General features: G+C 42.7%; 4 protein-coding genes across 5 annotated transcripts in view; 2 read left to right on the forward strand and 2 right to left on the reverse strand.

Moving 5' to 3' along the window:
- Window positions 1-7,306: 7,306 nt before the first annotated feature.
- On the forward strand, window positions 7,307-8,353 carry LOC110503430 (olfactory receptor 52D1-like). Its single transcript, XM_036961563.1, has one exon. It carries the CDS (start codon window positions 7,307-7,309, stop codon window positions 8,351-8,353), a length of 1,047 nt encoding a protein of 348 aa, XP_036817458.1.
- Window positions 8,354-17,061: 8,708 nt separating this feature from the next.
- On the forward strand, window positions 17,062-18,882 carry or112-1 (odorant receptor, family A, subfamily 112, member 1). The gene has a single exon (XM_021581623.2). The coding sequence runs from the start codon at window positions 17,516-17,518 to the stop codon at window positions 18,569-18,571; it is 1,056 nt and encodes a 351-aa protein (XP_021437298.2). The 5' UTR covers window positions 17,062-17,515; the 3' UTR covers window positions 18,572-18,882.
- A 19,941-nt stretch (window positions 18,883-38,823) lies between these two features.
- Window positions 38,824-103,528, reverse strand: arrb1 (arrestin, beta 1). Its single transcript, XM_036962082.1, has 16 exons — window positions 102,951-103,528; window positions 80,437-80,467; window positions 78,908-78,968; window positions 74,057-74,101; window positions 72,965-73,161; window positions 72,164-72,223; window positions 71,048-71,115; window positions 69,708-69,843; window positions 60,703-60,787; window positions 60,284-60,356; window positions 58,982-59,119; window positions 49,202-49,285; window positions 46,287-46,310; window positions 45,981-46,051; window positions 45,803-45,851; window positions 38,824-40,788 (listed from the first exon to the last, which is right to left on the reverse strand). The coding sequence occupies exons 1-16, from the start codon at window positions 102,968-102,970 to the stop codon at window positions 40,683-40,685; spliced, it is 1,248 nt and encodes a 415-aa protein (XP_036817977.1). The 5' UTR covers window positions 102,971-103,528; the 3' UTR covers window positions 38,824-40,682.
- A 9,794-nt stretch (window positions 103,529-113,322) lies between these two features.
- The window catches only part of LOC110503257 (protein Atg16l2), a 62,166-nt gene continuing 60,488 nt past the window's right edge, over window positions 113,323-115,000 (reverse strand). For both annotated transcript variants that reach the window (XM_036962084.1, XM_036962083.1), the window contains one exon: window positions 113,323-113,746. In XM_036962084.1, coding sequence (XP_036817979.1) covers window positions 113,653-113,746 — 94 coding nt within the window. In that variant the 3' untranslated portion in view covers window positions 113,323-113,652. The remainder of the gene's footprint in view (window positions 113,747-115,000) is intronic.

Raw genomic sequence — 115,000 nt, forward strand, 5'->3', positions numbered from 1 at the left:
CAACGCAATTGAGTCTGTTTGGCACTAGCTCAAAAACCATTAGCACGAATTTCATTAACAAGGAAGTACGACGTTACAAATCTTTTCCCGAGATGTGAGATAATTAACTTGCTATCTGTAGTATCGTATAGCTTTGGAATCGAGACATTACGTACTTTCGAGGGCACCTTTCTCGACGTATACACTGACTTTGAGAAGCGACTGCATGACGATTAGCTTAACAACTGCGTGACGCAGCATGACAACGTGAACGCGATTGGTCGACAGTCTGCTGGGGGTGGGGCGTTCAATCATTGAATTCCTATCTCCTTTCTATAATATATCTGACAACGGGCACCATGCAATGCACCCTGGACTAAAGAGGCAGACAAATAGGACGTGTTGCTAGACCCTCTGTTAAATTACACATTTCTCCAGGTAGAAATATTGCAAAAACATTTGATCAATGGCTCCTTCGAGAGAAGACATCCTCGAGAGTTATGACATCCGCCAGTATTGAAATCTGACGTGTGTGATAGACGTTTTAACGATCTAGAAGTCGTGCTCCAATTATCTTCCAGTGTAGTGAGAGAGACTTTACCACAGTGCTACGTCATACCGGACGGATCTCTGCCTGTTTGAAAACGCCAATAACTCAGATACACATGAAATGACCCAGGGAATCAATAGAACATCCCTCAGAAAAACAAAAACAATATCGAATTCAAAATGGGTGAACGTTTCCTTTAAAGAATTATCCTTGTTGAGATCGGATATTATGCGCAGCGCAAGACAAGACATAGGACAATGTCTCAAACAATCACATTTCTGAAATCCTTCCGGGATAAATTCCAGCTAAACTTGGAGTTAGGCCTCCCTACTTATAGAAATCTTGCTGCTCATGAAGAGTTACAAAAGTATGGATATAGCTGTACAGTCATGGCCAAAAGTTTTGAGAATGACACAAATATTAATTTTCACAAAGTTTGCTGCTTCAGTGTCTTTAGATATTTTTGTCAGATGTTACTATGGAATACTGAAGTATAATTACAAGCATTTCATAAGTGTCAAAGGCTTTTATTGACAATTACATGAAGTTGATGCAAAGAGTCAATATTTGCAGTGTTGACCCTTCTTTTTCAAGACCTCTGCAATCCGCCCAGGCATGCTGATGGCAGCCCATTCTTGCATAATCAATGCTTGGAGTTTGTCAGAATTTGTTGGTTTTTGTTTGTCCACCCGCCTCTTGAGGATTGACCACAAGTTCTCAATGGGATTAAGGTCTGGGGAGTTTCCTGGCCATGGACCCAAAATATCGATGTTTTGTTCCTTGAGCCACTTAGTTATCACTTTTGCCTTATGGCAAGATGCTCCATCAGGCTGGAAAGGGCATTGTTCATCACCAAGACGGTCCTGGCGCTTGCTGGACTTTCTTGGGCGCCCTGAAGCCTTCTTCACAACAATTGAACTGCTCTCCTTGAAATTCTTGATGATCCGATAAATGGTGGATTTAGGTCCAATCTTACTGGCAGCAATATCCTTGCCTGTGAAGCCCTTTTTGTGCAAAGCAATGATGACGGCACGTGTTTCCTTGCAGGCAACCATGGTTGACAGAGTAAGGACAATGATTCCAAGCACCACCCTCCTTTTGAAGCTTCCAGTCTGTTTTTCGAACTCAATCAGTATGACAGAGTGATCTCCAGCCTTGTCCTCGTCAACACTCACACCTGTGTTAACGGGAGAATCACTGACATGATGTCAGCTGGTCCTTTTGTGGCAGGGCTGAAATGAAGTGGAAATGTTTTTTGGGGAATCAGTTCATTTGCATGGCAAAGGGGGACTTTGCAATTAATTGCAATTCATCTGATCACTCTTCATAACATTCTGAAGTATATGCAAATTGCCATCACACAAACTGAGGCAGCAGACGTTGAAAATTTATATTTGTGTCATTCTCAAAACTTTTGGCCACGACTGTATAAGCCTGAAAGATGTAAGGTCATTTTGTCAAACTTGTGAGGCTCTCGAGTCTAAATGCTTATTAGTTGCTCATTCAACATATTTGCAGCTACCTCACCCAATCCCCTTTTAAAAGTCTCCCATCCTAACCGTTTTTCCATTCCCTGAGACCATCCAGAAATGTTTCCTTGGCTACATATTCCAGATTTTCATAAAACAGCCACACTTGTGGTCCCTCGTTTCTGCATCACCAAATTTTACGCAAGAAAAAAAGAATTAGCTCATTCAGTGCAGTGGAATGAAGAGATGTAGTGCTACCTGAGCATCAATCTGCCACTTCTCACAGAGGTGCTTCTTTAGTAAAGTTAGATCAAAGCTGAATCAATGTCTTGGAAGATCACATAATGATTAATTAGTAGTCTACATAACATCACCAAATATAATAGCATTGTAGATCAAGCTGATCCTAACTGTTATAGGCCAATTTCTATGTTGCCCTGTTTATCAAAAGTATTGGAAAACCTTGTCAATAATCAACTGATTGGTTTTCTTGATGTCTATAGTATTCTCTCTGGTATGCATCTGGTTTCCGCTCAGGTTATGGATGTGCTACTGCAACCTTAAAGGTCCTCAATGATGTCACCATTGCCCTTGATTCTGAGCAATGTTATGCTGCTATTTTTATTGACTTGGCCAAAGGTTTTGATACGGTAGACCATTCCGTTCTATCTTAATAATAACACAAGGCGAGACCCAGGTGCAGACACAGGAGGCAGATGGTTGGAGTCTTACAATGTTAAATAATCCAAAAGGATGTTAAAAAATCAAATAGGCAAGAGAATAGTAGTGGACAGGCAAAAGATCAAAACCAGATCAGAGTCCAGGAGGTACAGAGTGGCAGAAAGGCTCGTGGTCAAGGCAGGCACAATGGTCAGGCAGGGTCAAAACCGGGAGGACTAGAACAAGAAATTAGCAATGGAAGGAGTACGGGAAAAAATGCTGGTTGACTTGGAACATACAAGATGAACTGGCACAGAGAGACAGGAAACACAGGGATAAATACAAAATAAGCGGCACCTGGAGCGGGTGGAGACAATAACGAGGACAGGTGAAACTGATATGGGTGTTTGATTTGATTTGATCAGGGTGTGACAATTATTGTGGGCCGGCTAAGGAGTATTTGTGTCTCTGAGGGGTCTTTGGCCTAGTTTGCTAACTACCTCTCTCAAAGAGTGGAGTGTATAAAGTCAGACTATCTGCTGTCTCAGACACTGCCTGTCACCAAGGGAGTACCCCAAGGCTCGATCCTAGGCCCCACACTCATCTCAATTTACATCAACAACATAGCACAGGCAGTAAATTTATATGCAGATGATAGTCTCCCCGGATTTTGTGTTAAACGCTCTACAACAAAGCTTTCTTAGTGCCCAACAAGCTTTCTCTGCCCTTAACCTTGTTCTGAACACCTCCAAAACGAAGGCCATGTGGTTTGGTAAGAAGAATGCCCCTCACCCCAACGGTGTGATTACTACCTCTGAGGGTTTAGACTTTGAGGTAGTCACCTCATACAAGTACTTGGGAGTATGGCTAGACGGTACACTGTCCTTCTCTCAGCACATATCAAAGCTGCAGGCTTTAAATCTAGACTTGGTTTCCGCTATCATAATCGCTCCTCTTTCACCCCAGGCGGTTAGAACCAAAAATGTCCAATTTGGACTCATCAGACCAAAGGACACATTTCCACCAGTCTAATGTCCATTGCTTGTGTTTCTTGTCCCAAGCAAGTCTCTTCTTCTTATTGGTTTCCTTTAGTAGTGGTTTCTTTGCTGCAATTTGAACATGAAGACCTGATGATTCACGCAGTCTCCTCAGAACAGTGGATGTTGAGATGTGTCTGTTACTTGAACTGTGAGGACAGACACTTGGAGACGAGAAGCAAGTACAGGGAACATTTAATAAACAAGGACATGAAACAGAACCAGGACAGTGTCTGGACAGGGAAAACAAAACGACAATAATGCTGACATGGGGATGAAACAGAACCAGGACCGTGTCTGGACAGGGAAAACAAAACGACAATAATGCTGACATGGGGATGAAACAGAACCAGGACCGTGTCTGGACAGGGAAAACAAAACGACAATAATGCTGACATGGGGATGAAACAGAACCAGGACCGTGTCTGGACAGGGAAAACAAAACAACAATAATGCTGACATGGGGATGAAACAAAGGAACAGGCAGATATAGGGAAGGCAATCAAAACGTGATGGAGTCTAGGTGAATCCAATGAGCGCTGATGCACGTAATGATGGTGACAGGTGTGCGTAATGATGAGCCGCTTGGCGCCCTCGAGCGCCAGAGAGAGGGAGCGGGAGCAGGTGTGACATGAACAACTTATTTGGGCTGCAATTTCTGAGGCTGTTAACTAATGAACTTATCCTCTGCAGCAGAGGCAACTCTGGGTTTTCCTTTCCTGTGGCGGTCTGCATGAGAGCCAGTTTCATCATAGCGCTTGATGGTTTTTGTGGCTGAACTTGAAGAAACTTTCAAAGTTCTTGAACTTTTCCAGATTGACTGACCTTCATGTCTTAAAGTAATGACTGTCGTTTCTCTTTGCTTATTTGAGCTGTTCTTGCCATAATATACCAAAAAGGGCTATCTTCTGTATACCAACCCTACCTTGTCACAACACAACTGATTGGCTCAAATGCATTAAGAAGGAAATCAATTCCAGAAATGAACTTTAACAAGGCACACCTGTTAATTGAAATGCATTCCAGGTGACACCTCATGAAGCTGGTTGAGAGAATGCTAAAAGTGTGAAAAACTGTCATCAAGGCAAAGGCTGGCTACTTTGAAGATCTCAAATATAAAATATATTTTGATTGGTTTAATTGTAGAACTAATTGGTCGTAACTACCTCACAATCAACACAACTCAACTCATTCTAGAACTAATTGGTCGTAACTACCTCACAATCAACACAACTCAACTCATTCTAGAACTAATTGGTCGTAACTACCTCACAACCAACACAACTCAACTCATTCTAGAACTAATTGGTCGTAACTACCTCACAACCAACACAACTCAACTCATTCTAGAACTAATTGGTCGTAACTACCTCACAACCAACACAACTCATTCTAGAACTAATTGGTCGTAACTACCTCACAACCAACACAACTCAACTCATTCTAGAACTAATTGGTCGTAACTACCTCACAATCAACACAACTCAACTCATTCTAGAACTAATTGGTCGTAACTACCTCACAACCAACACAACTCATTCTAGAACTAATTGGTCGTAACTACCTCACAACCAACACAACTCATTCTAGAACTAATTGGTCGTAACTACCTCACAACCAACACAACTCATTCTAGAACTAATTGGTCGTAACTACCTCACAACCAACACAACTCATTCTAGAACTAATTGGTCGTAACTACCTCACAACCAACACAACTCATTCTAGAACTAATTGGTCGTAACTACCTCACAACCAACACAACTCATTCTAGAACTAATTGGTCGTAACTACCTCACAACCAACACAACTCATTCTAGAACTAATTGGTCGTAACTACCTCACAACCAACACAACTCATTCTAGAACTAATTGGTCGTAACTACCTCACAACCAACACAACTCATTCTAGAACTAATTGACACCAACATGTTTTTTTGTTTGTTGGTGTAATATGTTGTCTTTGTTGGTTTTCTGGGTAAATCTCATTTTGTATATCATGCACAGTAAAATGTAGAGGATAGCATTAATTCTAGTGTTAGTACACATGACATTATTCAAAACCGCTCTGTACATCCTCAGTCTTGTTAGTGAACGCAATACGTTCGCATCTGTCCGTCAGGACATGCTGTCCAGCCCCTGGCTTCACCTTGGGATTCTAATGAGAACTGTGTGTACTCACCTATTTTGGCCCAAATATCACGTCATCACAACATGCTGTTGGTACACAATGTTTTGGCCAGTATGATTGGACTCCTGTGTGGACATCTGTATTACAGCAATGGCCCAACGCTCTACCAGGGGACGGGAGGGTTAGGATTAGGGACAGGAGGGAAGGGTATTTAAGGGTTAGGGTTAGAAGGAGATTTAAGCAGGAGTCAAAGTGGGAGGTGAAGAGTTGCTGAAGGAATAATGAGGGAGAAATGTGTTTTCACATAAGATAAACTTGAACCTGTAATACTTATCATATTCTCCTGTCACGTATTCAGAGCCTCCTACCCCCTAACCCCATCTGGTATTCAGAGCCTCCTACCCCCTAACCCCATCTGGTATTCAGAGCCTCCTACCCCCTAAACCCATCTGGTATTCAGAGCCTCCTACCCCCTAACCCCATCTGGTATTCAGAGCCTCCTACCCCCTAACCCCGTCTGGTATTCAGAGCCTCCTACCTCCTAACCCCGTCTGGTATTCAGAGCCTCTCCAGTGTTCTACAGCACAGGTAGGTCTCCTTAGCCTTACCCCTTTCCCTTCCCTTATCCTCACCCCCTACCCCTGGTCATGTTGATGACGGTGCTTTGCTTCATATGTTAACATGTATCTGTTCTTGTGGGTAAGTCTTTTATGACCTGATATTTCCCTTTTTTTCACTGTGTGTTCTGTTGTTTTGGATCTGCATTGCGTCACTGTGTTCTGTTATTTTGGATTTGCATTGCGTCACTGTGTGTTCTGTTGTTTTGGATCTGCATTGCGTCACTGTGTGTTCTGTTGTTTTGGATCTGCATTGCGTCACTGTGTTCTGTTATTTTGGATCTGCATTGCGTCACTGTGTGTTCTGTTGTTTTGGATCTGCATTGCGTCACTGTGTTCTGTTGTTTTGGATCTGCATTGCGTCACTGTGTGTTCTGTTATTTTGGATCTGCATTGAGTCACTGTGTGTTCTGTTATTTTGGATCTGCATTGCGTCACTGTGTTCTGTTATTTTGGATCTGCATTGCGTCACTGTGTGTTCTGTTGTTTTGGATCTGCATTGCGTCACTGTGTGTTCTGTTATTTTGGATCTGCATTGCGTCACTGTGTGTTCTGTTATTTTGGATCTGCATTGAGTCACTGTGTGTTCTGTTATTTTGGATCTGCATTGAGTCACTGTGTGTTCTGTTGTTTTGGATCTGCATTGCGTCACTGTGTGTTCTGTTATTTTGGATCTGCATTGCGTCACTGTGTGTTCTGTTGTTTTGGATCGGCATCGCGTCACTATGTGTTCTGTTGTTTTGGATCGGCATCGCGTCACTGTGTGTTCTGCTGTTTTGGATCGGCACCGCGTCACTGTGTGTTCTGTTGTTTTGGATCGGCACCGCGTCACTGTGTGTTGTCGATTTATAAAAGCCGATGTAATGAAGGTACAATATAACTTCTTCTTGCAACAAACTGTCATTCTAGTGAAAGTGTGTTTTCTTTGTGATTCATCCATCGTAGTGACTTGTGGTTCTGAGGTTGGCATGGAAAGCTCCCCAAGCAACGTCTCTCACCAAACCCTCTACCTGAATGGATTCGGCAGTCTTCTACACTATCGTCCTCTTCTCTTCGCCCCTCTCTGTTTGGTTTTTGTTTACTCTCTAGTTGCTAACTCTGCTCTTATTCTAGTGATTACCAAACAACACACGTTACACGCTCCTATGTATATCCTTATAGGAGCCATATCGGCTCTGGGCATTGCTGTGCCTGTGATGTTTGTACCCAGGACGCTGGTTAGTTTCCTATCTAACATTAACTTGATTTCCAGAGAGGAATGTCTTGTTCAGATGTTTTGCATTCATTACTGTGCCTGTTTTCAATCCACTATCTTACTGGGGATGGCTATAGATCGTTACGTCGCTATCTGTCTTCCTCTGAGATACAACGACTATATCAACGTGACTCATTCTCTTATTTTCAACGCAGTGTTTGTGATTCGAAACACTGTTGTGATTATTGTGATGGTTGGTTTGATAATACCGCTTAAATTTTGCAAGTCCAATACGATGTACCATTGCTTTTGTGAGCACACATCAGTGGTAAGTCTGGCTTGTGGTAACGTTTCCAGAAACTACATTGCCGGTATAGTGGCCTTCTGCATACCGACTACCGACTGTATATTCATAGTGTATTCCTATGTGCTCATCTTTATGGCTATATTGAAATCACCATCAGGAGATTCGCGGCAGAAGGCCATTAATACCTGCAGTACTCATATCATGGTTATTTGTGTTGCTTATTTAAGTGCAATGACAGCGTTCATTGGCTATAGGGTGAACGCTGTCCCTCCTGATTTCCGCGTGTTTATTAGTCTGATGTATCTTCTAGTTCCTGGCTGTTTTAATCCTGTCATATACGGTTATAGAACTAAAGAGATTAGAGTTCACTTGCTTAAGTATTTTACATGTAATAAAATAGACTTGTGATAATTGACTTGTGTTGTACTGAATACAATAAACCATGTTGTACTTGGAAATATGTATTTTTTTAAATTTAAATGTATGTCTGTTTCAAACCTTGTTATTCATCTTTATGTGGGATCAGTTGAGTCTGATGTTCAGAGTGATGCAAGTAGCCTTGCACGAGTCTTTTTTTCTTGTGCGAAGCGGCTCGCAGGAACAGGAGCCTATTTCCTGTTTCTGTAACGGGTGGTGCTTGATGTTCAGATACACCACCCGGACAGGATGCTAGAGCCGCAGGGCCTTACCCACCAAATCTATCTCCTTAATGCTAAGTGCCAAGCAGAAACAGATTGTACCATTTTTACAGTCTTGGGTTTGACTTGGCCCCCGGGGATCGAACTCCCAACTTTTTAATATCAGAGAGGACACTCTGACTATAAGAACACTGAGTTGGTACTTAAGAGTGATAGGTTGTTTTACAATCTTTGAGTTTAAACTGCAAATGGAAGAGAAGACAACACTGCTCCTCAGACTCTCTCGTGGTACCGCCTGTCTTTTAAAGGGGCAGGTGAACATTTGTCTTATCTTTTGATATTTTCGTTAAAAGTCTCAGTTTACAATAAATTTGAAAAAAAAATGAAATTACACAATATAGCACATTACTTCTTATGAGTGATACATTTAAATGTATTTATTTTTTATTTTTTAGAAACATTACAAAGCATACTCATCTGTTTTGGGGTTTTGTTTGTGTAAATTTAGCGTCAAAAAATATTTGGACTCGTAAACAAATCGAAGTGACTTTGGGTTAGGGAAAGATATACACGAAGATTGTGCACGCATAATTTAAACATCTAATTACAACGTGAAACGGTTTCACATATACCTGAATGACATCTGACAACAAAATCAGAGCACATTTTTCTATTCAATCCGCCAGCTAGACTAAAGTTCCTTTAAGAAAAAAAATAAAGTTAGTCTTAAACTACATCAGAATAATCTTCCTTTATATGTGAAGATCTGTGGACAAAGACACAGGACAGGACAGGAAGACTGTGGTTTATGATCAAACTCACAGAAAAGGACAGGACAGTAAAGGCTGTTGTTGATAATCTAAGACACAGGACAGGACAGGAAGACTGTGGTTTATGATCAAACTCACAGAAAAGGACAGGACAGTAAAGGCTGTTGTTGAAAATCAAAGACACAGGACAGGACAGGAAGGCTGTTGTTGATCATCTAAGACACAGGACAGGACATTAATAATTGTTGATAATTAATGGTCATAGTTAGAGAGTAATTCTTCACTGACTCCCAGTCGGCACATTTCATTGGCTAATTGGACTCCCAGTCACACTGTCTCATTGACTAATTGGCCTCTTGGTGATGTTACCATCCTCTGTGTCCAGTACGACCGGCATGATGCCTCCTGGGTAATTTAGTGTGTAAATAACAAGTGTTGACGCAGCAGTAGCAGACCTGTGATGTTCATTACAGCGCCAATTAAACAACGACAATGACCATGTCAACATCATGTTGGGTTAGGGATGGCCTCCCTACATCATGTTGGGTTAGGGATGGTCTCCCTACATCATGTTGGGTTAGGGATGGTCTCCCTACATCATGTTGGGTTAGGGATGGTCTCCCTAAATCATGTTGGGTCAGGGATGGTCTCCCTACATCATGTTGGGTTAGGGATGGTCTCCCTACTCTCTCATCATGTTGGGTTAGGGATGGTCTCCCTACATCATGTTGGGTTAGGGATGGCCTCTCTACATCATGTTGGGTTAGGGATGGTCTCACTACATCATGTTGGGTTAGGGATGGCCTCCCTACATCATGTTGGGTTAGGGATGGTCTCCCTACATCATGTTGGGTTAGGGATGGTCTCCCTAATTCATGTTGAGTTAGGGATGGTCTCCCTAATTCATGTTGGGTTAGGGATGGTCTCCCTACTCTCTCATCATGTTGGGTTAGGGATGGTCTCCCTACATCATGTTGGGTTAGGGATGTCCTCTCTACATCATGTTGGGTTAGGGATGGTCTCCCTACATCATGTTGGGTTAGGGATGGTCTCCCTACATCATGTTGGGTTAGGGATGGTCTCCCTACATAATGTTGGGTTAGGGATGGCCTCTCTACATCATGTTGGGTTAGGGATGGTCTCCCTACATCATGTTGGGTTAGGGATGGTCTCCCTACATCATGTTGGGTTAGGGATGGTCTCCCTAATTCATGTTGGGTTAGGGATGGTCTCCCTACTCTCTCATCATGTTGGGTTAGGGATGGTCTACCTACATCATGGTGGGTTAGGGATGGCCTCTCTACATCATGTTGGGTTAGGGATGGTCTCCCTACATCATGTTGGGTTAGGGATGGTCTCCCTACATCATGTTGGGTTAGGGATGGTCTCCCTACATCATGTTGGGTTAGGGATGGCCTCTCTACATCATGTTGGGTTAGGGATGGCCTCTCTACATCATGCTGGGTTAGGGATGGTCTCCCTACTCTCTCATCACATTGGGTTAGGGATGGTCTCCCTACATCATGTTGGGTTAGGGATGGTCTCCCTACTCTCTCATCACGTTGGGTTAGGGATGGTCTCCCTACTCTCTCATCACATTGGGTTAGGGATGGTCTCCCTACTCTCTCATCACATTGGGTTAGGGATGGTCTTCCTACTCTCTCATCACATTGGGTTAGGGATGGTCTCCCTACATCACATTGGGTTAGGGATGGTCTCCCTACTCTCTCATCACATTGGGTTAGGGATGGTCTCCCTACATCATGTTGGGTTAGGGATGGTCTCCCTACTCTCTCATCATGTTGGGTTAGGGATGGTCTCCCTACTCTCTCATCACATTGGGTTAGGGATGGTCTCCCTACTCTCTCATCACATTGGGTTAGGGATGGTCTCCCTACATCACATTGGGTTAGGGATGGTCTCCCTGCTCTCTCATCACATTGGGTTAGGGATGGTCTCCCTGCTCTCTCATCACATTGGGTTAGGGATGGTCTCCCTACATCACATTGGGTTAGGGATGGTCTCCCTGCTCTCTCATCACATTGGGTTAGGGATGGTCTCCCTGCTCTCTCATCACATTGGGTTAGGGATGGTCTCCCTACTCTCTCGTCACATTGGGTTAGGGATGGTCTCCCTACTCTCTCATCACATTGGGTTAGGGATGGTCTCCCTACTCTCTCATCACATTGGGTTAGGGATGGTCTCCCTACATCATGTTGGGTTAGGGATGGTCTCCCTACATCATGTCGGGTTAGGGATGGTCTCCCTACATCATGTTGGGTTAGGGATGGTCTCCCTGCTCTCTCATCACATTGGGTTAGGGATGGTCTCCCTGCTCTCGCATCACATTGGGTTAGGTATGGTCTCCCTACTCTCTCATCACATTGGGTTAGGGATGATCTCCATACTCTCTCATCACATTGGGTTAGGGATGGTCTCCCTACATCATGTTGGGTTAGGGATGGTCTCCCTACATCATGTTGGGTTAGGGATGGTCTCCCTGCATCATGTTGGGTTAGGGATGATCTCCATACTCTCTCATCACATTGGGTCAGGGATGGTCTCCCTACATCATGTTGGGTTAGGGATGGTCTCCCTACTCTCTCATCATGTTGGGTTAGGGATGGTCTCCCTACATCATGTTGGCTTAGGGATGGTCTCCCTACATCATGTTGGGTTAGGGATGGTCTCCCTACTCTCTCATCATGTTGGGTTAGAGATGGTCTCCCTACATCATGTTGGGTTAGGGATGGTCTCCCTACATCATGTTGGGTTAGGGATGGTCTCCCTGCTCTCTCATCACATTGGGTTAGGGATGGTCTCCCTACATCATGTTGGGTTAGGGATGGTCTCCCTGCTCTCTCATCATGTTGGGTTAGGGATGGTCTCCCTACATCATGTTGGGTTAGGGATGGTCTCCGTACATCATGTTGGGTTAGGGATGGTCTCCCTACATCATGTTGGGTTAGGGATGGTCTCCCTACATCATGTTGGGTTAGGGATGGTCTCCCTACATCATGTTGGGTTAGGGATGGTCTCCCTGCATCATGTTGGGTTAGGGATGGTCTCCCTACAACATGTTGGGTTAGGGATGGTCTCCCTACATCATGTTGGGTTAGGGATGGTCTCCCTGCTCTCTCATCATGTTGGGTTAGGGATGGTCTCCCTACATCATGTTGGGTTAGGGATGGTCTCCCTACATCATGTTGGGTTAGGGATGGTCTCCCTGCTCTCTCATCATGTTGGGTTAGGGATGGTCTCCCTGCATCATGTTGGGTTAGGGATGGTCTCCCTACATCATGTTGGGTTAGGGATGGTCTCCCTACATCATGTTGGGTTAGGGATGGTCTCCCTGCTCTCTCATAATGTTGGGTTAGGGATGGTCTCCCTGCTCTCTCATCATGTTGGGTTAGGGATGGTCTCCCTACATCATGTTGGGTTAGGGATGGTCTCCCTGCATCATGTTGGGTTAGGGATGATCTCCCTACTCTCTCATCACATTGGGTTGGGGATGGTCTCCCTACATCATGTTGGGTTAGGGATGGTCTCCCTGCTCTCTCAGTGTCATGTACACATTTAAAGTGGTGTTTAAATACCAAAACAATATTGACAATATAACTTTTATAACAGTTACATACCAATTAAATATTAAAAAAAAAAATGTTTTAGAAGGTTAGCCTGCTGGCTTTGAGTTGATAGGAACAGCCTACTGGCCTTACTGAGTGGATAGGAACAGCCTACTGGCCTTACTGGGTGGATAGGAACAGCCTACTGGCCTTACTGAGTGGATAGGAACAGCCTACTGGCCTTACTGGGTGGATAGGAACATTAGCCTGCTGGCCTTACTGAGTCTATAGGAACATTAGCCTGCTGGCCTTACTGAGTCTATAGGAACATTAGCCTGCTGGCCTTACTGGGTGGATAGGAACATTAGCCTGCTGGCTTTGAGTTGATAGGAACAGCCTACTGGCCTTACTGGGTGGATAGGAACATTAGCCTGCTGGCTTTGAGTTGATAGGAACAGCCTACTGGCCTTACTGGGTGGATAGGAACATTAGCCTGCTGGCTTTGAGTTGATAGGAACATTAGCCTACTGGCCTTACTGGGTGGATAGGAACATTAGCCTGCTGGCTTTGAGTTGATAGGAACAGCCTACTGGCCTTACTGGGTGGATAGGAACATTAGCCTGCTGGCCTTACTGAGTGGATAGGAACATTAGCCTGCTGGCTTTGAGTGGATAGGAACATTAGCCTGCTGGCCTTACTGAGTCTATAGGAACATTAGCCTGCTGGCCTTACTGAGTGGATATGAACATTAGCCTGCTGGCCTTACTGAGTCTATAGGAACATTAGCCTGCTGGCCTTACTGAGTCTATAGGAACATTAGCCTGCTGGCCTTACTGGGTGGATAGGAACATTAGCCTGCTGGCCTTACTGGGTGGATAGGAATATTAGCCTGCTGGTCTTACTGAGTGGATATGAACATTAGCCTGCTGGCCTTACTGAGTCTATAGGAACATTAGCCTGCTGGCCTTACTGAGTCTATAGGAACATTAGCCTGCTGGCCTTACTGAGTGGATAGGAACGTTAGTCTGCTGGCCTTACTGAGTCTATAGGAACATTAGCCTGCTGGCCTTACTGAGTCTATAGGAACATTAGCCTGCTGGCCTTACTGAGTCTATAGGAACATTAGCCTGCTCGTCTTACTGAGTCTATAGGAACATTAGCCTGCTGGTCTTACTGAGTCTATAGGAACATTAGCCTGCTGGTCTTACTGAGTCTATAGGAACATTAGCCTGCTGGCCTTACTGAGTCTATAGGAACATTAGCCTGCTGGCCTTACTGGGTGGATAGGAACGTTAGTCTGCTGGCCTTACTGAGTCTATAGGAACATTAGCCTGCTGGCCTTACTGGGTGGATAGGAACGTTAGTCTGCTGGCCTTACTGAGTCTATAGGAACATTAGTCTGCTGGTCTTACTGAGTCTATAGGAACATTAGCCTACTGGCCTTACTGAGTCTATAGGAACGTTAGCCTACTGGCCTTACTGAGTCTATAGGAATATTAGCCTGCTGGTCTTACTGAGTGGATAGGAACATTAGCCTGCTGGCCTTACTGAGTCTATAGGAACATTAGCCTGCTGGTCTTACTGAGTGGATAGGAACATTAGCCTGCTGGTCTTACTGAGTCGATAGGAACATTAGCCTGCTGGTCTTACTGAGTGGATAGGAACATTAGCCTGCTGGCCTTACTGAGTCTATAGGAACATTAGCCTGCTGGTCTTACTGAGTCGATAGGAACATTAGCCTGCTGGTCTTACTGAGTGATAGGAACATTAGCCTGCTGGCCTTAATGAGTGATAGGAACATTAGCCTGCTGGCCTTAATGAGTGGATAGGAACAGCCTGCTGGTCTTACTGAGTGGATAGGAACATTAGCCTGCTGGCCTTAATGAGTGGATAGGAACATTAGCCTGCTGGCCTTACTGAGTCGATAGGAACATTAGCCTGCTGGTCTTACTGAGTGGATAGGAACATTAGCCTGCTGGTCTTACTGAGTCGATAGGAACATTAGCCTGCGGGCCTTACTGGGTGGATAGGAACATTAGCCTGCTGGCCTTAATGAGTCGACAGCAACATTAGCCCAAACTATTTAGGAGGGATATCACACCTGGCACAAATGATTGTCTAGTTCTGTTTTTCCTGCTGAGGGGTCTCCTATACCTGCGCCTAGAGGGGAGTAGTTCAAAGTCTGGGTACAGGGGGTGGCTTGGGTCTAAAATTATTTTGTGAGCGTTGCAGAAGGCCTTGACCTTAAAGATCTCATCCAGGCCTGTCTGTTTGACTCCAAGTACCTTGGGGAGAGTCCTGACCTTAAAGATCTCATCCAGGCCTGTCTGTTTGACTCCCAGTACCTTGCAGAGGGCCCTGACCTTAAAGATCTCATCCAGGCCTGTCTGTTTGACTCCTAGTACCTTGGGGAGGGCCCTGACCTTAAAGATCTCATCCAGGCCTGTCTGTTTGACTCCAAGTACCTTGGAGAGAGCCCTGACCTTAAAGATCTCATCCAGGCCTGTCTGTTTGACTCCTAGTACCTTGGGGAGGGCCCTGACCTTAAAGATCTCATCCAGGCCTGTCTGTTTGACTCCTAGTACCTTGGGGAGGGCCCTGACCTTAAAGATCTCATCCAGGCCTGTCTGTTTGACTCCTAGTACCTTGGGGAGGAACCCGACCTTAAAGATCTCATCCGGCTATACCCGGGATAATCTTGTCTGAGGTTACTACAGTAACCAATGGGAATGAGGCTTAGTGAAAGGTCAACATTGCATCTCTTCACGTTTTTTTTTTAATAATTGCTACCAGTTTGACAACAAAACATTGACAACAAACAGCATGTACACAGTAATAAAATGTAAAATATATATTTCATGGTGAAAGCTCTCATATTAAACACCAATAGTAGATGGTTTATATTTAGGATAATGTTTATTTCATGCTGAACCCTCTCATATTAAACACCAATAGTAGATGGTTTATATTTAGGATAATGTTGATTTCATGCTGAACCCTCTCATATTAAACACCAATAGTAGATGGTTTATATTTAGGATAATGTTTATTTCATGCTGAACCCTCTCATATTAAACACCAATAGTAGATGGTTTATATTTAGGATAATGTTGATTTCATGCTGAACCCTCTCATATTAAACACCAATAGTAGATGGTTTATATTTAGGATAATGTTTATTTCATGCTGAACCCTCTCATATTAAACACCAATAGTAGATGGTTTATATTTAGGATAATGTTGATTTCATGCTGAACCCTCTCATATTAAACACCAATAGTAGATGGTTTATATTTAGGATAATGTTTATTTCATGCTGAACCTCTCATATTGAACACCAATAGTAGATGGTTTATATTTAGGATAATGTTTATTTCATGCTGAACCTCTCATATTAAACACCAATAGTAGATGGTTTATATTTAGGATAATGTTGATTTCATGCTGAACCCTCTCATATTAAACACCAATAGTAGATGGTTTATATTTAGGATAATGTTTATTTCATGCTGAACCCTCTCATATTAAACACCAATAGTAGATGGTTTATATTTAGGATAATGTTTATTTCATGCTGAACCTCTCATATTAAACACCAATAGTAGATGGTTTATATTTAGGATAATGTTTTACACAGCTTTTGGCATTCTATTTTTCCATATATTTTTCCATATATTTTCCCATATATTTTCCATATATTTTTCCATATATTTTTCCATATATTTTCCCATATATTTTCCATATATTTTTCCATATATTTTTCCATATATTTTTCCATATATTTTTCCATATATTTTCCATATATTTTTCCATATATTTTCCCATATATTTTTCCATATATTTTCCCATGTTCTAAGGCCACGCAGAGGACAAGAGATCATTAGACACCTGTGGTAATTTGACGTACCCAAAAAAGACCACTACATGTCATTTTATTTTAAAACATATTAAAAAATGAACGTTGAAAGTTGCCTAAATTCTGGTAGTTTACTGGTAAACTTAGAAAAATGTTCCAGTAATCCCTTTTGTAACCCAGGTTACGTCATCCTGCTCAAAGAACCATGATAAAGATTTTTTATTTTATTTTTTTAATTTCACCTTTATTTAACCAGGTAAGCAAGTTGAGAACAAGTTCTCATTTACAACTGCGACCTGGCCAAGATAAAGCAAAGCAGTGTGACACAAACAACAACACAGAGTTACACATGGAGTAAACAAAACATAGTCAATAATACAGTAGAAAAAAAGAAAGATCACTACTAAGTGGTGGAGTCAGAGAGAGGTTAAAGGGACAACAATAACAACATTAATAATCAAAAACAGTGCCGTCATAAAGTACATAAAGCTCAATGTAAGAAGGGGAGGTTGAGTATCTTGTCTCAAGGGACGTCTGGTTTGGAGTATAAAGTCTCATGTGGGTCAATGTATTGGACCACACAGAGTTCCACTCCACAAACCAACGACGAATTACACTCTACGGACCAATGATCAAACAGAGGAGAGAGGGGGGGAAAAAAACCAGAACAACAACAAGTGGGTTTATTATGACATTTGTGTACCGTTCATACATATCAGAGTATTGAAAATACTGTGTCAATGACAACATTGACATTTTACCTCGTGTTTTTTTGTTTTTCCTCTCAATTCGTTGGCAACACTCAAAGTGTAATGATCGAAGAATTCCAGGGATTCAATTTTTCACACAACGGGTTCATCTTTGTGGGATTCCCAGTGATCTACGAGTACAGACGACTACTCTCCTTACCGTTTCTCACCACCTACATTTTAGTCCTGGTGGGAAATTCTTTGTTGATCTACGTGATTAGAATTATGGAGAGCCTCCACAGCCCCATGTACATATTAATATGTGGTTTGGCGACGGTGGACATAGTGGTGGCTACAGTCATTATCCCCAACATGCTGCTCAGCTTTCTGTTTGACTGGAATGACATCTCATTGGCCAGCTGTTTGACTCAGATGTTTTTCACTCACTTCCTGTCGTCGGTAGAGTCGACTATCCTCCTGGCCATGGCTCTGGACCGCTATGTGGCGATCTGCTACCCTTTGCACTACGCTCGTATCCTCAACCCTGCCACGTTTCTCAGACTGTTACTGTTCACTGTTATAAGGAGTGGTTCTATCATGTTTGTACTAGTTGCGCTCGCCGGTTCTCTGTCTTTCTGTGGTTCCAATGTCATCAACCACTGCTACTGTGACCACATGGCCCTGGTTAGTCTAGCATGTGGTAACACGGACAAGAATAATGCGATAGGATTGGCTGTGATTATCTGTTTTGTGGGGATTGATATTTGCGTCATTGTTTTCTCCTACGTGAAGATTCTGAACGTGGTGTTGCGCAGAGCAGCAGGGGAGGATAGACGGAAAGCGTTCCACACGTGTGGCACCCACCTGATAGTGATCATGTGTTTTTATTTGATTGGCACCGTCACTTTTCTGTCACGGAATCTGAATATTCAAATTCCAACTGATATCAATACTTTTCTAGGAGTGATGTATATTGTTTTGCCAGCGAGTGTCAATCCAATAATCTATGGAGTCCGGACAAAGGAAATACGAAATCGTATTTTGAAAATGTTCAACACAAGAGTAAACAGAGAATTGACTGTTCAGGTTGCTACTGTAGAAATGTGATTCGTTTCAAAACTCTACTTTAGTTAGGGCTAGGGTTAGAATTGTTTACGTCAGAAATTATACACCCCCTTTGACTTATTTCAACACTTTTGATGAGTTACAGCCTGAATTTAAAACGTTTATTACAATGAGATTTTGTGTCACTGATCTACACACAATACACCATCATGTAAAAGTGGATTTATGTTCTTAGACATTTGTACAAATTATTATTTTTTTTTAAATGAAAAGCTAAAATATCTTGAGTCAATAAAGTGAAAATGTAATATTCACCAATTTTTCACATTTGTGTATTTTTTTTTTCATCAGAAATAATTGCTTATGAATTCATGTGTAAAATATTACTGTTCTCAGATTTTTTATTGAGTTTTTCTTCTTTAGTGTATGAAAGTGTTTTATTTGTAGATGCTAAAAACACTATACACAGAGTGTACAAAACATTAAGAACACCTTCCTGATATGTCATTGCCCTCAGAACAGCCTCAATTTGTCGGGGTATGGACTCTACACGGTGGGATGTTGGCCCATGTTGACTCCACTGCTTCCCACAGTTGTGTCAAGTTGGCTTTGGGTGGTGGACCGTTCTTGATACAACACGGGAAACTGTTGAGTGTGGAAAAACCCAGCTGCGTTGTAGTTCTTGACACAATCCTGTGCGCGTCAATAAGGGAATCATAGCTTTCACCTGATCAATCTATGTCAAGGAAAGAGCAGGTGTTTTTAATGTTTTGTTAGGAATGTTAGGAATGTTTAGCTGGAATGGTATTCTGTATATTTGACTGTGATATGTGGTTTTTATTGATCCGTTATTTTACCAGGTAAGTTGACTGAGAACACGTTCTCATTTGCAGCAACGACCTGGGGAATAGCTACAGGGGAGAGGAGGGGGATTAATGAGCCAATTGTAAACTGGGGATGATTAGGTGACCGTGATGGTTTGAGGGCCAGATTGGGAATTTAGCCAGGACACCGGGGTTAACACCCCACCCCTACTCTTACTCTTACTCTTACGATAAGTGCCATGGGATCTTTAATGACCTCAGAGAGTCAGGACACCCATTTAACGTCTCATCCGAAAGACGGCACCCTACACAGGGCAGTACTACTGATTTCTCTGAGAGTGAGGAGGATATTTAGCAAATGAAACCATCAAGTGTCTGTTATTGAACAACATCATCTTATGATCATTTCTTTAAACAATAAAATCAAATTCACCAACGTTTCTGAAAATTGATTTAGATGGTGTTTTGGAATGAAACTCTTGCAGAATTCAACACCTTTAGTTATGGCAAGCCTAAATACGGTTCAGGGGTATAGATTTGCTTAACAAGTCACATACGTTTCATGGACTCACTCTTGACTGTAATAATAGTGTTTAATAACAATATATATATATTTTTTAAATGATTACCTCGCCTCTGTACCCCCACACATACAGATAATTGTAAGGTCCCTCAGTCGAGCAGTGAATTTCAATCACAGATTCAACCACAAATACGTCCAATGCCTCTCAAAGAAGGGCAATATATATATTTAAAAAATTAAAAAGCAGACATTGAATATCCCTTTGAGCATGGTGATGTTATTAATTACACTTTGGATGGTGTATCAATACACCCCAGTCACTACAAAGATACAGACGTCCTTCCTAACTCAGTTGCTGGAGAGGATAATGGGTAAATATTGTTTTATTTTTATTTTTTATTTTACCTTTATTTAACCAGGCAAGTCAGTTAAGAACAAATTCTTATTTTCAATGATGGCCTGGGAACAGTGGGTTAACTGCCTGTTCAGGGGCAGAACGACAGATTTGTACCTTGTCAGCTCGGGGGTTTGAACTCGCAACCTTCCGGTTACTAGTCCAACGCTCTAACCACTAGGCTACCCTGCCGCCCCAAATTTGTACATTGTACAATCCAGGTGTGCAAAGCTCTTAGAGACTTACCCAGAATCCCAGCTGTAATCGCTCTTAGAGACTTACCCAGAAAGACTCACAGCTGTAATCACTCTTAGAGACTTACCCAGAAAGACTCACAGCTGTAATCACTCTTAGAGACTTACCCAGAAAGACTCACAGCTGTAATCACTCTTAGAGACTTACCTAGAAAGAATCACAGCTGTAATCACTCTTAGAGACTTACCCAGAAAGACTCACAGCTGTAATCACTCTTAGAGACTTACCCAGAAAGACTCACAGCTGTAATCACTCTTAGAGACTTACCCAGAAAGACTCACAGCTGTAATCACTCTTAGAGACTTACCCAGAAAGACTCACAGCTGTAATCACTCTTAGAGACTTACCCAGAAAGACTCACAGCTGTAATCACTCTTAGAGACTTACCCAGAAAGACTCACAGCTGTAATCACTCTTAGAGACTTACCCAGAAAGACTCACAGCTGTAATCACTCTTAGAGACTTACCCAGAAAGACTCACAGCTGTAATCACTCTTAGAGACTTACCCAGAAAGACTCACAGCTGTAATCACTCTTAGAGACTTACCCAGAATCACAGCTGTAATCACTCTTAGAGACTTACCCAGAATCTCAGCTGTAATCACTCTTAGAGACTTACCCAGAAAGACTCACAGCTGTAATCACTCTTAGAGACTTACCCAGAAAGACTCACAGCTGTAATCACTCTTAGAGACTTACCCAGAAAGACTCACAGCTGTAATCACTCTTAGAGACTTACCCAGAAAGACTCACAGCTGTAATCACTCTTAGAGACTTACCCAGAATCACAGCTGTAATCACTCTTAGAGACTTACCCAGAATCTCAGCTGTAATCACTCTTAGAGACTTACCCAGAAAGACTCACAGCTGTAATCACTCTTAGAGACTTACCCAGAATAATGTAATCGCTGCCAAAGGTGATTCTAACATGTATTGACTCCAGTGGTTGAATACCCTGGTACCCCTGTAGTGGTACGTTACCCCTGTAGTGGTACGTTACCCCTGTAGTGGTACGTTACCCCGGTAGTGGTACGTTACCCCTGTAGTGGTACGTTACCCCTGTAGTGGTACGTTACCCCTGTAGTGGTACGTTACCCCTGTAGTGGTACGGTGCCCCTGTAGTGGTACGTTACCCCTGTAGTGGTACGTTACCCCTGTAGTGGTACGTTACCCCTGTAGTGGTACGTTACCCCTGTAGTGGTACGTTACCCCTGTACTTATCAAGATGTATCAGTGTTTGTTTTCCATACATTTTTTTAATTTTTTAATTTTTTGTTTTATTCCACTTTGACATTTACAGAGTAAATCGTTGACAAAAAAATGACAAAATTCATTTCAAGCACACTTTGTAACACAAAAAAAAAAAATGTGGGAAAAAAAAACTTCTGAAGGTACTGTAAGTACCTTGGACATGATATTACTGTATGAAAATGACACAATTATACCTAATATAACAAAAATCAACGAATCATCTCCTTTGCGTTTGGCTTGTGTTTTGTCAGTTATTCCAATGTCACCTTCCCCATACTTATTAAATATGTTCCTAATTAAACAGTCCCACTGAGAGATAAGACGACAACAACAAGATATAATACAACGTGTGTTTACTGCATTAAAACTATATGTACACTTAGAATAACAAGAGTGTTTTTAAAGTCCCTCAGTTACCAGGATCTCCTAATAAGGCCGAAGCTAATTACAACAGACTGAAGCTGGCCATAACTGGCCACCAATGGTAGGTTATTAGCAGTTTGGGGATTACTGGTTACAGAGGGGATTGAACCTATTTTACAGACTGTGCAAGCTAATCTTACCACAGACCGTAATTAGCGCCAGGAGAATTTTCTGGACCTCATGACCTGATCAGGAAAAACTCGGAACCCTCATTATATAGCCTGTTAATTAGGACCCCAGTTTTCCCTTGTCAGGTTACAATGGTCAGGAAAAAAAATACGTAATGTCTGGAAATGTTTTCAATGTCTGGAAATCGTAGATCGTAGAACCCCCCCCGAAAGTTTACTTATAAAAATAAAAAACTGAACTATGAGGTATACCAGGTAGTGACAAATATTAATTTATTACAGATACAGTTGAATATACAGGATTCGTCCTTCCCAACCTCACAAAAATGTAGTACGTCAATTTATGATATCGTACTAAAACTACACATTTCAAAGTGGTTTTGATACCAAACCCCTAGGCCCTAAACCCTAGCCCCTAGCCTCTAACCCCTACAGTATTATAATACATTAACCCCTAACCCCTACAGTATAATATTACATTAACCCCTACAGTATTATAATACATTAACCCCTAACCCCTACAGTATTATAATACATTAACCCCTACAGTATTATAATACATTAACCCCTAACCCCTACAGTATTATATTACATTAACCCCTACAGTATTATAATACATTAACCCCTACAGTATTATATTACATTAACCCCTAACCCTTACAATATTATAATACATTAACCCCTAACCCCTACAGTATTATAATACATTAACCCCTACAGTATTATATTACATTAACCCCTAACCCTTACAATATTATAATACATTAACCCCTAACCCCTACAGTATTATAATACATTAACCCCTACAGTATTATATTATATTAACCCCTAACCCCTACAGTATTATAATACATTAACCCCTAACCCCTACAGTATTATAATACATTAACCCCTACAGTATTATATTACATTAACCCCTACAGTATTATAATACATTAACCCCTACAGTATTATAATACATTAACCCCTACAGTATTATAATACATTAACCCCTACAGTATTATAATACATTAACCCCTACAGTATTATAATATATTAACCCCTAACCCCTACAGTATTATAATACATTAACCCCTAACCCCTACAGTATTATAATACATTAACCCCTACAGTATTATATTACATTAACCCCTACAGTATTATAATACATTAACCCCTACAGTATTATAATACATTAACCCCTACAGTATTATATTACATTAACCCCTACAGTATTATATTACATTAACCCCTAACCCCTACAGTATTATAATACATTAACCCCTAACCCCTACAGTATTATAATACATTAACCCCTAACCCCTACAGTATTATAATACATTAACCCCTACAGTATTATATTACATTAACCCCTACAGTATTATATTATATTAACCCCTAACCCCTACAGTATTATAATACATTAACCCCTAACCCCTACAGTATTATAATACATTAACCCCTACAGTATTATAATACATTAACCCCTACAGTATTATATTACATTAACCCCTAACCCCTACAGTATTATAATACATTAACCCCTAACCCCTACAGTATTATAATACATTAACCCCTAACCCCTACAGTATTATAATACATTAACCCCTACAGTATTATATTACATTAACCCCTACAGTATTATATTATATTAACCCCTAACCCCTACAGTATTATAATACATTAACCCCTAACCCCTACAGTATTATAATACATTAACCCCTACAGTATTATAATACATTAACCCCTACAGTATTATATTATATTAACCCCTAACCCCTACAGTATTATAATACATTAACCCCTAACCCCTACAGTATTATAATACATTAACCCCTACAGTATTATAATACATTAACCCCTACAGTATTATAATACATTAGCCCCTACAGTATTATATTACATTAACCCCTACAGTATTATAATACATTAACCCCTACAGTATTATAATACATTAACCCCTACAGTATTATATTACATTAACCCCTACAGTATTATAATACATTAACCCCTAGAGTATTATATTACATTAACCCCTAACCCCTACAGTATTATATTACATTAACCCCTACAGTATTATAATACATTAACCCCTACAGTATTATAATACATTAACCCCTACAGTATTATAATACATTAACCCCTACAGTATTATAATACATTAACCCCTACAGTATTATATTACATTAACCCCTACAGTATTATAATACATTAACCCCTACAGTATTATATTGCATTAACCCCTAACCCATACAGTATTATAATACATTAACCCCTACAGTATTATAATACAATAACCCCTACAGTATTATATTGCATTAACCCCTACAGTATTATAATACATTAACCCCTAACCCCTACAGTATTATATTACATTAACCCCTAACCCCTACAGTATTATATTACATTAACCCCTAAAATATTATAATACATTAACCCCTACAGTATTATAATACATTAACCCCTACAGTATTATAATACATTAACCCCTAACCCCTACAGTATTATATTACATTAACCCCTACAGTATTATATTACATTAACCCCTAACCCCTACAGTATTATAATACATTAACCCCTAACCCCTACAGTATTACAATACATTAACCCCTAACCCCTACAGTATTATAATACATTAACCCCTACAGTATTATAATATATTAACCCCTACAGTATTATAATACATTAACCCCTACAGTATTATATTACATTAACCCCTACAGTATTATATTACATTAACCCCTACAGTATTATAATACATTAACCCCTAACCCCTACAGTATTATAATACATTAACCCCTACAGTATTATATTACATTAACCCCTACAGTATTATATTACATTAACCCCTACAGTATTATAATACATTAACCCCTACAGTATTATATTACAATAACCCCTACAGTATAATATTACATTAACCCCTACAGTATTATAATACATTAACCCCTAACCCCTACAGTATTATAATACATTAACCCCTACAGTATTATAATACATTAACCCCTACAGTATTATAATATATTAACCCCTACAGTATTATAATACATTAACCCCTAACCCCTACAGCATTATAATACTTTAACCCCTACAGTATTATAATATATTAACCCCTAACCCCTACAGTATTATAATACATTAACCCCTACAGTATTATATTACATTAACCCCTAACCCCTACAGTATTATAATACATTAACCCCTAACCCCTACAGTATTATATTATATTAACCCCTAACCCCTACAGTATTATAATACATTAACCCCTAACCCCTACAGTATTATATTACATTAACCCCTACAGTATTATAATACATTAACCCCTACAGTATTATATTATATTAACCCCTAACCCCTACAGTATTATAATACTTTAACCCCTACAGTATTATAATACATTAACCCCTAACCCCTACAGTATTATAATACATTAGCCCCTACAGTATTATAATACATTAACCCCTACAGTATTATATTATATTAACCCCTAACCCCTACAGTATTATAATACTTTAACCCCTACAGTATTATAATACATTAACCCCTAACCCCTACAGTATTATAATACATTAGCCCCTACAGTATTATAATACATTAACCCCTAACCCCTACAGTATTATATTACATTAACCCCTAGAGTATTATATTACATTAACCCCTACAGTATTATAATACATTAACCCCTAACCCCTACAGTATTATAATACATTAACCCCTACAGTATTATATTACATTAACCCCTACAGTATTATATTACATTAACCCCTAACCCCTACAGTATTATAATACATTAACCCCTAACCCCTACAGTATTAAAATATATTAACCCCTAACCCCTACAGTATTATAATACATTAACCCCTACAGTATTATAATACATTAACCCCTACAGTATTATAATATATTAACCCCTAACCCCTACAGTATTATAATACATTAACCCCTACAGTATTATAATACATTAACCCCTACAGTATTATATTACATTAACCCCTAACCCCTACAGTATTATAATACATTAACCACTACAGTATTATAATACATTAACCCCTAACCCCTACAGTATTATAATACATTAACCCCTACAGTATTATAATACATTAACCACTACAGTATTATAATACATTAACCACTACAGTATTATATTACATTAACCCCTACAGTATTATAATACATTAACCCCTACAGTATTATAATACATTAACCCCTACAGTATTATAATACATTAACCCCTACAGTATTATAATATATTAACCCCTAACCCCTACAGTATTATAATACATTAACTCCTACAGTATTATAATACATTAACCCCTACAGTATTATATTACATTAACCCCTACAGTATTATATTACATTAACCCCTACAGTATTATAATACATTAACCCCTACAGTATTATAACACATTAACCCCTAACCCCTACAGTATTATATTACATTAACCCCTACAGTATTATAATACATTAACCCCTACAGTATTATAATACATTAACCCCTACAGTATTATATTACATTAACCCCTCCAGTATTATATTACATTAACCCCTACAGTATTATATTACATTAACCCCTAACCCCTACAGTATTATAATACATTAACCCCTAACCCCTACAGTATTATGTTACATTAACCCCTAACCCCTACAGTATTATATTACATTAACCCCTACAGTATTATAATACATTAACCCCTACAGTATTATATTACATTAACTCCTACAGTATTATAATACATTAACCCCTAACCCCTACAGTATTATAATACATGAACCCCTAACCCCTACAGTATTATATTACATTAACCCCTAAAATATTATAATACATTAACCCCTACAGTATTATAATACATTAACCCCTACAGTATTATAATACATTAACCCCTAACCCCTACAGTATTATAATACATTAACCGCTACAGTATTATAATACATTAACCCCTACAGTATTATATTACATTAACCCCTACAGTATTATAATACATTAACCTCTACAGTATTATAATACATTAACCCCTACAGTATTATAATACATTAACCCCTACAGTATTATAATACATTAACCCCTACAGTATTATAATATATTAACCCCTAACCCCTACAGTATTATAATACATTAGCCCCTACAGTATTATAATATATTAACCCCTAACCCCTACAGTATTATAATACATTAACCCCTACAGTATTATAATACATTAACCCCAACCCCTACAGTATTATATTACATTAACCCCTACAGTATTATAATACATTAACCCCTAACCCCTACAGTATTATAATACTTTAACCCCTAACCCCTAGAGTATTATATTACATTAACCCCTACAGTATTATAATACATTAACCCCTACAGTATTATAATACATTAACCCCTACAGTATTATAATACATTAACCCCTACAGTATTATATTACATTAACCCCTACAGTATTATAATACATTAACCCCTACAGTATTATAATACATTAACCCCTAACCCCTACAGTATTATAATACATTAACCCCTAACCCCTACAGTATTATAATACATTAACCCCTAACCCCTACAGTATTTTAATATATTAACCCCTACAGTATTATAATACATTAACCACTACAGTATTATAATACATTAACCCCTACAGTATTATATTACATTAACCCCTACAGTATTATATTACATTAACCCCTACAGTATTATATTACATTAACCCCTACAGTATTATAATACATTAACCCCTACAGTATTATAATACATTAACCCCTACAGTATTATATTACATTAACCCCTACAGTATTATAATACATTAACCCCTACAGTATTATAATACATTAACCCCTACAGTATTATAATACATTAACCCCTACAGTATTATAATACATTAACCCCTACAGTATTATAATATATTAACCCCTAACCCCTACAGTATTATAATACATTAGCCCCTACAGTATTATAATATATTAACCCCTAACCCCTACAGTATTATAATACATTAACCCCTACAGTATTATAATACATTAACCCCTAACCCCTACAGTATTATATTACATTAACCCCTACAGTATTATATTACATTAACCCCTAACCCCTACAGTATTATAATACATTAACCCCTAACCCCTACAGTATTATAATACATTAACCCCTACAGTTTTATAATACATTAACCCCTACAGTATTATAATACATTAACCCTTACAGTATTATAATACATTAACCCCTAACCCCTACAGTATTATATTACATTAACCCCTACAGTATTATATTACATTAACCCCTACAGTATTATATTACATTAACCCCTAACCCCTACAGTATTATATTACATTAACCCCTAACCCCTACAGTATTATAATACATTAACCACTACAGTATTATAATACATTAACCCCTAACCCCTACAGTATTATAATACATTAACCCCTAACCCCTACAGTATTATATTACATTAACCCCTACAGTTTTATAATACATTAACCCCTACAGTATTATATTACATTAACCCCTAACCCCTACAGTATTATAATACATTAACCCCTAACCCCTACAGTATTATAATTCATTAACCCCTAACCCCTACAGTATTATAATACATTAACCCCTACAGTATTATAATACATTAACCCCTACAGTATTAAAATACATTAACCACTACAGTATTATAATACATTAACCCCTAACCCCTACAGTATTATAATACATTAACCCCTAACCCCTACAGTATTATAATACATTAACCACTACAGTATTATAATACATTAACCCCTAACCCCTACAGTATTATAATACATTAACCCCTAACCCCTACAGTATTATAATACATTAACCCCTAACCCCTACAGTATTATAATACATTAACCTCTAACCCCTACAGTATTATATTACATTAACCCCTAACCCCTACAGTATTATAATACATTAACCCCTACAGTATTATATTACATTAACCCCTAACCCCTACAGTATTAAAATACATTAACCCCTACAGTATTATAATACATTAACCCCTAACCCCTACAGTATTATAATACATTAACCCCTAACCCCTACAGTATTATATTACATTAACCCCTAACCCCTACAGTATTATAATACATTAACCCCTACAGTATTATAATACATTAACCCCTAACCCCTACAGTATTATAATATATTAACCCCTAACCCCTACAGTATTATATTACATTAACCCCTACAGTATTATATTACATTAACCCCTACAGTATTATATTACATTAACCCCTAACCCCTACAGTATTATAATACATTAACCCCTAACCCCTACAGTATTATAATACATTAGCCCCTACAGTATTATAATATATTAACCCCTAACCCCTACAGTATTATAATACATTAACCCCTACAGTATTATAATACATTAACCCCAACCCCTACAGTATTATATTACATTAACCCCTAACCCCTACAGTATTATAATACATTAGCCCCTACAGTATTATAATATATTAACCCCTAACCCCTACAGTATTATAATACATTAACCCCTAACCCCTACAGTATTATAATACATTAGCCCCTACAGTATTATAATATATTAACCCCTAACCCCTACAGTATTATAATACATTAACCCCTACAGTATTATAATACATTAACCCCTAACCCCTACAGTATTATAATACTTCAACCCCTAACCCCTAGAGTATTATATTACATTAACCCCTACAGTATTATAATACATTAACCCCTACAGTATTATAATACATTAACCCCTACAGTATTATAATACATTAACCCCTACAGTATTATATTACATTAACCCCTACAGTATTATAATACATTAACCCCTACAGTATTATAATACATTAACCCCTAACCCCTACAGTATTATAATACATTAACCCCTAACCCCTACAGTATTATAATACATTAACCCCTAACCCCTACAGTATTTTAATATATTAACCCCTACAGTATTATAATACATTAACCACTACAGTATTATAATACATTAACCCCTACAGTATTATATTACATTAACCCCTACAGTATTATATTACATTAACCCCTACAGTATTATATTACATTAACCCCTACAGTATTATAATACATTAACCCCTACAGTATTATAATACATTAACCCCTACAGTATTATATTACATTAACCCCTACAGTATTATAATACATTAACCCCTACAGTATTATAATACATTAACCCCTACAGTATTATAATACATTAACCCCTACAGTATTATAATACATTAACCCCTACAGTATTATAATATATTAACCCCTAACCCCTACAGTATTATAATACATTAGCCCCTACAGTATTATAATATATTAACCCCTAACCCCTACAGTATTATAATACATTAACCCCTACAGTATTATAATACATTAACCCCTAACCCCTACAGTATTATATTACATTAACCCCTACAGTATTATATTACATTAACCCCTAACCCCTACAGTATTATAATACATTAACCCCTAACCCCTACAGTATTATAATACATTAACCCCTACAGTTTTATAATACATTAACCCCTACAGTATTATAATACATTAACCCTTACAGTATTATAATACATTAACCCCTAACCCCTACAGTATTATATTACATTAACCCCTACAGTATTATATTACATTAACCCCTACAGTATTATATTACATTAACCCCTAACCCCTACAGTATTATATTACATTAACCCCTAACCCCTACAGTATTATAATACATTAACCACTACAGTATTATAATACATTAACCCCTAACCCCTACAGTATTATAATACATTAACCCCTAACCCCTACAGTATTATATTACATTAACCCCTACAGTTTTATAATACATTAACCCCTACAGTATTATATTACATTAACCCCTAACCCCTACAGTATTATAATACATTAACCCCTAACCCCTACAGTATTATAATTCATTAACCCCTAACCCCTACAGTATTATAATACATTAACCCCTACAGTATTATAATACATTAACCCCTACAGTATTAAAATACATTAACCACTACAGTATTATAATACATTAACCCCTAACCCCTACAGTATTATAATACATTAACCCCTAACCCCTACAGTATTATAATACATTAACCACTACAGTATTATAATACATTAACCCCTAACCCCTACAGTATTATAATACATTAACCCCTAACCCCTACAGTATTATAATACATTAACCCCTAACCCCTACAGTATTATAATACATTAACCTCTAACCCCTACAGTATTATATTACATTAACCCCTAACCCCTACAGTATTATAATACATTAACCCCTACAGTATTATATTACATTAACCCCTAACCCCTACAGTATTAAAATACATTAACCCCTACAGTATTATAATACATTAACCCCTAACCCCTACAGTATTATAATACATTAACCCCTAACCCCTACAGTATTATATTACATTAACCCCTAACCCCTACAGTATTATAATACATTAACCCCTACAGTATTATAATACATTAACCCCTAACCCCTACAGTATTATAATATATTAACCCCTAACCCCTACAGTATTATATTACATTAACCCCTACAGTATTATATTACATTAACCCCTACAGTATTATATTACATTAACCCCTAACCCCTACAGTATTATAATACATTAACCCCTAACCCCTACAGTATTATAATACATTAGCCCCTACAGTATTATAATATATTAACCCCTAACCCCTACAGTATTATAATACATTAACCCCTACAGTATTATAATACATTAACCCCTAACCCCTACAGTATTATATTACATTAACCCCTACAGTATTATATTACATTAACCCCTAACCCCTACAGTATTATAATACATTAACCCCTAACCCCTACAGTATTACAATACATTAACCCCTAACCCCTACAGTATTATAATACATTAACCCCTACAGTATTATATTACATTAACCCCTAACCCCTACAGTATTATAATACATTAACCCCTAACCCCTACAGTATTATAATACATTAACCCCTACAGTATTATAATACATTAACCCCTAACCCCTACAGTATTATAATACATTAACCCCTAACCCCTACAGTATTATAATACATTAACCCCTACAGTATTATAATACATTAACCCCTAACCCCTACAGTATTATAATACATTAACCCCTATAGTATTGTAATACATTAACCCCTAACCCCTACAGTATTATAATACATTAACCCCTACAGTATTATATTACATTAACCCCTAACCCCTACAGTATTATAATACATTAACCCCTAACCCCTACAGTATTATAATACATTAACCCCTACAGTTTTATAATACATTAACCCCTACAGTATTATAATACATTAACCCTTACAGTATTATAATACATTAACCCCTAACCCCTACAGTATTATATTACATTAACCCCTACAGTATTATATTACATTAACCCCTACAGTATTATATTACATTAACCCCTAACCCCTACAGTATTATATTACATTAACCCCTAACCCCTACAGTATTATAATACATTAACCACTACAGTATTATAATACATTAACCCCTAACCCCTACAGTATTATAATACATTAACCCCTAACCCCTACAGTATTATATTACATTAACCCCTACAGTTTTATAATACATTAACCCCTACAGTATTATATTACATTAACCCCTAACCCCTACAGTATTATAATACATTAACCCCTAACCCCTACAGTATTATAATTCATTAACCCCTAACCCCTACAGTATTATAATACATTAACCCCTACAGTATTATAATACATTAACCCCTACAGTATTAAAATACATTAACCACTACAGTATTATAATACATTAACCCCTAACCCCTACAGTATTATAATACATTAACCCCTAACCCCTACAGTATTATAATACATTAACCACTACAGTATTATAATACATTAACCCCTAACCCCTACAGTATTATAATACATTAACCCCTAACCCCTACAGTATTATAATACATTAACCCCTAACCCCTACAGTATTATAATACATTAACCTCTAACCCCTACAGTATTATATTACATTAACCCCTAACCCCTACAGTATTATAATACATTAACCCCTACAGTATTATATTACATTAACCCCTAACCCCTACAGTATTAAAATACATTAACCCCTACAGTATTATAATACATTAACCCCTAACCCCTACAGTATTATAATACATTAACCCCTAACCCCTACAGTATTATATTACATTAACCCCTAACCCCTACAGTATTATAATACATTAACCCCTACAGTATTATAATACATTAACCCCTAACCCCTACAGTATTATAATATATTAACCCCTAACCCCTACAGTATTATATTACATTAACCCCTACAGTATTATATTACATTAACCCCTACAGTATTATATTACATTAACCCCTAACCCCTACAGTATTATAATACATTAACCCCTAACCCCTACAGTATTATAATACATTAGCCCCTACAGTATTATAATATATTAACCCCTAACCCCTACAGTATTATAATACATTAACCCCTACAGTATTATAATACATTAACCCCTAACCCCTACAGTATTATATTACATTAACCCCTACAGTATTATATTACATTAACCCCTAACCCCTACAGTATTATAATACATTAACCCCTAACCCCTACAGTATTACAATACATTAACCCCTAACCCCTACAGTATTATAATACATTAACCCCTACAGTATTATATTACATTAACCCCTAACCCCTACAGTATTATAATACATTAACCCCTAACCCCTACAGTATTATAATACATTAACCCCTACAGTATTATAATACATTAACCCCTAACCCCTACAGTATTATAATACATTAACCCCTAACCCCTACAGTATTATAATACATTAACCCCTACAGTATTATAATACATTAACCCCTAACCCCTACAGTATTATAATACATTAACCCCTATAGTATTGTAATACATTAACCCCTAACCCCTACAGTATTATAATACATTAACCCCTACAGTATTATATTACATTAACCCCTAACCCCTACAGTATTATAATACATTAACCCCTAACCCCTACAGTATTATAATACATTAACCCCTACAGTATTATAATACATTAACCCCTAACCCCTACATTATTATAATACATTAACCCCTATAGTATTGTAATACATTAACCCCTAACCCCTACAGTATTATAATACATTAACCCCTACAGTATTATATTACATTAACCCCTAACCCCTACAGTATTATAATACATTAACCCCTAACCCCTACAGTATTATATTACATTAACCCCTACAGTATTATAATACATTAACCCCTAAAATATTATAATACATTAACCCCTACAGTATTATAATAAATTAACCCCTACAGTATTATAATACATTAACCCCTACAGTATTATAATACATTAACCCCTACAGTATTATAATACATTAACCCCTACAGTATTATAATACATTAACCCCTACAGTATTATAATACATTAACCCCTACAGTATTATAATACATTAACCCCTACAGTATTATATTACATTAACCCCTAACCCCTACAGTATTATAATACATTAACCCCTAACCCCTACAGTATTATAATACATTAGATTTGGGGCTGAATTCTATCAGATTAGTGATATCCTACACCCGAATAGTGGTTGTTTTGGCGGTGTCTGAGGTGGAACTGCGTTAGAGCTGTCAAATCCACAAGCGGCTCCCGGCATTACACCTAAAGTCGGCGCGGAGTCGCGTTGAGAAAACCCATGCAGCCTTGTTTCCAAGTTCAAAGGCTACCTGGGGTGGCAGCATAGCCTAGTGGGTAGAGCGTTGGACTCGTAACCGAAGGTAGTTAACGCATTGTTCCTAGGGCGTCATGACTTGCCTAGTTTATAGAAAAATACATTAAAAAAAACACTGGAATGTGTGATGTAATCTACACCTGGATTAGCCTGCTAGAAATCCTCGTCATTTTTTGTTTTGAATGATTTTTAAATTTGAGCGTTATTATTCGTATAATGCAATAAACTCTTTCTCGTTTGGAACTTCTAACTCTCGTCGAATGGGTGTGGCTTCCTGACAATGCAGCTCACCGATTCGACAGCTCCTAAACAGTTCCGCCTCCGACACCGCCAAAAAAACATAAACTACCCGGGTTTACAGCTTTGATCTGATGGAATCTAGGCCTAACAAGCCAAGAGTGACTAGAACAACTTTAAATGGACATGCATTTCTTATAGGAGTATATTGGGGCCTTAGGCAATAGCGTGCTAGATGGAGGATAGTCGGGCTGGATTCAAACCGTATCGTGGATCTGTTACACCTCCATAGACATTTAAAGGCCATATGGATTGAATCCAGCCCTTAATCTACATGTATTTTTTTTTACGGCAAAATCATTATTATTTAAACCTTTATTTAACTAGGCAGTTAAGAACTAATTCTTATTTTTAATGACGGCCTACCGGGGAACAGTGGTTTAACTGCCTGTTCAGGGGAACAGTGGTTTAACTGCCTGTTCAGGGGAACAGGGGTTTAACTGCCTGTTCAGGGAAACAGTGGTTTAACTGCCTGTTCAGGGAAACAGTGGTTTAACTGCCTGTTCAGGGGAACAGTGGTTTAACTGCCTGTTCAGGGGAACAGTGGTTTAACTGCCTGTTCAGGGAAACAGTGGTTTAACTGCCTGTTCAGGGGCAGAACTTGCAACCTTCCGGTTATTAGTCCAACGCTCTAACCACTAGGCTACCTGCCTCCTCTACACTCTAACCACTAAGCTACCTGCCTCCTCTACACTCTAACCACTAGGCTACCTGCCTCCTCTACAGTCTAACCACTAGGCTACCCTGCCTCCTCTACACTCTAACCACTAGGCTACCCTGCCTCCTCTACACTCTAACCACTAGGCTACCTGCCTCCTCTACACTCTAACCACTAGGCTACCTGCCTCCTCTACACTCTAACCACTAGGCTACCTGCCTCCTCTACACTCTAACCACTAGGCTACCCTGCCTCCTCTACACTCTAACCACTAGGCTACCCTGCCGCCCATATTCAACATTCAACTTCCAGATGCGTACCCCCTCTACTACCAGGTACCCCTGTAGTGGTGTGGTACCCCTGTAGTAGTGTGGTACCCCTGTAGTAGTGTGGTACCCCTGTAGTAGTGTGGTAGCCCTGTAGTAGTGTGGTAGCCCTGTAGTAGTGTGGTACCCCTGTAGTGGTGTGGTACCCCTGTAGTAGTGTGGTAGCCCTGTAGTAGTGTGGTACCCCTGTAGTGGTGTGGTACCCCTGTAGTAGTGTGGTACCCCTGTAGTGGTACGGTACCCCTGTAGTGGTGTGGTACCCCTGTAGTGGTACATTACCCCTGTAGTGGTGTGGTACCCCTGTAGTGGTACGGTACCCCTGTAGTGGTGTGGTACCCCTGTAGTGGTGCGGTACCCCTGTAGTGGTGCGGTACCCCTGTAGTGGTGTGGTAACCCTGTAGTGGTGTGGTACCCCTGTAGTGGTGTGGTACCCCTGTAGTGGTGTGGTACCCCTGTAGTGGTGCTGTACCCCTGTAGTGGTGCTGTACCCCTGTAGTGGTGTGGTACCCCTGTAGTGGTGTGGTACCCCTGTAGTGGTACGGTACCCCTGTAGTGGTGCGGTACCCCTGTAGTGGTGCGGTACCCCTGTAGTGGTGTGGTACCCCTGTAGTGGTGTGGTACCCCTGTAGTAGTGGTACGGTACCCCTGTAGTGGTGTGGTACCCCTGTAGTGGTGTGGTACCCCTGTAGTGGTACGGTACCCCTGTAGTGGTGTGGTACCCCTGTAGAGGTGTGGTACCCCTGTAGTGGTACGGTACCCCTGTAGTGGTGTGGTACCCCTGTAGTGGTGTGGTACCCCTGTAGTAGTGTTTTACCCCTGTAGTGGTGTGGTACCCCTGTAGTGGTGTGGTACCCCTGTAGTGGTGTGGTACCCCTGTAGTGGTGTGGTACCCCTGTAGTAGTGTGGTACCCCTGTAGTAGTGTGGTACCCCTGTAGTAGTGTGGTACCCCTGTAGTAGTGTGGTACCCCTGTAGTGATGCGGTACCCCTGTAGAGGTACGTACCCCTGTAGTGGTGTGGTACCCCTGTAGTAGTGTGGTAGCCCTGTAGTAGTGTGGTACCCCTGTAGTAGTGTGGTACCCCTGTAGTGGTGTGGTACCCCTGTAGTAGTGCGGTACCCCTGTAGTGGTATTGGACCCCTGTAGTGGTGTGGTACCCCTGTAGTGGTGTGATACCCCTGTAGTAGTGGTACGGTCCCCCTGTAGTGGTGTGGTACCCCTGTAGTGGTGTGGTACCCCTGTAGTGGTGTGGTACCCCTGTAGTAGTGGTGTGGTACCCCTGGTACCCCTGGTACCCCTGTAGTAGTGGTGTGGTACCCCTGTAGTGGTATGGTACCCCTGGTACCCCTGTAGTAGTGGTGTGGTACCCCTGTAGTAGTGGTGTGGTACCCCTGTTACCCCTGTAGTAGTGTGGTACCCCTGTAGTAGTGTGGTACCCCTGTAGTGGTGTGGTACCCCTGTAGTGGTATGGTACCCCTGTAGTGGTACGGTACCCCTGTAGTGGTACATTACCCCTGTAGTAGTGTGGTACCCCTGTAATGGTGTGGTACACCTGTAGTGGTGTGGTACCCCTGGTACCCCTGTAGTGGTGTGGTACCCCTGTAGTAGTGTGGTACCCTTGTAGTGGTGTGGTACCCCTGTAGTAGTGTGGTACCCCTGTAGTGGTGTGTTACCCCTGTAGTAGTGTGGTACCCCTGTAGTGGTGTGGTACCCCTGTAGTGGTATGGTACCCCTGTAGTGATGCGGTACCCCTGTAGAGGTACGTACCCCTGTAGTGGTGTGGTACCCCTGTAGTAGTGTGGTAGCCCTGTAGTAGTGTGGTACCCCTGTAGTAGTGTGGTACCCCTGTAGTGGTGTGGTACCCCTGTAGTAGTGCGGTACCCCTGTAGTGGTATTGGACCCCTGTAGTGGTGTGGTACCCATGTAGTGGTACGGTACCCCTGTAGTAGTACGGTACCCCTGTAGTAGGGGGAGGGGGGGGGGGTTGATAAGCTAATTGAAAATTAGTACTTTTATGTCAGTAATTTATTGTTGTGTGAATGTCCTGCTCTTGGGGTGGTACAGTGGCTGTCCTCTTGGGGTGAAACAGTGGGCTGTCCTGCTCTTGGGGTGGTACAGCGGACTGTCCTCTTGGGGTGATACAGTGGGCTGTTCTGCTCTTGGGGTGGTACAGTGGCTGTCCTGCTCTTGGGGTGGTACAGTGGCTGTCCTGCTCTTGGGGTGGTACAGTGAACTGTCCTGCTCTTGGGGTGGTACAGTGGGCTGTCCTGCTCTTGGGGTGGTACAGTGGGCTGTCCTTCTCTTGGGGTGGTACAGTGGGCTGTCCTTCTCTTGGGGTGGTACAGTGGGCTGTCCTTCTCTTGGGGTGGTACAGTGGACTGTCCTTCTCTTGGGGTGATACAGTGGACTGTCCTTCTCTTGGGGTGATACAGTGGACTGTCCTTCTCTTGGGGTGATACAGTGGACTGTCCTGTTCTTGGGGTGATACAGTGGACTGTCCTGCTCTTGGGGTGATACAGTGGACTGTCCTTCTCTTGGGGTGATACAGTGGACTGTCCTGTTCTTGGGGTGATACAGTGGACTGTCCTGCTCTTGTGGTGATACAGTGGACTGTCCTGCTCTTGGGGTGGTACAGTGGGCTGTCCTGCTCTTGGGGTGGTACAGTGGGCTGTCCTGCTCTTGGGGTGGTACAGTGGACTGTCCTCTTGGGGTGATACAGTGGGCTGTCCTCTTGGGGTGATACAGTGGGCTGTCCTGCTCTTGGGGTGGTACAGTGGACTGTCCTCTTGGGGTGATACAGTGGGCTGTTCTGCTATTGGGGTGGTACAGTGGACTGTCCTCTTGGGGTGATACAGTGGGCTGTTCTGCTCTTGGGGTGATACAGTGGACTGTCCTCTTGGGGTGAAACAGTGGGCTGTCCTGCTCTTGGGGTGGTACAGTGGACTGTCCTCTTGGGGTGATACAGTGGACTGTCCTGTTCTTGGGGTGATACAGTGGACTGTCCTTCTCTTGGGGTGATACAGTGGACTGTCCTTCTCTTGGGGTGATACAGTGGGCTGTCCTGCTCTTGGGGTGGTACAGTGGACTGTCCTCTTGGGGTGATACAGTGGACTGTCCTGTTCTTGGGGTGATACAGTGGACTGTCCTGCTCTTGTGGTGATACAGTGGACTGTCCTGCTCTTGGGGTGATACAGTGGGCTGTTCTGCTCTTGGGTTGAATAGTTATGCACGCTCAAGTTTTCTTTGTTTCACAATAAAACATATTTTGCATCTTCAAGGTGGTAGGCGTGTTGTGTCAATCAAATGATACAAACCCACCCAAAAATCTATTTTAATTCCAGGTTGTAAGGCAACAAAATAGGAAAAATGCCAAGGGGGGTGAATACTTCCGCAAGCCACTGTATAACAGAGTCATTAAAGAACTCAAGGTCCACTCCCCTCAAACCCCACCACGACTAGGCCTCAAGGTCCACTCCCCTCAAACCACACCACGACTAGGCCTCAAGGTCCACTCCCCTCAAACCACACCACGACTAGACCTCAAGGTCCACCCCCCTCAAACCACACCACGACTAGGCCTCAAGGTCCACCCCCCTCAAACCCCACCACGACTAGGCCTCAAGGTCCACTCCCCTCAAACCACACCACGACTAGACCTCAAGGTCCACCCCCCTCAAACCACACCACGACTAGGCCTCAAGGTCCACCCCCCTCAAACCCCACCACGACTAGGCCTCAAGGTCCACCCCCCTCAAACCACACCACGACTAGAACTCAAGGTCCACTCCCCTCAAACCACACCACGACTAGGCCTCAAGGTCCACCCCCCTCAAACCACACCACGACTAGAACTCAAGGTCCACTCCCCTCAAACCACACCACGACTAGACCTCAAGGTCCACCCCCCTCAAACCACACCACGACTAGAACTCAAGGTCCACTCCCCTCAAACCACACCACGACTAGAACTCAAGGTCCACTCCCCTCAAACCACACCACGACTAGACCTCAAGGTCCACCCCCCTCAAACCACATCACGACTAGAACTCAAGGTCCACCCCCCTCAAACCACACCACGACTAGACCTCAAGGTCCACCCCCCTCAAACCACATCACGACTAGAACTCAAGGTCCACCCCCCTCAAACCAAACCACACCTAGGCCTCATTTCCTCTAAACTTTCTCTCTAACATCCTTGCTGTATGGAGAAGACGAATGTGAACAAGAACAGGACAACGGCACCACTGTGAGTGTGTTTAAAAGGTCTCCCTGGACTCTAAAGGGTCTCCCTCTCTCCTCCAGTCACAGTAGCTCCTCTGTACCACAACACAGGAACAACACAGCAGCGTCCATCTCCCTCCTCTATCTGTGGTTCAGCTTGGGAGAGTCTGCACCCTCCTCGTCCTCATCGTCTTTCGCTCCGATCAACCGCTGCCGCGCAAAATCCTCAAAGATGATGTCATCGTCGCTGGAGAGAGTAAACTCAGTTAGTCAGGATCCAGAAGTACACTTTAAGTGCATTAATGATTGATAGCAGACAGAGGGAGACATTTTGATTCGTGGCAGATGGGGAGACATTTTGGTTCATGGCAGATGGGGAGACATTTTGATTCGTGGCAGATGGGGAGACATTTTGGTTCGTGGCAGACAGAGGGAGACATTTTGGTTCATGGCAGATGGGGAGACATTTTGGTTCATGGCAGATGGGGAGACATTTTGATTCGTGGCAGATGGGGAGACATTTTGGTTCATGGCAGACGGGGAAACATTTTGGTTCATGGCAGACGGGGAAACATTTTGGTTCATGGCAGATGGGGAAACATTTTGGTTCATGGCAGATGGGGAAACATTTTGGTTCATGGCAGATGGGGAAACATTTTGGTTCATGGCAGATGGGGAGACATTTTGGTTCATTGCAGATGGGGAGACATTTTGGTTCATGGCAGATGGGGAGACATTTTGGTTCATGGCAGATGGGGAGACATTTAGATTTATAGCAGACAGAGGGAGACATTTTGATTCATGGCAGATGGGGAGACATTTTGGTTCATGGCAGATGGGGAGACATTTAGATTTATAGCAGACGGAGAGACATTTTGGTTCATGGCAGATGGGGAGACATTTTGGTTCATGGCAGACGGGGAAACATTTTGGTTCATGGCAGACGGGGAAACATTTTGGTTCATGGCAGATGGGGAAACATTTTGGTTCATGGCAGATGGGGAAACATTTTGGTTCATGGCAGATGGGGAAACATTTTGGTTCATGGCAGATGGGGAGACATTTTGGTTCATTGCAGATGGGGAGACATTTTGGTTCATGGCAGATGGGGAGACATTTTGGTTCATGGCAGATGGGGAGACATTTAGATTTATAGCAGACAGAGGGAGACATTTTGATTCATGGCAGATGGGGAGACATTTTGGTTCATGGCAGATGGGGAGACATTTAGATTTATAGCAGACGGAGAGACATTTTGGTTCATGGCAGATGGGGAGACATTTTGGTTCATGGCAGATGGGGAGACATTTGTTTAGTAAATTGTACTAGATAAGATGTTTAGTAAAGTTTACTAGATCAGATGACTAGCAAAGTGCATTAGATCAGATGTTTAGTAATGTGTATTAGATCAGATATTTAGTAATGTGTATTAGATCAGTTGTTCAATCAAGTGTATTAGATCAGATGTTTAGTAATGTGTATTAGATCAGATGTTTAGTAACGTGTATTAGATCAGATGTTTAGTAACGTGTATTAGATCAGATGTTTAGTAACGTGTATTAGATCAGATGTTTAGTAACGTGTATTAGATCAGTTGTTCAATCAAGTGTATTAGATCAGATGTTTAGTAATGTGTATTAGATCAGATGTTTAGTAACGTGTATTAGATCAGTTGTTCAATCAAGTGTATTAGATCAGATGTTTAGTAACGTGTATTAGATCAGATGTTTAGTAACGTGTATTAGATCAGATGTTTAGTAACGTGTATTAGATCAGATGTTTAGTAACGTGTATTAGATCAGATGTTTAGTAACGTGTATTAGATCAGATGTTTAGTAACGTGTATTAGATCAGATGTTCAATAACGTGTATTAGATCAGATGTTCAATAACGTGTTTTAGATCAAAGATATTTAGTGAAGTGCATTGATTAGAGACTATACTGTTTAAGCCGTTATAAAGCTCACAGTCCTTTATAACAACTTAATATTGCACTACACACAGGTGGTTAAAAAAAGGGGTGAAATCAAGATTACCACACAATTATTTTGATTATTTATTCACTGTAGGCTTATGGTCAGCTCAGCAAACGTCTTAGCTTATTCTGTTGTTGTCGTTGTTTTTTTGCGTTGTTACTGTTGCCGTTATTTATTTCGGTAATCAATCCGGATCGCGGAGTTGGACAATGCACCGTTTAATAAAAGTGAATTTCCCACTGAACCCGACATACAATGCGCAGCGTTTACCGTGAGCAGTAGGCTCCGCGAACGCACGAACATTGCCCTTCTAAAAACGCGCATTGCGGACAAATGCATTATTTTTTTTTTGATTGAATCTTGGTCATAGTCATTTACAGACATTACGGGGTTTAGGAAACACGTCAGCACATCACGTCTGAAATGGCATCGTCGGCACATCACGTCTGAAATGGTATCGTCAGCGCATCACGTCTGAAATGGCATCGTCAGCACATCATGACACAGGTCCGTCAACAACACTAATGCTTCTAACAGCCTGGGAGCTACAGAAACCTGCCATGGTTACATCTCTTTCCTGCTGTCAGTCATACAAATGGCCATAAAACAAAGGGGATTGAAACGATAAAGAGGTGTGCTGGGAGAGACAGCATTACATGAAAGACACTGAATAATGAATGTATTATTCATAATCGGGCCTATTTGCTGGTTAATGTGCATGACCAGAGATGGACTGTTAGGCTGTATGGCCAGAGATGGGCTGTTAGGCTGTATGGCCAGAGATGGACTGTTAGGCTGTATGGTCAGAGATGGGCTGTTAGGCTGTATGACCAGAGATGGGCTGTTAGGCTGTATGACCAGAGATGGACTGTTAGGCTGTATGGTCAGAGATGGGCTGTTAGGCTGCATGGTCAGAGATGGGCTGTTAGGCTGCATGGTCAGAGATGGGCTGTTAGGCTGTATGGTCAGAGATGGGCTGTTAGGCTGTATGGTCAGAGATGGGCTGTTAGGCTGCATGGTCAGAGATGGGCTGTTAGGCTGTATGGTCAGAGATGGGCTGTTAGGCTGTATGACCAGAGATGGGCTGTTAGGCTGTATGACCAGAGATGGGCTGTTAGGCTGTATGACCAGAGATGGGCTGTTAGGCTGCATGGTCAGAGATGGGCTGTTAGGCTGCATGGTCAGAGATGGGCTGTTAGGCTGCATGGTCAGAGATGGGCTGTTAGGCTGCATGGTCAGAGATGGACTGTTAGGCTGTATGGTCAGAGATGGGCTGTTAGGCTGTATGACCAGAGATGGGCTGTTAGGCTGTATGACCAGAGATGGGCTGTTAGGCTGTATGACCAGAGATGGGCTGTTAGGCTGTATGACCAGAGATGGGCTGTTAGGCTGTATGGTCAGAGATGGGCTGTTAGGCTGTATGACCAGAGATAGGCTGTATGACCAGAGATGGGCTGTTAGGCTGTGTGGTCAGAGATGGGCTGTTAGGCTGTATGGTCAGAGATGGGCTGTTAGGCTGTATGGTCAGAGATGGACTGTTAGGCTGTATGACCAGAGATGGGCTGTTAGGCTGTATGACCAGAGATGGACTGTTAGGCTGTATGACCAGAGATGGACTGTTAGGCTGTATGACCAGAGATGGGCTGTTAGGCTGTATGGTCAGAGATGGGCTGTTAGGCTGTATGGTCAGAGATGGGCTGTTAGGCTGTATGGTCAGAGATGGACTGTTAGGCTGTATGGTCAGAGATGGACTGTTAGGCTGTATGACCAGAGATGGACTGTTAGGCTGTATGACCAGAGATGGACTGTTAGGCTGTATGGTCAGAGATGGACTGTTAGGCTGTATGGTCAGAGATGGACTGTTAGGCTGTATGGTCAGAGATGGACTGTTAGGCTGTATGACCAGAGATGGGTTGTTATAGAGAGGAAATGAAACAGGAGGAAGTGAAGCCATGTTTTATTGACGAGGACAAGTGGTGCAGCAGGCAGTAAGTAGCAAGTAGAGGCAGTAAGCAACAGGCAGTAAGCAGCAGGCAGAAGGCAGCAGGCATTAAGCAGAAGGCAACAGGCAGTAAGCAGCAGGCAGTAAGTAGCAAGTAGAGGCAGTAAGCAGCAGGCAGTAAGCAACAGGCAGTAAGTAGCAAGTAGAGGCAGTAAGCAGCAGGCAGTAAGTAGCAAGTAGAGGCAGTAAGCAACAGGCAGTAAACAGCAGGCAGTAAGTAGCAAGTAGAGGCAGTAAGCAACAGGCAGTAAACAGCAGGCAGTAAGCAACAGGCAGTAAACAGCAGGCAGTAAGCAGCAGGCAGTAAGCAGCAAGCAGAAGGCAGTAAGCAGCAGGCAGTAAGCAGTAAGCAGCAGGCAGTAAGCAGCAGGCAGTAAGCAGCAAGCAGAAGGCAGTAAGCAGCAGGCAGTAAGTAGCAAGTAGAGGCAGTAAGCAGCAGGCAGTAAGTAGCAAGTAGAGGCAGTAAGCAGCAGGCAGTAAGTAGCAAGTAGAGGCAGTAAGCAGCAGGCAGTAAACAGCAGGCAGTAAGTAGCAAGTAGAGGCAGTAAGCAACAGGCAGTAAACAGCAGGCAGTAAGCAACAGGCAGTAAACAGCAGGCAGTAAGCAGCAGGCAGTAAGCAGCAAGCAGAAGGCAGTAAGCAGCAGGCAGTAAGCAGTAAGCAGCAGGCAGTAAGCAGCAGGCAGTAAGCAGCAAGCAGAAGGCAGTAAGCAGCAGGCAGTAAGCAGCAGGCAGTAAGCAGCAGGCAGTAAGCAGTAAGCAGCAGGCAGTAAGCAGCAGGCAGTAAGCAGCAGGCAGTAAGCAGTAAGCAGCAGGCAGTAAGCAGTAAGCAGCAGGCAGTAAGCAGCAGGCAGTAAGCAGCAGGCAGTAAGCAGTAAGCAGCAGGCAGTAAGCAGTAAGCAGCAGGCAGTAAGCAGTAAGCAGCAGGCAGTAAGCAGCAGGCAGTAAGCAGTAAGCAGCAGGCAGTAAGCAGCAGGCAGTAAGCAGCAGGCAGTAAGCAGCAGGCAGTAAGCAGTAAGCAGCAGGCAGTAAGCAGCAGGCAGTAAGCAGCAAGCAGAAGACAGTAAGCAGCAGGCAGTAAGCAGCAGGCAGTAAGCAGTAAGCAGAAGGCAGTAAGCAGCAGGCAGTAAGCAGCAAGCAGAAGGCAGTAAGCAGCTATCAGTAAGCAGAGGCAGCAAGCAACAAGGCCCACCCAGTATGTTAGAGTGACAGACAGACAGACAAACAGGGTGACTGTGTTATACTGTGTTACACTATCAGAAAGACCAGGAGTAGAGCTTCTTACTTTGTGTCAAATTCTATCAAGTTTGTGTCTATTGGCGCCTCGTCTGCAGCTGAAATACAATGAATGGACCATTATAATTCATCATTTTAGACCAAGAAAGGTGTTTGTTGATTGATTGAAAACAGAAAGACGTTGAAAACGTGTGAACTGAAAATACTGCATAAAAGTAGAAACACACCGTCTCTGTAGATTGCATCTTCGCTTGGTTTGGGATGCATTAACGTAAAGGGGAGCTCAACATGGACATCACTGGAAAAGAAAATGAAACTACATGTAGATGATTGATGTATGATGAACAAACAAGTTTTATGAATTAGCATTTCAATGTATGTTACATCTTGTATTATTATACTAATATTACAGTCTGCTCTGTATAACACGTAGAGTATATATATGTACATCTCTCTTCAGCAAAACAAATAGCACTACAACTCTAGCCACCAGTATTGGCATGCAACGTCATTACAGAAACATCTCTGTTTACCTCGTTGCAAGATCTCCTAAGAGTCTGAAATCAATGAAACATTGTCAGTTTTTTTTAAATTTTTTTTACCTCAGCAATACAGTAACATAGAATTAGGAATTAGAATACTAATTCATTACATTAACATTAACCATCTTATGATTTCATGTGTAAACCCTAAATCTGACACCAAGATGTATGTGTAAACCCTAACTCTGACACCAAGATGTATGTTTAAACTCTAACACCAAGATGTATGTGTAAACCCTAACACCAAGATGTATGTGTAAACCCTAACTCTAACACCAAGATGTATGTTTAAACCCTAACACCAAGATGTATGTGTAAACCCTAACTCTAACACCAAGATGTATGTGTAAACCCTAACTCTAACACCAAGATGTATGTGTAAACCCTAACTCTAACACCAAGATGTATGTTTAAACCCTAACACCAAGATGTATGTGTAAACCCTAACTCTGACACCAAGATGTATGTGTAAACCCTAACTCTAACACCAAGATGTATGTGTAAACCCTAACTCTGACACCAAGATGTATGTGTAAACCCTAACTCTGACACCAAGATGTATGTTTCAACTCTAACACCAAGATGTATGTGTAAACCCTAACTCTGACACCAAGATGTATGTTTAAACCCTAACTCTAACACCAAGATGTATGTTTAAACCCTAACTCTGACACCAAGATGTATGTGTAAACCCTAACTCTGACACCAAGATGTATGTGTAAACCCTAACTCTAACACCAAGATGTATGTGTAAACCCTAACACCAAGATGTATGTGTAAACCCTAACTCTAACACCAAGATGTATGTGTAAACCCTAACTCTAACACCAAGATGTATGTGTAAACCCTAACTCTGACACCAAGATGTATGTGTAAACCCTAACTCTGACACCAAGATGTATGTTTAAACCCTAAATCTGACACCAAGATGTATGTTTAAACCCTAACTCTAACACCAAGATGTATGTTTAAACCCTAACTCTGACACCAAGATGTATGTTTAAACCCTAACTCTGACACCAAGATGTATGTTTAACCCCTAACTCTGACACCAAGATGTATGTTTAAACCCTAACTCTGACACCAAGATGTATGTTTCAACCCTAACACCAAGATGTATGTTTAAACCCTAACTCTGACACCAAGATGTATGTTTAAACCCTAACTCTAACACCAAGATGTATGTTTAAACCCTAACTCTGACACCAAGATGTATGTTTAAACCCTAACACCAAGATGTATGTTTAAACCCTAACTCTGACACCAAGATGTATGTTTAAACCCTAACACCAAGATGTATGTGTAAACCCTAACACCAAGATGTATGTGTAAACCCTAACACCAAGATGTATGTGTAAACCCTAACACCAAGATGTATGTGTAAACCCTAACACCAAGATGTATGTTTAAACCCTAACACCAAGATGTATGTGTAAACCCTAACACCAAGATGTATGTGTAAACCCTAACACCAAGATGTATGTGTAAACCCTAACACCAAGATGTATGTGTAAACCCTAACACCAAGATGTATGTTTAAACCCTAACACCAAGATGTATGTGTAAACCCTAACTCTGACACCAAGATGTATGTTTAAACCCTAACTCTGACACCAAGATGTATGTTTAAACCCTAACTCTGACACCAAGATGTATGTTTAAACCCTAACTCTGACACCAAGATGTATGTGTAAACCCTAACTCTGACACCAAGATGTATGTTTAAACCCTAACTCTGATACCAAGATGTATGTGTAAACCCTAACTCTAACACCAAGATGTATGTTTAAACCCTAACTCTGACACCAAGATGTATGTTTCAACCCTAACACCAAGATGTATGTTTAAACCCTAACTCTGACACCAAGATGTATGTTTAAACCCTAACTCTGACACCAAGATGTATGTGTAAACCCTAATTCTGACACCAAGATGTATGTTTCAACCCTAACACCAATATGTATGTTTAACCCCTAACTCTAACACCAAGATGTATGTTTAAACCCTAACTCTGACGCCAAGATGTATGTTTAAACCCTAACTCTAACACCAAGATGTATGTGTAAACCCTAACTCTGACACCAAGATGTATGTGTAAACCCTAACTCTGACACCAAGATGTATGTTTCAACCCTAACACCAAGATGTATGTTTAACCCCTAACTCTAACACCAAGATGTATGTTTAAACCCTAACTCTGACACCAAGATGTATGTTTAACCCCTAACTCTGACACCAAGATGTATGTTTCAACCCTAACTCTAACACCAAGATGTATGTTTAAACCCGAACACCAAGATGTATGTTTAAACCCTAACTCTGACACCAAGATGTATGTTTAAACCCTAACTCTGACACCAAGATGTATGTTTAAACCCTAACTCTGACACCAAGATGTATGTTTAAACCCTAACTCTGACACCAAGATGTATGTTTAAACCCTAACACCAAGATGTATGTTTAAACCCTAACTCTGACACCAAGATGTATGTTTAAACCCTAACTCTGACACCAAGATGTATGTTTAAACCCTAACTCTGACACCAAGATGTATGTTTAAACCCTAACACCAAGATGTATGTTTAAACCCTAACTCTGACACCAAGATGTATGTTTAAACCCTAACACCAAGATGTATGTTTAAACCCTAACTCTGACACCAAGATGTATGTTTAAACCCTAACTCTGACACCAAGATGTATGTTTCAACCCTAACACCAAGATGTATGTTTAAACCCTAACTCTGACACCAAGATGTATGTTTAAACCCTAACTCTAACACCAAGATGTATGTGTAAAGTGCATACCCTAACACCAAGATGTATGTGTAAAGTGCATACTCTAACACCAAGATGTATGTGTAAAGTGCATACCCTAACACCAAGATGTATGTGTAAAGTGCATACCCGCCTCGAGACACAACAAGCTTCACTTTGACTTTGTAGGATACGATGATACCCAGGATCTCCTTGTTGGCTCCCTCTCTTAACCTGTTGACCGGACAAAAAAAATCTATAAAAAAAATCACTGACTGACATCTTCTGATTATCACCAAGTCCTTCATTCACCAGCTGGGATTGTGGAAACTGGTGGGATTGTGGAAACTGGTGGGGTTGTGGAAACTGGTGGGATTGTGGAAGCTGGTGGGGTTGTGGAAACTGGTGGGATTTTGGAAGCTGGTGGGATTGCGGAAGCTGGTGGGATTGTGGAAACTGGTGGGGTTGTGGAAGCTGATGGGGTTGTGGAAAATGATGGGATTGTGGAAGCTGGTGGGGTTGTGGAAACTGGTGGGGTTGTGGAAGCTAATGGGGTTGTGGAAGATGATGGGATTGTGGAAGCTGGTGGGATTGTGGAAGCTGGTGGGATTGTGGAAGCTGGTGGGGTTGTGGAAGATGATGGGATTGTGGAAGCTGGTGGGATTGTGGAAGCTGGTGGGATTGTGGAAGATGATGGGATTGTGGAAACTGGTGGGATTGTGGAAGCTGGTGGGATTGTGGAAACTGGTGGGATTTTGGAAGCTGGTGGGATTGTGGAAGCTGGTGGGATTGTGGAAACTGGTGGGATTTTGGAAGCTGGTGGGATTGTGGAAACTGGTGGGATTGTTGGTGGGATTGTAGAAGCTGGTGGGATTGTGGAAACTGGTGGGATTGTTGGTGGGATTGTAGAAGCTGGTGGGATTGTTGGTGGGATTGTGGAAACTGGTGGGATTGTCGGTGGGATTGTGGAAACTGGTGGGATTGTGGAAACTGGTGGGATTGTCGGTGGGATTGTGGAAACTGGTGGGATTGTTGGTGGGATTGTAGAAGCTGGTGGGATTGTTGGTGGGATTGTGGAAACTGGTGGGATTGTTGGTGGGATTGTAGAAGCTGGTGGGATTGTGGAAACTGGTGGGATTGTGGAAGCTGGTGGGATTGTGGAAACTGGTGGGATTGTGGAAACTGGTGGGATTGTGGAAACTGGTGGGATTTTGGAAGCTGGTAGATTGCGGAAGCTGATGGGGTTGTGGAAAATGATGGGATTGTGGAAGCTGGTGGGGTTGTGGAAACTGGTGGGGTTGTGGAAGCTGATGGGGTTGTGGAAGATGATGGGATTGTGGAAGCTGGTGGGGTTGTGGAAACTGGTGGGGTTGTGGAAACTGGTGGGATTGTGGAAGCTGGTGGGATTGTGGAAGCTGGTGGGATTGTGGAAGCTGGTGGGGTTGTGGAAGATGATGGGATTGTGGAAGCTGGTGGGATTGTGGAAGCTGGTGGGATTGTGGAAGATGATGGGATTGTGGAAACTGGTGGGATTGTGGAAGCTGGTGGGATTGTGGAAACTGGTGGGATTGTGGAAGCTGGTGGGATTGTGGAAACTGGTGGGATTGTGGAAGCTGGTGGGATTGTGGAAACTGGTGGGATTTTGGAAGCTGGTGGGATTGTTGGTGGGATTGTAGAAGCTGGTGGGATTGTTGTTGGGATTGTAGAAGCTGGTGGGATTGTGGAAACTGGTGGGATTGTGGAAGCTGGTGGGATTGTGGAAACTGGTGGGATTGTGGAAACTGGTGGGATTGTGGAAACTGGTGGGATTTTGGAAGCTGGTGGGATTGTTGGTGGGATTGTAGAAGCTGGTGGGATTGTTGTTGGGATTGTAGAAGCTGGTGGGATTGTTGGTGGGATTGTGGAAACTGGTGGGATTGTCGGTGGGATTGTGGAAACTGGTGGGATTGTGGAAACTGGTGGGATTGTCGGTGGGATTGTGGAAACTGGTGGGATTGTTGGTGGGATTGTAGAAGCTGGTGGGATTGTTGGTGGGATTGTGGAAACTGGTGGGATTGTTGGTGGGATTGTAGAAGCTGGTGGGATTGTGGAAACTGGTGGGATTGTGGAAGCTGGTGGGATTGTCGGTGGGATTGTGGAAACTGGTGGGATTGTTGGTGGGATTGTAGAAGCTGGTGGGATTGTTGGTGGGATTGTGGAAACTGGTGGGATTGTTGGTGGGATTGTAGAAGATGGTGGGATTGTGGAAACTGGTGGGATTGTGGAAGCTGGTGGGATTGTGGAAACTGGTGGGATTGTGGAAGCTGGTGGGATAGTCGGTGGGATTGTGGAAGCTGGTGGGATAGTCGGTGGGATTGTGGAAGCTGGTGGGATAGTCGGTGGGATTGTGGAAACTGGTGGGATTGTGGAAGCTGGTGGGATAGTTGGTGGGATTGTGGAAGCTGGTGGGATTGTGGAAACTGGTGGGATTGTTGGTGGGATTGTAGAAGCTGGTGGGATTGTTGTTGGGATTGTAGAAGCTGGTGGGATTGTTGGTGGGATTGTGGAAACTGGTGGGATTGTCGGTGGGATTGTGGAAACTGGTGGGATTGTTGGTGGGATTGTAGAAGCTGGTGGGATTGTGGAAACTGGTGGGATTGTGGAAGCTGGTGGGATTGTGGAAACTGGTGGGATTGTGGAAGCTGGTGGGATTGTGGAAGCTGGTGGGATTGTGGAAACTGGTGGGATTGTGGAAGATGGTGGGATTGTTGGTGGGATTGTGGAAACTGGTGGGATTGTTGGTGGGATTGTAGAAGCTGGTGGGATTGTGGAAACTGGTGGGATTGTGGAAACTGGTGGGATTGTGGAAACTGGTGGGATTGTGGAAGCTGGTGGGATTGTGGAAACTGGTGGGATTTTGGAAGCTGGTGGGATTGTTGGTGAGATTGTGGAAATTTGTGGGATTGTGGAAACTTGTGGGATAGTCGGTGGGATTGTGGAAGCTGGTGGGATAGTCGGTGGGATTGTGGAAACTGGTGGGATTGTGGAAGCTGGTGGGATAGTTGGTGGGATTGTGGAAGCTGGTGGGATTGTGGAAACTGGTGGGATTGTGGAAACTGGTGGGAATGTTGGTGGGATTGTGGAATCTGGTGGGATTGTGGAAACTGGTGGGATTGTGGAATCTGGTGGGATAGTCTGTGGGATTGTGGAAGCTGGTGGGATTGTGGAAACTGGTGGGAATGTTGGTGGGATTGTGGAAATTTGTGGGATTGTGGAAACTGGTGGGATAGTCGGTGGGATTGTGGAAGCTGGTGGGATAGTCGGTGGGATTGTGGAAACTGGTGGGATTGCGGAAGCTGGTAGGATAGTTGGTGGGATTGTGGAAGCTGGTGGGATTGTGGAAACTGGTGGGATTGTGGAAACTGGTGGGAATGTTGGTGGGATTGTGGAATCTGGTGGGATTGTGGAAACTGGTGGGATTGTGGAATCTGGTGGGATAGTCTGTGGGATTGTGGAAGCTGGTGGGATTGTGGAAACTGGTGGGAATGTTGGTGGGATTGTGGAAGCTGGTGGGATTGTTGGTGGAATTGTGGAAGCTGGTGGGATTGTTGGTGGAATTGTGGAAACTGGTGGGATTGTTGGTGGGATTGTGGAAACTGGTGGGAATGTTGGAGGGATTGTGGAAACTGGTGGGAATGTTGGTGGGATTGTGGAAGCTGGTGGGATTGTGGAAGATGATGGGATTGTGGAAGCTGGTGGGATTGTGGAAGCTGGTGGGATTGTAGAAACTGGTGGGATTTTGGAAACTGGTGGGATTGTGGAAGCTGGTGGGATTGTGGAAACTGGTGGGATTTTGGAAGCTGGTGGGATTGTGGAAACTGGTGGGATTGTGGAAGCTGATGGGGTTGTGGAAGATGATGGGATTGTGGAAGCTGGTGGGATTGTGGAAACTGGTGGGGTTGTGGAAACTGGTGGGATTGTAGAAACTGGTGGGATTGTGGAAACTGGTGGGATTGTGGAAGCTGATGGGGTTGTGGAAGATGATGGGATTGTGGAAGCTGGTGGGATTGTGGAAACTGGTGGGGTTGTGGAAACTGGTGGGATTGTGGAAGCTGGTGGGATTGTGGAAACTGGTGGGATTGTGGAAGCTGATGGGGTTGTGGAAACTGGTGGGATTGTGGAAACTGATGGGGTTGTGGAAGATGATGGGATTGTGGAAGCTGGTGGGATTGTGGAAACTGGTGGGGTTGTGGAAACTGGTGGGATTGTGGAAGCTGGTGGGATTGTGGAAGCTGGTGGGATTGTAGAAACTGGTGGGATTGTGGAAACTGGTGGGATTGTGGAAACTGGTGGGATTGTGGAAACTGGTGGGATTGTGGAAGCTGGTGGGATTGTGGAAGCTGGTGGGATTGTTGGTGAGATTGTGGGAATTTGTGGGATTGTGGAAACTGTTGGGATTGTAGAAACTGGTGGGATTGTGGAAACTGGTGGGATTGTGGAAACTGGTGGGGTTGTGGAAACTGATGGGGTTGTGGAAGATGATGGGATTGTGGAAGCTGGTGGGATTGTGGAAACTGGTGGGGTTGTGGAAACTGGTGGGATTGTGGAAGCTGGTGGGATTGTGGAAACTGGTGGGATTGTGGAAGCTGATGGGGTTGTGGAAACTGGTGGGATTGTGGAAACTGATGGGGTTGTGGAAGATGATGGGATTGTGGAAGCTGGTGGGATTGTGGAAACTGGTGGGGTTGTGGAAACTGGTGGGATTGTGGAAGCTGGTGGGATTGTGGAAGCTGGTGGGATTGTAGAAACTGGTGGGATTGTGGAAACTGGTGGGATTGTGGAAACTGGTGGGATTGTGGAAACTGGTGGGATTGTGGAAGCTGGTGGGATTGTGGAAGCTGGTGGGATTGTTGGTGAGATTGTGGAAATTTGTGGGATTGTGGAAACTGTTGGGATTGTAGAAACTGGTGGGATTGTGGAAACTGGTGGGATTGTGGAAACTGGTGGGGTTGTGGAAACTGGTGGGATTGTGGAAACTGGTGGGATTGTGGAAGCTGGTGGGATTGTAGAAACTGGTGGGATTGTGGAAACTGGTGGGATTGTGGAAACTGGTGGGATTGTGGAAACTGGTGGGATTGTGGACTGGTGGGAATATCGGCGGGATTGTGGAAGCTGGTGGGATTGTGGAAACTGGTGGGATTGTAGAAACTGGTGGGATTGTGGAAACTGGTGGGATTGTGGAAACTGGTGGGATTGTGGAAACTGGTGGGGTTGTGGAAACTAGTGGGATTGTGGAAACTGGTGGGATTGTGGAAGCTGGTGGGATTGTGGAAGCTGGTGGGATTGTAGAAACTGGTGGGATTGTGGAAACTGGTGGGATTGTGGAAACTGGTGGGGTTGTGGAAACTGGTGGGATTGTGGAAGCTGGTGGGATTGTGGAAGCTGGTGGGATTGTGGAAGCTGGTGTGGTTGTGGAAACTGGTGGGATTGTGGAAGCTGGTGTGGTTGTGGAAACTGGTGGGATTGTGAAAGCTGGTGGGATTGTGGAAGCTTGTGGGATTGTGGAAACTGGTGTGGTTGTGGAAGCTGGTGGGATTGTGGAAACTGGTGGGATTGTGGAAACTGGTGGGATTGTGGAAACTGGTGGGATTGTTGGTGGGATTGTGGAAACTGGTGGGAATGTTGGTGGGATTGTGGAAACTGGTGGGATTGTGGAAACTGGTGGGATTGTGGAAACTGGTGGGATTGTTGGTGGGATTGTGGAAGCTGGTGTGGTTGTTGTATACAGATATGAACTGTGTAATAGGAGAAAGTATCGGACAACGACATCAAGACAATAATAGGGTCCATACACAATATGTCTGAAGACAGCAAGCCTAACTTCAGCTTTTATCCCTCCACAGTGGGGGAAACCTTAACATGACATAGCACAGCATAGCATTGAATAGTATACAGTGCCTTGCGTAAGTATTCGGCCCCCTTGAACTTTGCGACCTTTTGCCACATTTCAGGCTTCAAACATAAAGATATAAAACTGCATTTTTTTGTGAAGAATCAACAACAAGTGGGACACAATCATGAAGTGGAACGACATTTATTGGATATTTCAAACTTTTTTAACAAATCAAAAACTGAAAAATTGGGCGTGCAAAATTATTCAGCCCCCTTAAGTTAATACTTTGTGGCGCCACCTTTTGCTGCGATTACAGCTGTAGGTCGCTTGGGGTATGTCTCTATCAGTTTTGCACTTCGAGAGACTGACATTTTTTCCCATTCCTCCTTGCAAAACAGCTTGAGCTCAGTGAGGTTGGATGGAGAGCATTTGTGAACAGCAGTTTTCAGTTCTTTCCACAGATTCTCGATTGGATTCAGGTCTGGACTTTGACTTGGCCATTCTAACACCTGGATATGTTTATTTTTTAACCATTCCATTGTAGATTTTGCTTTATGTTTTGGATCATTGTCTTGTTGGAAGACAAATCTCCGTCCCAGTCTCAGGTCTTTTGCAGACTCCATCAGGTTTTCTTCTAGAATGGTCCTGTATTTGGCTCCATCCATCTTCCCATCAATTTTAACCATCTTCCCTGTCCCTGCTGAAGATAAGCAGGCCCAAACCATGATGCTGCCACCACCATGTTTGACAGTGTGGATGGTGTGTTCAGCTGTGTTGCTTTTACGCCAAACATAACGTTTTGCATTGTTGCCAAAAAGTTCAATTTTGGTTTCATCTGACCAGAGCACGTTCTTCCACATGTTTGGTGTGTCTCCCAGGTGGCTTGTGGCAAACTTTAAACGACACTTTTTATGGATATCTTTAAGAAATGGCTTTCTTCTTGCCACTCTTCCATAAAGGCCAGATTTGTGCAATATACGACTGATTGTTGTCCTATGGACAGAGTCTCCCACCTCAGCTGTAGATCTCTGCAGTTCATCCAGAGTGATCATGGGCCTCTTGGCTGCATCTCTGATCAGTCTTCTCCTTGTATGAGCTAAAAGTTTAGAGGGACGGCCAGGTCTTGGTAGATTTGCAGTGGTCTGATACTCCTTCCATTTCAATATTATCGCTTGCACAGTGCTCCTTGGGATGTTTAAAGCTTGGGAAATCTTTTTGTATCCAAATCCGTCTTTAAACTTCTTCAGAACAGTATCTCGGACCTGCCTGGTGTGTTCCTTGTTCTTCATGATGCTCTCTGCGCTTTTAACGGACCTCTGAGACTATCACAGTGCAGGTGCATTTATACGGAGACTTGATTACACACAGGTGGATTGTATTTATCATCATTAGTCATTTAGGTCAACATTGGATCATTCAGAGATCCTCACTGAACTTCTGGAGAGAGTTTGCTGCACTGAAAGTAAAGGTGGCTGAATAATTTTGCACGCCCAATTTTTCAGTTTTTGATTTGTTAAAAAAGTTTGAAATATCCAATAAATGTCGTTCTACTTCATGATTGTGTCCCACTTGTTGTTGATTCTTCACAAAAAAATACAGTTTTATATCTCTATGTTTGAAGCCTGAAATGTGGCAAAAGGTCGCAAAGTTCAAGGGGGCCGAATACTTTCGCAAGGCACTGTAGCATAGCATAGAATAGACAGTGTCAGACAGTGTCACCAACAAAGAACCCCCACACCATCACACCTCCTCCACCATGCTTCACGGTGGGAACCACACATGCAGAGATCATCCGTTCACCTGCTCTGCGTCTCACAAAGACAAATCTCAAATTTGGACTCATCAGACCAAAGGACATATTTCCACAAGTCTAATGTCCATTGCTCGTGTTTCTTGGCCAAAGCAAGTCTCTTCTTCTTATTGGTGTCCTTAGTAGTGGTTTCTTTGCAGCAATTCGACCATGAAGGCCTGATTCACACAGTCTCCTCTGAACAGTTGATGTTGAGATGTCTCTGTTACTTGAACTCTGAAGCAGTTATTTGTGCTGCAATCTGAGGTGCAGTTAACTCTAATGAACTTTTCCTCTGCAACAGCGGTAACTCTGGGTCTTCCTTTCCTGTGGCGGTCCTCATGAGAGCCAGTTTCATCATAGTGCTTGATGGTTTTTGCGACTACACTTGAAGAAACTTTCAAAGTTCTTGAACTTTTCCAGATTGACTGACCTTCATGTCTTAAAGTAATGATGGACTGTCGTTTATCTTTGCTTATTTGAGCTGTTCTTGCCATAATATGAGGTTGGTATTTTACCAAATAGGGCTATCTTCTGTATTCCACCCCTACCTTGTCACAACACAACTGATGGGTCAAACGCATTAAGAAGGAAAGTTAACAAATTCACTTTTAACAAGGCACACCTGTTAATTGAAATGCATTCCAGGTGGCTACCTCATGAAGCTGGTTGAGAGAATGCCAAGGGTGTGCAGAGCTGTCATCAAGGCAAAGGATGGCTACTTTGAAGAATCTCAAATATAAAATATACATTGATGGTTTTACTAAATTATGTTTTGGTTACTACATTATTCCATATGTCTTATTTCATAGTTTTGATATCTTCACTATTATTCTACAATGTACAAAATAGTAAAAATAAAGAAAAATCCTTGAGTGAGTAGGTCTGTCCAAACTTTTGACTGGCACTGTATTATAGTATAGCTTAGTATAACAGCGTAGTATAGTACAGCATAGTATATAATAGTATAGCATAGTATAAAAGTGTATTATAGTATAGCATAGTATAACAGTACCGCATAGTATATTATAGTATAGCATAGTATACAATCGTGTAGTATAGTACGGCATAGTATATTATAGTATAGCGTAGTATACAATAGTATAGTATAGTATAACAGTGTAGTATAGTACAGCATAGTATATAATAGTATGACATAGTATACACTAGTATAGTATAGTATAACAGCGTAGTATAGTACAGCATGGTATAGCATAGTATAACAGTGTAGTGTGGTATAGCAGCATAGTATAGTATAACAGTATAGCATAGTAACGCATAGTACATGGTAGTATAGAATATAATAGTATAGTATACCATATTACAGAACAGTGTAACATAGTATAGAATAGTATACTGTAACATAGTATAGAATTGTACAGCATAGTATAGAATAATATAACATAGAATAGTACAACGTAGTATAGAATACTATGACATAGTATAGCATAGTAGAACATAGTATAGAATAATATAACATAGTATAGAATAGTACAACACAGTATAGAATAATATAACATAGTATAGAATAATATAACATAGTATAGAATAGTACAACATAGTATAGAATAATATAACATAGTATAGAATAGTATAACAACGTATAGAATAATATAACATAGTATAGAATAGTACAACATAGTATAGAATAATATAACATAGTATAGAATAATATAACATAGTATAGAATAATACAACATAGTATAGAATAGTAGAACACGGTATAGAATTGTATAGTATAATAGAGCATAGTATGGTATAACATAGTATAGAACAGTATAGCATGGTAGAGTATAACATAGGGTGGAATAGTATAGTATAGCATAGTATACAATAGTATAACATGGTATATAGTATGTTATAGTATTGTATAAAAAAGTTAACATGGAATAGTATAGGTTAGTATATGACATAGGGTGGAATAGTGTAGTATAACATAGCATAGAATAGTATAATATAACATAGTAAAGAATAGAATACCAGAGTATAACATAGTATAGTACAACACAGTATAGAATAGTATATTATAAGATTGCATAGAATAGTATGACATAGTAAAGTATGGTATAGTATAACACAGTTTAGAATATTATAGTACAGTATTGTATAACACAGTTTAGAATATTATAGTACAGTATTGTATAACATAGTATAGTTTAACATAATATAGCATAACACAGTTTAGAATATTATAGTATAGCATAGTATAGTATAGTATATTATAGCATAGCACAGCATTGTATAAAATAGCTTAACATATTGTACTCACAATGTACTAGAAGCCAGGTTTGTGTCCTCGTGTTTCAGTTTCCCGTCCAATGCCAGACCACGTTTCTCTCGGTTGTTGTTGAGGAAAGGGGTGAGGGTGTAGACTTTACAAAACGTTGAACTCGGAGCCACCACGTCACTGCGACAACGATAATCAATAACACCAGATCAGTTGCACGAGGTTGACGTACCGTACGTGAGGATGGTTCTTATCTGTCATCATGACTAACGCTTGGCTTGCTTTTTAATGGACTTCTAGTCTCAATTTGTGTTTATGACGGTTAACCAGGCATACCATCCGGCAATGTCTCAATCCTAAAAAACACTATGACGATAGTATTTTATCTCTATATCCACATTTCAGATTAGTTATTGAAGACTGGACTGGTCTACATGTCAGATTAGTTATTGAAGACTGGACTGGTCTACATGTCAGATTAGTTATTGAAGACAGGACTGGCCTACATGTCAGATTAGTTATTGAAGACAGGACTGGCCTACATGTCAGATTAATTATTGAAGACAGGACTGGTCTACATGTCAGATTAGTTATTGAAGACTGGACTGGTCTACATGTCAGATTAGTTATTGAAGACAGGACTGGCCTACATGTCAGATTAGTTATTGATTAGTTATTGAAGACAGGACTGGTCTACATGTCAGATTAGTTATTGAAGACAGGACTGGTCTACATGTCAGATTAGTTATTGAAGACAGGACTGGTCTACATGTCAGATTAGTTATTGATTAGTTATTGAAGACTGGACTGGTCTACATGTCAGATTAGTTATTGAAGACTGGACTGGCCTACATGTCAGATTAGTTATTGAAGACTGGACTGGCCTACATGTCAGATTAGTTATTGATTAGTTATTGAAGACAGGACTGGTCTACATGTCAGATTAGTTATTGATTAGTTATTGAAGACAGGACTGGTCTACATGTCAGATTAGTTATTGAAGACAGGACTGGTCTACATGTCAGATTAGTTATTGAAGACTGGACTGGCCTACATGTCAGATTAGTTATTGAAGACTGGACTGGCCTACATGTCAGATTAGTTATTGAAGACTGGACTGGTCTACATGTCAGATTAGTTATTGAAGACAGGACTGGTCTACATGTCAGATTAGTTATTGATTAGTTATTGATTAGTTATTGATTAGTTATTGAAGACAGGACTGGTCTACATGTCAGATTAGTTATTGAAGACAGGACTGGTCTACATGTCAGATTAGTTATTGAAGACTGGACTGGCCTGCATGTCAGATTTCTGTGTTGTAAAAAACGTAAAGAAACGTACTCTGTCTCCTCTGTTGCGACCGGGCATCTGTATTGTGCTGTGTTGAATAGACAGATGTCTGCATACTGACGCACTGTGAATAGAAATTACAATTGTTACAGATGTAGTATCTTAATTTGATCACTCTTTTGTTCCTGAGAATATTCCTTAGATGAGCTTCATGAATTCACTGAAAACCTACATTACAGTATTACAGTATTGCACTTTTCAATGTAGCCTACTTTTGGCCAGCTAATAAGGTTAACCACCGTCCAAATAACATTATGGACTAAACGTTCAAATCCTGTTGCTGCAGGATATTTTTTTTGTTGCCGTGACAATATAGGTCAAAGATCCTACATCTGTAGAACGCATCAACGTTCTGAAAGAAACACACAGGACTACCAGTAATTTGATACTGAAGTGTATGTTGCTGTCACCTGAAATCTTCATTTTCTTCACCGTCTTGTTGGTGTTGTTTGTGACGTGAACGTTGACACTGATAGGCTCCCCGTGGTAGTAGATCTGGAAGGAAAGATGCAAAAGATATTACTGTACCCCCCCAAACAAACACCCTCCTCCCCCCAGAAAAACAGTAGACCTAGTAACATAATGTGGATTAACACTGTATAATGGAGAGTAATGTAGTATAATGGAGAGTCATGTAGTATAATGGAGAGTAATGTAGTATGATGTAGAGTAATGTAGTAAAAATGTAGAGTAATGTAGTATAATGTAGAGTAATGTGGTATAATGGGGAGTAATGTAGTATGATGTAGGATAATGTATAATGGGGAGTAATGTAGTATGATGTGGAGTAATGTAATGTAATGTAGAGTAATGTAGTGTAATGGAGAGTAATGTAGTATTATGCGGTATAATGCAGTATGATGTAGAGCAATGTAGTATAATGTAGAGTAATTTGGCATAATGTAGAGTAATGTAGTATAACGCAGGGTAATGTATATTGGGAGTAATGTAGTATAATGTAGTATGATGTAGAGTAATGTAGTATAATGTAGTATGATGTAGAGTAATGTAGTATACTGTGGAGTAATGAAGTATAATGTAGAGTAATGTAGTATAATATAGTATGATGTAGAGTGATGTAGTATAATGTAGAGTAATGTAGTATAATGTAGAGTAATGTATTATAATATAGTATGATGCAGAGTGATGTAGTATAATGCAGAGTAATGTAGTATAATGTAGAGTAATGTGGTATAATGGGGAGTAATGTAGTATAATGTAGGGTAATGTATAATGGGGAGTAATGGAGTATAATGTGGTATGATGTGGAGTAATGCAATGTAATGTAGAGTAATGTAGTGTAATGGAGTGTAACGGAGAGTAATTATGCGGTATAGTGTAGTATAATGTAGAGTAATGTAGTACAATGTAGAGTAATGTAGTATAATGTAGGGTAATGTATAATGGGGAGTAATGTAGTATAATGTAGTATGATGTGGAGTAATGCAATGTAATGTAGAGTAATGTAGTGTAATGGAGTGTAACGGAGAGTAATTATGCGGTATAGTGTAGTATAATGTAGAGTAATGTAGTATAATGTAGAGTAATGTAGTATAATGTAGGGTAATGTATAATGGGGAGTAATGTAGTATAATGTAGTATGATGTGGAGTAATGCAATGTAATGTAGTGTAATGGAGAGTAATGTAGTATTATGCGGTATAGTGTAGTATGATGTAGAGTAATGTAGTATAATTAGAGCAATGTGCCATGAAGTAGAGTAATGTAGTATAATGTAGTATGATGAGAGCAATGTAGTATAATGTAGTATGATGTAGAGTAATGTAGTATAACGTGGAGTAATGTAGTATAATGTAGAGTAATGTAGTATAATATAGTATGATGTAGAGTGATGTAGTAGAATGTAGAGTAATGTAGTATAATGTAGGGTAATTTGGCATAATGTAGAGTAATGTAGTATAATGTAGGGTAATATAGAGTACTGTAGTAGAATGTAGAGTAATGTAGTATAATGTAGTATGATGTAGAGCAGTGGTTCCCAAACGTTTTATAGTCCTGTACCCCTTCAAACATTCAACCTCCAGCTGTACCCCCTCTAGCACCAGGGTCAGCGCACTCTCAAATGTTGTTTTTGTCATCATTTTAAGCCTGCCACACACACACACTATATGATACATTTATTAATTAACCTTTTGTGACTAGGGGGCAGTATTTTCATTTTTGGAAAAATAATGTCCCCGTAGTAAATGGGATATTTTGTCAGGACAAGAAAACACTCTAAAGTTTCCAAAACTGTAAAAATATTGTCTGTGAGTATAACAGAACTGATATTGCAGGCGAAAGCCTGAGAAAAATCCAATCACACACTATACAATACATTTATTAAACATAAGAATGAGTGTGAGTTTTTGTCACAACCCGGCTCGTGGGAAGTGACAAAGAGCCAGGGCACAAATAATAATATTATAATAATCAATCATTTTGCTCTTTATTTAACCATCTTACATATAAAACCTTATTACCTCATCTGAAATGGTGAATAACTCACAACAGGTTCATGAGAAGGGTGTGCTTTAAAGGATGCACATAACTCTTTCAGAGCATGAAAGAGATAACGAATCCAGTTGTTTGTGTCATCTGCGTAATTGCGCACCCAACTCACTCAGGTGCTTCACTATATCACATTTGACATTGTCCGTAAGCTTGAGTTCATTTGCACACAAAAAAAATCATACAATGATGGAAAGACCTGTGTGTTGTCCTTGTTAATGAAGACAGAGAAGAGCTCCAACTTCTTAATCATAGCCTCAATTTAGTCCCCCACATTGAATATAGTTGCGGAGAGTCCCTGTAATCCTAGATTCAGATCATTCAGGTGAGAAAAAACATCACCCAGATTTGGCCAGGCATGTGAGAAACCCGTCATCCTGCAAGCGGTCAGACAAGTGAAAATGATGGTCAGTAAAGAAAACTTTAAGTTCGTCTCTCAATTTAAAACAACATGTCAATACTTATTCCCTTGATAACCAACGCGCATCTGTTTGTTGTAAAAGCGTTACAAGGTCGCTGCCCGTATCATTGCGTAGTTCAGGAAATACACGAGAGTTCAGGGGCCTTCTGCTTTAACAAAGTTAACCATTGTCACTGTAGTGTCCAAAACATCTTTCAAGCTGTCGCTGCCAAGCCATTCCCATTCCCATCCAGCTGTAACACATAGAATTCACTGGTATGCGAATTGTTTCAAAACATCTCCCGCCATATCACTAATGCATCGTGAAACAGTGTTGTTCGATGAAGGTATATGTCTGTGTAACGGATGTGAAACGGCTAGCTTAGTTAGCGGTGGTGCTGGTGTAACGGATGTGAAACGGCTAGCTTAGTTAGCGGTGGTGCTGGTGTAACGGATGTGAAACGGCTAGCTTAGTTAGCGGTGGTGCTGGTGTAACGGATGTGAAACGGCTAGCTTAGTTAGCGGTGGTGCTGGTGTAACGGATGTGAAACGGCTAGCTTAGTTAGCGGTGGTGTGCGCTAAATATCGTTTCAATCGGTGACTTCACTCGCTCTGAGACCTTGAAGTAGTGGTTACCTTTGCTCTGCGAGGGCCACGGCTTTTGTGGAGCGATGGGTAACGATGCTTCGTGGGTGACTTGTTGACCCTTGCAGAGGGTCCTAGGTTCACGCCCGGGTATGGGCGAGGGGACGGTCTAAAGTTATACTGTTACATCTGTATAGTTTTTTCCCGCCTTTTCCCCCGTGTCCTAGCCACTCCTCTACAATAGTATGGGGCTTGTCTGTCCTAGCCACTCCTCCACAATAGTATGGGGCTTGCCTGTCCTAGCCACTCCTCTACAATAGTATGGGGCTTGTCTGTCTTAGCCACTCCTCCACAATAGTATGGTGCTTGTCTGTCCTAGCCACTCCTCCACAATAGTATGGGGCTTGCCTGTCCCAGCCACTCCTCCACAATAGTATGGGGCTTGCCTGTCCTAGCCAGTCCTCCACAATAGTATGGTGCTTGCCTGTCCCAGCCAGTCCTCCATAATAGTATGGGGCTTGTCTGTCCTAGCCAGTCCTCCACAATAGTATGGGGCTTGTCTGTCCTAGCCAGTCCTCCACAATAGTATGGGGCTTGTCTGTCCTAGCCAGTCCTCCACAACAAACGCTGACACTACACACCCAAGTATATCTGACCAAATAAGGAAAGACGAGCGTTGTAATTCTGAATTCCGTAAAGTGAGTGTGGAAGAGGTGAAAAAAAGTATTGTTGTCTATCAACAATGACAAGCCACCGGGTCTGACAACTTGGATGGAGAATTACAGGATAATAGCGGACGATATTGCCACTCCTATTTGACATATATTAAACTTAAGCCTACTAGAAAGTGTGTGCTCTCAGGCCTGGAGGGAAACTAAAGTCATTCCGCGACCTAAGAATAGTAAAGCCCCCTTTACTGGCTCAAATAGCCGACCAATCAGCCTGTTACGAACCCTTTGGAAAGTTTTGGAAAAAATTGTGTTTGACCAGAAACAATGTTATTTAACAGTAAACAAATTGACAAACAGACTTTCAGCACAGTTATAGGGAAGGACATTTAACAAGCACAACACTCACACAGTGACTAATGATTGGCTGAAAGAAATTGATAAAAAGATTGTGGAGGCTGTTTTGTTAGACTTCAGTGCGGCTTTTGATATTATTGATCATAGTCTGCTGCTGGAAAAACTTATGTGTTATTGCTTTACACACCCTGCTATAATGTGGATAAAGAGTTACCTGTCTAACATAACACAGAGAGTGTTCTTTAATGGAAGCCTATCACATATAATCAGGAATTCCTCAGGGTAGCTCTCTAGGCCCCTTGCTTTTTAAAATGTGTACTAACGACATGCCACTGACTTTGAGTAAAGCCAGAGTTTCTATGTATGCGGTTGACTCAACACTATACACGTCAGCTACTACAGCTACTGAAATGACCGCAACACATAACAAAGGGCTGCGGTTAGTTTTAGAATTAGTGGCAAGAAATAAGTTAGTCCTAAATATATATTTTTTTAAACGAAAAGCATTGAATTTGGGACAAATCTTTCACTAAACCCAGAACCTCAACTAAAACTTGTAATAAATTATGTGGAAATTGAGCAAGTTGAGGAGACTAAACTGCTTGGAGTAACCCTGGATGGAGTAACCCTGGATGGAGTAACCCTGGATTGTAAACTGTCATGGTTAAAACATATTGATACAACAGTAACTAAGATGGGGAGAAGCCTGTCCATAATAAAGCGCTGCTCTACCTTCTTAAAAGCACGATCAATATGGCAGGTCCTACAGGCTCTAGTTTTGTCACAGCTGGACTACTGTTAAGTCGTGTGGTCAGGTGTCACAGACTTGGATGTACACAGAGAGCTAACATTAATAATATGCATGTAAATCTCTCCTGGCTCTAAAGGAGGACAGATTGACTTCATCACTACTTGTATTTGTGAGAGCCATGACTTCATGGAACTCTATTCCACATCAGGTAACTGATGCAGCAGTAGAATCAGATTTAAATTAACAGGTAAACATACACCTTATGTAACAGCGTGGACTGTGAAGCAACACAAACATAGGTACAGACACATGCATACACACAATAACATACGCACTATACACACATGGACTTTGTGTTGTAGATGTGTGGTTGTGAAGTAGGGGCCTGAGGGCACACAAGTAATGTGTTGTAAAATCTGTTATGAATGTATTGTAATGTTTTTAAAATGTAGAACTGCCTAAATTTTGCTGTTGGACCCCGGGAAGAGTAGCTGCTGCCTTGACAGGAACTAACGGGGATCCATAATAAACCCCAGGAAGACTAGCTGCTGCCTTGACAGGAACTAACGGGGATCCATAATAAACCCCAGGAAGACTAGCTGCTGCCTTGACAGGAACTAACGGGGATCCATAATAAACCCCAGAAAGAGTAGCTGCTGCCTTGGCAGGAACTAATGGGGATCCATAATAAACCCCAGGAAGAGTAGCTGCTGACTTGACAGGAACTAACGGGGATCCATAATAAACCCCAGGAAGAGTAGCTGCTGCCTTGACAGGAACTAATGGGGATCCATAATAAACCCCAGGAAGACTAGCTGCTGCCTTGACAGGAACTAATGGGGATCCATAATAAACCCCAGGAAGAGTAGCTGCTGACTTGACAGGAACTAACGGGGATCCATAATAAACCCCAGGAAGAGTAGCTGCTGCCTTGGCAGGAACTAATGGGGATCCATAATAAACCCCAGAAAGAGTAGCTGCTGCCTTGGCAGGAACTAATGGGGATCCATAATAAACCCCAGGAAGACTAGCTGCTGCCTTGACAGGAACTAATGGGGATCCATAATAAACCCCAGGAAGACTAGCTGCTGCCTTGACAGGAACTAATGGGGATCCATAATAAACCCCAGGAAGAGTAGCTGCTGCCATGGCAGGAACTAATGGGGATCCCTAATAAACCCCAGGAAGAGTAGCTGCTGCCTTGGCAGGAACTAATGGGGATCCATAATAAACCCCAGGAAGACTAGCTGCTGCCATGGCAGGAACTAATGGGGATCCATAATAAACCCCAGGAAGACTAGCTGCTGCCATGGCAGGAACTAATGGGGATCCATAATAAACCCCAGGAAGAGTAGCTGCTGCCATGGCAGGAACTAATGGGGATCCATAATAAACCCCAGGAAGAGTAGCTGCTGCCTTGGCAGGAACTAATGGGGATCCATAATAAACCCCAGAAAGAGTAGCTGCTGCCTCGGCAGGAACTAATGGGGATCCATAATAAACCCCAGGAAGAGTAGCTGCTGCCTCGGCAGGAACTAATGGGGATCCATAATAAACCCCAGGAAGACTAGCTGCTGCCTTGACAGGAACCAATGGAGATCCATAATAAAAACAATACAAAAAGGTAGGGTAATGTAGTATAATGTGGAGAAATGTGGACTAACTTAGTATAATGTGAAGTAATGTAGTATAATGTACTGTAATGTACAGCAGAGGTAGTGTAGAGCAATGTAGTATAATGTACTGTAGTGTAGTGTAATGTAGTATAATGTAGTGTAATGTAGGATAGTGTAGAGTAATGTAGAGTAATGAAGAGTAATGCAGTATAATGTACAGCAGAGGTAGTGTAATGTAGGGTAGTGTAGAGTAATGTAGAGCAGAGGTAGTGTAGAGTAATGTAGTATAATGTACTGTAGTGTAGTGTAATGTAGTATAATGTAGTGTAATGTAGGGTAGTGTAGAGTAATGTAGAGTAATGAAGAGTAATGCAGTATAATGTACAGCAGAGGTAGTGTAGAGTAATGTAGTATAATGTAGTGTAATGTAGTATAATGTACAGCAGAGGTAGTGTAGAGTAATGTAGTGTAGTGTAGAGTAATGTAGTGTAATGTAGTGTAATGTAGTGTAGTGTAGAGTATTGTAGTGTAGAGTAATGTAGTGTAGTGTAGAGTAATGTAGTATAATGTAGTGTAATGTAGTATAATGTGGGGTAATGTAGTGTAATGTAGGATAGTGTAGAGTAATGTAGTATAATGTAGAGTAATGTAGTATAATGTGGGGTAATGTAGAGTAATGTAGTATAATGTAGAGTAATGTAGTATAATGTGGGGTAATGTAGTGTAATGTAGGATAGTGTAGAGTAATGTAGTATAATGTAGAGTAATGTAGTATAATGTGGGGTAATGTAGTGTAATGTAGGATAGTGTAGAGTAATGTAGTATAATGTAGAGTAATGTAGTATAATGTGGGGTAATGTAGTGTAATGTAGGATAGTGTAGAGTAATGTAGTATAATGTAGAGTAATGTAGTATAATGTGGGGTAATGTAGAGTAATGTAGTATAATGTAGAGTAATGTAGTATAATGTGGGGTAATGTAGAGTAATGTAGTGTAATGTAGAGTAATGTTGAGTAATGTAGTATAATGTAGTGTAATGTAGAGTAATGTAGTGTAATGTAGGGTAGTGTAGAGTAATGTAGTATAATGTGGGGTAATGTAGAGTAATGTAGTATAATGTGGGGTAGTGTAGAGTAATGTAGTGTAATGTAGAGTAATGTAGTATAATGTAGTGTAATGTAGGGTCGTGTAGAGTAATGTAGTATAATGTGGGGTAATGTAGAGTAATGTAGTGTAGTGTAGGGTAGTGTAGAGTAATGTAGTATAATGTAGTGTAATGTAGGGTAGTGTAGAGTAATGTAGTATAATGTAGAGTAATGTAGTGTAATGTAGTGTAATGTAGGGTAATGTAGTGTCATGTAGTGTAATGTAGAGTAATGTAGGGTAGTGTAGAGTAATGTAGTATAATGTAGAGTAATGTAGTGTAATGTAGTGTAATGTAGTGTCATGTAGTGTAATGTAGAGTAATGTGGGGTAATGTAGAGTAATGTAGTATAATGTGGGGTAATGTAGAGTAATGTAGTGTAATGTAGTATAATGTAGTGTAATGTAGTATAATGTAGAGTAATGTAGTATAATGTAGTGTAATGTAGGGTAGTGTAGAGTAATGTAGTATAATGTAGAGTAATGTAGTGTAATGTAGTATAATGTAGTGTACTGTAGTATAATGTAGAGTAATGTAGTATAATGTAGAGTAATGTAGGGTAGTGTAGAGTAGTGTAGAGTAATGTAGGGTAGTGTAGAGTAATGTAGTATAATGTAGTGGAATGTAGTATAATGTAGAGTAATGTAGTGTAATGTAGTATAATGTAGGGTAATGTAGGGTAATGTAGTGTCATATAGTGTGATGTAGGGTAATGAAGAGTAATGCAACTTATTTTATTTATATTTATTGAACCTTTATTTAACTCGGCAAGTCAGGTAAAACAAATTCTTATTTACAATGACGGCCTACCAGAGGGCAAAAGGCCTCCTGCGGGGACGGGGGACTGAGGTTAAAAATGTTTTTAAAAAATAAATAAATATATATAGGACAAAACACACATCACGACACGTGAGAAAACACAACACTACATAAAGAGAGACCTAAGACAACAACATAGCAAGGCAGCAAAACATGACAACACAACATGGTAGCAACACAACATGACAACAACATGGTAGCAACACAACATGACAACACAACATGGTAGCAACACAACCTGACAACAACATAGCAAGGCAGCAAAACATGACAACACAACATGGCAGCAGCACAAAACAGGATACAAACATGATTGGGCACAGACAACAGCACAAAGGGCTGGGACACAACTGGGACACAACTGTCAGTAAGTGTGACATTGAATGAGTGTTTGAATGAAGAGCGACCCAGGGATGTGTGTGCTTTGGGGACCTTTAACAGAATGTGACTGACAGAACGGGTGTTTTATGTGAAGGATGAGGGCTGCAGTAGATATCTCAGAGGCCTAAGAATGTAGAGTAATGTAGAGATGTCCTCTACCAGCAGAAAAAAACATGTCCATCACCTCTTTATCCAGTGAGGCCTCAAGGTGCAGTGGCTTGTCAGACATCAGGAACTGTCTGGTGGTCTCAGCCATGGGCTGGGGGCCGGGCTTCTCTGGGGCGTACTGGACCTTACGGATCACCAGGCGCACTGAGTTCCTGTTCAGAAACAAGGGTTAGGGTTAGGCGCACTGAGTTCCTGTTCAGACACAAGGATCAGACGCACTGACTTCCTGTTCAGACACAAGGGTTAGATGCACTGACTTCCTGTTCAGACACAAGGGTTAGGGTTAGACACACTGATTTCCTGTTCACACACAAGGGTTAGGGTTAGACACACTGACTTCCTGTTCAGACACAAGGGTTAGGGTTAGACACACTGACTTCCTGTTCAGACACAAGGGTTAGACGCACTGACTTCCTGTTCAGACACAAGGGTTAGACACACAGACTTCCTGTTCAGACACAAGGGTTAGACACACAGACTTCCTGTTCAGACACAAGGGTTAGGGTTAGATGCACTGACTTCCTGTTCAGACACAAGGGTTAGACACACTGACTTCCTGTTCAGACACAAGGGTTAGGGTTAGACACACTGACTTCCTGTTCAGACACAAGGGTTAGGGTTAGACACACTGACTTCCTGTTCAGACACAAGGGTTAGGGTTAGACACACTGACTTCCTGTTCAGACACAAGGGTTAGGGTTAGACGCACTGACTTCCTGTTCAGACACAAGGGTTAGACACACTGACTTCCTGTTCAGACACAAGGGTTAGACACACTGAGTTATTAGGCAGCAATGCAATACTATAGTGCAATATGAGTAATAATAATAATAATATCTATATTATATATACACCATTTTGCCGATGCAGTAATTGTGGTGTGGAATGACTTCATTTACCCTGCTGGTGCTCACAGGACATCCCCACCCAATCAAATCTGAACTTCAATGGTGTGAAATTAAGATCTCTGAGACCTTCTGGACTGATTTAAAAAAGTAGTTTTTCCCAAAACATCCCTCCATAATTCGAACTACATTTAATAATAATAATGTACGTATGGGGCGGCAGGGTAGCCTAGTGGTTAGAGTGGAGGGGCGGCAGGGTAGCCTAGTGGTTAGAGTGGAGGGGCGGCAGGGTAGCCTAGTGGTTAGAGCGTTGGACTAGTAACCGGAAGGTTGCAAGTTCAAACTCCCCGAGCTGACAAGGTACAAATCTGTCGTTCTGTCCCTGAACAAGGCAGTTAACCCCCGGTGGGCCGTCATTGAAAATAAGAATTTGTTCTTAACTGACTTGCCTAGTAAAATAAAAATTATTATACAAAATTATATTTTGTATAATTATGAAATGATTTTTTACCTTTTATGTATTTTGTCTTGGACGTTCTCTGAGCAGAACGCTTTGACTTCAAAGTCAACCCCACAGGCCTTCAGAGACAAAATATAAAAAACAGGATTTCGCTTTAAAGTTGGATTCTTTTTCTGCTTAAATGTCATCATGCATTGTTATATAACTGTTACAGTACCAGATAAAAGATTTAGATCACCTACTCATTCCAGGGTTTTTCTTTATTTCTTTGTTTACTATTTTCTACATTGTAGAATAATAATGAAGACATCAAAACTATGAAATAACACATATGGAATCATGTAGTAACCATGAAAAAAATCAACTGTTCAGAGGAGCCTGCGTGAATCAGTCCTTCATGGTCGAATTGCTGCAAAGAAACCACAACTAAAGGACACCAATAAGAATGAGAGACTTGCTTGGGCCAAGAAACACGAGCAATGGACATTAGACCGGTGGAAATCAGTACTTTGGTCTGATGAGTCCAAATTGGAGATTTTTGGTTCAAAACCGCTGTGTCTTTGTGAGACGCAGTGTGGATGAAACGATGATCTCCGCATGTGTGGTTCCCACCGTGAAGCATGGAGGAGGAGGTGTTATGGTGTGGGGGTGCTTTGCTGGCGACACTGTCTGTGATTCAAGACACACTTAACCAGCATAGCTACCACAGCATTCTGCAACGATACATTTGTGTGTGCTTAGTGGGACTATCATTTGTTTTTCAACAGGAAAATGACCCAACACACCTCCAGGCTGTGTAAGGGCTATTTGACAGAGAAGGAGAGTGATGGAGTGCTGCATCAGATGACCTGGTCTCCACAATCACCTGACCTCAACCCAATTGAGATGGTTTGGGATGAGTTGGACTGCAGAGTGAAGGAAAAGCAGCCGACAAGTGCTCAGCATATGTGGGAACTCCTTCAAGACTGTTGGAAAAGCATTCCAGGTGAAGCTGGTTGAGAGAATGCCCAAAGTGTGCAAAACTGTCATCAAGGGAAATTAGTGGCTACTATGAAGAATCTAAAATCTTAAATATATTTTGATTTGTTGAACACTTTTTTGGTTACTACATGATTCCGTAAAACCTTCAACCCAGTAGTGTAGATTTTGGCTGAACCCAAGAAGCACCTTCCCTGTGTCCTCTGGTCCAGGCTGCAGGGTAACTGAGCACGGTAAATTCAGTGGAATCTGTCAACAGAAATATGAACATTTTTTTCAAAATTAGTACTTAAAACAGCTGACAGGAGGTTTAAAATTAGTACTTAAAACAGCTGACAGGAGGTTTAAAATTAGTACTTAAAACAGCTGACAGGAGGTTTAAAATTAGTACTTAAAACAGCTGACAGGAGGTTTAAAATTAGTACTTAAAACAGCTGACAGGAGGTTTAAAATTAGTACTTAAAACAGCTGACAGGAGGTTTAAAATTAGTACTTAAAACAGCTGACAGGAGGTTTAAAATTAGTACTTAAAACAGCTGACAGGAGGTTTAAAATTAGTACTTAAAACAGCTGACAGGAGGTTTAAAATTAGTACTTAAAACAGCTGACAGGAGGTTTAAAATTAGTACTTAAAACAGCTGACAGGAGGTTTAAAATTAGTACTTAAAACAGCTGACAGGAGGTTTAAAATTAGTACTTAAAACAGCTGACAGGAGGTTTAAAATTAGTACTTAAAACAGCTGACAGGTTTAAAATTAGTACTTAAAACAGCTGACAGGAGGTTTAAAATTAGGACGAGATCATTGACAGATACATTTTTATCTTGTCAGTTAAAATAATACATACAAACACAGTACAACGTAATGAGAGACTTATTTCCACTGTAGTCCCTAAAGTACACGGTACCAAAAAACAAAAACAACAACACTAAACACAAAAAGAACAACAACAACTCCTAATAGAGATGGTCACAGTGGTGTTGAACATTACCTCGAAGGTGAAAGGGTGAGCGTGTTCCCCAAGCTTTTTGATCAGGCGTTCTTGAAGGCGAGTTAACCTCTTTTTGTCTTCGGGCACTGGAGGGAAGGCCTGAATGTTGGCCACGAAGAGGTCCTTTCGAAACGTCAAGCCCAGAACATCCAAGTCCTCACGTCCATAACGGAAGGCGCATGTCAACGTCACAAACACTGAGGAGAGAAGAAAAGAGTGAAATATCATTATAAAACTGAGTGGTTCGAGTCCTGAATGCTGATTGGCTGCCAGCCGTGGTATATCAGACCGATATATCAACAAGGCACCTCGGGGGTTTGTTTAATTATACCTTTTAGAAATGCAATATATTGCTGAAACCACAACCCGTCTAATGATGTCATGATAAGCAGACTAATTACATCATGAGGATCAGGCTAAGGAGGTCATGATGACCACTAATGATGTCATGACAAGTAGTTTTGTTCACTGGTGGATTTAAGCTTAATTTCAAGCTGCCATTAGAACACTAGACATTCTCCTTTCACAGTAGACATTCTCTTTTCACAGTAGACATTCTCTTTTCACACTAGACATTCTCCTTTCACAGCAGACATTCTCTTTTCACAGTAGACATTGTCTTTTCACAGTAGACATTCTCCTTTCACAGCAGACATTCTCTTTTCACAGTAGACATTCTCTTTTCACACTAGACATTCTCCTTTCACAGCAGACATTCTCTTTTCACAGTAGACATTCTCTTTTCACAGTAGACATTCTCTTTTCACACTAGACATTCTCCTTTCACAGCAGACATTCTCTTTTCACAGTAGACATTCTCTTTTCACAGTAGACATTCTCCTTTCACAGCAGACATTCTCTTTTCACAGTAGACATTCTCTTTTCACAGTAGACATTCTCCTTTCACAGTAGACATTCTCTTTTCACAGTAGACATTCTCTTTTCACACTAGACATTCTCCTTTCACAGCAGACATTCTCTTTTCACAGTAGACATTCTCTTTTCACAGTAGACATTCTCTTTTCACAGAAGACATTCTCTTTTCACAGCAGACATTCTCTTTTCACAGCAGACATTCTCTTTTCACAGTACCTTTTCTCTCTTTCAGGTACTCCGGATCTATCAACACCACGCCGTCTGGAAAAATAAGGAGAAGTGAATCTTGGCGTGTGAAATCAGACCCCTTTCATCATCAGAAACAGTAGCCTACTGAACATGGCAAGGTCTCAAGGAAAAAACAGGTGATTTTCATCAGAAAATGATTGATTATATCACACATCACCTATTGCCTGAAGTCAAACACACAAATCCCTGCCGACTAAACCACAGTAACTATATGCTGGGTCTCCCAAGCACCACAAGATGTGCTTCTGAATCAACTCAATTAAAGAAGAATACTATAGTGGTAGTAGAATGGGACATACAGTACACAGAGCAGGGTGGTAGAGGGGGACATACAGTACACAGAGCAGGGTGGTAGAGGGGGACATACAGTACACAGAGCAGGGTGGTAGAGGGGGACATACAGTACACAGAGCAGGGTGGTAGAGGGGGACATACAGTACACAGAGCAGGGTGGTAGAGGGGGACATACAGTACACAGAGCAGGGTGGTAGAGGGGGACATACAGTACACAGAGCAGGGTGGTAGAGGGGGACATACAGTACACAGAGCAGGGTGGTAGAGGGGGACATACAGTACACAGAGCAGGGTGGTAGAGGGGGACATACAGTACACAGAGCAGGGTGGTAGAGGGGGACATACAGTACACAGAGCAGGGTGGTAGAGGGGGACATACAGTACACAGAGCAGGGTGGTAGAGGGGGACATACAGTACACAGAGCAGGGTGGTATAGGGGGACATACAGTACACAGAGCAGGGTGGTAGAGGGGGACATACAGTACACAGAGCAGGGTGGTAGAGGGGGACATACAGTACACAGAGCAGGGTGGTAGAGGGGGACATACAGTACACAGAGCAGGGTGGTAGAGGGGGACATACAGTACACAGAGCAGGGTGGTAGAGGGGGACATACAGTACACAGAGCAGGGTGGTAGAGGGGGACATACAGTACACAGAGCAGGGTGGTAGCGGGGGACATACAGTACACAGAGCAGGGTGGTAGAGGGGGACATACATACAGTACACAGAGCAGGGTGGTAGAGGGGGACATACAGTACACAGAGCAGTGTGGTAGCGGGGGACATACAGTACACAGAGCAGGGTGGTAGAATGGGAGGTTATGGTTATGGTTCTCTAGAAAGGTTATAGTTAGGGTTGTGTTAACTAGTGGAGGTTATGGTTAGGGTTGTGTTAACTAGTGGAGGTTATGGTTAGGGTTATGTTAACTAGTGGAGGTAATGGTTAGGGTTGTGTTAACTAGTGGAGGTTATAGTTAGGGTTGTGTTAACTAGAGGAGATTATGGTTAGGGTTGTGTTAACTAGTGGAGGTTATGGTTAGGGTTATGTTAACTAGAGGAGGTTATGGTTAGGGTTGTGTTAACTAGTGGAGGTTATGGTTAGGGTTATGTTAACTAGAGGAGGTTATGGTTAGGGTTGTGTTAGCTAGTGGAGGTTATGGTTAGGGTTGTGTTAACTAGAGGAGGTTATGGTTAGGGTTATGTTAACTAGAGGAGGTTATGGTTAGGGTTATGTTAACTAGAGGAGGTTATGGTTAGGGTTGTGTTAACTAGTGGAGGTTATGGTTAGGGTTGTGTTAACTAGAGGTTATGGTTAGGGTTGTGTTAACTAGTGGAGGTTATGGTTAGGGTTGTGTTAACTAGAGGTTATGGTTAGGGTTATGTTAACTAGAGGTTATGTTTAGGGTTGTGTTAACTAGTGGAGGTTATGGTTAGGGTTGTGTTAACTAGAGGTTATGGTTAGGGTTATGTTAACTAGAGGTTATGTTTAGGGTTGTGTTAACTAGAGGAGGTTATGGTTAGGGTTATGTTAAGTAGAGGAGGTTATGGTTAGGGTTGTGTTAACTAGAGGTTATGGTTAGGGTTATGTTAACTAGAGGTTATGTTTAGGGTTGTGTTAACTAGAGGAGGTTATGGTTAGGGTTATGTTAACTAGAGGAGGTTATGGTTAGGGTTATGTTAACTAGAGGAGGTTATGGTTACGGTTATGTTAACTAGAGGAGGTTATGGTTAGGGTTGTGTTAACTAGAGGAGGTTATGGTTAGGGTTGTGTTAACTAGAGGAGGTTATGGTTAGGGTTATGTTAACTAGAGGAGGTTATGGTTAGGGTTATGTTAACTAGAGGAGGTTATGGTTAGGGTTGTGTTAACTAGAGGTTATGGTTAGGGTTATGTTAACTAGAGGAGGTTATGGTTAGGGTTGTGTTAACTAGAGGTTATGGTTAGGGTTGTGTTAACTAGTGGAGGTTATGGTTAGGGTTGTGTTAACTAGAGGTTATGGTTAGGGTTATGTTAACTAGAGGTTATGTTTAGGGTTGTGTTAACTAGAGGAGGTTATGGTTAGGGTTATGTTAACTAGAGGAGGTTATGGTTAGGGTTATGTTAACTAGAGGAGGTTATGGTTAGGGTTATGTTAACTAGAGGAGGTTATGGTTAGGGTTGTGTTAACTAGAGGAGGTTATGGTTAGGGTTATGTTAACTAGAGGAGGTTATGGTTAGGGTTATGTTATGTTAACTAGAGGAGGTTATGGTTAGGGTTATGTTAACTAGAGGAGGTTATGGTTAGGGTTGTGTTAACTAGTGGAGGTTATGGTTAGGGTTATGTTAACTAGAGGAGGTTATGGTTAGGGTTGTGTTAACTAGTGGAGGTTATGGTTAGGGTTGTGTTAACTAGAGGAGGTTATGGTTAGGGTTATGTTAACTAGAGGAGGTTATGGTTAGGGTTATGTTAACTAGAGGAGGTTATGGTTAGGGTTGTGTTAACTAGTGGAGGTTATGGTTAGGGTTGTGTTAACTAGAGGCTATGGTTAGGGTTGTGTTAACTAGTGGAGGTTATGGTTAGGGTTGTGTTAACTAGAGGTTATGGTTAGGGTTATGTTAACTAGAGGTTATGTTTAGGGTTGTGTTAACTAGTGGAGGTTATGGTTAGGGTTGTGTTAACTAGAGGTTATGGTTAGGGTTATGTTAACTAGAGGTTATGTTTAGGGTTGTGTTAAATAGAGGAGGTTATGGTTAGGGTTATGTTAACTAGAGGAGGTTATGGCTAGGGTTGTGTTAACTAGAGGTTATGGTTAGGGTTATGTTAACTAGAGGTTATGTTTAGGGTTGTGTTAACTAGAGGAGGTTATGGTTAGGGTTATGTTAACTAGAGGAGGTTATGGTTAGGGTTATGTTAACTAGAGGAGGTTATGGTTAGGGTTGTGTTAACTAGAGGAGGTTATGGTTAGGGTTATGTTAACTAGAGGAGGTTATGGTTAGGGTTATGTTAACTAGAGGAGGTTATGGTTAGGGTTGTGTTAACTAGAGGTTATGGTTAGGGTTATGTTAACTAGAGGAGGTTATGGTTAGGGTTGTGTTAACTAGAGGTTATGGTTAGGGTTATATTAACTAGAGGAGGTTATGGTTAGGGTTATGTTAACTAGAGGAGGTTATGGTTAGGGTTGTGTTAACTAGAGGAGGTTATGGTTAGGGTTGTGTTAACTAGAGGTTATGGTTAGGGTTATGTTAACTAGAGGTTATGGTTAGGGCTGTGTTAACTAGAGGATGTTATGGTTAGAGTTGTGTTAACTAGAGGAGGTTATGGTTAGGGTTATGTTAACTAGAGGGTATGTTTAGGGTTGTGTTAACTAGAGGAGGTTATGGTTAGGGTTGTGTTAACTAGAGGAGGTTATGATTAGGGTTATGTTAACTAGAGGAGGTTATGGTTAGGGTTATGTTAACTAGAGGAGGTTATGGTTAGGGTTATGTTAACTAGAGGAGGTTATGGTTAGGGTTGTGTTAACTAGAGGTTATGGTTAGGGTTGTGTTAACTAGAGGTTATGGTTAGGGTTGTGTTAACTAGAGGTTATGGTTAGGGTTGTGTTAACTAGAGGTTATGGTTAGGTTTGTGTTAACTAGAGGTTATGGTTAGGGTTGTGTTAACTAGAGGGTATGGTTAGGGTTGTGTTAACTAGAGGTTATGGTTAGGGTTGTGTTAACTAGAGGTTATGGTTAGGGTTGTGTTAACTAGAGGTCATGGTTAGGGTTATATTAACTAGAGGAGGTTATGGTTAGGATTGTGTTAACTAGAGGTTATGGTTAGGGTTGTGTTAACTAGAGGTTATGGTTAGGGTTGTGTTAACTAGAGGTTATGGTTAGGGTTGTGTTAACTAGAGGTTATGGTTAGGGTTGTATTAACTAGAGGTTATGGTTAGGGTTGTGTTAACTAGAGGTCATGGTTAGGGTTGTGTTAACTAGAGGTCATGGTTAGGGTTATATTAACTAGAGGAGGTTATGGTTAGGGTTGTGTTAACTAGAGGTTATGGTTAGGGTTGTGTTAACTAGAGGTTATGTTTAGGGTTGTGTTAACTAGAGGTTATGGTTAGGTTTGTGTTAACTAGAGGTTATGGTTAGGGTTGTGTTAACTAGAGGTTATGGTTAGGGTTGTGTTAACTAGAGGTTATGGTTAGGGTTGTGTTAACTAGAGGAGGTTATGGTTAGGGTTATATTAACTAGAGGAGGTTATGGTTAGGGTTGTGTTAACTAGAGGTTATGGTTAGGGTTGTGTTAACTAGAGGTTATGTTTAGGGTTGTGTTAACTAGAGGTCATGGTTAGGGTTGTGTTAACTAGAGGTTATGGTTAGGGTTGTGTTAACTAGAGGTTATGGTTAGGGTTGTGTTAACTAGAGGTTATGGTTAGGGTTGTGTTAACTAGAGGTCATGGTTAGGGTTGTGTTAACTAGAGGTCATGGTTAGGGTTATATTAACTAGAGGAGGTTATGGTTAGGGTTGTGTTAACTAGAGGTTATGGTTAGGGTTGTCTTACCTACGGGTTCCACCAGGTCAACGTGGTCCACAAAGTCCCTCTTCCCCAGGTACACTGTGAGCTGCGGATGACAACAGTGGCTTTCAGACAATAGTGTAATGAGATAATGAGTTTAATACCAGATTTCACGGTTCTAAAAAGTCAAATATCATCAATATTTTTGGGACTAAAATATCACGTTCCCTTCAAAAGAAAGTAATAATTTAAATATACAAACACAAGAAAGTGTATATGTTACAATTGTCTCAACTGTGTAGATATTGATGAATAAATGATTTCATAAAGAGGAAGTATCTTCAGGCTTCTGTAAGTATTTCTCTCTACGAACATTAACTATGTCTGTCCCCAATATCCCCTGGTCATCCTGTGGTTGACCAGGAGAACTCTGCTTAGAATCCCGTTTAGAACCCTGAGTAGAACCCTGTTTAGAACCGTGTGTGGAACCCTGTTTAGAACCCTGAGTAGAACCCTGTTTAGAACCGTGTGTGGAACCCTGTTTAGAACCCTGAGTAGAACCCTGTTTAGAACCGTGTGTGGAACCCTGTTTAGAACCCTGAGTAGAACCCTGTTTAGATCCTGAGTAGAACCCTGTTTAGACCCTGAGTAGAACCCTGTTTAGAACCGTGTGTGGAACCCTGTTTAGAACCCTGAGTAGAACCCTGTTTAGAACCGTGTGTGGAACCCTGTTTAGAACCCTGAGTAGAACCCTATGTGGAACCCTGTGGAGAACTATATTAAAAACCCTGTGTGGATCCCTGTGAAGCACCCTGTGGACAACCCTGTGTATTACCCTGTTTAGAACCCTGTGTAGAATCCTGACACGACAAGCTAGCTAAAGAGAGCAGGAGCTGAGTCAGCTCCAGGCAACTGCTTCATATTCTTCCCACAGTCTCTGCTGCTGCTGCTGTGAGGACCGGTACATCAGACAGCTAGCCATCTACTCTGCTGTGGCCTACAGACTACTTACTATACAAGGAGACACAGGCATGACCCAGCCAGCACCGCCCAGCCAGCATCGCCCAGCCAGCATCGCCCAGCCAACCCCGCCCAGCCAGCACCGCCCGGCCAGCACAGCCCAGTCTGCATGACCCAGCCAGCACAGCCCAGTCTGCATGGCCCAGCCAGCACCGCCCAGCCAGCGCCGCCCAGCCAGCTCCACCCAGCCAGCACGGCCCAGACAGGAGAATCACAGCTCTTAGCAGAGTCCTATTGACCCTAACCCTAGCTCCAGCTATCAGATAGGTAGTTATTATAGCTGCTATCTCCAGCAATCAGATAGGTAGTTATTATAGCTGCTATCTCCAGCTAACAGATAGGTAGTTATTATAGCTGCTATCTCCAGCTATCAGATAGGTAGTTATTATAGCTGCTATCTCCAGCTATCAGATAGGTAGTTATTATAGCTGCTATCTCCAGCTATCAGATAGGTAGTTATTATAGCTGCTATCTCCAGCTAACAGATAGGTAGTTATTATAGCTGCTAGCTCCAGCTATCAGATAGGTAGTTAATAACACAAAGTATAACTCACCTTTCCATTGGGACTTGCTTTTTTGAATACCCTGAAAAAGGACACAGAGAAACAGAGAGAGATAGAAAGAGAGAGGGGGGAGAGAGAGAGAGAGAGACGGGTGGGAGAGAGAGAGAGAGACGGGGGAGAGAGGGGGGGAATAGAGAGAGAGATTTAGGAGTTGATATAATTTCTCAATCAGTTTCTTCATTCAAATAAAACAACGAAACCAAACTAGATTGCAACAATGACCTTTCAAACCAACAGAATATCTTGATGTGGCCATATTTGGCCAGTCAGACTGTACCAGGTCCATATTTGGCCAGTCAGACTGTACCAGTTCCATATTTGGCCAATCAGACTGTACCAGTTCCATATTTGACCAGTCAGACTGTACCAGGTCCATATTTGGCCAGTCAGACTGTACCAGTTCCATATTTGGCCAGTCAGACTGTACCAGTTCCATATTTGGCCAGTCAGACTGTACCAGTTCCATATTTGGCCAATCAGACTGTACCGGTTTCATATTTGGCCAGTCAGACTGTACCAGTTCCATATTTGGTCAGTCCTTAGACTGTACTAGTTGCATATTGGCCTCCAGCCTTAGATTGTAGGTTATATAATGCTGTGCCATACTGGACCACACTAAGGTTATTATAGTACAATTGGAAAAACTATCTGAAATAAAAGTATGTTTCTTTTTTTTTCTAATGGGGTTTTCGAGCTTCTGAATCTGGTGGGTAAATGCTTGGGTCTTACCTGAAACCTGATAGGACCATAGGAGTGAACAATGGCGGCAGCAAACCCAACACCAGCAGTGGTCGGTCGCAAAAAAGGCAATGCCACGTGTGGGATTATTTTGAGTACATTGAACATAGTTTTTGTATGAAATGTGTAAAGGTGACTTGAATGTCATATGATGGCAATACTAGTTCAGTATCTCTTCAGCATGGAACACCTGAAAGGTTTGACGTGAAGAGAGGAATTCGTCAAGGATGTCCCAGCTCACCGTTACTGTTCATTGGCTATCAGTCAATTAGCAGGTGACACTACTCTATTCCTTAAGAACACAGCACAGATTCCAGCATGTATACCAGAATGTTTAAAATTAAATATGAAAATTAAATATGAAAAAAAAGTGAATTAATGGCTATTCCCTTTGATTACTGTGCATTATATACCAGTTGAATATTAAGTAATAATATTTAGATATTATAATTACAAAGGATTTAACATTTTGGGAAAAGTCCAATTTATATAGAATAATTGACAGAAGAGTCAAACTATTCTCAAATGTTGGCTACAACATTTTTGGACATATTCCACTTACTAAAATGGAGAGTCTATCAAGACTAACTAATCCAGATTTAGTCATTAGCTACAGCATGCCTGACAAGTTAATCAATATAATTAACAGTGACAATTAGTCCAACATTGTCCCAGACATGCAACCATCCCAGAGGTGGGGGAGAAAGGATGGTCTTTTGCCAGCCACATCCCAAGCAGTTACACCTGATTCATCCTAGCTAGTCAAAATACAGAATCATAATCAAGCATTTTGTCAACGTTGATGACAGTTTGGAAACTGGAGGTAGGCTGTTTCCCTGCTACGTTAGGAAGTCACTCACAAATGTATCTTTGATACTGATGTTATTAGCAACTTCTGGGGACAGTGTGGGGTAGCTACTGTAATTAGCTTTAGCTTGGTACCAAGCACCAATGCAACCAGACTGAAAACAATGACCAGAAACTGCAATAACTTTCAATATTTTTTAGCAATGATTTAGGAATCCATGTGTCTAGGTATTAGCTAGGCAGCCACTTATTAGTCTCCTATTTAAATCGTACTTCAGTTCACAAAAATAACTATCTAGCTACCTATCCCTGTTGCCCGCAAGCTAACCAACTATAAGCAGCTAGCTACCTGGTGCTACCTATTGGTGTCATTGCTCCAGTCAAGCTTAATCAAACGCAGTTAAAGTGTTTGAAAGATAACAAATAGTATTTGGATCCAGGTCGGTCACTTATTCAGTTTACTCAGCACTGATGGCACTCTCCTATCCTGACTGTTAAATGGTGTCCAATGCAACTACTGTACCTCCCTGTCCTCCCTCGTATCGTCCTTCCCTCCCTGCCTCCCTGTCCTCCCTCGTATCGTCCTTCCTTCCCTCCCTGCCTCCCTGTCCTCCCTCGTATCGTCCTTCCCTCCTGCCTCCCTGTCCTCCCTCGTATCGTCCTTCCCTCCCTGCCTCTCTGTCCTCCCGCGTATCGTCCTTCCCTCCCTGCGCCTCTCTGTCCTCCCTAGTATCGTCCTTCCCTCCCTACCTCCCTGTCCTCCCTCCCTTCCTGTCTTCCCTCCGTATCCTCCCTCCCTGTCCTCCCTTCCTGTCTTCCCTCCCTATCCTCCCTCCTTCTGTATCTGCCCTGTTCTCATTCCCCCTTGCCTCCCTCACTTTCTTCCCTCGCTTTCTTCCCTCCCCCTCTCCCTCCCTCCCTCCCTGTCCTCCCTCTCGCCCTCCCGATCCTCTCTCCCACCCTGTCCTCCCTCTCTCCCTCCCTGTCCTCCCCCTCTCCCTTCCTGTCCTCTCTCACTCCCTCCCTGTCATTCCTCCCTCTCTTCCTCCCTATCCCCTCCTCTCTCCCTCCCTGTCCTCCCTCTCTCCCTCCCTGCCATTCCTCTCTCCCTCCCTGTCCTCCCTCCCTCTCTCCCTCCCTGCCCTCCCTCTCTCTCTCCCTCCCTATCCCTCCCGCTCTCCCTCCCTGTCCTCCCTCCCTCCCTGTGCTCCCTCTCACCCTCCCGCTCTCCCTCCCTGTCCTCCCTCTCTCCCTCCCTGTCCTCCCTCCCTCTCTCCCTCCCTGCCCTCTCTCCCTCCCTATCCCTCCCTGTCCTCCCTCCCTCTCTCCCTCCCTGCCCTCTCTCCCTCCCTATCCCTCACTGTCCTCCCTCTCTCCCTCCCTATCCCTCCCGCTCTCCCTCCCTGTGCTCCCTCCCACCCTCCCGCTCTCCCTCCCTGTCCTCCCTCTCTCCCTCCCTGTCCTCCCTCCCTCTCTCCCTCCCTGTCCTCCCTCCCTCTCTCCCTCCCTGCCCTCTCTCCCTCCCTATCCCTCCCTGTCCTCCCTCCCTCTCTCCCTCCCTGCCCTCTCTCCCTCCCTATCCCTCCCTGTCCTCCCTCTCTCCCTCCCTGTCCTCCCTCTATGTAGGATCTTAATGATTCCAGGAAGACATTATGTTACTGTCCAGAGCAGAGTAGCAGACCCTCCCCAACTTGCTCTTGTTACTGTCCAGAGCAGAGTAGCAGACCCTCCCCAACTTGCTCTTGTTACTGTCCAGAGTAGAGGACCAACCCCGACTTGCTCTTGTTACTGTCTAGAGCAGAGGAGGACCAGCTCCTACTTCCTCTTGTTACTGTCCAGAGTAGAGTAGAGGACCAGCTCCTACTTCCTCTTGTTACTGTCCAGAGTAGAGGACCAGCCCCTACTTCCTCTTGTTACTGTCCAGAGTAGAGGACCAGCTCCTAATTCCTCTTGTTACTGTCCAGAGTAGAGGACCAGCCCCTACTTCCTCTTGTTACTGTCCAGAGTAGAGTAGAGGACCAGCTCCTACTTCCTCTTGTTACTGTCCAGAGTAGAGTAGAGGACCAGCCCCTACTTCCTCTTGTTACTGTCCAGAGTAGAGTAGAGGACCAGCCCCTACTTCCTCTTGTTACTGTCCAGAGTAGAGGACCAGCCCCTACTTCCTCTTGTTACTGTCCAGAGCAGAGTAGAGGACCAGCCCCTACTTCCTCTTGTTACTGTCCAGAGTAGAGGACCTGCCCCTACTTCCTCTTGTTACTGTCCAGAGCAGAGTAGAGGACCAGCCCCTACTTCCTCTTGTTACTGTCCAGAGTAGAGTAGAGGACCAGCCCCTACTTCCTCTTGTTACTGTCCAGAGCAGAGTAGAGGACCAGCCCCTACTTCCTCTTGTTACTGTCCAGAGTAGAGTAGAGGACCAGCCCCTACTTCCTCTTGTTACTGTCCAGAGTAGAGTAGAGGACCAGCCCCTACTTCCTCTTGTTACTGTCCAGAGTAGAGGACCTGCCCCTACTTCCTCTTGTTACTGTCCAGAGTAGAGTAGAGGACCAGCTCCTACTTCCTCTTGTTACTGTCCAGAGTAGAGGACCAGCCCCTACTTCTTGTTACTGTCCAGAGTAGAGTAGAGGACCAGCCCCTACTTCCTCTTGTTACTGTCCAGAGTAGAGTAGAGGACCAGCCCCTACTTCCTCTTGTTACTGTCCAGAGTAGAGGACCAGCTCCTACTTCCTCTTGTTACTGTCCAGAGTAGAGTAGAGGACCAGCCCCTACTTCCTCTTGTTACTGTCCAGAGTAGAGGACCAGCCCCTACTTCCTCTTGTTACTGTCCAGAGTAGAGTAGAGGACCAGCCCCTACTTCCTCTTGTTACTGTCCAGAGCGGAGTAGAGGACCAGCTCCTACTTCCTCTTGTTACTGTCCAGAGCGGAGTAGAGGACCAGCCCCTACTTCCTCTTGTTACTGTCCAGAGTAGAGGACCAGCCCCTACTTCCTCTTGTTACTGTCCAGAGTAGAGTAGAGGACCAGCTCCTACTTCCTCTTGTTACTGTCCAGAGTAGAGGACCAGCTCCTACTTCCTCTTGTTACTGTCCAGAGTAGAGGACCAGCCCCTACTTCCTCTTGTTACTGTCCAGAGTAGAGTAGAGGACCAGCTCCTACTTCCTCTTGTTACTGTCCAGAGTAGAGGACCAGCTCCTACTTCCTCTTGTTACTGTCCAGAGTAGAGGACCAGCCCCTACTTCCTCTTGTTACTGTCCAGAGTAGAGGACCAGCTCCTAATTCCTCTTGTTACTGTCCAGAGTAGAGGACCAGCCCCTACTTCCTCTTGTTACTGTCCAGAGTAGAGTAGAGGACCAGCTCCTACTTCCTCTTGTTACTGTCCAGAGTAGAGTAGAGGACCAGCCCCTACTTCCTCTTGTTACTGTCCAGAGTAGAGTAGAGGACCAGCCCCTACTTCCTCTTGTTACTGTCCAGAGTAGAGGACCAGCCCCTACTTCCTCTTGTTACTGTCCAGAGCAGAGTAGAGGACCAGCCCCTACTTCCTCTTGTTACTGTCCAGAGTAGAGGACCTGCCCCTACTTCCTCTTGTTACTGTCCAGAGCAGAGTAGAGGACCAGCCCCTACTTCCTCTTGTTACTGTCCAGAGTAGAGTAGAGGACCAGCCCCTACTTCCTCTTGTTACTGTCCAGAGCAGAGTAGAGGACCAGCCCCTACTTCCTCTTGTTACTGTCCAGAGTAGAGTAGAGGACCAGCCCCTACTTCCTCTTGTTACTGTCCAGAGTAGAGTAGAGGACCAGCCCCTACTTCCTCTTGTTACTGTCCAGAGTAGAGGACCTGCCCCTACTTCCTCTTGTTACTGTCCAGAGTAGAGTAGAGGACCAGCTCCTACTTCCTCTTGTTACTGTCCAGAGTAGAGGACCAGCCCCTACTTCTTGTTACTGTCCAGAGTAGAGTAGAGGACCAGCCCCTACTTCCTCTTGTTACTGTCCAGAGTAGAGTAGAGGACCAGCCCCTACTTCCTCTTGTTACTGTCCAGAGTAGAGGACCAGCTCCTACTTCCTCTTGTTACTGTCCAGAGTAGAGTAGAGGACCAGCCCCTACTTCCTCTTGTTACTGTCCAGAGTAGAGGACCAGCCCCTACTTCCTCTTGTTACTGTCCAGAGTAGAGTAGAGGACCAGCCCCTACTTCCTCTTGTTACTGTCCAGAGCGGAGTAGAGGACCAGCTCCTACTTCCTCTTGTTACTGTCCAGAGCGGAGTAGAGGACCAGCCCCTACTTCCTCTTGTTACTGTCCAGAGTAGAGGACCAGCCCCTACTTCCTCTTGTTACTGTCCAGAGTAGAGTAGAGGAACAGCTCCTACTTCCTCTTGTTACTGTCCAGAGTAGAGGACCAGCTCCTACTTCCTCTTGTTACTGTCCAGAGTAGAGGACCAGCCCCTACTTCCTCTTGTTACTGTCCAGAGTAGAGTAGAGGACCAGCCCCTACTTCCTCTTGTTACTGTCCAGAGCGGAGTAGAGGACCAGCTCCTACTTCCTCTTGTTACTGTCCAGAGCGGAGTAGAGGACCAGCCCCTACTTCCTCTTGTTACTGTCCAGAGTAGAGGACCAGCCCCTACTTCCTCTTGTTACTGTCCAGAGTAGAGTAGAGGACCAGCTCCTACTTCCTCTTGTTACTGTCCAGAGTAGAGGACCAGCTCCTACTTCCTCTTGTTACTGTCCAGAGTAGAGGACCAGCCCCTACTTCCTCTTGTTACTGTCCAGAGTAGAGTAGAGGACCAGCTCCTACTTCCTCTTGTTACTGTCCAGAGTAGAGGACCAGCTCCTACTTCCTCTTGTTACTGTCCAGAGTAGAGGACCAGCCCCTACTTCCTCTTGTTACTGTCCAGAGTAGAGGACCAGCTCCTAATTCCTCTTGTTACTGTCCAGAGTAGAGGACCAGCCCCTACTTCCTCTTGTTACTGTCCAGAGTAGAGTAGAGGACCAGCTCCTACTTCCTCTTGTTACTGTCCAGAGTAGAGTAGAGGACCAGCCCCTACTTCCTCTTGTTACTGTCCAGAGTAGAGTAGAGGACCAGCCCCTACTTCCTCTTGTTACTGTCCAGAGTAGAGGACCAGCCCCTACTTCCTCTTGTTACTGTCCAGAGCAGAGTAGAGGACCAGCCCCTACTTCCTCTTGTTACTGTCCAGAGTAGAGGACCTGCCCCTACTTCCTCTTGTTACTGTCCAGAGCAGAGTAGAGGACCAGCCCCTACTTCCTCTTGTTACTGTCCAGAGTAGAGTAGAGGACCAGCCCCTACTTCCTCTTGTTACTGTCCAGAGCAGAGTAGAGGACCAGCCCCTACTTCCTCTTGTTACTGTCCAGAGTAGAGTAGAGGACCAGCCCCTACTTCCTCTTGTTACTGTCCAGAGTAGAGTAGAGGACCAGCCCCTACTTCCTCTTGTTACTGTCCAGAGTAGAGGACCTGCCCCTACTTCCTCTTGTTACTGTCCAGAGTAGAGTAGAGGACCAGCTCCTACTTCCTCTTGTTACTGTCCAGAGTAGAGGACCAGCCCCTACTTCTTGTTACTGTCCAGAGTAGAGTAGAGGACCAGCCCCTACTTCCTCTTGTTACTGTCCAGTGTAGAGTAGAGGACCAGCCCCTACTTCCTCTTGTTACTGTCCAGAGTAGAGGACCAGCTCCTACTTCCTCTTGTTACTGTCCAGAGTAGAGTAGAGGACCAGCCCCTACTTCCTCTTGTTACTGTCCAGAGTAGAGGACCAGCCCCTACTTCCTCTTGTTACTGTCCAGAGTAGAGTAGAGGACCAGCCCCTACTTCCTCTTGTTACTGTCCAGAGCGGAGTAGAGGACCAGCTCCTACTTCCTCTTGTTACTGTCCAGAGCGGAGTAGAGGACCAGCCCCTACTTCCTCTTGTTACTGTCCAGAGTAGAGGACCAGCCCCTACTTCCTCTTGTTACTGTCCAGAGTAGAGTAGAGGAACAGCTCCTACTTCCTCTTGTTACTGTCCAGAGTAGAGGACCAGCTCCTACTTCCTCTTGTTACTGTCCAGAGTAGAGGACCAGCCCCTACTTCCTCTTGTTACTGTCCAGAGTAGAGTAGAGGACCAGCTCCTACTTCCTCTTGTTACTGTCCAGAGTAGAGGACCAGCTCCTACTTCCTCTTGTTACTGTCCAGAGTAGAGGACCAGCCCCTACTTCCTCTTGTTACTGTCCAGAGTAGAGGACCAGCTCCTAATTCCTCTTGTTACTGTCCAGAGTAGAGGACCAGCCCCTACTTCCTCTTGTTACTGTCCAGAGTAGAGTAGAGGACCAGCTCCTACTTCCTCTTGTTACTGTCCAGAGTAGAGTAGAGGACCAGCCCCTACTTCCTCTTGTTACTGTCCAGAGTAGAGTAGAGGACCAGCCCCTACTTCCTCTTGTTACTGTCCAGAGTAGAGGACCAGCCCCTACTTCCTCTTGTTACTGTCCAGAGCAGAGTAGAGGACCAGCCCCTACTTCCTCTTGTTACTGTCCAGAGTAGAGGACCTGCCCCTACTTCCTCTTGTTACTGTCCAGAGCAGAGTAGAGGACCAGCCCCTACTTCCTCTTGTTACTGTCCAGAGTAGAGTAGAGGACCAGCCCCTACTTCCTCTTGTTACTGTCCAGAGCAGAGTAGAGGACCAGCCCCTACTTCCTCTTGTTACTGTCCAGAGTAGAGTAGAGGACCAGCCCCTACTTCCTCTTGTTACTGTCCAGAGTAGAGTAGAGGACCAGCCCCTACTTCCTCTTGTTACTGTCCAGAGTAGAGGACCTGCCCCTACTTCCTCTTGTTACTGTCCAGAGTAGAGTAGAGGACCAGCTCCTACTTCCTCTTGTTACTGTCCAGAGTAGAGGACCAGCCCCTACTTCTTGTTACTGTCCAGAGTAGAGTAGAGGACCAGCCCCTACTTCCTCTTGTTACTGTCCAGAGTAGAGTAGAGGACCAGCCCCTACTTCCTCTTGTTACTGTCCAGAGTAGAGTAGAGGACCAGCCCCTACTTCCTCTTGTTACTGTCCAGAGTAGAGGACCTGCCCCTACTTCCTCTTGTTACTGTCCAGAGCAGAGTAGAGGACCAGCCCCTACTTCTTCTTGTTACTGTCCAGAGTAGAGTAGAGGACCAGCTCCTACTTCCTCTTGTTACTGTCCAGAGTAGAGTAGAGGACCAGCCCCTACTTCCTCTTGTTACTGTCCAGAGTAGAGTAGAGGACCAGCTCCTACTTCCTCTTGTTACTGTCCAGAGTAGAGAACCAGCCCCTACTTCCTCTTGTTACTGTCCAGAGCAGAGTAGAGGACCAGCCCCTACTTCCTCTTGTTACTGTCCAGAGCGGAGTAGAGGACCAGCTCCTACTTCCTCTTGTTACTGTCCAGAGTGGAGTAGAGGACCAGCCCCTACTTCCTCTTGTTACTGTCCAGAGTAGAGTAGAGGACCAGCCCCTACTTCCTCTTGTTACTGTCCAGAGTAGAGTAGAGGACCAGCCCCTACTTCCTCTTGTTACTGTCCAGAGTAGAGTAGAGGACCAGCCCCTACTTCCTCTTGTTACTGTCCAGAGTAGAGTAGAGGACCAGCCCCTACTTCCTCTTGTTACTGTCCAGAGTAGAGTAGAGGACCAGCTCCTACTTCCTCTTGTTACTGTCCAGAGTAGAGTAGAGGACCAGCCCCTACTTCCTCTTGTTACTGTCCAGAGTAGAGTAGAGGACCAGCTCCTACTTCCTCTTGTTACTGTCCAGAGTAGAGGACCAGCCCCTACTTCCTCTTGTTACTGTCCAGAGCAGAGTAGAGGACCAGCCCCTACTTCCTCTTGTTACTGTCCAGAGCGGAGTAGAGGACCAGCTCCTACTTCCTCTTGTTACTGTCCAGAGTGGAGTAGAGGACCAGCCCCTACTTCCTCTTGTTACTGTCCAGAGTAGAGTAGAGGACCAGCCCCTACTTCCTCTTGTTACTGTCCAGAGTAGAGTAGAGGACCAGCCCCTACTTCCTCTTGTTACTGTCCAGAGTAGAGTAGAGGACCAGCCCCTACTTCCTCTTGTTACTGTCCAGAGTAGAGTAGAGGACCAGCCCCTACTTCCTCTTGTTACTGTCCAGAGTAGAGTAGAGGACCAGCTCCTACTTCCTCTTGTTACTGTCCAGAGTAGAGTAGAGGACCAGCCCCTACTTCCTCTTGTTACTGTCCAGAGTAGAGTAGAGGACCAGCTCCTACTTCCTCTTGTTACTGTCCAGAGTAGAGTAGAGGACCAGCCCCTTGATTGATAGGAACATAAGCATTTCACTGCACCTACCACCTGCCATTTCACCAGGTAATTTGTACATGTAGGTAGGGGTAAAGTGAATATGCATAGATGCATATTCAGCAAGTAGCAGCAGTGTAAAAACAAAGGGGGGGCACAATGTAAATAGTCCGGGTGGCCATTTCACCCGGATTTCATCAATGCCATTGGATGAATCGCTGAACATAGTCTGTGCTAGCAAAACAGTCCTGCAGTGTAGCATCTGCATTATCTGACCACTTCCTTATTGAGTGAGTCACTGGTACTTCCTGGTTGAGTATTTGCTTGTAAGCAGGAATCAGGAGGATAGAATTATGGTCAGATTTTCCAAATGGAGAACGAGGGAGAGCGTTGAATGCATCTCTGTGTGTGGAGTAAAGGTGGTCTAGAGTTTTTTTTCCTCTGGATGCACATGTGACATGCTGGTAGAAATGAGGGAAAATGGATTTCAGTTTGCCTGCATTAAAGTCCCCGGCCACTAGGAGCGCCGCTTCTGAATGAGCATTTTCTTGTTTGCTTGTGGCCTTATACAGCTGATTGAGTGGCCTTATACAGCTGATTGAGTGGCCTTATACAGCTGATTGAGTGGCCTTATAGAGTTGGTTGAGTGGCCTTATACAGCTGGTTGAGTGGCCTTATACAGCTGGTTGAGTGGCCTTATACAGCTGGTTGAGTGGCCTTATACAGCTGATTGAGTGGCCTTATACAGCTGATTGAGTGGCCTTATAGAGTTGGTTGAGTGGCCTTATACAGCTGGTTGAGTGGCCTTATACAGCTGGTTGAGTGGCCTTATACAGCTGGTTGAGTGGCCTTATACAGCTGGTTGAGTGGCCTTATACAGCTGGTTGAGTGGCCTTATAGAGTTGGTTGAGTGGCCTTATACAGCTGGTTGAGAGCGGTCTTAGTGCCAGCATCGGTTTGTGGTGGTAAATAGACGGCTACGAAAAATATAGATGAGAACTCTCTTGGTAAATAAATAGTGTGGTCTACAGCTTATCATTAGGTTCTCTACCTCAGGCGAGCAATACCTTGAGACTTCTTTAATTTTAGAAATTGCGCACCAGCCGGTATTGACAAATAGACACACATCCCCGCCCCTCGTCTTACCAGAGGTAGCTGTTCTGTCCTGCCGTTGCACGGAACATCCAGCCAACTGTATATTATCCGTGTCGCCATTCAGCCACGACTCAGTGAAACATAAGATATAACAGTTTTTAATGTCCCGTTGGTAGGATAGACTCGAACGGAGATCATCCAGTTTATTCTCCAGTGATTGCATGTTGGCCAATAGGACGGATGGTAGAGGTGGGTTACCCACTCGCCGACGAATTCTCACGAGGCACCCTGAACTCTGCCCCCTGTATTTCCATCTTTTCTTCACGCAAATCACAGGGATTTGGGCCTGGTCACGGAGAAGCCGAAAATAATTCACGTCGGACTCATTAAAGAAACAATCTTTGTCCAGTACGAGGTGAGTAATCGCTGTTCTGATATCCAGAAGCTATTTTTGGTCATAAGAGACGATAGCAGCAACATAAGTTTCAAACAATGCGAGAAAACACACAAAATAGCACAGTTTGTTAGGAGCCCGTAAAACGTCTGCCATCCTCTCTGGCGCCTCTGCCTCTCTGTCTGCGATCAAATGCTGATTTTTCTATTTGCTTCATAGACCCTATCAATCAATCATCTCCTGCTGCTCCGATCTGCTTTCTAGACCCTATCAACCAATCATTCTCTATTGGCAACATAGCCTGCTGAAACTCATTTGAGATTGAGAGAGAGAAAGAGAGCGAGAGAGAGAGAGAGAGAGAGAGAGAGAGAGAGGTCTAGGAAGGCAGAGCAGGGGTTGGGAGGCAGATAAGTGGAAGAGTAGAGAGGGAGGGAGGAAGAGAGAGAGACAGAGAGAGGGGTCCAGGAAGGCAGAGCAGGGGTTGGGAGGCAGATAAGTGGAGGAGTAGAGAGTGAGAGAGAGAGGGAGGAAGATAGAGAGGGGGGAGTGGATAGGGGAAGGAGGGATGACAGTCTCTCCCTGATTAACACACAGGCCACGACAGACATCGCTGCCTTCAGTAGGAAGATGCAAACAAGCTTTCACTTTTCCCCCAAATGCATGTCAGTGTCCACCATGATGGCTAACAGGATCAATGAAGAGCTCAGAGGCAGAGAGACAGACAGCTAGCTAGTATCTATCTATGAGCAGAGAGACAGACAGCTAGCTAGTATCTATCTATGAAAACAGAGAGACAGCTAGCTAGTATCTCTCTATGAGCAGAGAGACAGAAAGCTAGCTAGTATCTATCTATGGGCAGAGAGACAGACAGCTAGCTAGTATCTATGAGCAGAGAGACAGACAGCTAGCTAGTATCGATCTATGAAAACAGAGAGACAGCTAGCTAGTATCTATCTATGAGCAGAGAGACAGAAAGCTAGCTAGTATCTATCTATGGGCAGAGAGACAGGCAGCTAGCTAGTATCTATGAGCAGAGAGACAGACAGCTAGCTAGTATCGATCTATGAAAACAGAGAGACAGCTAGCTAGTATCTATCTATGAGCAGAGAGACAGACAGCTAGCTAGTATCTATCTATGCGCAGAGAGACAGACAGCTAGCTAGTATCTATCTATCTATGAAAGCACAGAGACAGCTAGCTAGTATCTATCTACGAGCAGAGAGACAGACAGCTAGCTAGTATCTATCTATGCGCAGAGAGACAGAGAGCTAGCTAGTATCTATCCACGAGCAGTGAGACAGACAGCTAGCTAGTATCTATCTATGCGCAGAGAGACAGACAGCTAGCTAGTATCTATCTATGCGCAGAGAGACAGACAGATAGCTAGTATCTATCTATGCGCAGAGAGACAGACAGCTAGCTAGTATCTATCGATGAAAACAGAGAAACAGCCCGCTTGCTAGTAGATATCCATAAACACAAACAGAAAGACAGACAACTAGCTGGTAGATATCCATAAACAGAGAGACAGACAACTAGCTGGTAGTTATCCATAAACACAAACAGAGAGACAGACAACTAGCTAGTAGATATCCATGAACAGAGAGACAGACAACTAGCTGGTAGATATCCATGAACAGAGAGACAGACAACTAGCTGGTAGATATCCATGAACACAAACAGAGAGACAGACAACTACCTAGTAGATAGTTTGGAGGTAAAGTTTGGAGGTAAAGCTTGGAGTTAAAGTTTGGAGGTAAAGTTTGGAGTTAAAGTTTGGAGGTAAAGTTTGGAGGTAAAGTTTGGAGGTAAAGTTTGGAGTTAAAGTTTGGAGGTAAAGTTTGGAGGTAAAGTTTGGAGGTAAAGTTTGGAGTTAAAGTTTGGAGGTAAAATTTGGAGGTAAAGTTTGGAGGTATGAAAGTTTGGATCCATGAACACAAACAGAGAGACAGACAACTAGCTAGTAGATAGTTTGGAGGTAAAGTTTGGAGGTAAAGCTTGGAGTTAAAGTTTGGAGGTAAAGTTTGGAGTTAAAGTTTGGAGGTAAAGTTTGGAGGTAAAGTTTGGAGGTAAAGTTTGGAGGTAAAGCCCCATCGTAAGCTGTGTACGTTGGAAAAGCCCCTACACTTCACCCAGCAACCCCTTCTCCAGAAGGACTTGACGCAATGAGACACATGGGAAACAGAAGGCCAATTTATTGTGAATGGCCAGAGACGATCCTTCTGTAGGGGACAGCGTGGATTCCCCTAGCAGTTCCCGGTATGTCAGATGCTTTCAGCCCCAATCCATAAATGAATCAAGAGCTCTTAACAAGGAGCCATTTAAGTCAATATACTGTACACTCTCCCCCAGCTTCCCACTCATCCCTAGCCAAGACAAATACACACACACACACACACACACATCCCAGTGATATAGTGGTAAGTAAATAGGTGGATAAACATTGATCGCCGTTGGCAGTGAGTGAAGTAATGATCCCTGTGATTTCATTTTTTTTTCAGAAAAAGTTGTGTAAACGCTCACGCAAATCTCTCTCGCTCTCTCACGCACGCTCGCACACGCACGCACATACTTACACACACACACTTACACACACACACACACACACACTTACACACACACACACACACACACACACACACACACACACACACACACACACACACACACACACACACACACACACACACACACACACACACCCCCCCTCAGGACTGAAATAATTGTAACACATGTTTAATATTCATACATGCGGTCCTTGTGTCATGCGGTCCTTGTGTGTGTGTGTGTGTGTGTGTGTGTGTGTGTGTGTGTGTGTGTGTGTGTGTGTGTGTGTGTGTGTGTGTGTGTGTGTGTGAGTGAATAGGGTATTTGGGGGTCTCTGTCACCCTGCTAACTTCTGTTGCCACATGACAAGTCACATGGGATCAGCTCAACATCAAGGTCAAGGTTCACTGCCGTGGTTTGTCAGTATAGGTCCGACCTGGGTTCAAATACCTGGGTTAAATACCTGGGTTAAATACCTGGGTTCAAATACATGGGTTAAATACCTGGGTTCAAATACATGGGTTAAATACCTGGGTTAAATACCTGGGTTCAAATACATGGGTTAAATACCTGGGTTAAATACCTGGGTTAAATACCTGGGTTAAATACCTGGGTTAAATACCTGGGTTAAATACCTAGTTATATGCATGGGTTAAATACCTAGTTATATGCATGGGTTAAATACCTTGGTTAAATACCTGGGTTAAATACCTAGTTATATGCATGGGTTAAATACCTAGTTATATGCATGGGTTAAATACCTAGTTATATGCATGGGTTAAATACCTAGTTATATGCATGGGTTAAATACCTGGGTTAAATACCTGGGTTAAATACCTGGGTTAAATACCTAGTTATATGCATGGGTTAAATACCTAGTTATATGCATGGGTTAAATACCTAGTTATATGCATGGGTTAAATACCTGGGTTAAATACCTGGGTTAAATACCTGGGTTAAATACCTAGTTATATGCATGGGTTAAATACCTAGTTATATGCATGGGTTAAATACCTGGGTTAAATACCTGGGTTAAATACCTGGGTTAAATACCTGGGTTAAATACCTAGTTATATGCATGGGTTAAATACCTAGTTATATGCATGGGTTAAATACCTGGGTTAAATACCTGGGTTAAATACCTGGGTTAAATACCTAGTTATATGCATGGGTTAAATACCTAGTTATATGCATGGGTTAAACACCTTGGTTAAATACCTGGGTTAAATACCTGGGTTAAATGTATGGGTTAAATACCTAGGTTAAATACCTGGGTTAAATACCTGGGTTAAATGTAGGGGTTAAATACCTGGGTTAAATACCTGGGTTAAATGTATGGGTTAAATACCTGGGTTAAATGTATGGGTTAAATACCTAGGTTAAATACCTGGGTTAAATACCTGGGTTATATGTATGGGTTAAATACCTGGGTTAAATACCTTGGTTAAATGCCTGGGTTAAATACCTGGGTTAAATGTATGGGTTAAATACCTTGGTTAAATGTATAGGTTAAATGTATGGGTTAAATACCTGGGTTAAATGTATGGGTTAAAATGTATGGGTTAAATGTATGGGTTAAAATGTATGGGTTAAATGTATGGGTTAAATGTATTGGTTAAATGTATGGGTTAAAATGTATGGGTTAAATGTATGGGTTAAATGTATTGGTTAAATGTATGGGTTAAAATGTATGGGTTAAATGTATGGGTGTATTTGAGTCAGTGTATTTCCAAATACATTCCCAATATTCAACTTCTTGTCTTTTAAAATAAAAAAAACATCTAAATACTGACTTCCACATTTATTTGAAAGTAATTGAAATACCCTAAATAGTATTTGAACCCAGGTCTGGTCAGAGTTAGGACAGTCTAATTGAAATACCCTAAATAGTATTTGAACACAGGTCTGGTCAGAGTTAGGACAGTCTAATTGAAATACCCTAAATAGTATTTGAACACAGGTCTGGTCAGAGTTAGGACAGTCTAATTGAAATACCCTAAATAGTATTTGAACACAGGTCTGGTCAGAGTTAGGACAGTCTAATTGAAATACCCTAAATAGTATTTGAACCCAGGTCTGGTCAGAGTTAGGACAGTCTAATTGAAATACCCTAAATAGTATTTGAACACAGGTCTGGTCAGAGTTAGGACAGTCTAATTGAAATACCCTAAATAGTATTTGAACCTAGGTCTGGTCAGAGTTAGGACAGTCTAATTGAAATACCCTAAATAGTATTTGAACCCAGGTCTGGTCAGAGTTAGGACAGTCTAATTGAAATACCCTAAATAGTATTTGAACCCAGGTCTGGTCAGAGTTAGGACAGTCTAATTGAAATACCCTAAATAGTATTTGAACCCAGGTCTGGTCAGAGTTAGGACAGTCTAATTGAAATACCCTAAATAGTATTTGAACCCAGGTCTGGTCAGAGTTAGGACAGTCTAATTGAAATACCCTAAATAGTATTTGAACCCAGGTCTGGTCAGAGTTAGGACAGTCTAATTGAAATACCCTAAATAGTATTTGAACCCAGGTCTGGTCAGAGTTAGGACAGTCTAATTGAAATACCCTAAATAGTATTTGAACCTAGGTCTGGTCAGAGTTAGGACAGTCTAATTGAAATACCCTAAATAGTATTTGAACACAGGTCTGGTCAGAGTTAGGACAGTCTAATTGAAATACCCTAAATAGTATTTGAACCCAGGTCTGGTCAGAGTTAGGACAGTCTAATTGAAATACCCTAAATAGTATTTGAACCCAGGTCTGGTCAGAGTTAGGACAGTCTAATTGAAATACCCTAAATAGTATTTGAACCCAGGTCTGGTCAGGGTTAGGACAGTCTGTTTTTTTTTAGGTTAGTGCAGAATGTGTTAGGGCATCCCCAGGCCCCAACCCAACCCCAACCAATTTCAGTCAGCCCCAACCAGCCCCAGTCTCAGTCAGTCCCAGCCTCAGTCAGCCCCAGTCTCAGTCAGTCCCAGTCTCAGTCAGCCCCAGTCTCAGTCAGCCCCAGTCTCAGTCAGCCCTAGCCTCAGTCAGCCCCAGCCTCAGTCAGCCCCAGTCTCAGTCAGCCCCAGTCTCAGTCAGTCCCAGTCTCAGTCAGCCCCAGTCTCAGTCAGCCCCAGTCTGTCAGCTCCAACTAGCCCCAGTCAGCCCCAGTCTCAGTCTCAGTCAGTCCCAGTCAGCCCCAGTCTCAGTCTCAGTCAGCCTCAGTCAGCCCCAGTCTCAGTCAGCCCCAGTCAGTCCCAGTCAGCCCCAGCCCCAACCAGCCCCAGTCTCAGTCTCAGTCAGCCTCAGCCAGCCCCAGTCTCAGTCAGTCCCAGTCTCAGTCAGTCCCAGCCCCAACCAGCCCCAGTCTCAGTCAGTCCCAGCCTCAGTCAGCCCCAGTCTCAGTCAGTCCCAGTCTCAGTCAGCCCCAACCAGCCCCAGTCTCAGTCAGCCCCAGTCTCAGTCAGCCCCAACCAGTCCCAGTCTCAGTCAGTCCCAGTCTCAGTCAGCCCCAGTCTCAGTCAGCCCCAGTCTGTCAGCTCCAACTAGCCCCAGTCAGCCCCAGTCTCAGTCTCAGTCAGTCCCAGTCAGCCCCAGTCTCAGTCTCAGTCAGCCCCAGTCAGTGCCAGTCAGCCCCAACCAGCCCCAGTCTCAGTCTCAGTCAGCCTCAGCCAGCCCCAGTCTCAGTCAGTCCCAGTCTCCGTCAGTCCCAGCCTCAGTCAGCCCCAGCCTCAGTCAGCCCCAACCAGTCCCAGTCTCAGTCAGTCCCAGTCTCAGTCAGCCCCAGTCTCAGTCAGCCGCAGTCTCAGTCAGCTCCAACTAGCCCCAGTCAGCCCCAGTCTCAGTCTCAGTCAGCCCCAACTAGCCCCAGTCAGTGCCAGTCAGCCCCAGTCGCAGTCTTAGTCAGTCCCAGTCAGCCCCAGTCTCAGTCAGCCTCAGTCAGCCCCAGTCTCAGTCATCCCCAGTCAGTCCCAGTCAGCCCCAGCCCCAACCAGTCCCAGTCTCAGTCAGTCCCAGTCAGCCCCAGCCCCAACCAGTCCCAGTCTCAGTCAGTCCCAGTCTCAGTCTGCCCCAGTCTCAGTCAGCCCCAGTCTCTGTCAGCTCCAACTAGCCCCAGTCAGCCCCAGTCTCAGTCTCAGTCAGCCCCAGCCTCAGTCAGCCCCAACCAGTCCCAGTCTCAGTCAGTCCCAGTCTCAGTCAGCCCCAGTCTCAGTCAGCCCCAGTCTCAGTCAGCTCCAACTAGCCCCAGTCAGCCTCAGTCTCAGTCAGCCCCAACTAGCCCCAGTCAGTCCCAGTCAGCCCCAGTCTCAGTCTCAGTCAGTCCCAGTCAGCCCCAGTCTCAGTCAGCCTCAGTCAGCCCCAGTCTCAGTCAGCCCCAGTCAGTCCCAGTCAGCCCCAGCCCCAACCAGCCCCAGTCTCAGTCTCAGTCAGCCTCAGCCAGCCCCAGTCTCAGTCAGTCCCAGTCTTAGTCAGTCCCAGTCTCAGTCAGTCCCAGCCTCAGTCAGCCCAAGTCTCAGTCAGCCCCAGTCTCAGTCAGCCCCAGCCTCAGTCAGCCCCAGCCTCAGTCAGCCCCAGCCAGCTGCACACAAGCCTAAGATCACCAAGCGCAATGCCAAGCTTCGGGTGGAGTGGTGTAAAGCTTGTCGCCATTGGACTCTGGAGCAGTGGAAACGTGTTCTCTGGAGTGATGAATCACGTTTCACCATATGGCAGTCCGACAAACAAATCTGGGTTTTTCCGTATGCCATGAGAACGCTACCTGCCCGATTACATAGTGCCAACGGTAAAGTTTGGTGGAGGAGGAATAATGTTCTGGGGCTGGTTTTCATGGTTCGGGTCCCTTAGTTCCAGTGACGGGAAATCTAAACGCTACAGTATACAATGACATTCTAGATGATTCTGTGCTTCCAACTTTGTGGCAACAGTTTGGGGAAGGCCCTTTCCTGTTTCAGCATGACAATGCCCCCATGCATAAAGCGAGGTCCATACAGAAATGGTTTGTCGAGATCGTTGTGGAAGAACTTCACTGGCCTGTACAGAGCCCTGACCTCAGCCCCATCGGACACCTTTGGGATGAATTGGAACGCCGACTGCGAGTCAGGCCTAATCGCCCAACATCAGTGCCTGACCTCACTAATACTCTTGTGTCTGAATGGAAGAAAGTCTCCACAGCAACGTTCCATGATCTAGTGGAAAGCCTTCCCAGAAGAGTGGAGGCTATTATAGCAGCAATGTTCCAACATCTAGTGGAAAGTCTTCCCAGAAGAGTGGAGGCTGTTATAGCAGCAATGTACCAACATCTAGTGGAAAGCCTTCCCAGAAGAGTGGAGGCTGTTATAGCAGCAATGTTCCAACATCTAGTGGAAAGTCTTCCCAGAAGAGTGGAGGCTGTTATAGCAGCAATGTTCCAACATCTAGTGGAAAGTCTTCCCAGAAGAGTGGAGGCTGTTATAGCAGCAATGTACCAACATCTAGTGGAAAGCCTTCCCAGAAGAGTGGAGGCTGTTATAGCAGCAATGTTCCAACATCTAGTGGCAAGTCTTCCCAGAAGAGTGGAGGCTGTTATAGCAGCAATGTTCCAACATCTAGTGGAAAGTCTTCCCAGAAGAGTGGAGGCTGTTATAGCAGCAATGTACCAACATCTAGTGGAAAGCCTTCCCAGAAGAGTGGAGGCTGTTATAGCAGCAATGTTCCAACATCTAGTGGAAAGTCTTCCCAGAAGAGTGGAGGCTGTTATAGCAGCAATGTTCCAACATCTAGTGGAAAGTCTTCCCAGAAGAGTGGAGGCTGTTATAGCAGCAATGTACCAACATCTAGTGGAAAGCCTTCCCAGAAGAGTGGAGGCTGTTATAGCAGCAATGTTCCAACATCTAGTGGCAAGTCTTCCCAGAAGAGTGGAGGCTGTTATAGCAGCAATGTTCCAACATCTAGTGGAAAGCCTTCCCAGAAGAGTGGAGGCTGTTATAGCAGCAATGTTCCAACATCTAGTGGAAAGTCTTCCCAGAAGAGTGGAGGCTGTTATAGCAGCAATGTTCCAACATCTAGTGGAAAGTCTTCCCAGAAGAGTGGAGGCTGTTATAGCAGCAATGTTCCAACATCTAGTGGAAAGTCTTCCCAGAAGAGTGGAGGCTGTTATAGCAGCAATGTACCAACATCTAGTGGAAAGCCTTCCCAGAAGAGTGGAGGCTGTTATAGCAGCAATGTTCCAACATCTAGTGGAAAGTCTTCCCAGAAGAGTGGAGGCTGTTATAGCAGCAATGTTCCAACATCTAGTGGAAAGCCTTCCCAGAAGAGTGGAGGCTGTTATAGAAGCAATGTTCCAACATCTAGTGGAAAGTCTTCCCAGAAGAGTGGAGGCTGTTATAGCAGCAATGTTCCAACATCTAGTGGAAAGTCTTCCCAGAAGAGTGGAGGCTGTTATAGCAGCAATGTTCCAACATCTAGTGGAAAGTCTTCCCAGAAGAGTGGAGGCTGTTATAGCAGCAATGTACCAACATCTAGTGGAAAGCCTTCCCAGAAGAGTGGAGGCTGTTATAGCAGCAATGTTCCAACATCTAGCGGAAAGTCTTCCCAGAAGAGTGGAGGCTGTTATAGCAGCAACGTTCCAACATCTAGTGGAAAGCCTTCCCAGAAGAGTGGAGGCTGTTATAGCAGCAATGTTCCAACATCTAGTGGAAAGTCTTCCCAGAAGAGTGGAGGCTGTTATAGCAGCAATGTTCCAACATCTAGTGGAAAGTCTTCCCAGAAGAGTGGAGGCTGTTATAGCAGCAAAGGGAGGGGGGGGGGACCAACTCCATATTAATGGCCATGATTTTGGAATGAGACGAGCAGGTGTCCACATACTTTTGGTCACGTAGTGGATTTATCTAACTCAGTTCATGTGGGGGTGTGAAACCAGTACTTGTGATTGACATCTCTTGACTCCTACAGCAGCGTACCACATCCTCTTCCATTAGAGCGATCTTCTCCATGGTATGATGTAACAATGGACAGGAAGCACAATCCGCACACCCCAAAATCAATCTCTCACTTCCTCTGAAATGAATCAGGTGGTTGGGGGTGCCTATGCTGTAGACCTCAGCTCCTCTGGGATTGTTGGGGCTGGATGGCAGGTAACCCTGTCCCCCTCAGCAGCTTCCCCAGAAAAAGAGGTCTGAGGTTGGGTAGCGAGAGGAGTGAGGCTGGGTAGCGAGAGGAGTGAGGCTAGATAGAGAGAGGAGAGAGGCTGGGTAGAGAGAGGAGAGAGGCTGGGTAGAGAGAGGAGTGAGGCTAGATAGAGAGAGGAGTGAGGCTAGATAGAGAGAGGCTGTTGAGGCTGGATAGAGAGGCTGTTGAGGCTGGATAGAGAGAGGAGAGAGGCTGGGTAGAGAGAGGAGAGAGGCTGGGTAGCGAGAGGAGTGAGGCTAGATAGAGAGAAGAGAGAGGCTGGGTAGAGAGAGGAGAGAGGCTGGGTAGAGAGAGGAGTGAGGCTAGATAGAGAGAGGAGTGAGGCTAGATAGAGAGAGGCTGTTGAGGCTGGATAGAGAGGCTGTTGAGGCTGGATAGAGAGAGGAGAGAGGCTGGGTAGAGAGAGGAGAGAGGCTGGGTAGCGAGAGGAGTGAGGCTGGGTAGCGAGAGGAGTGAGGCTGGGTAGAGAGAGGAGAGTGAGAGCAGAGACTGGGTAGAGAGAGGAGAGAGGCTGGGTAGAGAGAGGAGAGAGGCTAGATAGAGAGAGGCTGTTGAGGCTGGGTAGAGAGAGGCTGTTGAGGCTGGGTAGAGAGAGGCTGTTGAGGCTGGGTAGAGAGAGGAGAGAGGCTGGGTAGAGAGAGGAGAGAGACTGGGTAGAGAGAGGAGAGAGACTGGGTAGAGAGAGGAGAGAGACTGGGTAGAGAGAGGAGAGACTGGGTAGAGAGAGGAGAGACTGGGTAGAGAGAGGAGAGAGACTGGGTAGAGAGAGGAGAGAGACTGGGTAGAGAGAGGAGAGAGGCTGGGTAGAGAGAGGAGAGAGACTGGGTAGAGAGAGGAGAGAGTCTGGGTAGAGAGAGGAGAGAGACTGGGTAGAGAGAGGAGAGAGACTGGGTAGTGAGAGGAGAGAAGCTGGGTAGCGAGAGGAGAGAGGCTGGGTAGAGAGAGGAGTGAGGCTGGGTAGAGAGAGGAGAGAGGCTAGGTAGAGAGAGGAGAGAGGCTGGGTAGAGAGAGGAGAGAGGCTAGATAAAGAGAGGAGAGAGGCTAGATAAAGAGAGGAGAGAGGCTGGGTAGAGAGAGGAGAGAGGCTGGGTAGAGAGAGGCTGTTGAGGCTGCTAGCTGGGCAGCGATTTACAATGCTGGTGACTCAGAAACACAACAGATAACTAACTACCTTTGACATTACATTTACTGGGCAAATTATAGTTCTCTCTAACACGAACACAAGTTGAACATACGCAGCAACACACACACACACACACACACACACACACACACACACACACACACACACACACACACACACACACACACACACACACACACACACACACACACACACACACACACACACACACACACACACACACACACACATGAAATAACAAAAGGGACACAGCATGGGGATCCTATAGCAGATAACACGGATGTAAGAGAAGCCGCCATACTGTATGTAGTATCAGAATACAGCAATCATAGATGCTATCATCTCCACCCTCCACAGCAACGTGGAAAAACCCACATGATATTTCCTGCTTACCTTGTGCCTTTATCTCCCATGGTTGAGGATTGTTGGGTGGTAGAATCCCTCCTTTTCACCCTCAGTAAATAGACTGTAATGCCGTTGTGCAGAAAGGCACAGAGAGAGAGGGAGAGAGAGAGAGCGAGAAAGACAGGAAAGGGTGAGAGAAGAATGTTCTGATGTAAAGACTCAGGGTAGGTGGGTGGGTAAATTGAAGAGGGGAGGGGGGGGGTCTACTCAGTTGGATGTCCCTCTCTCTCTCTCTCTCTCTCTCTCTCTGTGCCTTCTGTTCTCAGCGCTCTGTCTCCAGCTCAATGCACTTAAAAGGGCATCTCCAGTGATTCCTGAGAAATAGCCTTAATAAGAAGAAACAGGTGATTCATCCATACAGCAGTCAGAACATCCAGCGCTCAGCTCAGTTGAGAGAATCATCCAGAAGATTATTGTCAGTAGGAATCTTCCTCTTCTTTCATCTAGGTTCTGTTCACATTCAGAAGCGCTGAACTGCTGCTAGCACTCTTCTATGTCTGTCTCTCTCTCTCCCTGCCAAGCACGCTCTCCCTCTCCCTACCGGGCACTCTCTCTCTCTCTCTCTCCCTGCCAAGCACACTCTCTCTCTCTCTCTCCCTGCCGCACACTCTCTCTCTCTCCCTGCCAAGCACACTCTCTCTCTCTCTCTCTCTCTCTCCCTGCCGCACACTCTCTCTCTCTCCCTGCCAAGCACGCTCTCCCTCTCCCTACCGGGCACTCTCTCTCTCTCTCTCTCTCCCTGCCAAGCATGGGCTCTCTTCTCTCTCTCCCCCCTCTCTCGCTCTTTCCCTCCCTCCTAACACTCTCCCTTACTGTTGCTCACTCAATCTGTGAGAGCGGATGTGTGGATGGATTAGGGACCAGGGGATGGATGGTCTCTCGCTCTCTCTCTTGTCTGCCAAACTAATAAGATGAGAAATGCATTAATATCCGAGAAAGACCCTCAGCTGCTCTGCTGCAGGCCAGCCATTAGTACGACGCATTCAAGACAAACTGAGAACGGGGGGGGGCGAGATACAATTATGAAGTCAGGTCGGAGATCTAGAAAGATGCCAGAGTTTCCCGACATGGAGTTCCGAGTTAGATGAAAATTCAAATATGATTATCCCAGTCAGAGCTCATTTTCTTTCTCTCTCTCAGAGTTCCCTAGTTGTCTTGAACGCACTGAAGTCGGAGATGTCCATGTTCCCAGTTGCTATGAAGGCGGCATTGCCTTTGCATTGACGTCATTTCTCCTGCTGCTATGTTGTGTCATGTATCTGTGCATCTCTGTACTCTTGTCAGTGTGCATGTCAATAGACCATTCCACCATCTGTGTCACACACTGAAACATACAGAGGATGATGTGTATAGACTATAGAGGATGATGTGAATAGAGGATGATGTGTATAGACTAGAGAGGATGATGTGAATAGAGGATGATGTGTATAGACTATAGAGGATGATGTGTATAGACTATAGAGGATGATGTGTATAGACTAGAGAGGACGATGTGTACAGACTAGAGAGGATGATGTGTATAGACTATAGAGGACGATGTGTATAGACTATAGAGGACGATGTGTATAGACTATAGAGGACGATGTGTACAGACTAGAGAGGATGATGTGTATAGACTAGAGAGGATGATGTGAATAGAGGATGATGTGTATAGACTAGAGAGGATGATGTGTATAGACTAGAGAGGATGATGTGTACAGACTAGAGAGGATGATGTGTATAGACTAGAGAGGATGATGTGTATAGACTAGAGAGGATGATGTGTATAGACTATAGAGGATTATGTGTATAGACTATAGAGGATGATGTGTATAGACTATAGAGGATGATGTGTATAGACTATAGAGGATGATGTGTATAGACTAGAGAGGATGATGTGTATAGACTAGAGAGGATGATGTGTATAGACTATAGAGGATGATGTGTATAGACTATAGAGGATGATGTGTATAGACTATAGAGGATGATGTGTATAGACTATAGAGGATGATGTGTATAGACTATAGAGGATGATGTGTATAGACTATAGAGGATGATGTGTATAGACTATAGAGGACGATGTGTATATAGACTATAGAGGATGATGTGTACAGACTAGAGAGGATGATGTGTACAGACTAGAGAGGATGATGTGTATAGACTATAGAGGATGATGTGTATAGACTAGAGAGGATGATGTGTATAGACTAGAGAGGATGATGTGTATAGACTATAGAGGATGATGTGTATAGACTATAGAGGATGATGTGAATAGAGGATGATGTGTATAGACTATAGAGGATTATGTGTATAGACTATAGAGGATGATGTGTATAGACTATAGAGGATGATGTGTATAGACTATAGAGGATGATGTGTATAGACTAGAGAGGATGATGTGTATAGACTAGAGAGGATGATGTGTATAGACTATAGAGGATTATGTGTATAGACTATAGAGGATGATGTGTATAGACTATAGAGGATGATGTGTATAGACTATAGAGGATGATGTGTATAGACTATAGAGGATGATGTGTATAGACTATAGAGGATGATGTGTATAGACTATAGAGGATGATGTGTATAGACTATAGAGGACGATGTGTATAGACTATAGAGGACGATGTGTACAGACTAGAGAGGATGATGTGTATAGACTAGAGAGGATGATGTGTATAGATTAGAGAGGATGATGTGTATAGACTAGAGAGGATGATGTGTATAGACTATAGAGGATGATGTGTATAGACTATAGAGGATGATGTGTATAGACTATAGAGGATGATGTGTATAGACTATAGAGGATTATGTGTACAGACTATAGAGGATGATGTGTATAGACTATAGAGGATGATGTGTATAGACTATAGAGGATTATGTGTACAGACTATAGAGGACGATGTGTATAGACTATAGAGGACGATGTGTACAGACTAGAGAGGATGATGTGTATAGACTAGAGAGGATGATGTGAATAGAGGATGATGTGTATAGACTAGAGAGGATGATGTGTATAGACTAGAGAGGATGATGTGTACAGACTAGAGAGGATGATGTGTATAGACTAGAGAGGATGATGTGTATAGACTAGAGAGGATGATGTGTATAGACTATAGAGGATTATGTGTATAGACTATAGAGGATGATGTGTATAGACTATAGAGGATGATGTGTATAGACTATAGAGGATGATGTGTATAGACTAGAGAGGATGATGTGTATAGACTAGAGAGGATGATGTGTATAGACTATAGAGGATTATGTGTATAGACTATAGAGGATGATGTGTATAGACTATAGAGGATGATGTGTATAGACTATAGAGGATGATGTGTATAGACTATAGAGGATGATGTGTATAGACTATAGAGGATGATGTGTATAGACTATAGAGGACGATGTGTATATAGACTATAGAGGATGATGTGTACAGACTAGAGAGGATGATGTGTACAGACTAGAGAGGATGATGTGTATAGACTATAGAGGATGATGTGTATAGACTAGAGAGGATGATGTGTATAGACTAGAGAGGATGATGTGTATAGACTATAGAGGATGATGTGTATAGACTATAGAGGATGATGTGAATAGAGGATGATGTGTATAGACTATAGAGGATTATGTGTATAGACTATAGAGGATGATGTGTATAGACTATAGAGGATGATGTGTATAGACTATAGAGGATGATGTGTATAGACTAGAGAGGATGATGTGTATAGACTAGAGAGGATGATGTGTATAGACTATAGAGGATTATGTGTATAGACTATAGAGGATGATGTGTATAGACTATAGAGGATGATGTGTATAGACTATAGAGGATGATGTGTATAGACTATAGAGGATGATGTGTATAGACTATAGAGGATGATGTGTATAGACTATAGAGGATGATGTGTATAGACTATAGAGGACGATGTGTATAGACTATAGAGGACGATGTGTACAGACTAGAGAGGATGATGTGTATAGACTAGAGAGGATGATGTGTATAGATTAGAGAGGATGATGTGTATAGACTAGAGAGGATGATGTGTATAGACTATAGAGGATGATGTGTATAGACTATAGAGGATGATGTGTATAGACTATAGAGGATGATGTGTATAGACTATAGAGGATTATGTGTACAGACTATAGAGGATGATGTGTATAGACTATAGAGGATGATGTGTATAGACTATAGAGGATTATGTGTACAGACTATAGAGGATGATGTGTATAGACTATAGAGGATGATGTGTATAGACTATAGAGGATGATGTGTATAGACTATAGAGGATGATGTGTATAGACTAGAATGAAAACATAACTGGAAATCTAATCGACTCTATGCATAATTGACACTAAGTCTCTCTCTCATCACATTAAGTAATATCATTTAAAACATGTAGCAACATTTCACCATAAATATTGAGAGACATAAAAACTGGGAAATATTTAACAGAGATTAAAATTAGTTGTTCAAGTTTATTCTTTAGACCTTTCCCCAAACGGTTGTTTAGCGCAAAAAAATAAAATAAAAGAACAACAAGAATGAGGTTTAAACTAATTCATAATTGCCATTACATTATCCCTTAGAACTGTTTTGTGGAAACACCAATAGCAGCACAGCTGACATGAGTCATACAGGAATATTATACACTATATAATATGGTATATATCCCATAGGAATACAGAGCAGATACAGCCAGGTACTAAAAGATTGGCACATGTGATAAAGATGAGCAACAAAGACTATAAATAATAATACAAATAATGAGCGATATAGTATATGCTCAATTAAAAAAAAAAACACACACACACACACACACACACACACACACACACACACACACACACACACACACACACACACACAGTGGCAAGAAAAAGTATGTGAACCCCTTTGGAATTACCTGGATTTCTGCATAAATTGGTCATAAAATTTTATCTGATCTTCATCACAACAATAGACAAACACAGTGTACTTAAAACTAATAACACTCCCATTATTATATTTTTCTTGTCTATATTGAATACATCATTTAAACATTCACAGTGTAGGTTGGAAAAAGTATGCGAACCCCCCTAGGCTAATAACTTCTCCAAAAGCTAATTGGAGTCAGGAGTCAGCTAACCTGGAGTCGCAATCAATGAGACGAGATTGGAGATGTTTGGTTAGAGCTGCCCTGCCCTGTAAAAAAACACTCACAACAACTTTGTTTGCTGTTCACAAGAAGCGTTGCCAGATGTGAACCATGCCTCGAACAAAAGAGATCTCAAAAGACCTAAGATGAAGAAGTGTTGACTGGAAGCGGTAAGACAAATTGTCTATAAATGGATTAAGTTCACACACACACACACGTACACACACACACACACACTGTCTATAAATGGAGAAAGTTCAGCACTGTGGCTACTCTCCGTTTTACAAAGATGACTGCAAGAGCACAGCGCAGAATGCTCAATGAGGTTAAGAAGAATCCTAGAGTGTCAGCTAAAAGACTTACAGAAACCTCTGCAACATGCTAACATCTCTGTTGACGAGTCTACGATACGTAAAACACTGATCAAGAATGGTGTTCATGGGAGGACACCACGGAAGAAGCCACTGCTGTCCAAAAAAAAAAAAAAAAAACATTGCTTGAACATCTGAAGTTTGAACAAGTGCACCTGGATGTTCCACAGCGCTTCTGGGAGAATATTCTGTGGACAGATTAAACTACAGTTCAGTTGTTTGGAAGGAACACACAACACTATGTGTGGAGAAAAAAAGGCACAGCACACCAACATCAACACCTCATCCCAACTGTAAAGTACGGTGGAGGGAGCATCATGGTTTGGAGCTGCTTGGCTGCCTCAGGGCCTGGACAGACGCTATCATCAACGAAGAAAATGAATTCCCAAATTTATCAAGACATTTTGCAGGAGAATGTTCGGCTATCTGTCCACCAATTGAAGCTCAACAGAAGTTGGGTGATGCAACAGTTGGGTGATATGTCGTTAAACCACTGTTCCTAGACCAGTTAACCCACTGTTCCTAGACCAGTTAACCCACTGTTCCTAGACCAGTTAACCCACTGTTCCTAGACCAGTTAACCAACTGTTCCTAGACCAGTTAACCCACTGTTCTTAGACCAGTTAACCCTCTGTTCCTAGGCCGTCATTTAAAATAAGAAGTTGTTCTTAACTGACTTGCCTTGTTAAATAAAGGTTAAATAAAAAATATATATATATTTTTTAAACTGGACAACGACCCAAAAGATAGAAGTAAATCAACAACAGAATGGCTTGAACAGAATAAATGATTCCTGTTGGAGTGGCCCAGTCAGTCCTGACCTCAACCCAATTGAGATGCTGTGCATGACATCCCAAGAGCAGTTCACACCAGACATCCCAAGAGCAGTTCACACCAGACATCCCAAGAGCAGTTCACACCAGACATCCCAAGAGCAGTTCACACCAGACATCCCAAGAGCAGTTCACACCAGACATCCCAAGAGCAGTTCACACCAGACATCCCAAGAGCAGTTCACACCAGACATCCCAAGAGCAGTTCACACCAGACATCCCAAGAGCAGTTCACACCAGACATCCCAAAGAGCAGTTCACACCAGACATCCCAAAGAGCAGTTCACACCAGACATCCCAAAGAGCAGTTCACACCAGACATCCCAAGAGCAGTTCACACCAGACATCCCAAGAGCAGTTCACACCAGACATCCCAAGAGCAGTTCACACCAGACATCCCAAGAGCAGTTCACACCAGACATCCCAAGAGCAGTTCACACCAGACATCCCAAAGAGCAGATCACACCAGACATCCCAAGAGCAGTTCACACCAGACATCCCAAAGAGCAGTTCACACCAGACATCCCAAAGAGCAGTTCACACCAGACATCCCAATAGCAGTTCACACCAGACATCCCAAGAATATTACTGAACTGAAACAGTTTTGTAAAGAGGAATGTTTGTCTATTGTTGTGATCAAATGACCAATTTATGCAGAAATCCAGGTAATTCCAGAGTTCATATAATTTTTCTTGCCACTGTGTGTGTGTGTATATATTATATATATATATATATATATATATATATATATATATATTTTTTTTTATACTAATACAATTTGAATTTCTCAGAGAAAGAGATTCTGTTTAACAAGTAACATAACGTTTTCTCAAAAAGACAGGGGTCCAAATTGTTGGCACCCGTTTTCCATAACCTTCAATACCTCACCTTGCAAGAATAACGGCACTGAGCCTTTTCCTAAAATGAACATTGGAGAACACATTGGGAGGGATCTTAGACCATTCAGCCATACAGAATATTTCTGGCTCAGTGCCGTTATCCTCGCAATGTGTTGAATACAGGGGTACCAATTGACCCTTGTCTTTTTGAGGGGAAAAAAAACGATTACTTGTTAAATTTCTTTCTCTTGAGAAATTGATTTGTGATTTTACACAGTCTAGTTGTGCTAATCTTTATCAGGGGTGGCAATAGTTTTGGAGCTGGCTGTAATGGCATATCCCATAACCTCATATAGAATAAAAAGCACATCATACTATACCTCCCTCCCTCCCTCCCGCACACACACACACACACACACACACACACACACACACACACACATCCCTTAGTTAATCCAGAACATTTGAGACATACCAATAACTGTTTAACAGACCATCTGTTAGTTAAGAGACATTATCACCACATCATTATAAAACGCAGAGTGTACAGTATATATATATATATATATATATATATATATATATATATATTTAAAAAAAGACCATCTGTGAATGTTTAAAACACGGAGGAATGAGAGAAGTAAAATGGCGTCCATCTCAGCTTTACATAAAGAGTGTGTTTGATCCAGACGGGGGACTGAAGTTGACAGGCCAAATGCTCTTCAAAGCTGAGAGGCCAAGCGGCTACTGAATGCAACTCAGCATTTTAAATCTGAATCACTGAGTATAACTGCATAGAGGCACAGAGAGACACAGAGAGAGAGAGAGATACAGAGAGAGAAATACAGAGAGAGAGAGATACAGAGAGAGAGAAATACAGAGAGAGAGAGATACAGAGAGAGAGAGATACAGAGAGAGAGATACAGAGAGAGAGAGAGATACAGAGAGAGAGAGAGAGAACACAAAGAATTAGAAAACAAATCCAATTTTGATAAACTCCCATATCTACTGGGTGAAATTCCACAGTGTGCCATCACAGCAGCAAGATTTGTGACCTGTTGCCACGAGAAAAGGGCAACCAGTGAAGAACAAACACCGTTGTAAATACAACCCATATTTATGCTTATTTATTTTATCTTGTGTCCTTTAACCATTTGTACATTGTTAAAACACTGTATATATAATATGACATTTGTAATGTCTTTATTGTTTTGAAACTTCTGTATGTGTAATGTTTACTGTTCATTTTTATTGTTTATTTCACTTTATATATTCACTTTATATATTATCTACCTCACTTGCTTTGGCAATGTTAACACATGTTTCCCATGCCAATAAAGCCTTTGAATTGAATTGAAATTGAATTGAATTGAATTGAGAGAGAGACAGGTGTATTGCTCTCATCAACACCTCAATATGATTTTATTACTAAATGCTAAATGTTGTCCAGCTGTATTACTGATTGTGGGCAAAAGCCAAGCCAATATCCCCGTGAGGAATGGTAAAGATGTTAAGTTCCATCTGTTCTCAATAACAGACCAGCAACAGCTGGTTATTCCCTTTAGAACCCTCAAGATAACCCCGTTCCCTTTAGAACCCTCAAGATAATCCTGTTCCCTTTAGAACCCTCCAGATAACCCCATTCCCTTTAGAACCCTCAAGATAACCCTTTAGAACCCTCAAGATAACCCCATTCCCTTCAGAACCCTCAAGATAACCCTGTTCCCTTCAGAACCCTCAAGATAACCCCGTTCCCTTTAGAAACCTCAAGATAACCCTGTTCCCTTTAGAACCCTCCAGATAACCCCGTTCCCTTTAGAACCCTCAAGATAACCCTTTAGAACTCTTAAGATAACCCTGTTCCCTTTAGAACCCTCAAGATAACCCTTTAGAGCCCTCCAGATAACCCTGTTCCCTTTAGAACCCTCCAGATAACCCCGTTCCCTTCAGAAACCTCCAGATAACCCCGTTCCCTTCAGAAACCTCCAGATAACCCCGTTCCATTTAGAACCCTCAAGATAACCCTTTAGAACCCTCCAGATAACCCCATTCCCTTCAGAACCCTCCAGATAACCCCGTTCCCTTCAGAACCCTCCAGATAACCCCGTTCCATTTAGAACCCTCAAGATAACCCTTAAGATAACCCTTTAGAACCCTCCAGATAACCCCGTTCCCTTCAGAACCCTCCAGATAACCCTGTTCCCTTCAGAACCCTACAGATAACTCTGTTCCCTTCAGCCCTGTACATGTGTCATGTAGCTTAGATTAAAACCTTTCATCATATTATCACAGTTGTCATGATAGTTTTTCCATCATGTATCAGCTATTAGACCAGCAGACCAGTTGTGACAGTCTGATATGGTAGTGTTTTCTGTAAGCCAGTCTAGAGCATGAAGCTTTACCTCCAATCGTTTGAAGCAGAGGATATGAATCCTTATCCCTGAATAACTAGTGTATTCATTTCTCGTCAAGCATAACCCATGCTTTTCCTTCCCCAGTACGAATGGCTAGACACCACATACATTTTTCAACTACTAAGTTAAAAAAAAGTTGTTTTGACAGAACAAATGCTTGTTTACAAAAGAAAGGCAAAGCAACACTATGGAGTTATGTTGGCACCGTTATGACCCTTTACAATCATGGACAGACATTATATTTATGATTTTCTGCCAGGTCCCTTTTAGCAAAGTTATAAACCCGAAGAAAAACAGCAGACCGTGTCAGATCTGTCGACTCATCCTTTCATTTCGCTGCTCTATCGCTAGCGCCATACATCCGTCTGAACCTGCCGTCCTAGAAGTCGTCAAAACTACGTCATTCATGAATCGTGTAGGCCAGTTCTGGTCCAACCCATCGGGGTTCTGGGACCAATCAGAACGGTTTGAATGTGTTCGCTTTCAGGAAGTCTTCGGGGGAGTAAACTAATTCAGACTCATGATGGAGAAGAAAACGTTAGTGGGCGTGGCGTTTAACTTGAGTGATGTTTGATCGGTAGCCAGGCAACCGTGGGATATCGCCCCCGTTACGTTCTGTCAGACTGGTAGCAGGAGTGAGACAAACATCCTATGTGTTCCGTGTTCTCTCAGCCATGTTAAACATCCAACGTGTTCTGTGTTCTCTCAGCCATGTTAATCATCCAACGTGTTCCGTGTTCTCTCAGCCATGTTAAACATCCAACGTGTTCTGTGTTCTCTCAGCCATGTTAATCATCCAACGTGTTCCGTGTTCTCTCAGCCATGTTAAACATCCAACGTGTTCCGTGTTCTCTCAGCCATGTTAATCATCCAACGTGTTCCGTGTTCTCTCAGCCATGTTAATCATCCAACGTGTTCCGTGTTCTCTCAGCCATGTTAAACATCCAACGTGTTCCGTGTTCTCTCAGCCATGTTAAACATCCAACGTGTTCCGTGTTCTCTCAGCCATGTTAAACATCCAACGTGTTCTCTCAGCCAATGATCAGATGACCTTCTAAACCTAACCCCAAACTGATGTTGGAATGGGTCTGAGGGCTGGCCAGTCGACCAGACTGTTTAAATGCCACTCCAGAGGACGGCACGCCGGCTCTTGTCCACACTGACCACGTACTCCCCGGACCCAGACCAGGCCACCGCGTTGATGGACGAACTGGAGGGGGGGACAAGAGAGACAGGCAGACAGAGAGACAAGTCAATAAGGGCTCATCTGAAATGACACCCGTTTCCTTCTTTTAGCCAGTACCAAAACATCATAGGGCTCTAGACAAAAGTAGTGCACAGCATAGGGAGGAGGGTGCCATCGGGCTTTGGACGTAGCCTAAATCTCATTCACTTCAATGTGCATCCATCCATCCACAAGACAGACAGTGGAACAGCGTTGACTCACTCAGTATTTCTAAATGGGACAGATCTGATGGACTGTTGGGATTCACTGGGAACCAAACAGAGCAGATGGACTGTTGGGATTCACTGGGAACCAAACAGAGCAGATGGACTGTTGGGATTCACTGGAAACCAAACAGAGCAGATGGACTGTTGGGATTCACTGGGAACCAAACAGAGCAGATGGACTGTTGGGATTCACTGGGAACCAAACAGAGCAGATGGACTGTTGGGATTCACTGGGAACCAAACAGAGCAGATGGACTGTTGGGATTCACTGGGAACCAAACAGAGCAGATGGACTGTTGGGATTCACTGGGAACCAAACAGAGCAGATGGACTGTTGGGATTCACTGGGAACCAAACAGAGCAGATGGACTGTTGGGATTTACTGGGAACCAAACAGAGCAGATGGAATGTTGGGATTTACTGGGAACCAAACAGAGCAGATGGACTGTTAGGATTCACTGGGAACCAAACAGAGCAGATGGACTGTTGGGATTCACTGGGAACCAAACAGAGCAGATGGACTGTTGGGATTCACTGGAAACCAAACAGAGCAGATGGACTGTTGGGATTCACTGGGAACCAAACAGAGCAGATGGACTGTTGGGATTCACTGGGAACCAAACAGAGCAGATGGACTGTTGGGATTCACTGGGAACCAAACCGAGCACATGGAGTGTTTACTTACGGACCCTTTCCAACAACGCAGAGAGAGAAAGAATATCGAGAAATTATAGAAAAATAAAACACGTAATAAAATGTATAATAAATACAAAATGAGTAATGATAACTTGTCTATATATACACTGGGTACCAGTACTGAGTAATGATAACACTGGGGTTATGGCTAACATGTTAACACCCAGAACCCTACTCTCCCCTCCTGCTGTCAGAACCCTACTCTCCCCCTCCTGCTGCCAGAACCCTACTCTCCCCCTCCTGCTGCCAGAACCCTACTCTCCCTCCTGTAGCCAGAACCCTACTCTCCCCCTCCTGCTGCCAGAACCCTACTCTC

Source organism: Oncorhynchus mykiss, chromosome 24, assembly GCF_013265735.2.
Source record: "Oncorhynchus mykiss isolate Arlee chromosome 24, USDA_OmykA_1.1, whole genome shotgun sequence".
Taxonomy (NCBI): Eukaryota; Metazoa; Chordata; class Actinopteri; order Salmoniformes; family Salmonidae; genus Oncorhynchus; species Oncorhynchus mykiss.

Bases quoted from the DNA above. Each gene is read 5' to 3' on its own strand.
- LOC110503430 (XM_036961563.1), top strand. From the start codon at position 7,307: ATGAAGGTACAATATAACTTCTTCTTGCAACAAACTGTCATTCTAGTG.
- or112-1 (XM_021581623.2), top strand. From the start codon at position 17,516: ATGACAACATTGACATTTTACCTCGTGTTTTTTTGTTTTTCCTCTCAA.
- arrb1 (XM_036962082.1), bottom strand. From the start codon at position 102,970: ATGGGAGATAAAGGCACAAG. The intron at 60,788-69,707 runs GTGATGGACATG...CTTTCCTTCCAG, and splicing joins AGGCCTCACTGGATAAAGAG to ATCTACTACCACGGGGAGCC. The intron at 60,357-60,702 runs GTGACAGCAACA...TTCTATTCACAG, and splicing joins GAAGAAAATGAAGATTTCAG to TGCGTCAGTATGCAGACATC.